This window comes from Henckelia pumila, chromosome 4 (assembly GCF_033568475.1).
Source record: "Henckelia pumila isolate YLH828 chromosome 4, ASM3356847v2, whole genome shotgun sequence".
Classification (NCBI taxonomy): Eukaryota; Viridiplantae; Streptophyta; class Magnoliopsida; order Lamiales; family Gesneriaceae; genus Henckelia; species Henckelia pumila.
Window position 1 is genome coordinate 6,851,051 of NC_133123.1, and position 135,119 is coordinate 6,986,169.

Genomic DNA, 135,119 nt, shown 5'->3' on the forward strand with positions numbered 1-135,119 from the left:
ACACACACACACAAAATAATGAATTAAAATTTAATAAATATATGATAAAAGTGAAAAATAATATATACTAGCATATTTGCACACATGATGTGTGTGATGAAAGTTTTTTTTATATTTAATTTCAATAAAAAAAATTTAATAAATTTCTAGCAATAAAAATTTTTTTTGTTAAGAATGATCACCCTAAGTAGTTAAAACACCATTTTTTCTATTAGGTATTTCCTATTTCATTAGTTTTTTTTCAAATAATTTGGAATTTGAAAATAGATAAATATAATGATTGTATTATATATAAAATATAAATAATTAAATAAAAAATAGAAGAAAAGAAAAGAAATGAAGATAGTGGGGAGAAGCATTTTTAGTATGTGTATGTTTTTTTAAAATATATTTTAATATTTTGGCATACCAAAAGACTAACTAAGAGTATCTTGCATAATAATAGTAATATATATATATATATATAAGTAATTGGATGCTTATTATTTAGCCTTAAAATATTATTCGGCGGTGTAGACACATGCATGTTGGCGTGGAAAAAATTTAGAAAACGACCAGAGATATTGGTGCGAAACACCAATGTTCGGAGGCCGCGGTTTCGGTACGATTAAGGATGGCAATGGGCTGGGTTTAAACCCGACCCCGTGCTAAACCCGCTCCGAATGGGGCGGGTTCAAACTCGGTCAAACGGATTTCGGGGCGGGCGGGTCCAGTCAACGGGTCCAGATACGGGTTCGGGATGGATCTCGGGTTTTGGTGGACCCGCTCCGGACCCGCCCCGTATATATATATATATTTATATAAAATATATTATACATATTTAATATATATAATATAATAATAATATACTATATAAAATAATAATATACTGTAAATATATATATATAATAATAATATACTATATAATTATATATATACAATATGTAGTACGTCAATTTTGCTATTCTGCCCACTCACCGTGCCCATCTAATGTGTCCACCATGAGGTGGCACTCAACTATTGGATCTGATGAATTGTGCGTCCAATAGTTGAGTGACACCTCATGATTGACACATTATATGGGCACGGTAGATGAGTAGGATAGCAAAACTCTGTAGTACGTAGTATATATATATATATATATATTTAAAATATATATAAGGTAATAGATTATATATATACATTTCATATAAAATAAATAAAAATATATAAATGCATGTAAATATATTTTATATTATAAATAATAATTTATTTAAGTTTTTTTAAAAAAATATAATATTAACGGGTTCGGATCCAAACCCGGGTTGGACCCGCCGAGTTTTGAGGCGGGGCGGGGCGGGTCCAAAAAAGAGGCGGGTTCGGGTTCGGGTCCTATTTTTCTTGACGGGGCGGGTCTTGGGTTCGGCAAAACCCGCCCCGTTGCCATCTCTAGGTACGATTTTGCTAATCAATGAATTAATATTTTGAGTTGAATGATAACATAATCAAAATAAAAAAAAAGTTATAATATTTAGAACTGAAAATATAATTTTTAAGGAGATAGGTGGTGTATATTCTTCTTCTTTTTTAAAATAAAAAAAAATAACCGAGACTTGCAATCCATTTAACAAAAGATAGTCAATAGATAACACGAACATGAAATTATAAGTTACAAGTTAGGTTTAGCCCTTCTTCCCCTTTCCTTTTTTTTTTTTTAAAAAAAACTTTTTGTAAGCCTATATTTGTTGTGAATTATGGCGCTCTACATTTACTTCACCTAAAAAAAACACATAATACATATATGTCGTGCAAATTATTGAATTTTTGAATACATATGGAAAAATATGTCGTTGAATAAAATTTGTGCAAGTGTTGACGTATAGAATTATTTTGTATCAAGTAAACGAATGTGAATTCAGTTGTGGTTCTTTTTTAGTCGGGTTATATGGCCTTGCATGTAAAGGTACATTAATAAATTCCACTTACAATATATTCGTACCTAGCTATAAGGTAAATAATCAATTAAGCTTTACCATATCGTTGTTGAAATGGGTTGGCCCCGATGATGAATTATGAGTTATGACTTATGACACACCTGTCATCAAGATTTCAATATTATAATAAGATATCAAGTTCGAAATAGAATTATAATAAATCCAATGATATCTCATGAATTGGTTCATCATGTGTTTAGGCCCAATTAGAGTCATAACAAAAAAAAAAAAAACAAGGCTCGTCGGGTCCAGCTCTAAATGATAATGTTGGCCCATGAGGGTAGGTGGTGTAGTCGAGTCATGTTGAAGTTGGATTTGTGCCAGTTGTAGACAAAAAAAGTGATAAGATGTGAAGATGAGCTAAGAGACGGCTAAAGAGTTAGAGATAAGCTCGAGAGTTTGGAAGGTGATGAGATACTAAGGAGTCTAAGGACGAGTTTAGCTAGGAGTTGGGGAGCATAGGAGGTGGGATGAGCCGAGCCGTTGAGGAGTTGAGGATGATGATGAGAGTAACTAGAGTAGAGCCTCCCTAAGGTGGGCGAGCCTTTAATCTTGCCTCAAGGGTGAGGTTACACCTTGAATTGCCTTAGGAGGACGAGCGGATAATAGTGCGTGAGTTACACACACGTAATCCCCAACATTTACTCCTATAAATATCGGGTTTGCTTACTTCGTTGGTAATTCATTGCTTTTATTTCGAGAGGTGTCAAAGCTCCTCTATTTACTTATTTGTTCATGTCTCTAATTTGAGCATCAAAGGAGCTACACAAGGACATCCTCTCGGCCCTTCTAACATTCTTTTCTTGGTTTTAGATTTACTCCAAACTTGAAATTTTGGGCTCGAGTTGGATTCGGATCTCAAATACAGACCTTCAAATTTGTAGTGATCGAGTATCACTCACTCTCACGGCCTCACCCCTCACCTCGAGAAAATAAAAAGAGTAGCCTCGATGGATATCGTTTGAAAATGTTACATTAATTATGGGATATTTGAGATTTATCCAATGATTCTTATATTATTTTTTAAGTCAAAAGAATTTTGGATCGTATTGATCTGTATCACGGACAAACATATATATATATATATATATATATATATATAATTATATTTGATTAGTCTACGGTCTACCTAATGGCTAATGCTTAATTATCATCTGAAAGACGAACGAACAAACGGAGACGACTTACTGAAATTTTTCTTTATGATTTTTATTTAAGATTTTAATTTTATCAGTGGAATATGTAAAGTCGTCATTCCTATTTCCTCCAATTTATAATTGTGAACGGACAGCGTACGAAAACTAGGCTCAACTTTGACTTGGCAAGTTTCTAGAGTGATCCAATGATTCTGTTATTTTCTTAAAAATATTTGTTGCCATATTAGACTACTTAGGTACCTTGACTTAATGCGCAGATGCTGACTTTCTAAAAAACAATAAATAAATAAATAAATAAAAGTGAAGATGTATACATCACAAATCACAATATAAATAAATACAATTTATTTAAGTTAATTAAGTATCTAAATACGACAATGTCAAATGATTTTATTTGCATAAAAATATCTATTATACTATGAATAATGCATGGCTACTCTGTACTAACAAATTGGTGTCGTGTTATAATGAAAATTGTAAAACAATTCTTGTCAAAAATAAAATAAAATCGTACAACAATTTTGACATCATAAAAATACAATACAAAAATTTATTTTTCAAATTTTAGTATACATTGATACAAATTCCACGATATAATATTTATAAATATCATTGTGTTGTTAGCATTATTTTAAGTTACTACCAGCGATGGTTTCATTAGATATTATGTTTTATCATTTTAATTTCAAAAATTGATTCAATCATTTCAAAATAAATAAATAAATAAATTACAGCACACAGCGTGTGCCCACGAATTTTACACTGATGATTCTACTTCTACCTTCTACTTGCCAATTTTTATTATTTTATTTTTCGAGTTTTTTGTGCTGATTGTAAAAACAAGGTAAGTACCTTATTCATCAATATCAGTACTTGTGTGTGTATATATACACACACTTATTTGTACTCAGGGCCGTTCTTATTTGGAGGCATAAGAGTCGGCCGGGCCTATTTTTTTTTGGGGCCAATAATTTTGAAAAAAATTTATTATATTAAAGTGAATTGATCCAATATAAATTTATTATTTTTGGGCTTTTTTCATTATCACCCAGGAAATTTTTTTTTTTTTTTGCCTACGGCCTAGTATAAACTATTTTATTATTTTTGGGTCAATTGATAAATTTATTTATGAAGTTTATTATTCTTATGTCTCTTGATAATTTTTTCTCAATATAAATTATTTTTTCCATTCCCAATATAAACAAAAAACTTTTTTTATTTCCTAAATTTATTATATAGTAGTGTAACTGAACCAATATAAATACATATTTTTTGACTCATAGGGGTTGTCTGATATTAATGGAGACGATTTATTTTCGGAGTTGACATTCTTTAAGTTTCATTACCAATAGCAAAATCAGCAATTAATGTAGTAAATTACTTGAAAAAAATAGATGCATATTTCTCAAATGATCACATGACTTATACTTGTTGATTATACTTGTTAGAGTAGTAAGTGCAAAACAAATTTTCTCAAATTTAAAGTTCATCAAAACATTTTTTCAATAAATCATGTCATAAGAAAATATTGAATGAAGTGTTTATACTACTAATTGAGAAAAAAAAAATTACTGAACAATTTGATTAATGTGTTAGCTCTAAACTGTCAGACGAGTTGTTTTATAGTGATCATTTTTTTACTGTTTGATCTTATTACTCAATTAAAATAGAAATATTTTGATCATTACACATTGTTTAAATCGAATTTTTTTTTTATTAATCTAAAATAATAAGAACGCACATTATGATTTAGGGGGTCTATTTTTAACGTTGGACTCAGGCCCAAGAATTGTTAGGATCGGCCCTGTTTGTACTTACGTGTGCATCGATGACGTGACATCTTCTACAGCCAATAGGTGAACACCACATCAACTAATGCACACATAAGTATACAGGGTGATTGCGCGCTCACCATATCAAAATTATATATATATATAGAAATTTTCAGCTGTCCAACCAATGATGCTCAACTCGTCCCCGACAACTAAAACCCGGTAGTGAGTTTTAGTGATACAAATTTTTTTTTTAAAAAAAAACTACTTGGGTTTTAGTAGTCGGAAACGAGTTGGGCAGGAATGGTTGGGCAGCTGAAAATTACATATATATATATATATATATATATATATATATATATATATATATATATATATATATAAAAAGAAAAGAGTTCCGAAAACAGAAATTGTACACCTTATTCTCGTTTTAGAATATTCCTGACTATTAGTGTCAATCAACTTTTAAAATCAACTTTAAATTTCTCCAATAAATGCAAACATCATTATCCGGCTACTGTCGTTGCCCTTAATCGCACAAAAATTTGCGGTCTTATGATTCAATTTTATGAAACATATATTTTATTTGAACCATGTAAAATAATATTATTTTCTTGTAAATATGAGTAATTTAATTCACATCACAAATAAAGATTTGTGAGACTGTTATAAGAGATCATAAGGTGAAAGAGTTTTGAATAATTAAATTATTTTTGATTTATCTATTATCACAACATCTTATTTATTTTTTAAAAAAATTAAAACTGCTAAATATTATTTAATAAAAAGACATAATATTTGAGAGTTAATTATTTAACAGTAGATAAAACAACATACAAATTTAAATTTTTGAATAATTTTTCATATTAATTTTATGCCTGGTCGACTTTCATACACAATTAAAGACAACACTTTGGTAGTTGGCATTAAATCTGATTGGCAGTTGGAACAAGCAACTGACTATCTCGTTCTCTCTCTGTTTTTATATTATCACAATAAAAACTATAGTTCATGACCGACCGTATGAATTGTCAAAGTATGCGAACGTAGAACAAAAATAGTCATGTGTTCGTTATTTTTATGATCAACATTTTTTCAAATGAGTCACGAGTCTATAGCGCGCAGAGTTTTTTCAATGCGATTTATTGTTATGTTAGATGGTTTATCCAATGCGCTCTCAAATATAAATATAACATGATAATAAAACATTTCAAAAGTGGCAAGAGTCCAAGTAAACGAGGTTGGAGTCGTAGTCCAGTTCTCTGTCCCATAAAATAGAAGAAATGAAATAATAGTTATCGTTAACTTTAAATAATTTCCGTGCATGTGTTTGGACCATCCTACTTTTATCAACGATGGAATTGTCAAATCAACAACTACAACAAAATAAATAATAATAATAATAATAATATTATTATTATTGACATTCAAAAAAATATTAATGACATTTTACCTTACTTATTTTATTAATTATTACTAGAAAAAAATACCCTTGTATTTATTTTCTTTATATTATGACATTTGGATTTATACATGAAAAGATTTAATTGCAGATTTTGCGTACGTCGTTAAATAAAACTTTAATATCTTTAAAATTCATTCATGCATATATTTTTTCATATACGAAAAGAAAAGAAAAGAAAATTAAATAAATATGACTTTAGTATAAAATATTTTATCCTTAGTTTTAGCAGGAATCTACCAAAATATATATAAAAATATTGAAGTGCAAAAATTTTGAATTATAAAATTCGTATTAAATCTTGAAGTAAAATATAAAATAACATAAATATTAAAATTAAGAATATCAGTTAGTTTTTATTATATTTATACATTATATATAACATATTCAAAACATAATTTTTTTAACATAAAAGTATTATTTCAACAGCATTATCAACCAATAATATTGATAAATAATTATGATATAATATTTATTTTAAAATATAATTTTGAATAAGAGACATATTTTTATATATAATATTGTGACAATCAAAATTTTTTACATCTAGATATTTAATGTTTTTCTATAATAAAATTGACTATATTTTTATATTCCTACTAAAACTTGGGTATACTATCCAGATTAATTTAGATTTTTTTGAGTTATTTATTGGCATACAGAAATGAAGTAAGTAAGTTATTTAAGGTAAATAAATACGTTATATTATATAACAAAATAATTAAAAGTGTATTATTGTGTAGTATATAATTAAATAGATAATGTGGAGTATTATTAAATTTTTTTAGAGCGTAATTAAGTAAATAACACTCTCATGATAATAATATAATAAAAATAAATAATAAAAATGCTATAAATTGGGGGACAAAATGCCGACATAAAATAATTCAATTAGATCATTAAACTTGTTCCGGGGCTTTTGGGTTCCGAGTTTAAATTAATTATTGGGTAAAATGGTTGGGTGGCCACGGAAGTCCATTCTTTTTAAAAGGGTTGACCTCGAAGGGACCCCATTTCACATGAGTTAGAGGCCCATTGGCTCATGCGGAGGGTAAATCGATGGATGTGCACGAGTGGCAGAGACCTGAAGGAGGGAGCACATGGCCCAATCCCTAGAGCATACCCCCACAATATTTCAGCAAGAAATATGTTCCACACGAGGATCGAACCCACAACGCTGAGGAATTTTTTTCCACGTCACCTCAGGCCTTACCAACTCGCCTATGCCCTTGTGGGCCACGAAAGTCCATTCTCATTAAAGCTGATCGTGGATGTACATTAAAAATTAATTCCTTCATATTTAAATATATTTTTATATTTGACGTTGAAAATTTGTTTGTTTGTAATATATTTTTGGAACATGATTTTTTTTTTTGGACAGCAAAGTAACTATTTCCATTTCACCCCAAAAGATCACAATGTACATAATTCCATTTCACCCCCAAAAGATCACAATGTAAATAAGACATCCTTGGATTTTTTGTACATTATTATTGATTTTTACAATCAAAACGTTTTCTTTCCCCATTGGTTATATGATTATTATAAATTAATATTGTTTAAATTTTTTTGTTACATATCCAAGCTCTAAGGGTTATAAATAAAAATAATGCGCGCGTGTGAGAAGAAAATTCTTCAAGCCGTGTTTAAAGGCAATTCATGAAAAAAATTTAAAATAGTGATTAGAAAAAATTAGTTTATTGGAAACATTAAACATTTCTGGATTAGAATATGAAACCATTGAAAATTAATTTTTCGAACAAAGTAAAATTGCATTAAAAAATCTAACTTTTTTTCTGACGTAATTTTAAAAAAAAAACTTATTAAATTAAGCAATGCGTCAAATGAGATTAATATGACCCCGTTGCAGCTCCATTGATGTCTTACACAAATAAACCATAGTATTTACTATATGATACTGTTCCGTATAGCATCATTGACAAGATGAGTATGAATTGTTCAACCAACACGTTAAACACTATATAATAAGTAAATGCATATTTACACCATAGAAACTGTTTATGTCTATCAATTTTTACGATTCATATTACTCATCCATATAATATTTTTATATAAATTATTTTATCCTACGAGCCAAACAGAGTCGAATGTAAAACAAAATCTCTGATGTGAAACGGTGTGTATGTCTAAACTGATTCGCAGTTAGTGTTGGTTTTTTGGTATAACGTATCAAAAATATTGGTATGAAAAAAATTCATATCGATACTGATAAGGCTGGGATACCGAACAGAAATACCGAATTTTCGGCATACCGTACCGAAATGTTTTTGATATATAAACATTTTTTCAGTAAAATGATTTTTTTTTCGGTATCTATACGGTATCAATATGAATTTTTTGGATCTGGATCCTCTACTGTGGAGAGAGAAACAACACAGAATACTGTGCAATATATAGACTTCTGTAATTCATATCACATGATTAAATAATTAATTATTTAATTAATTACACACATGAAATATTGAAATCATGTATATTTTAATGCACGGTATCCTGTGATGTTTCTCTCTCCATAGCAAAAGATCTTTTTCCGAATTTTTTTCATACCAAAATTTCAAAATTTTGGTATCGGTACCGGTATGAATTTTTTTTATACCGATATTTTTGTTACGGTATACCGAAAACCCACCCCTAGATACCGATACTTAAATTCTAAAATTTTGGTATGGAAAAAATTCATATTGATATCGTATAGATACTGAAAAAAAATTAGGTATACTGAAAAAATTTCTGTATATCGAAAAAATTTCGATACGGTATGCCAAAAACTCGGTATTTTGATCCGGTATGACAGCCCTATTCGCAGTTATACATCAAATTAATTAAAAACATGAGTGTATACATAATGGAAGACAATAATTGATCGTGTTTGGGCCAATTGGTTAGTGGGTACGCCACAGTGTTTTTCGAGTCCAATATCTTACAAGTTCATGACATGTCTTCACCCCCTTCACAAAACATATAATGAAGATGTATTTATATATCCTCTGTTTTTAAGATTAAAAATGTATAGTAATTTAAATGTTTTTTTAGAGTTAACCAAAATTCTGGTGAGATCATCTCACAGATTAATTTTCTGAGACGAAAATCCTATATACTTAATCCGAACATGGAAAACCAATATTTTTTTATGACAAATATATTAACTTTTACTTTATATAAATCATGTTAATTCTCATGGATATATATCTATGAGACTATCTAAAAAAGCTATAGTATTATCGTACGTAGGGAAATAAGAAAGGAAAGAAGATTTAAAGAGATACCAACATTATCGATGGATGGATGGATATGTACAATTAAACAAAAAACACATAAGAGAAAATCATTCTCGACAAAAAGGCGGAAAAATATACGTCAACTCATACTTTTTCATAAATCTTTATGAAAGTTGGGCTAAAACAAAAGGAAAAAAAAAAAAAAAAAAAAAGGTAGGAAAGAAAGAAAGAAGAAAATTTAGATATCTTATGTATGTAAATATATAATTTTTTTAAAACCGTATATTAATTATCTTGATACTAATTAAACATGTACCCTTGTAGAAAGTCGAGTTCAATCACCGAGTATATATAGAGTATCACAATGATACCTCCTTTTACTTTTATTAGATTTCATAAAAAAAAAATTACCAATCAAACAGCGATTATAAAATTTTAAGTAGTATTTTATTTACTTTTTCGTATAAATTGAAATAAAGTATAAGATATTAATTAGTATATTTTGAAAATACTAAAATCAACATTAATATATTTTCCACATGATGTGCTTCATCTCAGTTAGTATTGTCCGCTAGTTTGACATATCAAAAAATTTTCAACTCGGCACACCTATATTATGTGGCAAAGCAGAAAAAAATTGACAAACAAGCCTGTTTTGACCGCTCTAATATTCTTTCGGACTTAAATTCATGAACAAAATTGGCCTTATTTAATTTCAACTCAACTAATTATAGTAATCAAACTCAATTTTTTATTTATTTATTATTATTATTTTTTTGGGTTAAATCCCATCCTCATGCGACCACATTATATATCAGAAACTATTTCAAAAAGTGCAAAGACAAAGGGAGGAAAAAAAAAAAAGAAGCAAAATATCTTGGCTACGTACGCACTATCCGTCCCAAAACATCTAGTCTAGCTATCTAAAATACATTAATATATATATAATACAATACATCAATATATATATATATATACTAGGCAATTAATTTAGCCTCATATTCTAATGTATGATACCACACATTACCCCTCTTTATATGCAGAACACTTCACCGTACCATCGATCACTCAACTTCAAACAAAGATTAATTATAGGGAAGAAACATACATAACGTAACACGCAGTATTATTACACTCAACGGATTCACTGCGGTTGTAACACATCTCTAACTTCGAATTCGTTGCGATTCTTGACAACAATATCGTACATGTGCATTGATTTGAGCTTGTTGAAGTCTTTGGGGAGCGAGATGAGGTGAATCGTGGATCTCTTATGGAACTGGAGCAACTCCGGATCCCCGAGGTAGTACCTCTCCCAACCGAGTGACAAAAGTTTCCTTTCCAAGACACCGTACGATGTAATCACCTCGTCGGAGGGGACATGAACTAGGGTTTTCCGGCAGTCGCCGATGTTTTCGACTAGCCGGACCACACCATTCTTGAAAAACCAAACACCAGACATGTATATATATATCGGATGTGTTTTTCCTTGGCTTTTTTGGAGATATATGGGATTTCAAGATATATATAGAAGGTGCATGAGTTTATATATATATATATAGTAGGAGATGCTAGCTAGCAACTTTGTCATGGTGGATGGCACCAATACCAAGTATGACAGTCAAGTAAATTTTATATACACGAGACTCAAAATCTCACTTAATTAATTCTCCAACCCCCATGTATATTTTAAAAAATTGAATGTTATTTTAAAAAAATAATAATAATAATAAATTAGAGGGCTAAAAACTAATTTTATGTTATATACATTTCTTTTGTTCTGCTCGTCTTCTACATCTATCTGGTAAATATGGAGAAACTATTTTGGCACGTAATTGTGGGCCGGGTTGAAGTTGTGGATAGATTGGGCCCACATGAAACGGGTACGGGTACGGGCGCATGGTCAAGACTCAAGATGCATCAACCCCTGGGAGAGTCCAAATATAATTCCTTTGAATCATGATTGGTCAAACTTTACCTAAGTTTTGTAAGTAGTTATAATTAAACCTTTTACTCTAAAGTAAATTTAGAGTAAAGGATTTGAAATCTATATATTTTGATTATGATTTTATTGTTTAGAATGGAACAATTGATCAAAATTTAGATATAAAAGTAGAACAAATTGTAAATGATACTATTATTAAGTGGACTGAAATTCATCCAAATTAACATAAATATTATATAAATGAGTTGGTATCTTGTGAGACGATCTCACGGATAACGAGTCAATCTTATCCATATTTACAATAAAGAGTTATACTTCTGGCATACTAAGTAAACATTATCATGATTCACAAGTGACCCAATTAGGATATTCGTCTCACAGAATTTACCAATGAGACATTATCATGTGTGACCCAATTAAGAGATTCGTCTCACAAAATTTACCATTGAGATCGTTTCACTAGAGTTTTTGCGTATATAAACATGTAAGGATTGTATTTGAAGCTTATGATATTCCTTCTCAAACAACAAAATATATTTGAAATTTATGGATTTGAAATATATCGATCTAAAATCTTATATTAATCAAATTAAGTTGTTGAACGTCTAGAATATGTGGGAAAAAAAACTGATATTAGGATCGGATTGAGAAGAATCCGACGTCGTCTTTATATATTCGATTCTTTATAAATTGAGCCCGTCCATTAGGAGGATGAAGGAATCTTTCAAAATACTTGAAAATTCTAGTCGTCTGAAATAATTTCCATTATTTAAAAAGAGAGGCTAAGAGAAAAAGACACTGTCGGCAGTGCAAGAATTTATCTGAGAATATTGGGTATCTTAAGGATTGTAACAGTTGACATTTATGATCTAAGGATTTTTCGAGAGAATTATAGATTATGGGATTTCTTTTAGCCTGAAAATTACAATAGGATATGATTGGTCATCAGCTGGAAAAATTATTAATTAAATATAAAATGTTAAAATTTTTAGAGGGTCTTAATTCATGTTGAGTATATCTATACCGAAACTCTGGTGAGGGCGAAGCAACGTGTTTATTATATTTTATTAGCATATAAATGTTGGTGTAAAACCCAAACATGATGTCGTAGCCAGATAGCTCGATTCAGACAACAGACTGATTTGGAAAATACGTACAAGTTCAAGAATTGGTCAATTGGTAGGGCCAAAGAAAAGGGATTGCCATAATTCATGGTGAATTTTGATCATTATATATGGTCGCTCTGCTCTACATGGATAGATCGATCTATTAATTTAGTATTATACACTTAAATTAATTTACGTCCAATCTATCGACTGTTACACAAGTTGATCGACGATCATGCATTGGATAATTATAACTTTTTCAATTCGATATATCAAAAAAAATTCGATGAAATTCTAATGACACTTAACGAAAATATCAAGAAACAATGGGGAGAAACACATGGGGTTGCAAGCAAGATTCTTGGCTTTTGAATTTATCCCAAAAATGTGAAGTGTGATGGCCTTATTGTAGGGTTCATTGGATGCAAATTTTCCAAATAATAGAAAATTTTTTTCTAGGGTCCTATGACCGGGCCTGACCCGACCAATGTCCAACATTGTTCTTGTCAAGACAAAGATTTTGGTTTTGGACCCACCCCATCCCCTCAAATTATCCCAATCACATAATTATAATAACAATATATTACACATAATATCTAATTGTGTTCATGTACAAATTAATTAAGTTCATGAACGTTAATTACTGTTGTACGATTTAAGATACTGAAATATCATTGTTACTGTAAATCATAGTTTTGAGTAAAACGACAAATCGTTGTAAATTCGAATTTTAATTCTATTTGGACCACCTATATATACACATAGAATAGTTACCTAATCCATTGGAATAGTTGACGTGTAAATGAAGAATACACACGCATTTGATAATGCTATGTAGCTTTGTTCGTATAGTGATAGATGCGGTCAAACGTTTGGCCTAAAAGGAATAGCTGCAGGATATCTAATTAGATTCTTTGTTGTTTATCAGACGGATGAACTCAATTTATATTTATAAAGAAAATTTAGATTTTGAAATAAAAAATAATAATTTTTATGAATCAAATCTAGTTGGAGATCTGTATCATTAAATTGATTTATGAGACGATTTCATGAAATATAGAGAAAATAAATGTACATTTCTCATTATTAAATATGCGTGAACTATATAAACATGAAAACCATTTAAACTATAAAGTGCATCATTTTATGATTTTAGGGTCTGACATGAGTGGAGGGTGGGTCTTATATATCTTCTAAATCTTGCCCATGTAAAACTTTGTGATCTAGCTAATTGAATGCGATATGTAATTGTTTTTAAAAATAATAATTAACCACGAAATATCCTTAATTCCCCATACTTAATTAAAGGCTATCTAAGTCGTACATGAGATGGAATGTGATAAGAACTCATGCGAAAATTACTCATGTAAATATAATGGTAATTATAATTGATTGAAATACATTCATGATTAATATAATTTCAAGTATTTTATTCAAATTTTTCGCTCGAAATCAAATCATTTAATCTAAATACAACTTTTTTTGGCACCGTTTGGTTTGAGTGATAGGATAAGTAATCCATAGATAAGTAATATAATGTAAATTAAAAATAAATAAGAAAAAAATAGTTAATACATTATTTGATTTGATGGATAAATTATAATTTATTTGATTTAATTGATGTAAAATTATTTATTAATAAATATATAAATAATATGATAAAAATAAGACGAAATTGATTGGGATAAGTAAGTGAATTGACATTAATAAAAGGACTCGGATTGAATGGAGGCTCAATGCTCATATATATGCTGGCTAGCTAGCTAGCTAGCTAGCTAAGACTTGTTCTCATAAAATTATTAAAACCTAATTCGGTAATCTTAAAATTATTAGATTACAAATCAAGTAGCTCATGATGCTCTCGCCGCTTTTGTTTCTTCTTCCCGACTCCCTTCTTTTGGGAGTCTAGGGATTTTCTTTTTGGATGAATAATCTTGTAATAAACGATATAACACGTCCGTTATAAATAAATTTACAGGTTTGTTAAAAAAAAATCATTAGATTACACAGGCCTCACTTATATTCATGGAGAGCTCATTTTTAATCTTAGAAACTAATGGTAGAAAGTTTACCGCATTACATGAAGATCATAGAAAAAACCATTAACGTGTGTATCACTTTTTGAAACAAAATGCACTAATGGTAGGTCTTCCAATTATAAGTTGTCATTGGATGGAAAATATCCTAAGAGTAGCGCGAAATTTCCGATCAATGTCACAAAAAATATATATAGATCGTACCAAAAATGCTGTAATATATCCAGTGGCGGACCTACATGGTCCCGAAAAGGTGCGATCGCCCCTCCCCCTAAATTTTAAAAAAATTTAATACTATATACATAATATCATTATTAAATATAAATTTAATTGTAACTGCCTCTTTGAAATTATTTTTAATAAAAACTTAGTACTATTTATGTATATATATATATATATCTAAAATATTAATATAATTTTATATTGATTAAAAAGTCTTTGATAAATAAGATAAGAATAAATTTATTTTGGGATATAATAAATTTGACATTATGTTTTTTGTTGTCCCATATTTTTTAAAGATCGAAAACGAAAAGTCTTTTTGACTTGAATGTGATAAGAGAAATTTATTTTAATTATACATCTGATTTCATCAAGTTAAAGATATTTTAGTACCAACTTGATAACTTTATTTTTTTACATTTGAAAATAACAATTAGTTCTCTGAAGTTGTTGAGATTAACAAACTTGCTAAAAGAATGGTTCAATAAAAAAATCAATTATATCATTTGGTGCACAGATTTACTTTTAAATTTAGCATTATTATTATTTTTGCAACTCTAAAGATAGTGTTATCAGCAATAAAAATCATAAAAACATCACTTCGTAATAGGTTGGAAGATGATATATTGTTAAATGATTGTTTGATATCATATATTGAGCTATGTGTGTTTGAGACAGTTGATAATATATATATATTATTCATCATTTTTTTATTGAGTATTATTCATTATTTTCATATTATAAAATCTTGGTAAGTGTTATTGTAAAAACATATGAAGTTAATTATATATGACATTTGTTATATAATTTGCGTTGTATTAAATTTTTAAATTTGTTGAGTTCGTCCTTCCTGGTTAAAAATCCTGGGTACGCCACTGAATATATCTAAAGGATAAATTTATATTCTTGAACTATTTTGACAAATAAATTCTTTTAAATAGGAACCACTGCACTCTCCATCCCATTTGTTTGCCCAATTTCCAACAAAACTCCCAAATTATCGCAAAATGCATGCATAGAACTGATATATATATATATAATAATATAATAATACAATATAAAGAATTTTAAATTAGATGGGACATATGCAATTTATATGGGTTGTATGTTGAGTTGGCGTGAGCCAAATATTTTTCTATAATGTCCCGTAGCCACCTAGGTGATTCTTGATACTCTGTATCCCACTCAGTAAACCACCAGATGCCACGTCATCCATCCAATATTAATGCATATATTCAAGCTTCCTACTTTATTTCAATTAATTTATCCAAATGGGAAAAAGAAATATATATTCTAATGGAAACCCTGCACACTTTATCCAACATGCTTCGCTGTTATGTTGAGTAAAAGTGGAAATATAAAAAGAGTTAATGAAATGACACAGCACAATATTTGTACAAGCGCATGTGAATGTGAACCCCCTTTAATTTGGAAAAGCCAAATTTTGATTCTTTGTGTGTTCAACTGTTCAAGTTGAGTTATGTAAAGCGAGAAGCACTCGATTATCAACTTTTAAGTAATAATCAGTTTGTTAGATTAAATTTTTTTTTTCCAAAACAAAACAAAACACATAAAATTTAATAGATATAAATTTATTCATTTAACTAAAGAAAGAGAGCTGTCATAAGTATACACACAAAAGCGCGCACTTTTGTGAGACAATATATATATAATAAATAAATTTTGTGAGATGGACGGATTTTTTAATTAAACCACTTATAAAAATTATTACGTTTTATGCTAAAAATATTTTTTTTTATTATAAATATAGACAAAATTGATCGTCTCACAAAAAACTAACTATTCAAATATATGTAATTAGGTGTAGTGAAAAACTTGGGAGTGTTGAACCTCTAAGATATTTTGGGACAAGATATTTTATATATGTCGAAATCAAAGTTGCAAAAGATGGCCCGCATTGCTAATTAATGCATGGTACATGCACGAAAATATACATATATTATGGGGATCGGGACTGATAATAAAGCACTGATAAATCTTGCTTTGTGAGTTTATGTCGCCTCCTGTGCAGATTGTATCCAGATACGTACAGATAATATTATGGTTAAAAAATGACAACATTGTCCGAGAAATATATATAATTAGTTGATTTGTTTTGTTTTCATGAATACACACACAAAGCCATATCTCATATGCATGTATAGAGATAATTACAATTTTGGTCCTATAATTTGTGCATTTTTTATTTTTGGTCTTGTTAAAAATACTTTTGTAATTTTAGTCCTGTAACTTGCATTCTTTTTTCATTTTAAGTCTTGTTAAATTGAATTTATAATTTTAGTCCTGTAACTTGCATTTTTTTTTTCATTTTTAGTCCTGTTTACATTGAATTTTCATTTTTTTCTTGTAACTTCTATATATTTTTTCTTAGTTATATTAACGATAAATTTATATTTAATTCCATAAATTTCATATTTTTTTTATATTTTTATTTATAATATATTATGATTTAAATATTTTAAATCTTTTAAAATTTAAATGAATTAAATAACAAAAATTCAACTAAAATTATTCAAAACAATTTTACACTAAATATCATCTTATAAAATACATAATATAAATAAAACTATCAATCTAATGTGAATCATGTTTTTTGGGTTTAGTTTTGATATATAATATGACTAAAAATAAAAATATATGGAGGTTACAATATATGTTTTGTTGATTTATTTAAATAAAAATCATGTTTTGTTAATTCATTTAAATTTTAAAAGTTTTAAAATATGTAAATCATAATATATTATGAATAAAAATATAAAAAAATATAAATTCATCAATAATATGACTACAAATTAAAATATATGGAATTAACTTACAAGATAAAAAATGAAAATTATATGTAAATTGGACTAAAAATGAAAAAAAAAATGCAAGTTACATGACTAAAATTGTAAATTCAATGTTAACAAGACTTAAAATGAAAATTCATGAAAGTTACAGGACTAAAAATGCGAATTCAAATTTAATATGATCAAAAATAAAAAAAGAATGCAAGTTACAGGACTAAAATTGCAAATTTACTTTTAACAGGGCAAAAAATAAAAAATATGCAAATTACAGGACCAAAAGTGTACTTTTCCCTGCATATATGTGTAGGTTTTATGACGAATATTATGTGGGTTGCAAATTACTACATACAGAATAAAGTTATTTAGTCAAGACTATTCTTTATCGCTTGTGGTTAAAATTGGTTCTAAAAATAATATGATGGATTTTATTAAATATGATTATCTTTATTTCATGGAAATAATTACCCAAGTTATTAAAGATTAAAATTGTAGATGATTCACAAATCTTGGCATAAAAACCACTTATCAACATAAAAACTCCCATGAGATGGTTGACATGAGATAATTTTGTAAAATAAATCTTTTATTTGAGACCAATGAAAAATTATTATTTTTTATATAAAAAGCATTACATTTTATTGTAAATATTGTCAAAATTACTCGTCCATCTGACAAGAGACTACTTGCTTATCAATCAAGCTCTGTTCACCATGTGACTGTGTGAGATTGGGATGAGTTCATGCTGCCCTTTGGGTAGCCAGATGGACGGTGGTAGATCAATTGCAGATCAATTGATTTGATCTGCAAATTGATCTACCACCATTAGGGGTAACATTGACCGAACCGAATTAACCAAATTATTTTTAAGCTATTTGAACCGAACCGAATTTATGCTTAAACTTATTTAATCGAACCGAATTAACAATCGGTTAATTCGGATACCGACCGAATTAACCGATTTTTTAAAACAAATTTATAAAATAAGAAATTTTATAAAATTAATAATTGAAATATAATAAATTTTTCATTATAAAAATATATTAAGCTTAAAAAATTAAAATAACAAAAATTAAGTAAATATTAAATATATACACATTAAAAATATATTATAAATTATATATAAATCCTAATAAAAAAATTCAAAATTTAATTATTTATAATTCGGTTAACCGAATTAACCGAATTTTCTTCTAAGAAAACCAAAAATCGAACCGAAAAAACCGATATTTAACCGAAATTTTTGAACACAAAAATCGAATTTTCGAATTAACCGAACCGAATTTCCGAATTGAGTCGGTTCGGTCAGTTAATTCGGTTTAACCGAAAGTTTGCTCACCCCTAACCGCCATTGATGTTGACAGATGGGCAGTACCCATCTACCAGCATCGACTTATCTGTGAGATTGATCAAAACAAACTTCATAAGACTCAAAAATATGTTAAATTATTACGAAAACCTAAATATAAATTATTGTTTTGAACTCATTCCGCGTCATTTTTCGAACAGCTTTATGATTGTGTGTGAGAGTGTGTCTGTGTTAAAATGCTCTGAATATCTTTAAAATTTACACACACCAAGCAAATTTAAAGGGATTTTCAGATCAAAATTGATTCAAAATGAAGTTCTCTTTCAAACTTAACCATGTCTAACGATCAAGTAGGCAGCAATGCATCACCCTACCATGCAACATACTATATACCAACGTATAACAAAATTTCACTACCTTATCCACTATATGTCGCCAAGAATTTCTCATTTCTACAAAATATATTCCTTGTACAAAAACTTTAAAAACACAAATACAAACATGATATATAGGGTCATTCATTCAGGGTCATTTTTTGTTTTATTTTGGACCTCGGGAGGCGAGGCAACAAACTGGACAATCTTTTGAACCTGTGTAACATCAACACGAAAACGTTCAGCAATCTGAGAGATATCCATCGGGCCATCATGGTCCTCAGCCTTGCCTTCATACAGCAGGATGATTTGCCGTAGCTGTGATACATTCAGGGTTCCAGGAGAAGCAGGCCTCTCCTCATATCGGACAGAATCTTGGGTGGTATTCCTTAATTTTGGCAAAGGCCTTTTGTATTTCTCCACCACAGAGGCCTGTGAAGACAAACAGGTATTTGAGTATTTGAATCAAGGGGTGTTGTAATCGGGCTTGTCCCTAATAAAATGGATTTAAAAGGCAAAAATATTAGGACAAGTGACTCCGCCTTTGAACCCTAATAAGATCCAAGTACCATGCCAGTGCTAGTGTCGGTGTTGTTTCTTGTGATATAGTCAGTTGAAACTAGAGATTATGAGGATAAGGTGATGTTCAGTGAAAACTAAAGGTTCTTCAATCGGTCACAATATACCACAAATTTGACAAATTATACTTCTTGCACTAAATATCAGACACTATAATGAATCTGTTTCATAGACCTAAACGAAGTGCGAAATCCTTGTTTCCTCTATAATCACAAAATAAAAGAAATAAAGTAAAGGCATCACTATGTCACTAACAATTAAACAGGCTAAATTATTTCTAAGGGAAATGTCCATATGCTAAATGTCTTATGCATCATCATTCTTTCTATTCTGCATAGGAGCAATCAGGGCTGACATATAGGGGTGTTCAAACTTCGGATAAAACCGAAAAAACCGGAAATCCAAACCGAAAAAACCAAACACCGAACCGAACCGAAAACCGAAATTTGAAATTCGGATATAAATGTTAAAACCGAAATTTATTTGGTTCGGTTTCGGATTATATATCTCAAAACCGAACCGACCGAAAAAACCGAAATTTTATTAAATTAATAATTTTATTTATATAATTTTTTATATTATATATTTTTTGACATGATACCTAGTGAAAAAAAAATAATTATTTTTAATAATTTTTAGTTGATTGTTGTTTATTTAAGTCATTTAAACTTTGAATTTAAATATTTTACAAAAAAATCATTTAAAAGATAACATATTATATTTTAAAATATATTTATAATATTAATTAAAATAATTATATCAAAACCGAAATAACCGACCGAAATAACCGAACCGATTTAGTAAAAAACCGAACCGAAGGAAAACGGTTCGGATATCGGATTATATATTTCTAAAATCGAAAACCGAAAAAACCGAAATAAAAAACCGAAAACCGGACCGAACCGACCGATGAACACCCCTACTGACATACCTAACCCAAAATACCAAATTTTCGGGATACCGTACCGAAATTTTTTCGATATACAGACATGTTTTCGGTATACAGAATTTTTTTTCGGTATCTATACGGTATCAATATGGATTTTTTCTATATCAAAATTTCGGAATTTCGGTATCGGTGCCGGTATGAATTTTTTTCATACTGATATTTTCTATTCGGTATACCGAAAACCCACCACTAGGAGCAATATATAAAACAATATTATGCATTAACAATTGTTCTTGGAACGGTAAAGAACAAGCCATTAGTAAAAACGACTGACATCGTATCAGCAATTGGAACTACTACTAGATAATTCCAGGGTCATTTCCACCAATTATTTACAAGATCACTATAAACAAACTTCCGCGTGTTTTCTATCCTAGCGAAGCTCTTGAGTTCTTGTCAACAAACAACATGAGATGATGATCAAGGTTTCATGATTGGTTTGTCCCTACGGAAATTTGGTTTCTTAGGAATGTTCCTCAGAAAATCCCATTTAGAATTTGATAAATGCATCAATTGTCACAGGCTGAGCTCAGGAAAAGATGCTTTGTCCATTGCATGCATCATTGGATAATATAAGTGAAACTTCTACGAAAATGAAGCTAGTGAGCTTATCTATGTACCAATCAAAATGACAGATTCTTCCTGATCACTAAATAAGTAAAAAGGCATCAAATGGTTCTAGCAATGATCTTATCACTTTGACATACATTTTTTCAAGATGATAAAGTTTCAATGAATGATTCGAAGGAACAAAGTAACTCATATGAGAAATAATGACTTTGGGATAGCAAATTTTGCATCTTTAAGAAAATCTAAAAATCTATACATCTATTGAATTGGCGATTAAACCAAGCTGACCAAGAAATTGAGCAATTAGTAGAATCAAAAGTTCTCATCCCTCGAGCACTACTAAAAGAACTATAGATGAACAGAATACAAAAAATATCAGAGTATATTTAAATGAATACAACAAATAAATCGTTGAATACTGAGTCATAGAGCCTCACCTCCCCCATCTCAAGCTTCCCTCCAGGCTTGGGTCGAATTCTTCCCACCATTTGACTAAGCATAACATCGTATTGTGGATCACGATCTTCAAGTACATTGTCGGTATTCACTCTCGATGCACCTTCTAAACGTATCCAAATTTGGAGACAACAAATTCATTAGAACAACCAAATCACTAGAAAAGCTAAACTAAACCTATTCTCCGCCCGACACGCCAATCAATGGGGACATTTTCGATTCATCAAACACCAAAAAAGCTTTTACAAATATGAATTTCAGAACATTTTCAGTAAATTAACTACTCAATTAAATTACCAGAGTCAGATTTGACGCCAGAATTTAAGGGTTCCTGGTTGATGGGAGCAGCCGGTGGCCGGATTTCAATGGGCTTGCTCAGAGATGGAGGAAACGGCGTCGTATCAACTCTGGAGCTGCCGATCCTTCCAGCTGCTCGACGGAGTGCCTGGCCCATTAATCTTCTTTCCAACTTCACCCTTCCTTTTCCCAAAATTTCCTTTCCCACCCCAACTTCATTGTTTCCCACGTATAATAAAACTGGGCCAGCTTCAAATGAGCCTAATCATTGTCCTACTAGAAAGATCAAATGTGTAAAGGCCCATGGGCTGTTGGTTTTGCAACCCAATAAATATATCGTCTTCCTGAATTTATTTTACATTAAATATTAAATAAATATGTGAGGAAAATGATACCAAAAACTGGGGAAAAATAAGAAAAATAAAAGAAAGTATAAAAGAAAAAAAAGTGGTATCTTCACGCAGGTAATCACGTTCAAATCTAAACAACTTCAGGCCATCACGATCAATCAATCTAAGTGACTTGAGATTTATTTAAAAAAAATTTACTTGATTTCAAATAATTTATTTGATTTCATCGTATCTTTATATTTTATTATTTAACTTTTAATTTGCTTGAGTTCAATTTAATTTTGAGAAAATAGATTTAGGAGAAACTGAGAACAAGAATTTTTTGACATTGGAGGTGGGAGTTTGTAGGTCTTGAACCCAAGACCTGTCCCATTTTAGGGAGTGTTGGTTCCACTTAGGCTAGAAGTCTTTGGCGACAGCAAGAATTTTTATGAAAAAGTATAATCATTAATCAAGCGATCATGAATTCGTGCTACATACACGCGATGTGCGTGCTATTGAGCCAGAACACCATCACCGCCTTCAATCACATGAGCATACTAAGGAAACAAATCACGACACATCCCTCATCCCTCAAATACCAGATCCTACGTGAATATTAAGGCATAATATCCACATCCAATCGTGTTCAAATGAGAAAGAATATTCATTCTTCTTCACTCAAGGCAACTGACCGCATAAACATAGGAAGAAATTGATTGTAATCTTATATTTCTATTTATTGGTTTCCTCTCTACTGTAAAATATAAATAACACATCTTTACACTCTCTTCTCACGTTGAAAAAGAGATTTCAAAAGAAACAAAGCATTCTTCAGTTTAAAATCTTCTTTATGGTATCAAAGCCAGTTGTGAGATAAAGAGAGTTTTATACATCTTAACCATGACACCTACAATTTCTCTTAATGTTGCCAACTTTGTCACACTCAAACTCACCCCAGAAAATTACCCCTTATGGCGTGAACAATTGCTCGCCCTTGCAGAAAGCCAAGACATGGTTGAACTGCTCACTGGTGAAAAAGAAAAACCAGCCATGTACGAAACCAATACCACAACAGATGAAGCTTCAACCACTGCAACAAAAACAATCTCAGAGGTATATCTCCGATGGCGAAAAGACGATCGTCTTCTGCGTGGGTGGATCATTGGAACACTCACCGAAGAAGCCTTGGGCCTTGTTATTGGGCTTGAGTCATCAAAATCAGTTTGGAATGCGTTACAAGAAGCTTATGCTCAAGATTCACAAGAACGTGAATTTACACTTCGACAACAACTTACATATCTCAGAAAAGATCCAAATCGGTCCATGGCGGAACATTTGAGAAAATTTAAAGGTATTTGTGATAGTCTTGCAGCCATAGGAAATCCAGTTCCTGACAAAACGAAAGTTTACTCTCTTCTTGCCAATCTTGGTCCAAAATATGAAGCATTTACAACGACTATGCTCAAACCCCCTATGCCATCTTACTCTGAAGTTGTGTCTCTTCTACAAGGATTTGAACAACGCAACACATGGGTTGAAGCATCCAATTCCCCATCATACGCCTTTTATGGACAGCGCAACCACCGTCAGCAACAAACCTACAACAACAATCGTCAAAACCATCAGTTCTCCTCGAAAGGTAGAGGTTTTCAAGCTACTAACAATACTTTTCAGCAGATCAACCAGACAAGAAGTATTTCACCACAAATACAACAAGGGAATGATCGCACTCCACGCCCACCACCTCCTGGCAAACGACGAATGACCAACTCAGAACGAGAAATGTACAAAGATGAGCAATGCCAACTCTGTGCCAGACCTGGCCATATTGCAAAAATATGTTGGAGCTTACCAAATCAACAAATAAGCAGCGACGATATTCCTCACGCCCTTGCTGCCCTCACCATGGATACATCAGTCCCCGACGTCGAATGGACGACTGACACTGGAGCCTCCAACCATATGACAGCCCACTCAGGTATGTTACAAAATCTCAAACAATATACTGGCCATGATTCGGTCTTCATTGGTGATGGCTCTCCTTTAAAGATCAATGCAGTAGGGGATATTTTGGTTTCTGATGGTAAGAATGACTTATTTCTCAATGATGTCTTACATGTACCACAATTAACTCGAAATTTGCTCTCTGTTAGTCAGCTAACATCACAATACCCTTTAAATTGTGAGTTTACTGACAAATCTCTTTGCATTAAGGACCGCACAACAGGTCGGACCTTGCTGATGGGTCAACGTAAGGGAGACCTTTATGTTTTATCAAATTCCAAGGAAGCTCACTTCTCCAATAGACAAACATCAGGAAACGCAGATTTGTGGCACCAACGTCTTGGACATCCGCAACAATCAACCGTCCAGTCATTACGCACTAATAATTTAATTCATTTTCGCTCAGAAAAAAAGGCAAACACTGTTTGTGAAAGTTGTCAATTAGGCAAACTTAGCAAACTCCCATTTAGCTTGTCTTCTTCCTCCAGTACTGCTGTTTTCGAGAAAATACATTGTGATATTTGGGGTCCAGCCCCTGTTTTATCTCTTGGACATTTTCGATACTATGCATGCTTTGTGGATGATTATTCTCATTATATATGGTTAATTCCACTTCGTCTCAAATCTGATTTTGTTGATGTTTACTTGGGCTTTGAAAGTTATGTCCACCGTCAATTCGACAAAAAAATTAAATTCTTTCACTCTGATGGTGGTGGTGAGTTTGTCAATAAGAAACTTTCTCTACACTTTCAACAACAGGGGATTGTTCACCAACTCTCTTGCCCTCATACACCTGAGCAAACGGGCATTGTCGAGCGCCGTCATCGTACTATCAGAGAACTTGGGATGACCATGATCTTTCACAGTGGAGTACCTAACTTTCTATGGGTTGAAGCTTTTACCACAGCCGCCTTTCTCATCAATCGTTTGCCTTCTTCCTCTCTTAATTTTAGCTCTCCTTATTTTTGTTTACATGGTACTCACCCCAATTATTCTATTTTACGTGTGTTTGGATCCAGATGCTATCCCTATACATGGGACACCAAGAGGCATAAGTTTGATCCCAAGTCCATCTCGTGTGTGTTTGTCGGCTACAGTGACAAACATAAAGGGTACCGGTGCTTTGATCCAAAAACTCGGCGGATGTATGTATCTCGTCATGTCACCTTTGATGAACAAATGTTTCCTTACAAAACAAACGATCCCTCTCCATCCTCCAATAGCCATATCACCGATTTCCTTGCCACACCATCTTCTCACCCAATGTCTTCCTCCCCTATCATGGATATACCATTACCAACTCATGTTCCTAGTCCAGTGCCCTGTGACACTCCTGTGGATTTATCTTTTGAACCCCCTGCCACTCATGTTGATAATCGTCATCCTTCTATTGTCAACATTGATTCCCCACCACAATCAGATGCCTTGCCTTCTACTGTTTTGAACCCAAACACCCAGCCTATACCACACCCCATGGTTACACGAGCAAAACATGGTATTCACAAACCTAATCCCCGATATGCATTACTCCTCGCTTGTACTGACATTCCCAGTGAACCACGATCTGTCAAAGCTACACTACAACATAATGACTGGAAACAAGCCATGCTTGATGAACTTGCGGCCTTACATCAGAATCATACTTGGACTTTAGTCCCACGAGCCTCAGATATGAATATCGTGGGCTCAAAATGGGTCTTCAAAGCAAAATTAAAAGCTGATGGCACTCTTGACCGGTTAAAAGCCAGGCTTGTTGCCAAGGGCTATCATCAAGTTGACGGTATAGACTACATTGAAACTTTCTCTCCTGTCATAAAACCAGGTACTATTCGTTTAGTTCTTAGCTTAGCTATGGTTAAACGCTGGGATATTCGACAGCTTGATGTTAGAAATGTTTTCCTCCATGGGTACATCCATGAAGATATTTATATGGAACAACCCCCAGGTATGCATGATTCGAACCTTCCATCTCATGTTTGTAAGCTTCATCGAGCACTTTACGGTCTGAAACAAGCACCCCGCGCCTGGTTTGATCGATTTAGTTCCTTTTTACTCAAGCATGGATTCTTTTGCAGCCTGTCTGATCCATCTCTATTCATTCTTCACTCTAAGCTTGGCACATTAGTCTTACTTCTTTATGTTGATGATATGTTGCTCACAGGGTCACACTCAAAGTTACTTGCTGATTTTATTACCATCTTGCATTCTGAATTTTCTATGAAAGATCTTGGTCCGGTACATCACTTCCTTGGCATAGAGGTTCATCGATCTAACAACACTCTTCATCTGTCTCAAACTCACTATGCTCAAACCATCCTTGACAAAGCTCAAATGCTGGACTGCAAACCCATGAATACACCTATGGAGTCAAAAACATCGGGTCTTCACGATGGAACCCCACTCTCTGATCCTACCCTTTATCGTAGCATTGTTGGTGCTTTACAATATCTCACACTCACACGACCAGATCTTTCATTTATTGTAAACTATGTTTCTCAATTTATGCAATCACCTACCATTGCTAGTATGAAAATGATTCGCCGTATTCTCCGGTATGTTAAAGGGTCCCTTTCTTTAGGTCTCCACATAACCGGAGACACTACACTTGATCTATTGGCCTTTTCTGATGCAGATTGGGCAGGTTTTCCTACTACTCGACGATCCACCATGGGGTTTTGCACATTCTTGGGTCACAACATTATCTCCTGGTGCGCGAAGAAACAACCAACTATCTCACGCTCCAGCACTGAAGCGGAATACCGAGCCATGGCTAACACAGCAGCTGAATTGACATGGCTCTCATTTCTTCTACGTGACCTTCATGTTCCTCAGCACCGCCCACCACTACTTCTTTGTGACAACTTGAGTGCTCTACACATGACCATCAATCCCGTGTTTCATGCTCGTAGCAAACACATTGAACTCGATTATCACTTTGTTCGTGAACGTGTCTCAATGGGTCTTCTTACAACTCGTCATGTACCATCTACCTCTCAGCTTGCAGACATCTTTACCAAACCTTTATGCAAGGCTACTCTCCTACACTTTCGTCGCAAACTGTGCCTTCAACCTCGGCTCATTTTGAGGGCGGGTATTGAGCCAGAACACCATCACCGCCTTCAATCACATGAGCATACTAAGGAAACAAATCACGACACATCCCTCATCCCTCAAATACCAGATCCTACGTGAATATTAAGGCATAATATCCACATCCAATCGTGTCCAAATGAGAAAGAATATTCATTCTTCTTCACTCAAGGCAACTGACCGCATAAACATAGGAAGAAATTGATTGTAATCTTATATTTCTATTTATTGGTTTTCTCTCTACTGTAAAATATAAATAACACATCTTTACACTCTCTTCTCACGTTGAAAAAGAGATTTCAAAAGAAACAAAGCATTCTTCAGTTTAAAATCTTCTTTACGTGCGCTATATGTGCGACATATATGCGATTTACGTGTGATATACGCACAAGATCACGCGAGATGTACGTGCAACAAGCGTGCAGTGCATGTACAATATACGCGCTACATATGTGCCATATTCACGCGCGACATACGTGCAATGTACGCGCAAAATATGCGCGATTTATGAGCGATATAATGTACGCGCGATATACGTGTGACATATGCGCAATGCACGTACAATATATGCGCGATATACGTGTGACCTGCGTGCTTCTTTCTGGTAAATATATCAAACAATCAATGATTTCCATAGAGAACAAAGTCGAGGCAATCAAGTAGAGTCCTTTCATTACCTTCTATCAATTAAATGCCATTGAACAGAATCGTAGGAGATGTTGTGATTAGATGGTCCTGTTTCAGTTTCTTAAACATGTGGCGCCACACGAGTATTATCGGAAGACTCGTGGAGGTGTGCCACAACCCGGGCACGCTGCGGGGGTCTAAACTCCTCGTATGAACTGACATCCTTACCTTTCCGCCTCCTATTTACAGTTAAATATCCATTTGCAATAGCTTCGAGTGCCCTGCTTGTTGGAGGTCTGTTTCTTGTGCTGCACCTACAAGGAATGGGAGTTTGGTTTTCTCGTTTTTCACATGATTCTGTAGAAGAAACATCATTTTCAAAGTCTTGGATGACTTGAGGCACGTTAAGATCAATCAGAGGCCGAGGGAATTCTACGTCATCCCTACGACTGACTTTGGACAAGACATCGAATGGTAACTTCTCCTGACACGATTCGACGCGAGAAGAAGTAGTACTCTTGGTAGATTCATGATCATCTGCACGTGAACTACATATCCCCTTTTCCAATCCAAGGCCATTAAAGGAACGGAGCACCGGTAATCTTCTGCTTTTGGCGATGGGAGCCTCAAAATCCTCATCAATGTATCCAGTAAGATATTGGGAGGCAGGCAAATTCGAAATCTCAGATGGAAGGCTACTCAGTTCTCTTACTATGCCACCACAGAGACTAGTATCCACCACTGTAAATTTCATGGCACCAGCTTTACGATTTCGAATCTGAGGTTTCAGATAGAAGTGTTGCTCCCTGGTTGGCTGATTACCCCCTTCATCTTGTGCAAGATTTCTTGCACTAGTCCTCTTGTATTCTTCCTCATTCTTCTCACTCTCACTTTCTTCGATTTCAAGCTCGATTATCCCAGGTTCTTTTGCCACTTTTCTCAAAACAGCGGCGATATAATCGAAATATTGATCCTCTTTCACCAACTTGCGTCTAGAGAATGTCTGAACACCAGGAACGAGAAATACCAAACCATGCTTGTAGCCAGCAACATACCCGTGATTTGTAGGCTGCTCCGAATGCCAACCTCTGGTAAGCAAATGAGGACATACTGCTTCCCAAAACAAATCATTTGATTGAGCTTTGCTCAGACGACAATCTCCTCTCAAGAACTAGATAATCTCTGCTGTCGTGAGAGAAGAACAAGCTTTTCCTGTTGGAATCTCGATACGCATTGGGATCGCTTTATTAGACTTGCAAGGTTCCAAGGCCATTCCTGTGAGATCTTGTTTTCCTGTACCGATGCCCAAAGCTTTCACAAGGATGTTCATCCCAACCATGGCCTTCAAAAATGAGACGTAGTCTACTAAAGACATTTTTCATCTGCAAACGACTTCGAGACCTGACAGAGAACCAAAATTGAGGCTTTAGTGCATTTTCAAAATACAAGAAACTCATAAAAACATTTCATCCCAGGAAACACAAACAAATCTTAACAATACCTCCAATAATGCATTTTGGCATTCTTCTGATACATTGAGAATCAATCGAGAAAGGAATTTTTCTTGCCTTGAGCCACTAAATATCCTGTGTCCATACACACATTTCTTGCTCTTTGTTTTTCGACATTCTGACCATCTAATGTAATCTCTGAAACCATAAAATCTTCCATAATAAAAGGACAGCACAAAGCCCATGTCTTTTGTTTCAACAAATCGTCTCACCTCGACAAAATTCTTCTTTAATATATACAGGCCTAGAAGGAAACTAGCCTTCTCATCACCACTCCAAGATTCACCATCTAGTCCAGGAACCAAATGATACCCTTCGCCTCTGCACTCGTGCATGTTCTCTTATGATTCTCCTAAAGACTTGTGCAAATCATGTGCAAACTTATCAGTAATGATAAAAATATTCTGAGTCCGATCCTCGTAACAATTCTCAGATTTGTCACCATGACTGAATTCTGAGATGTTTATTCGTCTGGTACGAGAGTCCAACTTATCTATACAGTTCCTCGAGCAAGAGATACTGTTGGTATCTTTAATTAGTGGAGAAATATCAACTTGATAAGCATCTTCGATTCTTGGATGGATGTCTGGTTCTCCAAACTCATCAGATGCAACAGAGAAATCTGCTAAAATTGGAGGCAACAATTTTGGTTCTCCAACGTTAGCATAGTCCGCACAACGCGACATCTCAAAAAACCTATTATCATTGCAATCTCCATTTTGCACTGAATGAGCAGAAACCATCTGCCAAAGAAACCAAAACTCTTCCCATTACACCAATAAAGTACCATTAGTGATACAAAGTCAAGAAAATACGTATCGTTTTCTCATTGAGACAACACAATACTGAGCACAGTTAACAAGTGATTCCAAGAATATGTAATGCCTTACATATAAATGATATTGTTCCTTACCTCTCACTTTATATCATGCAAATGCAACTGCCTTAAAAATTTACTGTCGAATAAATTCCACTGATCTTAATAAATACGAATGAACATTTAGGTGTGAGCTCGAGAATATGTAGGATCAGTGTGATGTGGCCTCTGATGACAGCAAGCAAATTTCAATTGTAAAACACAAAAAGGAAGCACTGATGTTATAAACTAGTAATTGAAAAAGTTACATTCAAGTTTCACCATGCAAGACAATCTTACATGAGCTTAAGAACAATTAATCTTTGACGCGAATTGATGAAAAGGAAAGCAAACAAGACAACCTATGTATTCCAGTTTCTACTTGAACTCTAAAACAAAACACAATGAGCGCGATTCAGAAATCCCTTAAACAGAGAAGCATGAGAATTTTTAGTTAGAAATCAAATCGCAAAAGTGAATCGTTGCAAAAAATCTGGTAAATAAGTCACAAATAATTAATTAAAAGAGATGTCAAACCCTTTTAGTGTAAAACCAAACATGTTCCACCATAAAGACTCCACCTTCATCACAATTAACACACGTCGAAAATCACCAAATGAGGCACATTCATCCCTCACATCAACCCCAATTCCATTTCAATTGAGAACCAAATAAAATCAAATAAAAAACTTCCATTTCAAAAATTTATCTTGATTAATTATGTTTCCACAATCTAAAAAAGGCAAAACAATCCACAACATAAAAAAAATCACGCAAGATAACTCCGAAAAAAGCCTCAAATTTTACTAAAAATTCCAATGTGATCCCACAGAATTAAACTCCTTCTGCACTTCAAAACTCATGTACTCCAGCTAACCATCATTTCTTGCGGCGAAAAATCAACATCACGCAAACAGAGATACACAGTTACATATATTTACATACAAAAACAAACAAATGACATATATTTTGCATGTATGTACCACCGCAAAACATGAACGGGACGTTCAAAGGGAAGCAGGGGAAATGGGGTGAGATGTGAAGCAAACAAATCGTTGAATAAATTACAAGGAATTACATAAATAAATACACACACACAATTGAATAATTTGCAGCTATGCATACAAAATTCACATGTACAAATAAAGAAGTGAAAATGGGAGAATATTACCTGGGTTTTGTTCTATGATAGCAAAGGTTTCATGGGGTGAATTGAATCAAAGACAGAGAGGAAAAATGAAACTTATTATTTTTGCTATTTGCTTTGTATTATAATGAAAAATTAATGTGTTCTAGAGAGAGAGAGAGGGAGAGAGAAGGGAAAACATGAATATTTTTAAAGAATATAATATAATATAATGAGAGGATATGACAATGAGTGTGGATTTTCACAAAAAACAAAAACAATCATGAGATACATAAAGACATTTGTTTTAGAATATTTTATATTGATTTTAAAAGTATTTCAAAACATTTAACATAAATAAAAGATTTATTGGATGAAGCTGTATTGTACACGAAATTAATAAAAATTGTTGAAATTTGGCGAAAAAATCATCTGAGATTGAAGTAATTAATACATATACACACACATATATATGAGTATAACAATCGTGTTGTGCACGTCGTCTATGCGTGTTTGTGTGCGTGCGTGTAATGCACGTGCGCGTGATATATACATACATATATATTATATAGACACGTACGCGGGTGTACGTATGCGTGTGCGGTGTACGTGCATTTATGTGTGTTTGCATGTGTATGTGTAGTGCATGTGTACGTGTAATGCATGTGTGCGTGTGTTGTTCTTACATTCAAATATACCGTTCATAATTTAAACTTTATGTATATGTACTATTAACACAATAATATTGATATTTTAATAACAAGAACACAACAATAAATAAAAGGCGTTTTTTTTAAAATTAAATATAAAAATTATTTTAAAATATATTTAAAAATTCAAAGTTATTTATAAAAAAGGGCTTGCATGTTTGCGTGCAATGTACGTGCTTCTATGCACACGTATGTGTACATACCATTTAAAATATAAAGTTATGCGCATATGTTATATTAACATAATATCATTAATATTCTATTAACAAGATCACACAACAATAAATTCAAAGTTGTTTATAAAAAGTTATATGTAAAGTACTATTCTAAGATAAATTTCAAAATATTTCTTTAACAAATTAAAAGATTTGTTGAATAAAACTCCAACATCAACTCATAAAAAAATAAAATATCATTATTTAGTGGGAATCTAATTGGAATACGCCCAATTTATGAAAATTGCTGAATTATTTATGAGAAAATTTATTAGATTTTGACAACCATTAATTTCTAGATTTTATCATAATTATTTTATCAAAAAATTTACCAACGCCAGTTGGGTTTTATTTTTATCACGAATGCATGTCCTCTAATTCTGAAATGAAAATTGCCATATTCATAATATATAAAATAAATATAATATAATATAATATAACGGTAAAGAATCGTGGGTTACAAAAAATGGTCTCAAGTCCAATAACATGCATCTCGATTCCTTTATTCATCGATGGAAAATAATTGGGCTCTATTATTGGGCTGCAGGTCCTAGGCCGGGAAACTTTAGAAGCCCGACTGGTACAGCTTCCAACGACGTCGTTTTCTACAATCGATCGTTCAAAATTACTGCGCTCTGAATTTCTGGAACAGTAGCGTCGTTTCTTCAAGTCCAAAGCTGCTATCTTTCTGTTTTTGCCCAAGTGTGAGTCGATTGTTTATGTTTGAATTTGTTCTTCGCTCGTATTCCGCATATATTTGTGTCTTTCGTATTCTAACAATTGAAATTCCTTTTGTTTCGAAGTCATTTGGTTTATGAATTTTGTTCTATCTGAGGCTGTCAATTTACATCTGTGAGTTCTGTTTATTGGAGCTTTGGGACAGCTTAAAGTTGTTAAATTTTTACCCGATGGGAATATTTTTACGTGTATCATTTTTTTTTTTTTGACATTATCGATTCGATATGGGGAGAATCTTTCTTAGTTTGTTGTCAAATTGGATTATTGGGAAATGAACTTAACTTAGATTGCTCTTGGATGGAAGGATTTGATTTGGAGAAAAAGAATTTGCCACCATGGAAAATATCTGTTCACTAAATTTAACTTCAGCTTCTTTCTATCAGTCATTCCTATCTTGCTTTTGTTTCAGGATGCTTGGATTGAGGCATTCTCTGGCATTTTTCAGTATAGGATTGGATTCTGTTCAGTTTTCGAAGAATAGCTGCAGAAATATTGTGGTAAGCTTTCCCATGAACGAGGACAAGTACTCTGCATTATTAGTTTTATTTTGTTGGAAGTCAAACATGTTTGGTTGCACTAGTCACGGAGTGTGATATGTTATTTATTTGTTTTCTGGTATTTTTTTTTCGTGTACTCATAGTCTCATATCCCATGAAATCAGTCGAAGTTCAAGAAAATTAAGTGTTCTTTAATGAAGTTTATTTGATACTCTGATTAAGTGGAAATTGCACTTGGAGTTTGTGGGATTATTAAATTCAGCATATATAAGTTGGAAAATCCTCACTAGGATGAGAATAAGACCAACCATAACTGTAACTAACAAAATAATTAACTGGACAGAGCCAAAATTCAGCGAGGCTCTGTTTGTGGCAGGGAAATGGTTTTGAGGAAATATTTGGTTTAGCTTGTTTTGAATTTGGAACTAAAAAGCATGTTTGTAGGGCATCTACTTCTAGCAAGGATCTGAAAATTCGCCGCTAAATGTTTTTCAACTTTTTCTACAAAAAAGGAATGTTGATTGAATTCCTTTAGGTCTGATATATATCCTTAAATGGGCAGTCTCTCTACAATGCAGTGTATTGACAGATGTCTGACTATACTGATAAATTTTTCAGCAATGTGGTGCTAAGGGTCCTCGACCGAGGTATCCCCGTGTCTGGAAAACCAACAAGAGAATAGGGACCATTTCGAAGTCCCTGAAGCTTGTTGAGTGTGTAAGTTTTCCTCCCTTGTAAGATAATATGCTTGGCAACAAGTATGTTTAATTTTCTCATGGCATTGTAAGTTCTCTTTTTCTTGTCAGCCAGCACTTTGAACAAAAAAATGTGATTGTTTCCTTTGGATCATTGTAGATTAAAGGATTATCAAATGTCAAAGAGGAGGTTTATGGTGCTCTTGATTCCTTCATTGCATGGGATTTAGAATTCCCCCTGATTACAGTGAAGAAAGCTTTGAAAAGCCTCGAAAATGAAAAGGAATGGAAGAGAATAATTCAGGTAAATCAATACATACTGTAGTGTAGCGTCTCTCCATTTGTTGCTTGACATCATTTGATCTTACTGCACATTGGAGCACAGGTAACAAAATGGATGTTAAGCAAAGGTCAAGGGCGAACAATGGGAAGCTATTACACTTTGCTGAATGCTCTGGCAGAGGATGGACGACTTGATGAAGCTGAAGCTCTCTGGGGGACACTATTTTCTGAAAACTTGGAAAGCATGCCCCGTATCTTCTTTCAAAGGATTATCTCAATCTATTATCAAAGAGACATGCATGATAAGATGTTTGAGGTACCTCCTATTCGGCAATTTCTAACTGACCCAAAAAATTTAAAATTTATGTATTGTTTTCTTAAAAGAATTAACTATGAACCCAACTCTCTTAAAATACATTAAGTTTCTCTCCCGATCACATATATGAGGTTGGATTTGGCTAACTTCTTCAAATGCACTGTATTTGTACAGTATTTACATTTTCATAAAGTATTGAGTTTTCAAGGAATAAGACATGTGTCTAGATTTGTTTCTCAAAAGATTCTGCTTTTCAAATATAGATATTTGCTGACATGGAAGAGCTCGGCGTCCGACCCACTACGCCAGTCGTTAACATGGTCGGGAATGTATTCAAAAAGCTTGACATGTTGGAGAAGTACCAAAAATTAAATAGAAAATATCCTCCGCCAAAATGGGAATACCGATATATTAAAGGTAAGCGTATCAAAGTAAGAGCAAAATATCTTGGTACGACAGATGATGATGGCGAGATAAGTCCTCCTGACAAAGAAGACGATAGCGATTTAACGGATCATACTGATGATTCAGAAATTAGTTCCGATGAATGCAATGAGGTAGATAATATGTATAGCAAGTTCTAGTTTTCCTTGTTCCCAGAAATTGGTTTCTGTACTTTGTAACAAGGAATGAGTATTAGATTATCATGAGTATATCCTCTTTTTCTTTTTCTTTTTTTCCCTTTTTTTTTTCCTTTTTCTTTTTCTTTTTTGAGGAGACGATCATGTGTATATTCTGATACATGGAACTTCTGTTGAATTTTTTTGTATCATAGAAGAATATGTTTCCACAGATTCTACTCTGTGTATCAAGTAATCTTATTTATGATGCATTCAAATGAATGATATCTGTTAATTGTTTTGTCTGAATCTTTTTCAAGAAGATGCGTCGGTTATTTACCAACAAAAAATTGGAGGAAAAATATTATCTTGATTAGAACAGAGTAGTCGCCTTCAGTTATATAAGAAATCTTTAAATTTTCTAGTGATCTCTCTATACTAGTACAAGATTGTAGGCGAGCATAATATGATTTCTTGGACCTTTCAAGGTTTAAGCACTCCAAGTCGTATAGTCGTTACGAATTGTTAGTTAACTACTAGTTTTTTGCCTCGTGAGATGCCTAAAAAACATGCAAAAACTTAGAAATTCCAATTCAAATCAAGAAATGACAATTTCATGCCTATATTTCAGATCCATGAACCGTAAGCCTACGCTAATTTCAAGTACAAGATATCCATGTAACCGATCAAGTTTAACATGGCACAACAAAAACCTTGCTCACACTTTTCTCACCAATAATCTCAGGCTAAATGGTATAAGAAATTGATAATTTTGCATCTTCTGCATATAAATACGTGCATAGTATCTTGCAAAGACAGCAAGATCAAAGCATTTTCACCATGGTTTCCCACGCTCTCACTTTAACATCACAAGATTTACAGAAAGAGGAACCGATTTTACTGTTCTCTCCAAGCAATCCCACCCCTGTAGAAACCATGTTTTTATCCAACATTGATCAAGCAGTAACTTTTCCGGTCGAAACAGTTTTTTTCTATGAAGTTCCTTCAAACATGACTTTATCAGATACAATTAACGTTGCAGATAAGGTGAAAAAAGCAGTGAGTGAAGTGCTTTTGAGGCCTTACTATTTCATGGCTGGAAGACTTAACTTCAATGATGAGACGAAGAGAATGGAACTTATTTGCAATAATGCTGGAGTCGTTTTTGTGAGTGCAAAATCAAGATTTTCAATTAAGGATCTGGGAAATCTTTCTTACCCGAATCCCACTTTCAGTAATCTGATTCACCGTCCCGGGCTGTATAAAAGCCTAGCAGAAACTGCTGTTTTCACTATCCAGGTAATATCACAGGACCTTCTATCACATTTTGTGTGTATATGCATGTGCACATGAGATAAAACGTGTAGGATCAAGAATTTATAGCTATATAAAGTTGTAAATAATAGCGCGATCCATGCATGATCATGTCTCTATGAGTGTCTTACATAGTAATCACACGCGAAGATTGGAGTAATTAATGAACATTTTTCTTGAAATTCCATATTCTCTGATGTTTTTTCAGGTTACAAGGTTTGAATGTGGTGGATTTTCAATAGGGTTCATGACAAACCATGCTATTCTTGACGGGAAATCAGCAAGTGAAATGTTTGATAATCTTGCTTCAGTATGCAGAGGAGAAGGCCTGAAATCTCAACTCATTAACAATGACAGAGCTTGCATCAGAGCAAGAAATCCACCCCAAATTCATTATCCACACAACGAATACGTAAAACTTGCTAAAACAGCATCCCTGGCATCATCTTTCACCTCACAGAAAAGAACATCACCATCTCCACTGATTTTCTCCGAAATGTATGCGCACAAACTCTTCTCTTTCAGTTTTGAAACACTCAAACTACTGAAACAAAAAGCCATTTTGAAGTGCTCAACCTTTGAAGCCATTGCCGCACACATTTGGAGGGCAAGAACAAAGGCAGTGTGTGATGAGAAAAACCATGATCAAGATTCAACAGTTCTCTTCGCCGTGGACATAAGGGATAAAACAACGCCACCTCTACCGGATTCTTTCGCGGGAAATGCTGTCATCACAGCATTTGCAACTGCAAAAGCTCGGGATTTGATCGAAAAACCATTATCCTTCGGGGTAGAAACCGTGAAAAAAGGGAGGGAAAGAGTGACAGATGAGTATATAAGATCAGCTATAGATTGGCTGGAAGTTAACAAAGGAATTCCAGCAACTTGTGATGGAAGTTTCTACGTGTCAGCTTGGTGGAAACTTCCACTCAAAGAGCTTGATTTTGGATTTGGAAAGCCTAGACATGGTGGTCCGATTGTGAGTGGGAATGATGAGTTTGTTCTTCTTTTATCTGATGAAAATGGGATGGGGATTAATGTGTGGATGGGGCTAGAAAAGGAGAAAATGAAGAAGTTCCAGTCTTTTGTTTTTGAGATATGATACTGTTGGATTAATGTTTTGAGAAGTTGATTTGTGTTCTGTTTTTCCTAAACATATATACATCTAATGCATGGTACTTTTATATTTGTTGTGTTGTTTAATTCAAAGAATATAGAAAAAAGAAATCGATTTCTTGGTCAGTTAACAAATCTTGAAAGTTATACTATTTTTTGACACGTAGGTCAAATACTTGATTATTCATAAATTAGTTGTTTGACGAATTTGAAGAAAAAAAATTTAATTAACTTATCAAAAACATTTCTTTAAGTCTAATCTTTGTATACGAATGCAAAACAGTTTGATTTCAAAATGATGTATTTGTGTTAAAACTCGAGAAAAAATAAATGGGGAGGTGGAAATAGCACGGAGGAGACTTTGAAACGAAAATTATATTCAAAAAAGGCGTCGGACGTTCTATTTCGAAGAAAGTCTCAAAAGTCAAACCTTCTTGATTTTTTTTCCCAAAGGGAAAATTATTTTTTTGTCTTATTTGGCATCTTTGCGATTTTTTTTATACAATCGAAATTTAATTTGATTCTATCATCTTTGTTTTATTTAACAATTTCAAAGATTTTTTTCCATTTTGCGCTAACATTGGGGAGAACCCACAATCTTCTACCGAGGCCAACTGGTCAATCAACATCTGTTAACTAGACTGAGAGATTGTTTCAAGTTGTTCGGCCAAAGAATTCTCTCCTCCCACTTGACAAATTCTCATCTCCACCATCGCCGCCCTGAAAATGGCCGACGCCGCCTTGAAAAATCGCCTGACATTTGAGGAGGCGTGGCCCTTTTTGCAGGGATGCATCGATAAGCTCATCCACAGTATTGAACATGATCAAGGACCGGGGGGCCATTCTCAGCCATTCACTTCAGAGACTTACATGCAGTTTTACACGTACGTATCCTCGTCTTAATACTTCGTTACTCTTAAGTTGTGTTACGATCGTGAAATCATTAATTCCAGACAAGATATTTATTTTTCTCTATTAATTGATTTCATCTTTATGTCTGTTTGAAACTAATGAGCCTTAGCCATTGGACCAATTGGTTTCAAGTTCGAACGCTGATTGCGAGTAGTTTTTTTGATTTATTTTAGGTAGAAGGGTCAATGCTCAATTACTGTGCGGACAGTTTTATTACATTGTTGTAATTCATTACTTGTATTTAAAAAAAAATGTTGTTTTAAACTTTGTTGAAAATCTGTGACTCCTATATGTTGCCATTTCCAGACAAGAAAATTTATCTCTGCATACCGCAATATTGTGATCTTCCTTTTAATCGTGGGTTGTAATGTTCAACCGATTCGAAACTGAATACTTGTGTACTGAACTGATTTTGATTATCCTAAGATTATTTGTGAAAACTGTGGTTGAATTTGCATAAACAGTCCTTCCTTACATGTATGAACCAGGACGGTTTACGAGGTATGTCATCCTAATCCACTTGTTCCCGATGCTCGAAAATTGTATGATCAATATGGAAAAAACGTTTGACGACTACATCTCTTCCAAGGTTAGTAGATTTCTGCTGTTGTACATGTTTATTTTGTTGCCCTCATAAACAAAAATGAAATGGACTTTTCAAATTTGATTTTGGTTTTTCTTAAAAATATAACTTTGGCCCTTTAAACAATATAATGTTTACCTTCTCCTCTGCTGAAGATCATCACGATTTCCAGGTATTGCCATCTTTAAGGGGAAAGGAGAATCAAGATTTGCTGAAAGAATTTTTGAAACAATGGACTAAATTTAGAGTTTTGACTCGATGGCTGTTGAGATTATTTTATTACCTTGAAAGATACTTTGTAAAGAAGGCGAGAGTACCATCACTTGAAGAAACCAGTCACTTGGCCTTTTACAATCTGGTCTGTGGTAATCTTCTTGATTTTGAATGCCGAATCGTTACTGATGTTTTGTTTCATTAGATTTGATAATAATTTCTCCTATATTCTGTAGATTTACGGTGAAATCAACTCGCAAGTTACGGATGCAATTCTATCAATGGTGAGTTCTCTTCCTATTTATCACTGCTGAATCCTCATTTAACTACATCCAGTTTCCTGTTTGTCCGTTCATCCAAAAGAAGCTCTGGTATTCATATACCGTATAAGAATGATTCATTTTTATTCTAAAGCACACACATATCTGTCTTGATACATGCACTGGTTTAATTTTAAGACTGAGTTCATATAGAGGTGACGTGGTGACCACGTTTTTTCAGATCGATAGGGAGCGTGAAGGTGAACAGATTGATCAAACTTTTGTCAAAGAAATTTTGGATATATATGTGGTGATAGGCGCGGATTCGTTGAAATACTATGAAAAAAACTTTGAAGAAGCAATGGTTAATGCCACAGCTGAATTCTATTCAAAGAAAGCCTTGGACTGGATTTCGAATATGTCCTATGAGGATTATATGGTTAAGGTCGGTCCCAAGTCTATACTTTTGCTATTGAAGATGTTTAAGTGCAGAGGATATACAATCAGTGTGTTGGAGAGTTTAATGTATGATATGTCGGAAGACTCGAAATATGAAAACTGTGCAATGACTTGTTGATGTCTTATTCTTGTTCGAGATATATGTGATGTAGGTTGATGAGTGCTTAAAACAAGAGGAAAGTAGGATCTCAAGCTATTTGAGGTATCGAACCAAACACAAACTGCTAGAGGTTCGTTTGCTGTTCTTTCACCTGATATTCATTATGCGTAGACGAATCAATGAAGTCCAAAGATCATTTGGTGCCTTGAGACTTGACAATTCTGAGTTTGAGTCACCTTATATGATCATTATTTTTAATACCAAGCAAAGTTTCTTGATGAAGTAAAGATGCTGACATTGCAACAGGTTGTGAAACGTGAATTGCTCACCGTACACGCGAGCGAGCTTGAAGAAAAGAAGCATTTGGATGAGGCAGCTGGTTGATCTGATAACTGATGTTTTCATCTTCAAGATCGTGTCATTGTAAGAGCATCGAACCATTTGTGTGCGTATGTATCCGTATCGTTCGGGTCGGGTCGAATGGACCATCTATGTATGTATGTGCCCGTATCGATCAGGTCGAGTGAACGAGTAAGATTCTGATGGATCGAAACGGATGTTATCTTTGTTGTACCTGTATCAGTTATGGGAGTTAATTTGAAAGTGGCAAGTTCTATTTTGTGGATAATTCAAGTCTCTGATCAGTCAATCTTCTGTGCTTGGGTTTGTTTGGGTCCATTAGATTTTATTACATAAAAAAAAACTCACAAGACAATTTCAAGGGTTAATTTAAAATATGGATATTTAACCCGATCGAATCATAAAAAAAAAAAAAAAAATTTATGTCATAAATATTATTTTTCACTGCTAATATCGACATCGACATAGTTGACTCGCCTAACCATTTCATAAAGGATTTACTCTTATTACATAACGATGGACCTAATATCCATCATCCACATTGCTTGTTAAGTGGTACCTATTCATATATGTGCACTTCTTAAATTGATAAAATTGCTACTTTAGTCACTTGTAACTTGACATGTTTTTTTATTTTAAAAAAATCGTGATTTGTAAAAGTTTGATTTTCATTAAATAATTGGGATTGTTATTATTGGTTTTGGTTTTTTTTTTTTTTTGATATTACTAAATTCAATCAATATTATTTATTTGATTCCGATGTCATCCTGCGTTAGAAGGACGATACTATAACCTGTGTTGTACATATTAAGGTCTACCTAAGCAAAGAAGGAAAAACGACAAGTTTTTCTTCTTCTCATTCTAAAATATTGGTATTATTTAGTATTGTTATGCTTGGACATATTTTAATGAGTGTAAAATGCTTTTTATTTGCGTCATATGAGAAAAAAATGAGAGAATCAGTATCAAATAAGCAAATATTAGATGAGTTTTGCGACTTAAATCAACTCACACAACAATTACAATTTCCTCCCTAAAGCATTTACTTTTACACGATCATTGTATCATCATTATTGCCGTAAACAACCAAACATGAATGCATTAGTTAAACAACTTTACTCGTGATTCTTGAATTTTAAAAAATTTGAAACGTTTGGTGCTGCATAAATGACTCGACACACACTTGTACGAATCGAAGCACACATCCCTTTAAAAAATATTTACATGGATACGTTTATGTTCCATCTGTCAAGCTCATAATTTCTTTCTATAATTAGCCGCCGACGACAACAATGAATTCTTGCCAACACATTCATCAAGGTTGCAAATTTTGGTCAAACTATGGGACAATTTAACCGCCCTCTCCCCGATCCTTCGACTCTTAACAGATACGATGACTTCCCAGTTCCCCCAAGAAATCTTGATCGAAATCCTCTCCCGACTTCCCGCAAAATCCGTAGGCAAGTGCAGGTGCGTGTCAAAACCATGGAAGGATCTGCTTTCGAGCCATGAATTCATTTCCAAAACCCACCAAGAAAATCTCATTCTAATCTCCCCTTCTCACTCCATTCACACCATATCCACAATCCAAGTGGATGGCTTTTCAAGAACCCTCGAGTTATTGCCACACACTTGGGTTACGGTGGTGGGTTCTTCTAATGGCTTGGTATTGTTAGTAAATGAAGAAGAGGAAAAGATTTTGGTGAATCCCGTGACTCTGCAGAAGGTGCAAGTACCAGATTCTCCCGTGGCTTTGTACAAGCCAGGGAGCTTTAGCATGCATGGATTTGGGTATGATAGTTCCAGTGATGATTACAAGATCGTGACACTTTCACATTTTGATACTGATAATGAATACGAGCCAGATTGTGCTGACACGTTTGTGGATGTGTATTCTGTGAGAAGGGGTGTTTGGAAAAGGCTCGATAGTTCCCCTTATGATCATGCTGTCCCTGAACTTGCCTCTGGGGCTTTTGTGAATGGGGCCATTCATTGGTTGGCTAGTAGTCGGGAACCCGGTTACCGGTCGGTAATCGCGGCTTTCGACATGGTCCGCGAGGCGTTTGATGAAATTCCTGCTCCAAGTAGCGTCGATGTGACCAGATTTGTGTTCCACAAACTTGTGGTTCTTGGAGGGTGTCTTTGTATGGTTGACAGTATAGGAGGCGATGGAACTGATGTGTGGATTATGAAAGAGTACGGTGTGGTGGATTCTTGGACCAAAATCAATATAAATGGGGATAGTGGATTGGATGTAGTTAAGCCTTTGTGCTACGTTGGGGATGGAGAGGTCGTGTTTCTAACAGAAGATGAGAGTTTAGTCGTTTACGATCCGAAATCGGGGACATTTCGGGACATGATTGTCGATGGAGTTCCGGCAAATTTTTTGGATGGAGGGATCTTTGTGGAGAGTCTCGTTTCACCAGTTTTCAAGAGGTCATGTTTGAGGGCAGCTTGAATCTTTTGGTTGAAAGTTGAATAAATGGTGTCTAATCTGATTTGTAAAATAGGTTCCAATGGGTTGTACGTTTTCTTGAGCATTTTTTTGCTGGTTATGTGAGCATTGTAAATTCCGTGTTTGAAGTACCATCGGTCTCCTATTTGTAACGCATTCAGAAATGTTTAAAAGAAAATTGATTACGAGAAAAGTTCATAATCACTTTTTTTCGTAACATTTTCAAACACTAAAAACAGTGTTAATGAGATGCTAATCGTGCACGAATAAGGGCAGAGGAGTTCTACTGCCCTGAATGAAAAAAAAAATGTCACCTTTTCGTGCATAATAATGGATTTTTGATCTTTTTTCCTATTATACTTCAGTCATGTTAAGTGTTTTGTTGTGTCTATGGAAGAAAAAACACCAAAAGACAGAAGAAGGAAGACAAAAATCCATTTTTGGACCAACTTCAAACACAATTTGAGCTAAACCAGAAGCGCTGAAAGAACCGGAGTGTTTGTCTTCGACTCTTCATCTCCAAGGAATTATCTCTATTTCGGGGGAAACTTTTACGGAAAATGTGTATTTTTATGGGTCCACATGTGCTGTTCAAGATGAAAAATTGATACATAGTTGAATATATCATATTTGTTGTGAAAAAGTAAAAATTTACGGTAAAAAGTAAAAACTCAAAAACTCAAAATTTATCAAATTCTACACTTTATAAAATTTTTCTCTCTTCACAATTGTGTTTTTCTACACAAATGGAGAGACCTATTTATAGATCTCAATTGGAGATTAGTCAAAAATTAATACATCATTAATTACATCATCACACACTAATTTTCAATATTTTACAACTCAATTTTCAACTTTCAACCTTCAACATTCAACAATAAATAATAATATATATTTATATATATTTTCAACACTCCCCCTTGTGATGATGATCATGATAGAATGACTATCTCCATTACGTGTTGTATACTGTCTCGTTAAAAACCTTACTAGGAAAAACCCATTGGGACAAAAATCATAGTAAGGAAAAAAGAGTGCAGCCACGTAAACTCCCCCTGATGTCAACATGAATGATTCTTCACATATTTCGTAGATTGCGCATCCCAATATTATAAATGTGTTTTCTGAATATCGCCGTGGGAAGTGCCTTTGTGAAGAGATCGGATGAGTTCTCACTTGATTGAATGTAACAGATATCAATATCTTTATTCTTCTCCAGCTCTTGAGTGTATGCAAAGAATTTAGGAGGAATATGTTTAGTTCTGTCACTTTTGATGTATCCTTCTTTCATTTGGGCAACACATGCGGCATTATCTTCATACAGTGTGATTGGATTCTTGTCCACTGATAATCCGCAAGAAGTTTGGATATGCCGAGTCATTGATTTAAGCCAGACACATTCACGGCTTGCTTCATGTAGTGCAATAATCTCGGCATGATTTGATGAAGTTGTAACAAGTGTTTGTTTCTGTGATCGCCAAGAGATTGCAGTGCCTCCACGAGTAAATACATATCCGGTTTGGGAACGTGCCTTATGTGGATCAGATAAGTATCCAGCATCAGCATAACCAATTATTCTCTGATTTGTATCTTTTGGATACAAAAGTCCCAAATCCGTCGTTCCTCGTAAATAACGGAATATATGTTTAATTCCGTTCCAGTGCCTCTTCGTTGGACATGAACTGAATCTTGCCAATAAATTTACTGCAAAAGATATGTCTGGTCTAGTGCAATTTGCAAGATACATAAGGGCACCAATGACACTTAGATATGGTACTTCAGGACCAAGAACAACTTCATCATCTTCACATGGACGAAATGGATCCTTTTCTATATTCAATGATCTGACAACCATTGGAGTACTTAAAGGATTTGATTGATCCATATTGAAACGTTTAAGGACCTTCTCTGTATAATTAGACTGGTGAACAAAAATTCCACATTCTTTTTGTTCAATTTGTAAACCAAGACAATACTTGGTTTTTCCAAGGTCTTTCATTTCAAATTCTTCCTTCAAGTATAACATCACTTCTTGAATTTCTTTATTCGTTCCAATGATGTTTAAATCATCAACATATACAGCAATAATCACGCATCCCGATGTTGTTTTCTTGATGAAAACACAAGGGCATATTGGATCATTTACATATCCCTTTTTCATCAAGTGTTCACTTAGCCGATTATACCACATTCGGCCGGATTGCTTTAATCCATACAATGATCTTTGTAATTTCACAGAATAAAATTCTCTGGGTTCTGAACTTTGTGCTTCTAGCATCTTAAATCCTTCAGGGATTTTCATGTATATATCACTATCAAGTGATCCGTATAAATAAGCTGTAACAACATCCATTAGACGCATGTCCAAGTTTTCAGACACTGCTAAACTGATCAAATACCGAAACGTAATTGCATCCAGAACAGGAGAATATGTTTCTTCATAATCAATTCCAGGTCTTTGAGAAAAACCTTGTGCAACAAGTCGAGCTTTATATCTCACTATTTCATTTTTCTCATTTCTCTTTCGAATAAAAATCCATTTGTACCCAACAGGTTTAACACCTTTAGGTGTAAGGACTATAGGTCCAAAAACACTACGTTTATTTAGCGAATTTAATTCAACCTGGATGGCATCTTTCCATTTTGACCAATCCTTTCGAGTTTTGCATTCACCAAAAGATTTTGGTTCATTATCTTCATTTACGATGTCACATGCCACATTGTACGAAAATATCTCATCAATATCTTGTACATTCTTTCGGTTCCATATTTTTCCAGTATTAATATAATTGATAGAGATTTCATGATTCTCGTCAGTTTGTGGTTCTGACAAAATATTTTCATCATCGTGTGTTTCTTCTGGAACACCATTTTCTATTTTCTGATCATCATTTTTCTCTATGTATTTTCTTTTCCGAGGATTTTTATCCTTTGAACCGATTGGCCTTCCACGCTTCAGGCGTTTTATGACATCATGAATGTCTTCATTTTGTTTCTTTGGAATTTCAACTCGAGCAGGGGCATTTACAGCAGGTATATATGATTTTGTTACCCCTTTTGTGTCTGCAAATGCATCTGGCATTTGATTTGCTATTCTTTGCAAATGCACAATTTGCTGTACATCTTTATCACATTGTTTAGTTCTAGGATCCAAATGTAATAATGATGGTACATACCATGTGATTTTTTTTTCGATGTGTTTCTTTTCTCCCCCTAACATTGGGAAGTTATTTTCATCAAAATGACAATCAGCAAACCGTGCTGTAAACACATCGCCTGTCTGAGCCTCAAGATATCTAATGATTGATGGACTATCATAGCCGATATAAATACCATTCTTTCTTTGAGGTCCCATTTTTGTTCTTTGAGGTGGTGCAATAGGCACATACACCATACATCCAAAAATTCTCAAATGAGAAATATCTGGTTCTTTGCCAAATACAAGCTGCAATGGGGAGTGTTTATGATATGCACTTGGCCTGATGCGAATCAATGCAGCAGCATGTAAAATTGCATGTCCCCATATAGAAATAGGGAGTTTCGTTCTCATAATCATTGGTCTAGCAATCAACTGCAGACGTTTAATCAATGATTCAGCTAATCCATTTTGTGTATGAACATGAGCTACAAGATGTTCAACAGTAATTCCCATCGACATACAATAGTCGTTAAAAGTCTGGGAAGTAAATTCTCCAGCATTATCAAGTCTTATTTTCTTGATCGTATATTCGGGAAATTGATTCCGCAATTTTATTATTTGAGCCATCAATTTTGCAAATGCCACATTCCGAGTGGACAATAAACATACATGTGACCATCTGCTAGAGGCATCGATTAATACCATAAAGTATCGAAATGGTCCACATGGTGGATGAATTGGCCCACAAATATCACCTTGAATACGTTCAAGAAATATGGGTGATTCCTTTTGGATTTTAGCTGGTGATGGTCTTATAATAAGTTTTCCCAGAGAACATGCTTTACACTGAAACTTATTATTCTGAAAGATCTTCTGGTCTTTCAGTGGATGACCACTTGTATTTTCTATAATCCTTCGCATCATTATTGAACCAGGATGTCCCAATCGATCATGCCAATTTGTTAGTATTGAAGAATTTCCAATAACCATATTTAATTCGATTGGACTTATATGTGTATAATGCAATCCAGTAGGGAGCATTGATAATTTCTCAACTACATATTTCTTTCCTGATTTATATGTAGTAAGACACATATATTTCTCATTTCCTTCGGTTATTGTTTCCGTATCATAACCATGAGAATATATATCATTAAAACTCAACAAATTTCTTTGTGATCGTGGTGAATATAAAGCACTATTTATGAAAAATTTTGTACCATTAGGTAACAAAAATTGTGCTTTGCCACATCCTTCAATCAAGTCTACAGGACCTGATATTGTATTCACCATTGTTTTTGTTGGCTTTAATTCCAAGAAATATTTTTCATTTCTGAGGATAGTGTGCGTTGTACCACTATCTGGTATGCAAACTTCCAGTGCATTATTTCCATATTTGATCATAGCATTTTCCATAATGATCTTCAAAAACAATATGCAATAAAATGAATTAAGAAAGATACATGCAAATTATAATATGTTACAATTTAATTGCAGAATAAAACAATACATGCAAAATATAATATGTTTTACAATATAAAAATTACATTGTTACATTCTTTTCCCACCAGTACATTTAATCAATATCTTCGAAATCATTCAAAAAGTAGGCATCATCTAAATTCATTGAACCACTTGCATGGTCAATGTTTTCAGTAAAATTGGTCTCTTTTTCTTTTCCCTTTATTGAATCTTTATAGAGCTTACACAGATGCTCAGGGGCTCGACAAGTTCTTGACCAATGTCCTGGAGTGCCACATCTATAACAAACACTCTCAGTTCTTTTTGGATGATTTTCATTTTCACCCATATTATCATGCTGCCTCTTTTGTGGGTGGTTCGTGACGTTCCTTTGAGATGAGTTATTGAAATAACTATCTCTTTTATTTTCAAATCCACGGCCTCGACCACGACCGCGATCATTTCTACGCCCACGTCCACGCCCACGTCCTCGTCCACGACCTCGACCAAAATCTTGTCTATATCTTTGATTTTGGTTTTCATTTTTACTTACGACATTTGCTTCAGGAAATGCCGTTGAACCAGTAGGTCTGGACTGATGATTTCTCATGAGCAATTCATTATTCTTTTCCGCCACGAGTAAACATGCGATGAGTTCTGAGTATCTTGAAAATCCACGCACTCTATATTGCTGTTGTAGAGTTATATTTGATGCGTGGAATGTGGAAAATGTCTTTTCAAGCATTTCCATCTCAGTAATATTATGCCCACAAAATTTCAGCTGTGAGACAATTCGATACATCGCAGAATTATAATCACTCACCTTTTTAAAATCTTGGAATCTTAAAGTATTCCATTCATCTCGTGCGGTCGGAAGTATAACTTTCCGTATATGCTCAAAACGTTCTTTTAACCCTTTCCACAAAATCATTGGGTCTTTTTCGGTCAAATATTCACATTTCAACCCCTCATCAAGATGTCTGCGTAAAAATATCATCGCTTTTGCTTTATCTTGTGAGGATGATATGTTATTTTCTTTGATAGTTTCGTTAAGACCCAATGACTCGAGATGCATTTCTACATCGAGGGTCCATGGCATATAATTCTTTCCGGTTATATCAAGTGCAATGAATTCGAGTTTCGCCAAGTTCGACATGGTGGTACTAGAAAATAACAATGCATTTTATTAGTTAATTTCCATAAATATGACAATACAAAATAATGAAAGAACGTAAATTACAAGTGCGTATACAAATAGAGAAAAAATATGTGTTGGAAAATCGCTGGTGAGTAAAAGACTCGTGAGCATGATGATCATAGTCGTTATGAAAAATATCCTTATAAATGTCATCATCTCCATCTTCGAAAAAACCGAGGATAAAATATTTTGAGAGAAAGAATGAATTTGGTGTGATTGAAAATGAGTTTGAGTGAACATATTTATAGGGCAAAAACTAGCCGTTTTGTTACCGTTTGTGACCGTTGGGGGTAAAGAAAAAATTGAGTATGTGTTGAATAAAAATTCGTGATAATCATGTAATGCATATAATGATAATCATAATTAAATAATTATGTATATCATATCACATTATTATAAGGTCAGTGTCGTAGACAGCTTTTTATATAATGTTGTGAAATTATACCAATATAGTTATTATAAAGTCAGGTATAGTATATCATATCACATTATTATAAGATCGGTGTCGTAGACAACCTTTTATATAATAACATGAGATTATACAAATATGGTTAGTATATAAATACACAATAATATATATCATATCACGTTATTATAAGGTCAGTGTCATAGACAACCTTTTATATAATAACATGAAATTATATATTAATATAGTTAATATATATACATAATAAATATATATCACGTTATTGTTTAAAAACCTTAGAGGCTTTTATACTTGTCGTATCCCTTACCGGGAGTGTGGGATGTCGTCTTAACATCCTCCCAGGATTTATAACAAGTTTTGAAAAAAACTTATTTTTTCATAACATGATATTATATATTAATATATACACAATAAAAATATATAAACAGTAAAATAAAAATTCTTACTTGTTGAATATTTTTGACTTCTTCTTGTATTTTGGAGCGTCGGAAAATATAGAGAACCTTCGAGCGATCGCGCTGATAACGTGTTGTGAAAAAGTAAAAATTTACGGTAAAAAGTAAAAACTCAAAAACTCAAAATTTATCAAATTCTACACTTTATAAAATTTTTCTCTCTTCACAATTGTGTTTTTCTACACAAATGGAGAGACCTATTTATAGATCTCAATTGGAGATTAGTCAAAAATTAATACATCATTAATTACATCATCACACACTAATTTTCAATATTTTACAACTCAATTTTCAACTTTCAACCTTCAACATTCAACAATAAATAATAATATATATTTATATATATTTTCAACAATATTTTTATTTTAATACATTAGTATCAACTATTTTAGATTTACGTGTAAAAACATGTGTGGTGTATAAAAATCTGACGTATATGTGTTTTACATTTTATCTTTTTAAAAACTAAAATAATAATCATGATTTTTTTTTATTATAATTGAGTCAATTGATACTATATATGTTTAATTTAATTTTTTTGTATATAAAATTTCTTTCATTAGTGCACCAAAATTACTAATTGTCTTGTACCCGTTTTAGTAAGTGTTTAACTTGGTATTAATAAAGTTGTTTTAATTTTATACTTAAAATTTTATTTTTTTAACCAAATTCGAAACAATTAGTACTCAAGTTTACTAATACTCGGTTTTTAATGGTTTGAACCATTATCATCCATAAAAAATGTGGGCTTAGAGAACACATAATTTTTTTTTCCGTGGATCAAAGAATGCACGAACATTTTTCGGCTGAACTCAACCCCAAATTTGAGTTTGGAGATCCTCATTTTGGTTCACATCTTATTTTAAGTTGATTTTTTGAATAAAGTGTTTTCACCCTATTTTTAATTTTTTATATTGTTTTGTTCCTTTGTTAGTTTAATTTAAAAAGAATGGATCCATGTGAGACAGTCTCACGTATCTGTATTTATGAGACCGATCGATTTAACTAATATTTAGTATTTACGATGAAAAATATTTGGCATAAAAAATGATGTTTATAAGTCGACCGTCGAGTCGAATATGTTATCTTTTTAGTAAATTGATCTATGAGACCGTCTCATTAGAATTTTTTAAAAATAAACTCTTTTTCAAACTAAAAAAAAAATATTTTAGCTTATTTTATGACTTTAAGATTTTTCACGGAAAAGATTAATGCAATTAGCCCATCACACAATGGGTCACACAATGGGTTTAAATGAACATCAGTTATCGTTTAGGGGTCAGATTGTAAAACCAGAACGCTCCAGTCTGCGTTGCAGACTTTTGGGGAAATATAATACGACGGGAGAAAATATATATAGACGGAGACGAGAGAGATTCACTCGCCTCTCGCTCGGATTTTCTCGTAACAGGTATTCTCTATCAGCGTATAGATTAACTTTGTGTGTGTTGTGCGTTTTTCTATTGTGCGCTGGTACTGGTCGGGTGTTCGTATGTTTTTCTGGCGATTCGTTTGATCGTCTTGTGTTTCTGGTATCACTATGATTCTTGATCGTGTTTGGCTGCCATTCGACTTCTTGTTAGGGTTTTATTTTTCGAAGTGTCGATGTATGATTATGGGCGGGGAGGGTTATGTTGTATCTTTGATATTGTTTCATTATCTGCTGTGATTTTATTTTTAGTTTCATGTTGTCTTGGTGATGATTCTTAACCACGGTATATATTCAGTTCTCCTGTAATTGATAATTGATAGCAATAAATGTCATTCCTCACCTTACAATCGATTTTTAAAGAAAACCGATTTTGTTTTTTTAATAAAAACACTTTAAAAAGCTGGACGTATTTATGTGTTTTTTAAGCTATAGCTTATGTATCCGAACTCACCTCTATTTTGATAGGGAGTTTTGACTGCAGGAAAGACTCATAAAAAAAATTGTGGGAAACATTTGAGCATACGGTGCCTTACTTTTAGTGGTGAAATCCAATCGTCTTCTTTTATTTGTTTCGTGCTTTTCTTGTAGTGAGTTTCTTTTTTGCTGATTATAAGATTGTTTAGCATTGTAACATTTTGTGATTGCAACTAGTGTAGATTTCCGAGTGGTGAGGTTTTGTAGTTGTCTGTTTGCTGTGGCATTTTATTCATGATTCTTTGTAATTTTACGTTGATTTACCTATTTCATTTGTCTGCTTTGGTACTACCTAAGAGTAATATATTCAGCTGGCTGTTTTTTTATTCTCAGTGATAGTATGTCTAGGGGACTTTGTATAGTTTATATTACTGAGGCTACCAAGAACTTCTCTATAAAGATGAAGATATTTGCAAATGCTATTGAATTGTCTAAAAAATTTGAGTTGACGTGGTAGTTTTTTTTGTTTTAGATTTATCTGTTTTACTGTTTAAATGTTGTCAGGTTTGGATTCAGAATTAAGCTGTTGATCTCGGCCAGATATAGAAGATGTCGATGAACCAGCGGAACATCATTGATTTAGAACAGGGATGGGATATTATGCAAGAGGGGATTACAAAACTAAAAAAAATTCTGGAAGGATTACCAGAGCCACAATTCAGCTCAGAAGACTACATGACACTCTACACGTATCAATTAGTTCTTTGTATTATTCTCTTGATTTCATAGGCCATAATTAACATACTTAATGCATCTCCTAATTCCAATTTACAGAACAATTTATAACATGTGCACTCAGAAGCCCCCGCATGATTATTCTCAACCATTGTATGAAAAGTACAAGGAGGCTTTCGAAGTGTACATTACATCGACGGTAAGGTTTAATTCAGATGTATAATTTTGAAGATCTGTATACTTGCATTCCCACAGATTTGCTATGTTTTGGGGACGGTTTCTTTACATTATGTAAAATAAGCAACTTTCCAAAATAGAATCTCCTTCATTGCAAGTACCTCCTTAGACGGTCTTATAATCTTAAATGCGATCAGTCTTTTCATGATATAAACTTTGTTGACCTTGCTTTAGATGCCCAACTTTATTCACACTATTGCCTTTTTTCATTTGATTTCATACAAATATATGCAAATGACATGTGGAGTTACTCCATCTCGTGTCTATTGTTTGCTGATCCTACTTGTCTTTATGAGTTGACAAATTCATACGTGTTATTTGAACCCTTCAGAAACATTAGCGATTAAGATATCTGTTGAATCACTAGGCACATTAAGTCTCAAAGAACTATGGAGAACCTTTACTTTTCTGACGAGGCTTTCGTACCTATGGATTGGAAGATGATTATTGAGTGGGTTTGAAGTTGCCAGATGGCAGAAGACTGCAGAGAAACCTTAGTTATGTCAGTGCCAAGGCATGTAACTCATCCTGATGGATAACACTGTGGGGTTGATTGTTGAAAATAATCTGCCTTAGGAAATAAAACAATACATCGCCTCTCACTGGCCTACATTCTTACCACACAGAGGTTTGATCAATCACAAACAGGGTGCAAAGTCTGCTTAAATATTGAGAGGGGAAAAAACAGTACAATTTGTGGAAGGAATTGAGACATTGAGTTGGTTGATGATCTATAGGCATCTTTTGTTGACGATATAAGCAGACGGCTTAAAAGAAACAATTCATGATCTTCTTTCCTTTTGATTTTTTTTTCATAATAGAAGCACTATTTTGTTTGGATTTGATCATGAAAAAGGTTTTTTTAACTTTTTGAATGAGAAGCTGAAGTAGAAGGCTTAAAAACCACATTTTACTATTTTTTGCTTCCTCTTTTTTAAGCATCTAATTATGTTTAAAGAAAAGACCAACCAAATGTCACTCTTTTGACAAAAGAACATTTTTTGTATAAAAAAATTTAAACATTTTCTTGTAAAAGTTACGGCGCCATTAGGCTGAATCAAATTAAAAATTTGAAACATTTTCTTGTAAAAGTTTCCACGCCATGAGGCTGAATCAAACTACGTGAAGAATATTAGACAATTTAATATCAACTATGCCACTAAGTGGTCTAGAGCTTTTTAAAAATTACACCCTGACGTATAAAGTTGTTCGTCCCTATTCTAAACTAAACATTTGTTGGATAAATTGAATGCTTCATTTTAAACTTAAGTTACGGCTTGTTTATCTGCTAAAGTTTTTTTAATTTTTTTTGTGGTACCATCATTCCAACAAGTTGGCATTTCTGATTTTCATACAGGTATTACCGTCATTGAGAGAGAAGCATGATGAGTTTATGTTGAGGGAACTCGTAAACCGGTGGTTGAATCATAAAATCATGGTTCGATGGCTGTCAAGATTCTTTTACTATCTTGATCGATACTTCATAGCTAGGAGATCACTCCCACCACTTAAAGAAGTCGGTCTGACATGCTTTCGAGACATGGTAAGTTCTTTTTAATTGTATGACTCCTTGATAACTTGTTCTATTATTCTCATTTACGTGTAAATTTGTCATGTAGTTTCGAAAGAGGAAACAAATTCTGATTTTTCTCCATTTGTTTCTTATACATATTCCCCTGCCCTGTTTTATCTTTTCTTCCTACTTTTTCCTGTTTGGTTTTTAAGCCTGGTATTGGAATTGTTATCCCAGGTGTACTTAGAGGTAAATGGGAAAGTAAGAGATGCAGTTATATCCCTGGTATGTTTTTCATATTATTCTTCTTTGGTGCATTTCTATCTCCGTTTGCTTTTGGACCCTGTATATGATTCTTTCTGACAGATCGATCAAGAGCGCGAAGGAGAGCAAATTGACCGAGCTTTGTTGAAGAATGTATTAGATATTTTTGTTGAGATCGGAATGGGCCAGATGAATGAGTATGAGAATGATTTCGAAGCAGCAATGCTGAATGACTCTGCAGCTTATTATTCTCGGAAGGCTTCCACTTGGATCGTAGATGATTCATGCCCAGACTATATGTTGAAAGTAAAGTTTCCCTTTGACTCAGAATTCTCCATCCTCCTTGAAGTTGAAGGAGAAAAACAGATGCATAACATGCATTGACATTATTGGAAATATGGGAACGAAGGTTCCCAAGCTCTACCACTTTTGCACTTCGTCGCTAAATTTTTGGTTTGGAAAATGCAGGCGGAGGAGTGTTTAAAAAGAGAAAAAGACAGAGTTTCGCATTATCTTCATTCGAGTAGCGAGACAAAGTTGCTTGAGGTTCGTTCTTGCACTAGGATATTGAGTCCTGGAAGTGGGTGGTGTGTAGCATTCTGAGTGTTGTGACGAGATTGTATGGTCAATTGTTCATGTTAACAAGATCTTATGATTCAATCGAATATTCATGATTTTTTTTAATTGTAGAAAGTACAAAACGAGCTGTTGTCTGTGTATGCCACTCAACTGCTTGAGAAGGAGCACTCAGGTTGTCATGCATTACTTAGGGATGACAAGGTACGTAACATGTGAAGTCTTTGTTTCCATGTTTGGATGTTTTATTTGTCATGGTGCTGGATATGGCAAGTCATAGCCTTTTTAACTATTAGGTTGAGGATCTGTCAAGGATGTATAGACTCTTCTCCAAAGTACCTCGGGGCTTAGAACCTGTTGCGAGTATATTTAAGCAGGTGCATAAATTTTCTTTTTTAAATTATGGAATGTGCATCTGTTCATTCATTCTACCTATACCTTTTCAAAATCATTGAAGTTTAATGTGTCATGTTTCCATGGCAGCATGTTACTGCTGAGGGCACAGCTCTGGTTAAACAAGCAGAAGATGCAGCAAGTAACAAAAAGGTATCTTTTTTGTTCTTTAATGTGTTAATGCAATTTTTAGATTGATTTGATTAATAGATTGTATGTTTTACATCAGTGAAAATAGTTGTGAGTATTGATTTGTGGACCTTACAATTTCCTATCTTCGTTTTAGTTGCAGACTGGTATTTTTAAGGGCGTTAAAAAAATTACTACGTCAGGGAAAAAATGGAAATATTATGGCAGTAACACTATTTAATAAAGCAATCACAAGCTCAGGCCTGAAACTCGCCGTGGTGCCTGCCTCTCTTGCATGGGTACTCCATGCATACGATGTTAGAATTTTCTAATCATCACTCGAATTTCTCTATGAGATTAATGATTGTTGTGAGGTTGCTGATTTAATTCAACAAACTGAGAGAGAACTCAGCATGTACCCTTTAGTAGCAAGGAAGAAAAGAAGATGAATAAATACTTCCCAAAGGGCGTAGTTGTGCTCATGAATTAAAAACTAGAATCATCTCTTGCTAGATTGTACGAGTGATTTCCTGTAAAGTATTCCATCTCAATAGAAAATTTAATTTAAATTGGCGCAGTTGCTAATGGAAAGTCTGCATTCCCTCAATTCAGCATACATCAACTACTACACTAAATGTACCGCTCGCAGTTCATACAAAACTTCATCATGGAAAACTAAATCTTTTCTGTTTTGAGTTCAATTCGATTCATTTTTTCTGAAAAACAGTGTTCTAAAAGTCGGCGTAGGCGGCCGCCTAGGCGCCGGCTGACCGCACTGAAAAAGTGCTAGGTGTCCTTGGCGCCTAGGCACTGACTAATTGGTCTAGGCGGCCCTAGGCACCCAGGAAGGCTTTTAGTTTGGGTTTTTAATTTAAAAGCTCAATTAAAAAGAAACTCAAAAGGTAATTTTTTTTTTTTAGTTTTAAACCTAAATTTTTTTGTGTTGGGCTTTAAACAACACCCATTTTTATAAATTAAGTCCAACAAGAAAACCTATTTGTTGGCTTGCTGTAACACCAAACTTTATCTTCATCTTTCAATTTTCAATTTGCTGTTGCCCTAACTTTCAAACCAAGGGGGAGAAATCGATATGTATGAACATATGAGGTGTGTATGTGTTTTAACTGTGCAATAAAATTGACAATGTCATATTTCTGCTTAAATTTCTGTTTAGTTCGTGGAATCGGCCTAGAGGCGACTAGTCCCCGCATAGGCGGCCTAGGCACTAGGCGCTGGTTTGCCGCCCAACTAGCGCCTAGATTTAGAACCGTGCTGAAAATCTTAGAAGACAATGGAACCTGTGAACAGTGAACAAGTGGTTTGAAAGATTTTTGTACTTTATAAGAAAATCCATAAAAACGTTTCACATACATTTTCAGTGGTTTCTCATAATTATAACCAAAACATTGGCTCCTGTTAAACCTTTCATATTTGTCTTACACAAGTGGTATTGACATGAACTTGATAGACAAAATAATTACTAAAATATCAGAATGGCATTATTCTCTTTTTTGGGCTTCCAAATAATATCTGCTGGACTTTAGAACACTAAGTATCATATTATTCCAGTTTCTGGTGACAACATTTTTCGGAGGAGGTCTTCTGGAAACTCTCTTATATTTTCCATGTGATGATTATGCAAAAGCTTTTATGTAATAGTTTAATATTTGTCAACTTATCTGACTAAAAGAAGTGTCTTTTACAGGCAGAAAAGAAAGATGTTGTTGGATTGCAAGAACAGGTAAGCTCTCGTAGTTTTTATTTTTCAATATGTTTTCAGATGTTAACATTAACCAGTGTATGGAAATCAGATTTTTGTCAGAAGAGTAATAGAGCTCCACGACAAATTCATGGCATATGTAAATGACTGTTTCTTAAACCACACACTTTTCCATAAGGTTGGGATTATGAAACTAATTCGTGATTTTTTTTCATATACCTTTTAAGATGAGGCTGTTGGTATTATACAACCTTCCCATTTTTGTCTATTCCCTCTAGGCTCTTAAAGAGGCCTTTGAAGTCTTTTGCAACAAAGGTGTTGCTGGAAGTTCCAGTGCGGAACTTCTGGCCACATTCTGTGATAACATTCTCAAAAAGGGTGGGAGTGAAAAATTGAGCGATGAAGCTATTGAAGAAACACTGGAGAAGGTGCGTGTTATGTATATTACACACTCACTTTTAACATTTGTGTGGCTATGATTGACGCGCTAATCTTCCTGCAGGTTGTGAAACTGCTTGCTTATATCAGCGATAAGGATTTATTTGCTGAATTCTATAGGTGAGTTTTGTAACTAACTGGTTTGTTGGTGTTTGGTCATTCATGATGTGATATACTTCATTCTTTTAATGGCTTCTGTCAATAGGAAAAAGCTTGCTCGGCGATTACTATTTGATAAAAGTGCTAATGATGAGCATGAGAGAAGTATACTGACAAAGTTAAAACAACAATGTGGTGGTCAATTTACATCAAAAATGGAGGGGATGGTGAGCTTGTTTGTTGCTGATGTTTTGCCTATTGTGAATCAACTTCGGGCATGATTATATTTCCTTCCATTGCATCCATACCAGGTCACTGATTTGACACTAGCAAGGGAAAATCAAACCAGCTTTGAGGAATATCTCAGCAATAATTTAAATGTTAATCCAGGGATTGACTTAACAGTGACTGTACTCACTACTGGTTTCTGGCCAAGTTACAAGTCCTTTGATCTTAACCTTCCAGCTGAGATGGTACATTGCATTAGGCTATATCTTATTTGTCTTCAAAGTTATCATACCACTTTCTTTTTATTATTGCTTTGTAAAATTTGTGTTAGGTGAAGTGTGTGGAAGTATTTAGAGAGTTCTACCAGACAAAAACGAAGCATCGAAAACTTACGTGGATATATTCTCTGGGTACTTGTAACATCAATGGAAAATTTGAACCAAAGACAATAGAGCTGATCGTGACAACCTATCAGGTTTTGTCCCAGCACCAAGATCATATCACATTTATTCATGATTTCTATATCGGATAGTATACGTTAGTGATTAGAAACTGTGGTTCCTTTTTCTAGGCTGCCGCCTTGCTTCTGTTCAATGCCTCAGATAGATTGAGTTACCAGGAAATCATGACTCAGTTGAACCTGTCGGATGATGATGTTGTTAGGCTGCTTCATTCGCTTTCATGTGCCAAATATAAAATTCTGAACAAGGAGCCAAACACCAAAACTATTTCTCAAACTGATGTTTTTGAGTTTAATTCAAAGTTCACTGACAAAATGAGAAGGATTAAGGTAATTTTCTCACGCATTATCCCTATTCTAGGAGTAGAAATCGTAGAAGATGAGAAGAAAACCGGAGAAAATTTTTAGCAGTATTTATTTATACCTGATTCTCTCACTGCTTTCATTTGAATGCAGATCCCTCTCCCTCCAGTTGACGAGAAGAAGAAGGTCATTGAGGATGTTGACAAGGACAGACGATATGCCATTGATGCCTCAATTGTGCGTATCATGAAGAGTAGGAAAATTTTGGGATATCAGCAGTTGGTTATGGAGTGTGTTGAGCAATTGGGTCGTATGTTTAAGGTACCCTGTGCCCTTCAAGTGTACCTTAATTTTCTGTTATACATTATTTTTCTTACTTAGATGCTGACGTTGCTGAAATGTAACTTCACAGCCTGATGTAAAAGCAATCAAGAAGAGGATTGAAGATTTGATCACTCGCGATTATCTGGAAAGAGACAAGGAAAACCCCAACTTGTTCAAGTACTTGGCATGATTCAAGCCAGCTAGTGATCGAATTTGTAACTCTATTGCTGCTGCAGAACAGTTCAAAAGAATGGGGAGACCTTTCGAGCTAAGACTGCAAAACATGCCTGATGTTTTTTGTGACTTTGTGATGATTTGTTAGACTCGGAGGCATGAGAAATCTTGAACAATGTGCCCTAAATCAGGCACGAGCCATCACGGCACATGGTCTTGGATTGAGAAGGTGCTATTGACTGTTCTAAGCAGTGAGACAAATCCGAGCCTTGCGTTTTCTTCGTGCTTGGTCCTCCATATATGTATGTTGTCCATCTCAATACTTTCCCCGATGATACATTAGCTTTCTTCATCAAATTTAGCGACTTAGTAAAATCTGTCTCCACCTCTTTTACCTTCCTCTCACCTTTATTTCTGTCACTACGTCAGTTGATGTTTTGTGTTGTATTATATATATGATTCAATGATATCTGTTTTCGAATGCTTAATCTCTCGGCTTTCAGCTTTTGGTCTAATGTAACATAAAATTGGATCCACGTTTTCAGATACCTATCGGTTGCATGATTCTCCACTTTTTCTTTTCTGAACATGAAATGAGCTCAATAAGTTGAGACACAAAATTATTTCCGAAATAAGAGAAGGCGAAGGAGCGATGTTGTCATCCAAACCAAACATAGAGTTAAAACATGAGTAGCTTGATTCACATATCTCTTAACACAAAGCAAACAAATCTCTTAACAAAAGCAAACAACAAAAAGCCACTTATTCCCTAGAGAAATTGTCCATTCACCAGCCACTGGAGACATTCTTTCTTCAGTTTTAGCTACTCTCTTTTTGTACGAGCTGCTTTTTGTCTAATTCTATACAATTTTATTTTGTTTTCTTTTATTTATTTATTTTTAACTTTTGGATGGGTTCTAGTCTTTGAAAATTCTTATAATCATGAAAGTTTTAATAGGTTTGCAAGTCCTTATTGGGTCCCTCCTTAGTCCTTCCTACCCAGGAATTCGTAATATCGATTAGATGCTCACAAGGTATTTTATGATGTAACCCCCCAAAAAAAGTAGAAATTAATCCTAAAAGTCGTCGTTTTTTTAGCGAATTTCCCACCTTGAGTTGACTACTGGTAATGGAAAACGGGAAAAGACATTTGCCTTCAATTATATGTTGAGCACGCTTGTCTTTTGTTTTCCTCCTCAAAAAAGGATTTTTTTTAAATAAAATAAAATAAAACATCTTCAAAATGGTTCCAACCAAGGAATTGGGGCTATCTCTTTTAGTTCGTTGAGATAGAAAAGTTGGAGTTTTTAATTTTTTTTAATAAAAAAGTGGGTTATATATATATATATATATATAGTAATGATCACTGCATCCTAGGGTGCAGAGTTTTTCGTGTGCGACCACGGATTTTAGTGTAAAAAAAACACTAAAACCCGGTACCGGGTTTTAGTAGTCGCACATGAAAAACTCTGCACCCTAGGATGCAGATGATCAAAATTATATATATATATTATATATATATATTATATATATATATATATATATATATATATATATATACATCAGCGTCTCGAAGCACGCCTTGCATGTTCGTATAATCATGATTTTGTTTTCAATTAATTTTTGTTTCCTAAATATTTGTAACTAAATTATAAAATAAAGAAAATTTGTAAAAAAAGAAAAAAGTAAATCAAAGTTTGGAAGAAAAAAATTAATTAAGAGCATTATTGACATATTAAAAAAAATCTCGCCAAATCCCAAGATATGAGAGAAAATAGAGTTTTTTTTATTGTTTTTGTAAAAAAAAAAATAAAAAAATTCCCATTTGCGAAATAAATCGATCATGTTTAACCATCAAATTGCGTAGTGTTTCCTAAAGTTTAGGGATAATAAGTTTTGGCTAAACAATTTTTTTTTTTAGTAATATCCTTATCATATCATATAAATTACATCTGAATGGAATAATTTCGTTTAAAGAAATGAACTTGAATGGAAAATTGATTTTAAAATAGATATCAAATGACGTTAGCGTTATATATGATTGAAATCCTTTATGAATTATGATCGCTATTAAATTGAAAGGTCGCGAATTTGAAACCACCTTAATTAAGCCAAACAAATGTATTTGAAATCACACTCTAAGAAGAACTTTTGTTTTGTGACTTGTCCCTTTTGCAACATACTTCAAAAGCAGCAATAAAAGTTTGCAAGTTGGGGAAAAGAGCAAAGAGGAGAAAGATGGGAAATTCAGTTAAAATTGCATTTATATTATTGACTCACAAAAAGCATAAAAAATAGCGACTTTGATGGCTTGCTTGGCCCACTCTATTCCAACTTAGGATCATCAATTCAGGGGCAAGTTGCTTATACACCAATTATACCAGCAACTTGATGCACTTTTTCTCCATTTTCATTCTCCTAGACAAAATATGTTCTTTCTATAACTGGAATCTTGTAGTGCAAACGGAGATCAACACAAAAATTCTAGTGAAATCGTTTAACAGATCAATTTTGTTAGATAAATATTCATCTGACTTATAAAAAGTATTAATTTTCATATACAAAATATTACTTTCCACAATAAAAGTATATGTTTGTGTTAGTTATGTTATGAAGAAAACTTCGTATAATATATAATGATTCGATAGAAAAGTATTTACTTTTTGTGCCAAAAATATACGGCGTAATATACGCTGATTTAAAAAAAAAAACATTTCATTTTAGGTGGAAAGTACTATCATTACAGGACTAGCACTTGGTTATGGTATTGAGGTACTCAAATTTAGTCGGGGAGTAGTTTATGTGTTTTAAAAATGTTGAATATTATCTTGTTTAAAATTTTCATTTATCAAAAGACCTACTCGAAACTCAAACTCGAAAAATTTCGGGGGAGTATCGCCACAGGAATCCTCCCTCTAGTTCAAGCGAATCAAGGAAGTTCAAAAACTTGAGGAGCATTTTTTGAAAGCCGGCTTGAAGTGGTATTATGTTTTAAAAGATTCATGCAGATATTATATTAATTGAAGAAAATATTATTAGTAACTTATTTATAGTCTCAACAAGCTCTTGCATTTCACAGCACACTATATTCACCTAAGAATGCCACATTACTAATGAAATATGCAACATCATTTAAACCAAAGTTGACAGAAAGTATTTACATAAACATGTCCTATTTCATTATAGTTTAGTTTGATGTTTAGACATAACTGAGTTTAGCAAATTCCAGTGTTTTCTTGCCCTGAAGCTTGTTTGTGACATAATGTTTGCTGTAGTCTCCATGGTTGTATCTTCTGTACTTGCAAGGATTTTTGTCATCTACGAGTTCTTGAAGTGGCCCAACCTCTGCTTCATAACTAGGAGCGTAGAACGTGACAATCGAGAGCCTGTCTTTTTCTTTATGCGTCACTGCTCTGTGTTCCACACTCTTGTATCTCCCATTCGTTAGAACCTGGTTTAATCGACGAAGAATGTAAATCAGGGGCATACTTTGTGTAACTTTGATGATGGGGTGGCCATACATTTAAGTTTTAGGTGGTCACTTTTATGCCTATTGTGCATTGGATCAAAATAATTTAGCAACTCAACAATTGCTTCCATAGCAACTGATTGATTGCATAGCTATCGCCATCAGATGAGCTCCGTTCAGTCATTCCTACTCACAATTCAACACCACCACTAGTACAATTATTGGCTTTGCCACAACACCTGGCAGAGGAATGGCATCCAACGATTGACTCGAATATGATTGTGTCACATCCAACCGGTTAGAAGCTCACATACAAGATTCTATGCATCTTTGTGCACTGATTATTAATATATATAAGTTTCTGGAAAGTGAAGTATACTCTTGTATCTATCAATCATGTCAAATCCCACAAACTGATGGCGAATTCTGCACGTACTTGTTCTTGCCATGCCTCAAAATTTTGGAAAAGAAAGGGTAGGAAACAGCCAACAAGAAAGTGTAAAAAGTTTGATGCCATACCTCAATGGTATCACCAATATTGATGACCAGAGCATTTGGAATAGGTTGAACCGGTATCCATGCGTTGTTTCTTAGTATTTGAAGGCCAACTGAGTCACCCTTTCCTTGCTGTAAAACCGTCAGTGCACTTCCATCAGAATGTGGGCTTAGACCTAAAACAAGGTCTGGTCTGGGGCATGCTGGATAATAATTCATCCTTATTGCTTGAACAGCCACACCAAACATCTCTTCGAAAACGTCGTTCTTGCAGCATAGACTAATAGCTATGTATTTGAGCAAATTCTTGCACAGTTTCCTTATTTCTCTGGAGTATATCTCCACAGTTTCACTGTAAAATTCTAGAGGCGTTGGTTTTGAACAATAACAAGTAGACTCATGTTACATGCAAGCACACAGACAAGATCTTTTTTACCTGAAATTTGATGGCTTTTCCGGCCATAATTTCGGGTTTCTTAGGTAACAAGGCTCCAATCCAAGAGCAAACATGTTGCACCAGTCTAGTTTCTGGTTTTCTGAGAAGACAAAAGCCTGGCCATAACCCTGAACAGTCCCTGGAATCATTGGATACTTCTGTTTCTCCTCTAATGGCATCAAGAAGAATTCCATTGCCACTTTTTCCATTTTTTCCAGCAAATCTAAATTAATTTCATGGTTTATCACCTGCAAGAAAAGTAGGGGGAAAAAAAATTATGGTAGAATATTATATGATATTCCATGCACCAAACCAGAGACATAAATACTAAACCAGTCTGTATTTGTGTTCTTTTATAGGAGTTAGATTCAAGTATTTGAGGCAAATACCTGGAAGAACCCCCACTCCTCACAAGAAACTTTGATCTTCAAAATCTCACAGCAAAATTCATCTACATTTCCTTTGCTAAGTTTTGATAAATCGACAACAGGAATGTTAACATTTGTACAGTGAATGGCCTCGTCTAAATTCGGCCTTTCGGTCAAATCCTGAATGAATCTTTCAGGAATTTGTGAAATTTTGGTTTTTCTCAGCTCTTGAACATCATCAATATGGCCAACTTTGATATCAGGAACTGGCATTGGACCCATTGATTGTGCAATGATTTTGAGTTGTATGAAGTTAGGTGATCAAATGTTGTCTAGATTGGGTTTTTGTTTCAGTTTGGACAGTGTCTATTTATAAAAGAAATGGAGGGTCCAAATTATTGCACTTTCTGAGTTTTAGTGATACATGTTATTTGTCAGAGACTAGTCAATAATTCGTATGATCAAATCTTGGCATTTGTTAAGGTTAGGAAAGTTATTTCTTACCATAATTATTAACAACAAAATGACTGAATTTCTTTTAACCGAAGCAGTGAGATTTCTTGGTGGATTCATGAGTTGTACATCAAGATTCATTTTTGGTAACTTATGTTTTAGAAGAGATTGTGATTTGATAATGGAAAATGCTACATAGACATAGACATATTGGGTTACAACATTAGGTTACATGTTCGCTTTGAAATTATAAATTTATCCTTGCACTTTATTTGTAAAAAATGTTTCATAAGTGTATTTATATAAGATAGATTGGTAATTTTAAGTGCAATGTGTAATCCAATGTTACATATATCATAATCCTTTGATAATTAAGTGACACATACGAGACTTCAACACAGTAAGCCGTGATCTAAGGAAATCGGTATTAAGAAGAAATAAATGTAATTTTGGAATAACCTCTCAACAGAGAAATATGATTCTGTCAACTTACATTTTGAAATGGTTGGTCCATTAGCACCAAGAAGAATATTTAGGCTGATTGTGAAAAGGGAATCCATGTATAGGAGACGAAATCTATTCAAGAAATGAAATATTCTACAAGTAAATATAGTTGTGACATGTGATTTGAGAGCAAGTAGTACTTGGTAGGGGCCAATTCCTCCATTTGCAAGTACGTCTGTCTCCATGTCAACAGACCACATTTGTCTACTTAGGAGAAATATCATTTGGAGAATCTTGAACCCATTCCATGTCTCTCTACGGGTTAATGAGATCGTACAATAAGAGTTTTGTACTCACGATAAATCTAATGATTATCATATATAGGTCCAAACACGTGGGATTCATGTTTGACCCCACATTAAATATTATTGTGATCCAATAATGGTAATAGGATTTACCAGGAGTATATATGATACGGATACCATCTGGATATGTTGAAATAAACTCTTTTTGTTTGTTAAGTGAGAATTGTGGAAACCATATATATATTAAGCTTTTGTGACTGTCATTGTAATTTGTTGTTAATCTCCCTCTATCAAAGTCGTCATATGAGATAATACAAATTAATTGATCCAAACCCACTTAAAAAAAATTAAGACGAGGGTAGGCCATTTGTGTGCCTTTTTCCTAAGGCAATTTGGAACTCCCACATTAGAAATATACCGCATGTCATCTTCCCCGAATTCTGTTCCTCCTATGGCTCGAATTGCCTCCAAATCGGCTCCAATAATGATCAAATTTTTGTATGCCGCAGCTAGAGTATTTCTAAATTCAGAGTTTAATTACTAGGACCATAATCTTGCTTTAGAGTACTTAAGTTACTTTATTCATTCTACATCTCTGTGCCATATCACTAGCTAGCCATATTCAAAACCAGATAAGTGCAAATGAACATAATTATTGGCATGGCTGCAAATCACTGCAACATGATTGACAGCATGTACGCGGAGGATCACTAATGAACGTTAAATTTATCGGGGTCGGATGTCGAACATGAAGGGGATTGATTCACCTGATGAACTCATAAGATCAACATATCTTCCAATATTGGACATTATAATTACGTCGGTCTAAAAATCAAATTATTAAATAATATTGTTTTTCAGATAACATAATTCATTTTGCGAATATAGAGACAGATCTACGGCAAAAGGAATGAATTAATATGATCAAGGGGTGTTTTCAAGTGAGTTCTTATAATGATCAAATCCAAATGACAAAATTAAAAAAGAAGTAAATGCATGCATGACGATTTCTCAAAGTTGTTCCAATGTATCTACCGACGAAACACTAGGCACATGCAAGTACGTAGGATGAGTGGATGAAATTAGTCCCCCAAAATATATATAGAAACTTTCAGTGGTCCGACTTTATGATACGAATTTTAATTAACTTAAAAACATAACATTTTCTAATTTAATAAAATTGTCATAAAATCCAATATTATTAAATATATAACTTATTTACTTACCTTATCTTATCTGCTTAAAAGAATATTTTTAATATAAATTAAAAAAAATTGTGGCATATATAGTTACATATATTTATCTTATTGTTGAGCATTTAGGCATTATCCTAACAATAGTACTTACAAATTAATTATAACAAATTAAATAATCACAAGTACTATATATTTCCAGTATAATTATTTGTAGGTTTATATTAAAATTAACTGAACTCCGAAAAATAATTATATATAAAAAAAACAATTCTACAAACATGCAACACAAAATGAAATTGTTGGTTTTATATCAAATCATATCCGGAAATAGAAAGAAATATGTCTACTCTCTCGCAAATTTCTCAATATTTTCTTAGGTTGTTTTTAGATGGAAGTATTTGAGTGAATTTGATTCCAAATCCATTGTATTCATTTAGTTCAAAAATAGAATGAAGGGTTTGAACTTTGAATGTTAATTAGCTAATTAAGTACGTTTTTTTGCTTCAATTTCAAATTCACTCCTCAAGTTATTCATTTCAAATCTATGGATTTATCTCATAAATCTATATTCATCGATTCAAACGTAACTTTAATTAATTGTTTATACATTTGGCATTTACAAGTGGGAACAAATAAGAATTCATTATGATAAAAGGGTAAAAGAAGAATTAACGGTAATATAAGGGGAAAAATAAGAATTGACGGTAGTACAGGGGGATGAATGAGAAATCATGATAACATAAGGGGCGAAACGTGAATAATATGAAGGAAGAGAATGCTGACTTGGCAACACATCGGGGAATCTTATACTTGATGTGGTGAGGGACCCATATCATAATTTTTACACAAAAATTTCCTAAAAATAATCGGGAATTTTAGGGTTAGGGCTAAAATTGATTCTCTGCCAAAAAAAAAAATTCCCACTGGTTCATCTTCTAAATAATGATTATCGAATGCTTCTCGATTTATTTATAAAGTTCTCATTTTAATTCTTCGTCCTTGCATTTCATAGCTGTTTCATCCTCTAGTGTTCTTTGCTTTATCGTTCTTGATTTCGTTTTGAGGCCTATGTTCGTACAGTCGGGGCTTTGTAGATTAAAAACAGTGGTGCTTTGCATCATTTTGTGGTTCTGAAGGTGAAATTGGGCATTGTCGTTAGATTTTGAGGGATTTGGGTGCTCTTGGAATTTGCAATCAATTCGTGAAATCATTGACGCTGTTGAAATTCCGATGCTGTTTTTTGGGGAAATTCTACGAGTAATTAGGAGTTAATGTATCCTATTAATATGGATTTTGCGCCTGAAAGTGGAATGGTGTTGATACCCACGCGTTTCGTGTGGCCTTATGGCGGGAGAATTGTGTATATCAGCGGCTCGTTTACTGGGTGAGATTTGATGAGTATTTAAAATCTTCGAATGCTTGTTATTTAATTTTATTCTCATCATTTGTGGTTTTCTGGGCTTAGTTATTTTCTGTAATTTATGGTAATCTTTGCAAAAGGTGGACGCAATGGCCTATGACCCCAGTAGAAGGTTGCCCAACCGTGTTTCAGACAATATGTAGCTTACCACCCGGTTATCACCAGGTTGGTGCTAATATATGTAATTGCTTGTGAATTATTTTCAGTGGGTAAGCCAAGAAAAGACGTGTACTTCTTTGAGGAATTTATTTAGCTAGTCGTTGCCTTGAATTTGGGACTGCATCTCTTGCTTTTTAATTATTTGCAATTTTCATTGGATCCCATATTTGTTTGTTTGTGCATTAAATTAAATACTGTTACTTATTTCCAGTACAAATTCGTGGTTGATGGGGAATGGAGACATGATGAGCAACGGCCTTTTGTCAGTAGTAACATTGGAACCGTGAATACAGTCCTCTTAGCTAGGGAATCTGATTACCTTCCTGCAGTGCTAAGCCCGCAAATACCTCCCTCTGGTCCCAGTTCCAGTATGGATGTAGATAATGAGACCTTTCATCGTGTGGTATGCAGTTATTGCTCACATCTGTCCTTTTCATCCATGCTTGTTTCCAGATACTGTTTTTTTCAGCTATAGTTTTGTGATATTTTCTTGATATCTTGGACCAAGAAATTTATCCATACCCATCTTCATTTGAAAAAGAGCGTACATTCCTGATTTTTCTATTATTCTTACTTTTTTACGGTTTTCTATGCTGCACATGCATGGAAAAAATCTCGAGAATAACGGTTTCATTTATTAGTCTCCATATTTCAAGCTGGGATATATTTTGATCGTCATTACTGCAGGTTTTACAAAGTGGTTTTGGTGAATCAAAAATGTTTGAACACTCCCTATTTTACGGTAGAATTCAACCGACCTTAAGGATTTTACCCTAACCATAAATCCAATGTCCCATGATTTGCCACATAAACAATATCCCATTAATTATGCTCATGTGTAGAGATATTGACCATCGGATACATGATTTGGGTAATACCCATAGTGTAGGATCTCATTAACCCTATTTTACATATGACAGTGTGGCATCTTAGTGAAATCGGCCACACCCGTCTCCAATATTATAGCGTAGCATCAAAGTCACCCTCCTCCAAATATGTAGTACAGTTTGCATCGTGGCTCATGATCAATTCACACTGAAAGTTACAGGAGTTGCCTCATCATAATTAATGTTTATCAACAGGTTCGACTGTCAGATGGTACTTCACCTGAACCCTTTCAAAGCATATCAGATGCAGATTTAGAGATTTCTCGGCATCGTATAGCTGTGTTCATGTCGACACACCTGGCTTATGAGTTACTTCCTGAATCTGGAAAGGTCTGGATGACCCTTGTCTGTCCTCGTGCTATTATTTTACATTTATCTCCTTTTCCATTAAATTGCTATATTGATTTATTTCATTAAGTTTGTAGGTTATTGCATTGGATGTTGAACTGCCTGTAAAGCAAGCCTTTCATATTCTGCACGAGCAGGTACTTTTGACAATAATAAGTGCTAGGTTGAAGTTGTAACAAAGTGTGTTTTAGCTGCGAAGTAATTTGGTCACCACTACCTAGCTGCAGTAGTTTTTTTGCCATCAATTTTTTAAGAACATAAGACAGTGTGATGTTGTAGCGAATGAAATGAGGATATCTGTTTTTAATTTGTTCAAGTTACAGAAGCATTCAACTTGAAATATGACGAAGATTGGGGACGTTAGTGTTTTCTTATTAGGGTTCTGCTGAAAGTAAATTGCGCCACATATGCATTTCTTTACACTTATAGAGTCAAGAGTACTTCATTTAATTTTCCATGTGATACTTGTATTTGATTATTTATTATGCTTTTTTTATTACTTCAAATCGTGGTGCGAACACAAATCTTTTGAACAACTGATTCTTCCCAGGGAATCTCCATGGCGCCCTTATGGGACTTCTCAAAGGGAAAATTTGTTGGAGTTCTCAGTGCCTTGGATTTTATTCTCATTATGAGAGAGGTATAAGCTTTGCCTTCTGTACGTTCTTGTAAGGAATATAAATTATCACTCACCTCCGTGTTCTCTACTTTTCCTGATTCTACTCCCTACCCCAGTCCTTTTGCATTTCAATGAGGTCGACTATCTTATTTCATGCACAAATCTTTACATAATTTGCATTTAAAGACGTGAGATGTTAATTTGTTCCATTGAAAAGCTTTTGTGGACCTCTTAAGGTGCAGTAGAACAACTCCATGTGTGCTACACTTGTCTTGTTTTCTAAGTTGCTTGCAGCGTAAAGAGACTCGTTTTCAGTTGGCTTTATTAAATTTCTTTATTGGTAGGCTCACATGAATAATATATGCTGATATGTGCTCCAAATCCTTGACATGTGCTGCTTTGATGTGTTCATTGTGATTGGCAGCTTGGTAGCCACGGTTCCAATCTGACTGAAGAAGAGCTCGAGACACACACTATTTCCGCTTGGAAAGATGCAAAGTCATATCTGAATGGTCAAATTAATGGGCAAGGGGGTCCAGTTTCACGACGACTCATACAAGTAAGTCTGGATAGCTGTGTTGTATTCAAAAAGTAGATTGTGCTATTGGACATGTCATTGTCATATTTTAGAGCAAATATATGGATTTTTATGATACCTGCGATAAAGGTAAATAATATGCTAGTTTTACCCTTTTCATCCCTGTAGTTGTTGATCTGTTCCTCGTTACAGCATGTCTGGGCATTCTGCCTGTGGTCATTCTGATATTGCCAATCTGATCGTGTAAATTGTTCAACCGGCATTGGCATTCCATTCATTTGTGACTTACTTTGTCCTGTAATTAGCATGTAGTCTCTCCATTTTTTCATGTTAATTTGATGGGGGTTTTCAGGCAGGACCAGATGACAGTTTGAAGGAAGTTGCTTTGAAGATTTTGCAGAATGGTGTTGCAACAATTCCCATTGTTCATTCTCCTTTGGAGAATGCATCACACCCACAACTTTTACATCTTGCTTCTCTTTCTGGAATACTAAAATGTGAGGATATTGAATCAGGCCTTCGAACATTCGTCTATATTTGAATATTACTGTTCAGGGAATGATGGCATTCCTGTCATAACCAACATGGGATGTTTTACAGGTATTTGTCGTTTTTTTAAACATTCCCCTAGTTCATTACCAGTTCTCCAAATGCCAATTAGTGCCATCCCTGTGGGCACCTGGGTTCCCAAGATTGGAGAGCCAAATGGCCGGCCATTGGCTATCTTGAGACCAAGTGCTTCACTCAGTGCGGCACTGAATTTATTGATTCAAGGTAACTATCTGGCTTTTTTCTAAAACATTTCATCTTCTTATCACATATGAAATAGTTTTAAACAAATATGTTCTGTATCGTGCTTTATTTTTAAAATCTAAAGAATAATATATAATAAGGATTACATTTTACTATCATGTGCCTCTTCTGATAATGGTTAGTGTCCTTTAACCTTTATGTTTAACGGTATGATAAATATCTAGCCATGTACAATGTGTTCCTTTCACAACCCTAGTGGAAATTTTTTTATTATGTTCTTGTGGCAGAATACTTAGCCTTGAAAATTAAGTCGAAATTTATGATGAAATTTGATAACAGCGAGCGTTACTTTGGATGCTCCAAACTGGGGTTGAGAAGATTAATTTAATTTTATAACTCTAAACATTAGATCTCTTGGCTATGGAGGGTTCTGTCGCCGAATATGTGGGTTCTCCTTAAAGCTTTTCCTGAGAAAAGTTATAACTTCTTCAGAGTTCTTTAATGTATGTATGTGATTTCGTGAAGCACTGTGTATGCCAAAACTATCCCTTGCAATCTATTATTAAGTTATATTCAAGTAGAAGATTCCAGTTGTTATATCTCTGTGACTCCACCCTGTCCCTGTCTTGTGCAGCCCAAGTTAGTTCGATACCAATTGTGGATGATAATGACTCGTTACTGGATGTATATTCTAGAAGGTTAGTGACACAAACTGTTAGCCATGCTTATTGTTTTCTTAAAGACATTTGGGAATTGTCTATCCATTTATTTCTTGTTTTCCTCCAGTGATATAACTACCTTGGCGAAGGACAAAATTTACACGCATATTAATCTTGAAGAAACAACTATTCATCAGGTGTGCATATATATATATATCTATTAAGTTTGCGGCTTTTCTGCTTTCACCAAGACATGCTATAAGCCTCGCATTCAACTACTATTATGGACTTGAAATAGATCATTAAAAGAAGTAACTGACAACAGAATTTAACATTTTTGCCTTGTTAGGGTGATAATCATATATGCTTACATTAAATTAGTTGCATAAGAGGATTCTTTTTTTAAAAAAATAATGCACTGAGTGGTTTTTTATGCATCCAAATTCCCTTTGTCGAACTTATCTCACGCATATTTAGCAAGCTGCCATGAGTTACTTTATCAATATGTTGCTAGCTTTGCTTCTGGATGCACTGCAATTCGTAAAATTGCTTGTTTGCAGATAATGCCAAAGACCTGAAGCCTTGCATTTCTTTCACATAATCACATGAATTGTCTTTTAGATCTGGATAGTATTGAATGAGTTTTTTTAGTTTGAAATTCGACAAATAAGGCTTATCACCACCCTATATTTTACGAGCATAAATTCAGGTGATCTTTGGTAATATTATCACCTTCCGGCTCTCGAATTATAGGCATTGCAGTACAGAGATGATCCATTTTCAACGTACGGGTACACCAGTCAAAGGTGTCACATGTGTTTGCGGTCTGATCCACTCCACAAGGTGATGGAGAGATTATCCATGCCAGGTTGTTTGTTGTCTCCTAAAGATTTTCATGAAACATTCCTTTAATTTGTTGGGCATTTATAAATTACCCCAAGCACTTAGCTTCTTGTTTTACTGTTTATTCTTCGTGTTCAGGCGTTAGACGTCTTGTTATTGTGGAAGCTGGAAGTAAACGTGTAGAAGGTATCATTTCCCTTGGTGATATTTTTCGGTTTCTTGTGGGTGGCAGTTGAACAAAGTCAGCAACAACAATTTCATTGATGGCATTGTTCGTATATATACAATTGGATGCCTCGTCTTTCCTTGCCTGGTTCCAAGTTAAATCAGCTGAAAAACGAGTCATGTCATTCGAAACTGGGGTTTTCTTTGATCTTAGTGGTCTGTTTTACATTATCAGCGGCACAAAATTTAGTGAAAAAGGGAAAAAAAATAAGGAAAAAGAGGGATGATTGAATGATTCGAATCTTTCTTTAATGTTTTTATTTCTGGTATTATTGCTTTGTTCTACGATGTTCTTGTAGTCATACTTTTTAGGTATAACTTGATTGACATGTAAAAAGTGCAGTTATGGAAGAGTCGACATCTATTACCTTTAACTATTTGATGCTTGATATAATGCACTTTGCCTAGTTATGGTACGAGTCGTGGGTTAAGGCGGATGCCCCTCTTCTGGAATAAAGGACCACTAGAGAAAATCTGGGAAAGCAAATATTTTTATACAAATAATACGAGAGAAAATTATCATTTTGAACCAATAGTCAATGTAATACTGTTAAATTTTATTAGAGGCATGGTTGATGTTTTCTCATGTTTTCTAGGCCTGGATATGGTATTTGAAATTCGGAATAAATTATATACGAAATATGAATGTGGGGGAAGCTTACAAGAGAATCATCGAAAAGATGTGCTTGTTGGCGTCTGAAAATGAGTTACTTTTTGAATGAATATTGGTAAGAACAACGAACAATTCGTGAATCTGAACAATTTGAAGGCAATTAGTTCTCGATCAGTGATGCTGTAAAGCCAAAACTCGCAACACTGTTTTTATAACATCTCTAAAATTTATTATCTCGAAACTTATGATAAAGTTACACCCATAAATTACTTTGCTTTAGAGTGAAGGAAAATCTACACAAGGACGACCAACTTAATTACTTGTGACGATTCAAGAATCAACAAAAGTCCAATTTAACTAATGGCGGACACTTTAGGTATTAGTGCCATTATTTGGTTCCTGATAATACCCATGCACCTCTGTATTTCAGTAAAAATAGGAAGGTTATGTGAACTGCGGGGGCGTAAGCTCATGATAGCAGAATCTAGTATCTCTGCAATGTCTGATGGAGGGACACGCCGTTCTGTGCAATTCTGCAGTTATATGTTGGTGCTCAGTATTTTATTCGACCATATAAACCTCACAGGGGAAAAAAATGGCACTTCGTGGGGTGGGGGATATTGGTGGTTTCATCCAATAGTTCACCTGAATCATAAGCAAAGCTGCTACACATTTGGTGATTAGTTCTGAAGGAATCTGTGCCTGGATGATGGATGCATTAGCCAACTCAGAATTAGGCTGTTGGAAAAATTTTGAATAAAAATTTCAAAGGATCCTGAAAAGAGGAGATGAGGTGTAAGATCCTACCACTGGTATACGGGAGTCGATCTGGTGGGATGTGGTGGTTTGCATAACCTAGAGCGTTCTCGATTTTCTTGACATTGTCATCTGTATTTTTGAGTGATGATATTTCCTAAAGATGAGAAAATGAATCAGGTCACAAAGAAGCACTGTTGTCAACCTCGTGTTTTGCTGATGCAACTCATGTAAGTCAATACCAGACCAAAGCATGCCTATGCGAGAAACTATTACTCGTGTCTTGCTTCTGTTAGACGGAAAAAAAAACAAGAAAACCAACAAAAAAAAAAAAAAAACCCAGATGCATGCTTTCTAGGAAATAGTGTTTTGACTGGAATGCATTCACATACCTGCATAACAGCATCTACAATCGTTTGGGCTTTTGTTCTCGAGCCATCTATGATTTGAGCCACGTGTTCCTGATTCTTCATCTTGAATTGCAGTCCCCCTAGGCGAATTCAATGCATTAGAAACTGGTATTTGAAATATAAATTGACTGTTTCCTCGATAAGTATTCTAATGTCCCAAGCCAAATAAAGCTGAAGAAACCTGACAAATGAAATTTAATTCCAACAACTGTAATTGAAACGCAATCAGAATTCATCTATTAAGGGAAACAGGTTTCAGTTCTCCTCTATGGAGACTTGTACCTCTTCGTTGGCTTCACTAAGCTGTGTAAGTGCTGTGGCATGTTTCTTTTGAAATAGTTCTGAGTCGTTTAATGAGATGTCACAATCCTTTTGATTTTCCACCACACCATCATTCATGTGCCTCAATTCAAGAACAAAAGCTTCCTACATGTTTAGATACAAACGATGAGCAAATCCACGTTCTGAGATAATTCTTGGGCGCAGTTAAAAATGCTAATGGCATATCCATTTAACACTGACATGAATGCACCACATCATGTCTGTTCATAAAATAAGTGAATGTTGATTGCTTACCATCTCCATTTTCTGTTGGCATCATCGAGGACAAATTAGCCAAAGTTTGCAGTGCATCAGAGGGACCATCACCTACTAGAATCAAATATATCTCAATCTTGAACATAATAAAACAAACAGGGTATTCTGAGAAAATAGCTCCCTTAAGACCAGATAAACTTTCACAAGGAAAAGGACCATCTGCGCAACAATGTATCAAGTTTCTTGAGTGCCTAGGTCTCATTTAACAAGTTGTTTTCTCCGAATTATTGATTAAATTGTGCAGGAAAACACCTCATTTGATATTCAGCTAGACTTAGGCAATGCAATGAATGCAAAAGATTTCGAATTCATCTACATTCATTGACTAGTATCAGTATGCTATTGCTAGCAAAGATTTCTACTTTTGTGAATCTTCTCAGTATGTTATGTAGTATTGAGAAGAGGCTCCTCCTTGAGAAAGTACCCCAAGGGAATTGTTGATAATGAAGAATGCGAAACAAGGATTTGAGAAAGGAAAAAAAAAAAAAAAACTAAAAAAGACGCATACCTCTTCTCTGACTCTGCACAGAGGACAAACAAATCTTGACACCATTGACCTGTGTGGCAAGCTTGCTTCTGATTGCACCAAACAAATGACTTTCCTTGTTTCCACTGAGTTCTTTCCTAATTCCATCAAAATTTTCCTCATTATAGTCATTACCTCGTTGCTTTTTCATGGCAAGTTTTATCCCCTTTTTTTCTATCTGTACCACAACTTATTGGTTCCAACATGTAACGCTTATGCCTATACCTCTCGCCAATGACAGCTTTTGTTTGTCTCTCTAAATCTTCCCCATCCATGCTAATGGCAGAAAGCTTCAAATCGTTCATTTCTGCTTTTGGCTCCTGCAACTAACAGCTGGTCTATGAGTTGGATGATATAAATATTGTTTCCATAAAACAGGTCAAACGATCACCTTTGGTTGATCAGGCTCTTTTGGAGACATAACATCCTCGGCTCTTTCATTTGGCATACGAGAAACCAGGGGAGAACAATCTTTCTGCATTTCTGCTAAAATTATAGCTAATTTCATGCACTACCTCATCATCAGCGTCAGCATTTATTTTCAGGCCTGGTCTTGACGGAGAAATAATGTTTGTCCTGCTGATATTTACATGCGTATATGAAATTGGGAATCTCGGTGTCCTTTTTCCAACAGCACGAGGTTGCGTTCCTGAAGAAAACTCAATCATATATTTCCAAAATTGCATCTCATGTTGCCATAGTTATCATAGCAGGATAAAGGAAAGCTTATGAACTTCACTTCAGTTTGAAAAGATACCACTCGTAGTGAGGGCAAAGCAACTAAAATTTTCATTAGGCAACAAAGGATATTTGTGTAGAGATACATAATCCGATGTTATTGAAGAATATGCACCCTTAAGCTTTTACAAGTAGCTGCTCTCATAGATGAAGTTAAATATATGTGATTAAGAAACTACGCCGCCAAGAAATGTGAAGCTAAACAAAGGTTATGAGAAATTTTTGCATAACAAGAAGCCCACCAATCCTTGATTTAACTTGTTTGGCATACCTCCGGAGCACTTCTGCCTTAGCAGTGATAGGCAATCGTAGCCTGACGCAACAGTTTGAGAATGCAAAACAAATTGCTCCTCGGATGGTATAAAGGTAATATTAGGCTGGAGCTTTCCAACAGCACGCTCCTTGGTTTTTTTAGATGATCTAACTCCATTGCTGGTTTCTTGGTCCCCATCCTGTCCAATCAATATTCCATCACAAGAAGTTAGTAACAGAGTTCAAACATTTATATGACCATTGATGGTTACCATATGAGGAGCCCTGACATGGTTAAGGTTTTCCAACGCTCAATTAAAAATTATGAGTTCTATTTCTACTCATTTGTCATAGTTTGGGTATAACACATCAACGATGAGCTATATTTTTGGACGAAATTGGAACTCCATGTTATTGGAAATTTTATATGGCTTTGAAATTGAAACATGAATGCAGAAATACCATGGTATAAGGATTGATTTTCTGGGTTTTGATCCATGGTTTACCACATATCCCAGCTCTTGTAAACTCTTCTGAAAGTAAAAGTCTAATGTTTCACAACTGTGATAATGGCACAGATTAACTAATTTTCCATTGATTTCACTGTTTCACATACTGTTATAGTTCAAACTGCATATTAAAATGCGATGGTCAGGCTGTTACCGAGAGGTCCTCACAATCTTAAAGTTCATCAAGGCTGCTAGTTAGATTTTGTGCCAAGGAATTTTTGAAAGTAAATCAGTTCACAATCTGATCAATAATCAACAGACATGCACCCAAGCTTCATAGGCCTATATTAAAGAGCAATCCTCGATGAATCCATAGCAAGATTACTCGAAGCTCAACTTGGTCATAAATTTATGAAAATATTAACAATATCAGTCCCAAATACTTAAAAAAGATAATGTCGATTCTCATAGAAGGTACAAATTTTTGCTACTCTTGCAGGCAAGTTTTAACAAATCAACCTATTATATATTTTGACACATTAGTACATTACACACCTTTCTCCAATCTTCAACGCATTTCCAATCAGAATCATTAAAATGAGATGGCTCTTCCATGGTCCATCGATGCCCAAGCATGTCAGATGACTTCCTTTTCTGAAGAGGAAAAAACAAGGAGACAAAGTTTGCAATAAAGTTGCACAAACTTCATCTTTGTGCATCTTAAAAGTCAACAAGTAACCTAAGAAACAAATCAACCATACGACAAGGAAAATTTATTCAGAGACCATGCTGGATCAGCTTCTCAGAAATTAAAAAGTTTCCAATAGGCTGAAGATACAATAACTTTTGAAATTCAACAGAAATTCAACTCACCAGCAATTGAAACAGATACCCATTCGATTAATCGGATTGAAAAGCTCGTGAAATCGCAGGGTATAAAACTTCAGAGAGAGAGTGGAAGAAGGATGGAAAATATTCGGCGGTTTATACCGCGAAATTCTTCTCCTTTATTTTGTATTTATATTTATATTATATATTTTTTAGAGTATATATTATTATTATTATATTTGATTTCAATCAGGTGTTCCATATTTTGTTAATTAATTATAAAATAGTCCCTAGTTTTGAACGCTTTTCATCTTTTGGTCCCTAAGATTTTTCTTTTTCTATCCTTCCAAATAGGAAAATGATAAGATATATTTTTTTTTTTTTGAAAAGAGGAAATTGATAATATTAATTAATATTAAATATGACTATATAAATACAACCATCCTCTATTATATAAATAATCCCCTGGGCACGAATTGCGGTATTTGAATCGATTTTTTTTATAAGTATTCTTATTAAAAGAAATTTCAATTTAAATTATTTTGATTTTTTATTGATTTTTTACACTTTTTTTTTTTACATAAATTGAGTCCTCACGTACGGGAAAAAAACATGAGCTAAAAATATAAAAGTATTTTGAGGATTCTAAAAATTATACCAAGTTTTCTCTTTTTTAACTTCAAAAAAAAAACAAACAAAAAAAATTATACCGAGACACTATTATTATTATTATTATTATTATTATTATTATTATTATTATTATTATTAAGATAATATTTTTATAAGTTTTTTTAAGAACAACTAATTGTACGTACTAACTAATACAAAGTAATAGACATTTGTTATTGTGAAAACGATATTTTTGATCTTGTAATTTGTATATTGTTCATTTTGGATTTTGTTATCGGTTAATTTTCATTTTTATATTTTTAGTCCACTAACAATTGTTTTTAATTTTGGTCATATTAAATCGGAACGCTAATATAACATTAAACATGTCACAATTTCTCGATGTCACGTCATCATTTTTTATTATCAAATCGTCATTTTCGATGTGAAGTTAGTCTTCTGACAAAAAATGGGTGGAAAAAAGATTGCGATTTGTTGGACTAAAACTAAGAATTGAGCCATTATATCATAAAAATGATAAATATGTAATTCAATGGACAAACAATGTTGTTATCCATTTATTATTATTAAAGGCAGATCTCATTGGGCCAGCGCTTATTCCTACATTATTTCATTATTTCATATCAGTGTGGCTTGTGGGCTGGATTAAAGGCCCCATCATTAATTAACTAATTGATAAACCTTCAAAACTCATCTGTTCTGGTTCAAATACTTTAATCTCTTGCAATTTAAGAATTAAGAGTAGCTCCAATCGTAGGGGAAAAAATAAATAATAGTAAAAAAGTCTTTCCGATGACAAATAAATATGAGTAGTTTGTTCATATCAATATATTTTTAGATGTCACATCACTATATATATATATATATATATATAGTCATACACAATATTTTATGGAGTGATTGAACTGATATTATATGTGTGTGTGTCTAAGTGTGTCTCGATCTTTGAATATAGAATATTAAAAATAAAAAAAATGAGTTAAAGATTAAATTGGTATGTTATTAAAAATAAAAAAAATGAGTTAAAGATTAAATTGGTATGTTTTTACATGTTAATGTAGATTAATTAGTAGAGTTCTTGAATGTTGGGGACAATATTTGTAGAATGTTGTGTGTCTTTTCTCCTATTTATTGAATGAGGTATTTAATTTATGTAATGAGAACAACAAAATTCAATAACTCAGTAACCTACTCACTCGATCACACACTTGTTTATCACTTAATCTTTCGAGCACTTCAAGATAAGAACGGAGACTATAGATAATAATTCATATGATACAACACAAGAATGGAAATTAATGTAAGCAGCGAATCAATCAACGAATACACTAAAATTACGTGGTTCGGCCAATCTTTTCAGGCTTACATCCACAGATGAACAACACAACTTTTTATTGATTAACCAAATGATGTGCACCAATCCAATACAATGAAGAATTCCATAATGTATAGCCAAGAACCTTACAATCGAGCTTTCTTTCTCCTCAGTGTATTTTTCTTGCTTCCAATTCTCTTCTGCTTATTATCTCTCGTGTATTGTATTGTTTTTTTCTTATTGATCTCAGTGTTTGGATCTCTCACACCTTCCCTCTTTATATCCAGCTCCAATCTATCTTCTAGAAACCGGTAGCATATGCATAAATTTGAATCCCATGCACCTGTTAATCTAGTCACCAAGCCATCCAACTCCCAACTAATTTAACAGCAATCAGAAGCTGTTGGATAAGGCCCAAAAAACATAGAAGGACCTAGTTGGTGACTTCACAAGTGAGTAGGACTTGATCCAAATCCAGGAAAATTTCAACCTACCCCATGGGTATTACCCCCATGGGACAGGTGTATGTATTTTATTTGTTTAAATCATGTGAGCCCCATAAAATTCAGTGGGACTCACATGATTTGAACCAACCAATGATTGCCACCTATCCCATGGATAGGATCTAACCTACCCCAAATCCATGCATACAAGGGACCCAATAGATATTGAGACACACTAAGTCCAACAATCTTCACCTTATAGTCTCATCTCTGATAGGGATGGCAATGGGTCGGGTCTAAATCCGGTCCCGCATTGAACCCAGCCCAACGGGGCGGGTCTAGACCCGGCCAAGCGGGTTTACATGCGGGTCCAGGGCCGATCAAGGGTTTGGCCAGACACGCCTCGCCAAAAATATATATATTAATATATAAATATAAAATATATATGTATATACATTAATAATATATAATTATATTTTTATATTAAATAATTAATACTTTATTCATAATTTGAGTTTATAATATTTTTGGATTGAAATGATTTTAATATATTATGATATTTTTAATATGAAAATATATTATTATAATTTTTATTTTGTTATTAATTATTAATTAAATAAAAAATGATACATTTTAACTTGTGAGAATATTTTTTGTCCTAAATATTGTTAATATAAATTTAAAAAATAAATTTAATGATGTTTTGTTAATTTTTTAACTTATTTAAATTTTTTATTTAATAAAATTTAAATTATATGAAATTTGGCGGGTCTAACGAGTCTAACCCGGATTGGACCCATCGGATTCACGGGACGGGGCGGGGCGGGTCCAAGGAGAGGCGGGGCAGGTCCCGGGTTTGCCCAAACCTACTTCGAACCCGTCCTGTTGTCATTCCTAATCTTTGGTTGGTTGTTCACCACCTAGCCTTGAGTGACTAGTTTTCTTTCATTGTCTTTACCAAGTTCAAGAAGTATTGGAACTTGGCAATAGGCCCCGCTTTGTTAGAGCATCTGCTGGATTGTGCTCTGTGGATATCTTCTCTAGTACCACTTCACCTTTAGATAGTATATCTCTTATGAAGTGCATCTTCACATTAATGTGTTTTGTCTTTTCGTGGTATACAAGATGCTTAGATAGGTGGATAACGCTTTGATTATCACAGTAGACAGTCACTTTGTCTTGTTTGATACCAAGCTCAGTCACCAATATTTTTAACCATAAAGCTTCTTTAATGACCTCTGTGGCAGCAATATATTAGGCTTCAGTGGTTGAAAGTGCTAGTACAGATTTTAGGCTAGATTTCCGTGTAATGGCTATCCCATATAATGTGAATATGTATCCAGTCAAGGATTTGAGTGTGTCTAACTTTCCAGAATAGTCAGAATCTACAAAACCAACCACTGGATCTTCTTCATTATGTTCTTGCTCAAACAACAGTCCATTCCAGTGGTGTTTGACAGGTATCTCAAAATCCACTTTAAAGATTTCCAATGATAGATGTCCGGGTTTGACTTGAACCTTGATATTACACTAATAACATATGCCAAATCTGGTCTACTTCAAATCATCTCATACATTAGGCTTCCTACTCGACTAGCATAAGGGGTGTTTTCTATTCTTCTCTTATCTGCATCGTTACCGGGCACTGACTCACTGAGAGTTTTAGATGTTGTCCTAGAGAAGTAGTCACTGATTTTGCTTTGTTCATGTTGTACTTGAGTACCACCTTCTTTAGATAAGTTTCTTGAGTTAGGAATATAGATGAATTCTTTTTGTTTCTCCTGATATCCATCTCAAGTATCTTTCTGGCCTCTCCCAGCTCTTTCATTTCAAATTATAATTTTAGTTGGTCTTTTAGCATCTGAATCTATTCTTTACTCCTGCTTGCAATAAGGATATCATCCACATAGATTAATGGGTACACAATGACTTGTTCTTTGTTCCTCTTGAAGTAAATGCAGCTATCATATTTACTTCTTTCAAATCCTGTACTTAAAATAAAGTCATCAAACCTCTTATTCCAATGTCTTGGAATTTGCTTTAGTCCATATAGTGATCTCTTGAGTAGGAAAAATTTATCTTTGCTTTCTGGTCTTATAAACCCTTGTGGCTGATCATGTAGATTGTTTCATCTAGATCACCATGTAAGAAGGCAGTTTTCACATCAAGTTGCTCAAGTTCTAACTCATACTGTGTCACTATTGCAAGCATCAGTCTTATGGAACAGTGTCTCACAACATGGGAGTAGATTTCATTGAAGCCTATTTCTTCAAATTGTGCAAAACCTTTTGCCACTAGCCTGGCTTTATACTTTAAGCCTCTATTTCTAGGTATAGTCTCTTTCAGTTTATATATCCATTTACATAATAGAGTTCTCTGTCACTCTGGTTTGTTCACCAGTTCCCAGGTGTTGTTCTTGATCAGGGAGTTCATTTCTTCTTCCATGTCTTTACTCCACCTGTTTCTATGTTTACTTGTCATAGCCTCATCATTGGAGCTTGGCTCAGATCTTTACAATTCCTCAGCTACTGCTCGAGCATACCATGCAAGGTTTGCATCACCATATTTCTTAGAAGCTCTGATTTCCCTCTTACTTATGTCCCTATCAAGATTATAAGAGCTTAAATCCTCCTTTTTTTATCACCTTGAGTTGATTCCTCTCCTGATTCATGCTCTGAGAGAACATCTTCACTTTGAAACTCCACCTCAATAGGAGATTTCATTGATCTCATCTGTTCTTGTGCTTTATCAGATTTCTTCCATGTGTATCTTGTTCTAGATTCATCAAATGTTATGTCTCTAGATATAAAACACTTTGGTCCTTTTGTTTCCAAGTTCCATACCTTGTATCTCTTTACTTCTTTAGGGTAGCCTATGAAGATAGGCCTTACTGCCCTTTCATTCAACTTATCTTGTTTTAAGTGAGCATGTGCAAGGCAACCAAATAACCTTAGTGTTGAGTAATCTGTCGGTGTTCTATGCCGCAAATCCATGGGAGTCTTGAAGTTTAAAGCACTTGAGGGGCACCTGTTAAACAAGTATGTGGCTGTAGAGAGTGCATCTCCCCAAAATGACTTAGGTAGAGATGTATTTAGCAGCATGAATCTCACTCTTTCCAAAAGTGTTCTATTCATTCTTTCTGCTAAGCCGTTTTGTTGTGGAGTTCCAGGTACTGTCATGTGACTTGTGATCCCTTTAGCTCTACACATCTGGTTAAACTTTTCAGAAATATATTCTAATCCATTATCTGTCCTCAAGTGCTTCACCATCCAATCTGTTTTGTTTTCACTAATTGCAATCAGTCTTTAAATTTATCATAGGCTTCATCCTTTGCCTTTAGAACAAATGTCCATACTTTCCTGGAGTAGTCATCAATTATTGTCATGAAGTATCTTCCACCTCCATGAGTTCTGTCCTTGATGGTCCCCATAGATCAAAATGTAAGTATGCTAGAGGATGTTTTGTAGTGTGTTTTCCTTTGCTGAAGGATACCTTTTTAGCCTTTCCTAAAATACAGCTCTCACACAACTACAGTGTCTGTATTTTATCTCCTCCTAAGAGGCCTTGTTTGGCTTGTTTTGAAAACCTCTCTCACTCACATGTCTCGGTCTTAAGTGCCAAAGTCTTGTCTTATCTTCTATTTGAAGGCTTGCAGTTCCACCAACGATGATATCATCCTTCAAGATGTAAAGAGCATTTTCCTTAATTGTTCTCATTATTACCAGAGATCCCCTTGACACCTTCAACTGTCCATTCTATGATTTAAAGAAGTAACCTTCTGTATCAAGAGTACCTAGTGATATGAGGTTCCTTTTAAGTTCAGGTACAAATCTTACCTTTGTCAATAGCCTATCCACACCATCAATCATCCTAATCCTCACTGATCCAATTCCCTTTACTTTGCAAGCTTTGTTTTTGCCTAATAGTGTAAGAGTGGGTGCCCAGTGAGCCAACTGTGTGGCTATGGGCTTTGTTGACTCTTTGTATAAACAATCTTTTGTTTAATATTATTTACACTTTTATGGCAATGACTTTATATTACTTCATATTGTTATATTGTGATATACTATTGTTGTTTTGATAAAGACCTTGAATATACTATAGTGTATGTAAGATGTGGTAGAACATGGAGATGTCTATCATGAAATACATCTTATAGTCACTGTATATTCTAAAACCGTTCCTAGTCGATTGAGCCGTCCGATAATAAGGATAAGGATCGCTCGAGTTTGAGACTAGCATTTGCGATGCGGAGTACCACGTTTCATTGGTAGGGAACATGGAGATGTTCGAAGCATGCAAATGGATATTCATAGGATGAATAGTCGAACTACCCTATCTGGACTTTCCAAGTGGTTATCACTTATCGAGTGGATAAAGTCCGCGGTTTTGGTTGTACACCATTAGTCCTTACGACTTGAAACATCATGGAGACTCTATATGCTAGTACTGTGCTTTGACTCGTTTACCGACTCTGAGGGGGTCATCAGGTGTCGAGATTGGGTACAGTTACGACACATATAGGAGTCAATGCATTGTTGTCAAGGATTCACCACATACTTGCGAGTGTGGATATCCTATGCGATCTGAGGAGATATTAGTGTGACAAATCTCTGGCCAGAGTACTTGATGTGATTTAAGAAATGGTTTCTTAGTAGCACATGCGATGTCACTAATTTGATCTTCAAGATGCATTGCATAGTTATCGAATCTTGAGCGACTCTCGATATACCAATGGTTGTTGATTCGATCGGGATATATGGATGAAGGGACCGTACTGTACGCTAACCAAAATCTACTGGTTCTTGTAGGCACTATCAGTGATACCTAGGGAATCATGGGGCGATGTTGCTAGGCGCTTTACCATGATTCGTTGGGCAAGTCGGAAAGTGTTGTTCCGAGTCACAAGGAGTTGTGAGCCCACGGCTAGCTGTATCCCTGAACCATTGAGGGTCACACAGTGTAATGGAGTTTTAATCCCCGTTGAGATAGTTAAATTTAAAGAGTTAAATTTAATGAACTAAGGAGTTGGACTTCTTAAATAAGAGTAAGGGAGTAGGATTTCCTAAAATGACATAGGGATGGACATTTTTGGAAACCACTGAATTCGGATTCAGGAAAATTTATTTTGACTTTAAAACGTGCAGAAATGGTTTCTGTGCACATTGGTGAAATCGTTTCATCAATCGGAGTCACGATGAATTTTATATTAATTTCTGAACGAGCGGGCTTTGCTTGTCGGGCCCCAGCTTATGACTAATGGGCCCTAAGGTGTTAGTGGCCTGCATTATAAATAAGTTATTTCAGTACAGAAATTACACACAACAGGTCATTATTTTGAGAGCAATTTTCGAAAACCCTAGCCTCTCAAAACGTTTTTGGCCGCGCCCCTCCCTACTCTGCCAGAGAAAATTCCGGTCTGTGATTTTGAATCGCAGTAAGGAATAACGAATCAAATTCGTGTATTCTCTTCGCAGAAAACTTCTGATAGATTTTCTAGTGCAATCTATCAGAGGGATTAAACCTCTGTTCGTGGACCTGATTGAAGGCGTTCATCGGTTCCAGGGAGAGACAACAAGAGCAGAATTGTTCTGTTGGTGTCCATTAATCTCGTTGCGAGATTTGAGGTAAAATTTATTTAATTGTTATTTAAATTTTACACACACATAATTCAATCGATGAACGGTTGATACCCATACCATGGAAACGTTCCATGAAAAATTTTTAAACTTCCGCTGCACCGGGTATCAATCGTAATTGGTCTGGGAACTCGCCAGTTTTCCAACAGTGGTATCAGAGCCAGGTTGCTCAGATCAATCGATTGAATAATCAATTGTACAAAATTTTTGAGTCTCGGTTTATGAAACAAAATAAATATTTTTAATAAAAAAAAATTTTTCGGGGCAAAACCCGGGCAGCGATTGGATCGCTGCCCGGAGGGGCAGCAATTGTTGCTGCCCCGGGCGGCGCACGGCGTCGCCCAAAGGGGGCGCACAGCGCCGCCCAAGGCGGCGACCGTCGCCGCCCAGGGCGGCGCACGGCGCCGCCCAGGGCAGCGCTGTGCGCTGCCCAGCGCAGCGCTGGGCGCTGCGCAGGGCAGCGCTCGGCGCTGCCCAGGGGCGGCGCTCGGCGCTGCCCAGCGCAGCGCTGGGCGCTGCGCAGGGCGGCGCTCGGCGCCGCCCAGGGCAGCGCCAGGCGCTGCCCTAAGGGGGCAGCCGGGCTGCCCCCGGCCCGCGCCCCGGGTGCGGGCCGACCCGGGAGTGTCCCGGGTGGCCCGCGGGAAAAATTAATTTTTAATTTTTTATTAATTTTAATATTTAAAATTTTATTTTTGGTCCGGTCAAAAATTGTTTTTGATTGGTTCACGAGATTTCGGATCGAATTGTTCGAGTCCGTAAATTTTAAAATTGATTTTGGATAAATTTGAATTTTTGGAAAATTTTAATATTTTATCCGTAAATTGAATTTTGAAATCAATTATTTTGGTACAATTGATGATAAGATATGATCTTATGATATATTAGATAAAATATGATTTTATTTGTAAAATTGGATTTTATAGATAAAATATGATTTTATTTGATATGGAGATAAAATATGATTTTATATGTGAAATGTGATTTTATATATAAAATATGATTTTATCTTGTTTAAATTTGAATTGCCACAGCATGTTATCCAATAAATTAATTTTGAATTAAATGTTATTGGATAAGGATGATCGATTGCCATGACCAATTTTGTAGGTGTATGTTAGGAATTTACATTTTGTCTTTATTGTTGTTGGTTTTATTAATGGGCCTGGTTTATGGCCCGATATGAATGTCATATGTAATAAAAGTGGGCTTGGTTTATAGCCCGTTCCCACCCCCTAAAAAATGTATCCCCTACTTGTCATTGTTATTTAATTGTAAATACATTAGATTTAGTGGGAGATCAAGATTTGAAGATGGTGGGTCCAGCAGACAATGAAGACTGAAGAAATGTAAATTGGAAGCATATGTAATAGGATTGCATTTGCATACTGCATATTACCTAGGATTGGACTAAGACCCGTGATTGGCAACCACGGGTCAATTAGAAATGGAATCGATCATCCTATATAATATGTGATATTATGATTGTATGCATGTTTAGACATAAATTGCGTGAATCCGGCAATGCATGCAATAAATTAAATATGATGAGACAAATATTTTTATAAATAAAATCCCTCATTTTAAATATGATTTAAAATTTATATCAAGATAAATAAAGGAAATTTAAATATTGTTTAAATGTTCCTACCTTCCATCAACGGTCAATGTATGTGATGCTACCCGCGGATACGGTCCGGCTCATATTATTGGGGGGGCCCGTCCGTCGGAAAGCTGTACATTGGATCGACAAATGTTGTAAGTTGGGTGGAACTCCCATGGGATCGGCTCATATTATTGGGGGATCCACATGGCGACCGTCCATCACAACTTAATATTGATGGGTCATCTTGACATGTCACTTTAAACGGCGTCATATTATTGGGCCCTTATTGGACATGAGGTAAATACATGGGGGTTGCTTTGGAAGCAATTGGGCTCTACCTTTTGAGAATTATGGTTGGCTGATATTATTCGGGACCATAAGTTTGTCAATTGGACTCCATGTTCTCACTAAGGAAAAAGTTTCCCGTTTTCACTAGAGGGTGGTGAAATCGTTAAAATAGTGGGAGTGAGATTCATAAAATTAAATTCGCCTATTTTATGTCTTAGTAAATTGTTAAACAATCATTGATATATGTCTGTTTTCCTTTTCAGTATTTCATACAATGAATTCGCGAAATCCTTTATTCTCGATCCTCGAACAAAACAAGCTGACTGGCGCCAACTATACGGAATGGTTCCGGAAGTTGAAGATTGTCTTAACTTCGGAGAAAATGCTCTACGTGTTAGAGAAAGCACCTCCGAAGGAAGCACCAGCTGACATAAGTCCGGAGGAATTGGCCAAACTTGATGCATGGTGTGACCATGACATCAAGACCAAATGCTATATGCAAGCCTCGATGTCTGATGAACTCCAGAGGCGATTTGAGGACACGGTGAATGCTGCTGACATTCACACGCAACTCAAGGAACTTTTTGGGGCTCAGTCGAGGGCTGAAAGGTTCTCTACTGTTAAGGAGTTGATGACGTGCCGCATGCGTGAAGGGACTTCGGTCCGTGATCATGGGGTACGAGTGATTTGGCTCATACAGAAGTTAGCGACCCTTGATTTGGTGTTGGAGCATGAACTCAATGTGGACTTGCTGCTTCTATCTCTTCCTTCTTCATTTGATGGATTCGTGATAAATTTTAATATGAACAAGATAGAGGCCACCCTTGAAGAGATGGTCAATATGCTCGTTACATATGAATCCACACTTAAGAAGGATAAGCCAGCTTTCTTGGTGGGCTCCTCATCTTCTGCTAAGAAGGGGCCAAGTATGAAGGGCAAGAAACGTTCTGCCCCACCCAAGAAAGTGGAACCCGAGAAGAAGCAAAAGACAAAGGCTTCAAATGATGGAAAATCCAAGGATGTTTGCCATTACTGCAAGAAGCCGGGTCATTGGAAGCGCAACTGCAAGGAGTATCTTGAGCAGTTGGGAACTGCAAAGGGTATGTTCTATATCGAAATAAACATGTCACTTAATACAACTTCTTGGGTATTGGATACCGGATGTGGTTCTCACATTTGCAATGATTTGCAGGTGATGACAAGAAGTCGCAGGCTTAGAATGGGTGAGACCCAGCTGAGGCTCGGGAATGGTTCCAGAGTTGAAGCTACGGCCATTGGAGATGTTTGTTTGATTTTGCAGAATGGTTTTAAATTATTGTTGAGAGATGTTTTATTTGTGCCAGATTTAATTAAAAACATTATTTCTATTTCTATGCTTGATAGAGATGGTTATTCTTGAAATTTTGTGAATGGGATTTGCAGTATTTACAAGAATGAATGTTTAATTGGAAATGGACAACTTGAAAACGATCTATACAATTTAAAACTAAAAGACGTTCCAGTGAATTGTATTGACAAACCGGCAACAACAAACAAAAGGAAAATCGATAGTCAAAACCCGGCAAACCTTTGGCACGCTAGACTAGGTCATATTTCCTCAAGGAGGATGAACAAGCTAGTGGGAGAAGGCATGTTTGATATGTCTGATATTAACTCTCTACCTACTTGTGAATCCTGCCTAAAAGGGAAAATGACTAAATCTCCTTTTAAGGGGAAGCCTGAACGTAGTCAGAATCTGTTGGATTTGATCCATACAGATGTTTGTGGTCCATTTAGAGTAGGGACTCAACATGGCCACACCTACTTCATTACCTTTACTGATGATTATTCAAGGTATGGGTATTTATATTTAATGAAATATAAGTCTGAAGCATTTGAAAAGTTCAAAGAATTCAGGGCTGAAGTAGAAAACAAGCTAGGTAAAAGTATTAAAGCACTTCGATCGGATCGAGGTGGAGAATACTTGAGTACCGAGTTTTTGGACTATCTAAAAGAGAATGGGATTCTCTCTCAGTGGACTCCTCCTATGACACCACAGCTTAATGGTGTATCGGAGCGCCGTAATCGAACTTTGTTGGACATGGTTCGATCCATGATGAGCTTCACTGAGCTTCCACCTTCGTTTTGGGGCTATGCGCTTGAAACGGCGGTATTGTTGTTGAATAACGTCCACACTAAAGCAGTGGACAAAACACCATACGAGTTATGGAATGGCAAAGCTCCTAAGTATTCATACTTGAGGATTTGGGGATGTCCTGCTTACGTGAAGCGGACAGTGGGAGATAAGTTGGATAGTCGATCCAGCCTGTGTTATTTTGTGGGGTATCCGAAGAATTCAATCGGATATTATTTCTATTATCCTGCTGAAACAAAGGTGTTTGTTTCGCGGAATGCCACCTTCTTGGAGAAGGAGTTCTTATTGGATAAGAAAGGCGAGATGATGGAACTCGAAGAAGTTCGAGAAGAACCCGAAATACAAAATAACGATCCCACACCTCAGGAACCATTGCTGGACACGCCTGCACCTAGAAGATCCGAGAGGACTTCTAGACCTCCAGTTCGATATGGTCTTCTTCTTGAAGAGGGTCAAGATGAACCCGACATTGGATGTGATCCAAGAAGCTTCAAGGAAGCAATTTCTGATGCGGATTCGAATTTATGGCTTGAAGCTATGCAATCAGAATTGGATTCGATGCATACTAACCAAGTCTGGACTTTAGTGGATCCTCCCGATGGAATTGTTCCAATAGGGTGTAAATGGATCTACAAAAGAAAGCTTGGGCCTGATGGTAAGGTATTGACCTACAAGGCGCGATTGGTGGCGAAAGGTTATACTCAAAGGCAAGGAGTTGACTATGATGAAACCTTTTCACCAGTCGCAATGTTCAAGTCCATAAGAATCCTAATTGCCATAGCTGCATGGTATGACTATGAGATATGGCAAATGGATGTGAAGACTGCTTTTCTTAATGGAGACATTAAGGAAGAAATCTATATGAAGCAGCCTGAGGGGTACACATCCATGGGAAGCGAGCATAAGGTATGCAAGCTTCAGAGATCAATTTATGGTCTAAAACAAGCATCAAGAAGTTGGAACCAGAAATTTGATGAAACAATTAAAGACTTTGGTTTCATCAAGAACCCGGAGGAACCTTGCGTGTACAAGAAAGTAGTTAAGGATGCGGTGACATTCTTAGTACTTTATGTTGATGACATCCTACTCATTGGGAATGATGTAGGGATGTTGCAGTCAACAAAGATATGGTTATCAGGTAGATTTTCGATGAAGGATTTGGGTGAGGCATCCTACATTCTTGGGATACAGATCTATAGGGATAGATCTAAGAGAATGATAGGACTCACTCAATCAACCTACATCGATACCATATTGAAACGGTTTTCAATGGATGGGTCCAAGAGAGGACATCTACCCATGTGTCATGGAGTTTCTCTATCCAAGTCTATGTGTCCCAAGACTGATGCAGAGATAGAGAATATGACACATGTACCATATGCGTCAGCTATAGGTAGTATCATGTATGGGATGATATCTACCAGACCGGATGTAGCATTTGCTCTGAGTGTCACGAGCAGATATCAGTCTAATCCTGGTCAGATGCATTGGAAAGCCGTGAAGGACATTCTTAAGTACTTGCGAAGGACTAAGAATATGTTCATGGTTTATGGAGGACGAGAACTCAAACTGGAAGGCTATACCGACTCTAGCTTCCAAAGTGATGTGGATGACTCGAAGTCAACCTCTGGATTTGTGTTCATGCTCAATGGCGGTGCTGTCTCTTGGAAGAGTTCCAAGCAGGACACCACAGCGGATTCCACCACTGAGGCTGAATACATTGCAGCATCAGCTGCTAAAGAGGCCGTTTGGATGAGGAATTTCGTCCAAGAGTTGGGCGTCATTCCTGAATTTGTTGGTCCAGTCCCGGTGTACTGCGACAACACGGGTGCCGTTGCTCAAGCAAAGGAACCAAGGTCTCATCAAAGATCCAAACACGTACTGAGGAAATACCACATAATCCGGGAGATTGTGGAAAGAGGAGACATCAGTGTCGAACGAGTGGCCTCTGCAGACAATATCGCTGATCCACTTACTAAGCCTTTGCCAGGACCATTGTTTGACAAACATCGCGAAGCAATGGGTCTACGTAGTATGACTAGTTGGCTATAGGGCAAGTGGGAGATTGTAAGAGTGGGTGCCCAGTGAGCCAACTGTGTGGCTATGGGCTTTGTTGACTCTTTGTATAAACAATCTTTTGTTTAATATTATTTACACTTTTATGGCAATGACTTTATATTACTTCATATTGTTATATTGTGATATACTATTGTTGTTTTGATAAAGACCTTGAATATACTATAGTGTATGTAAGATGTGGTAGAACATGGAGATGTCTATCATGAAATACATCTTATAGTCACTGTATATTCTAAAACCGTTCCTAGTCGATTGAGCCGTCCGATAATAAGGATAAGGATCGCTCGAGTTTGAGACTAGCATTTGCGATGCGGAGTACCACGTTTCATTGGTAGGGAACATGGAGATGTTCGAAGCATGCAAATGGATATTCATAGGATGAATAGTCGAACTACCCTATCTGGACTTTCCAAGTGGTTATCACTTATCGAGTGGATAAAGTCCGCGGTTTTGGTTGTACACCATTAGTCCTTACGACTTGAAACATCATGGAGACTCTATATGCTAGTACTGTGCTTTGACTCGTTTACCGACTCTGAGGGGGTCATCAGGTGTCGAGATTGGGTACAGTTACGACACATATAGGAGTCAATGCATTGTTGTCAAGGATTCACCACATACTTGCGAGTGTGGATATCCTATGCGATCTGAGGAGATATTAGTGTGACAAATCTCTGGCCAGAGTACTTGATGTGATTTAAGAAATGGTTTCTTAGTAGCACATGCGATGTCACTAATTTGATCTTCAAGATGCATTGCATAGTTATCGAATCTTGAGCGACTCTCGATATACCAATGGTTGTTGATTCGATCGGGATATATGGATGAAGGGACCGTACTGTACGCTAACCAAAATCTACTGGTTCTTGTAGGCACTATCAGTGATACCTAGGGAATCATGGGGCGATGTTGCTAGGCGCTTTACCATGATTCGTTGGGCAAGTCGGAAAGTGTTGTTCCGAGTCACAAGGAGTTGTGAGCCCACGGCTAGCTGTATCCCTGAACCATTGAGGGTCACACAGTGTAATGGAGTTTTAATCCCCGTTGAGATAGTTAAATTTAAAGAGTTAAATTTAATGAACTAAGGAGTTGGACTTCTTAAATAAGAGTAAGGGAGTAGGATTTCCTAAAATGACATAGGGATGGACATTTTTGGAAACCACTGAATTCGGATTCAGGAAAATTTATTTTGACTTTAAAACGTGCAGAAATGGTTTCTGTGCACATTGGTGAAATCGTTTCATCAATCGGAGTCACGATGAATTTTATATTAATTTCTGAACGAGCGGGCTTTGCTTGTCGGGCCCCAGCTTATGACTAATGGGCCCTAAGGTGTTAGTGGCCTGCATTATAAATAAGTTATTTCAGTACAGAAATTACACACAACAGGTCATTATTTTGAGAGCAATTTTCGAAAACCCTAGCCTCTCAAAACGTTTTTGGCCGCGCCCCTCCCTACTCTGCCAGAGAAAATTCCGGTCTGTGATTTTGAATCGCAGTAAGGAATAACGAATCAAATTCGTGTATTCTCTTCGCAGAAAACTTCTGATAGATTTTCTAGTGCAATCTATCAGAGGGATTAAACCTCTGTTCGTGGACCTGATTGAAGGCGTTCATCGGTTCCAGGGAGAGACAACAAGAGCAGAATTGTTCTGTTGGTGTCCATTAATCTCGTTGCGAGATTTGAGGTAAAATTTATTTAATTGTTATTTAAATTTTACACACACATAATTCAATCGATGAACGGTTGATACCCATACCATGGAAACGTTCCATGAAAAATTTTTAAACTTCCGCTGCACCGGGTATCAATCGTAATTGGTCTGGGAACTCGCCAGTTTTCCAACAAATAGCACCTCCTAGATCAGACTTTTCTAACTCCTCAAACCATGACTTTATTGGACACATATGAAATGAACAACCAGAATCTAATATCCACTGATTAGTAGTAGTGTCATGATTTGAGATTAACAAGACCTCTGTCGATTCATAACCATCCAAGGCAATAACTGCTGAACCATCTTCCTTGGGTGTATCATTTTGTGTACCCTTTCTTTCAAGGCAATTCCTCTTGAAATGGTCCTCCTTATGACATATGAAGCACCTCAAATTTTCAGTGTTCCTTTTCTGAAATTTTCCTTGACTTCTTGATCGAGACCTATTTTTTCTTCCAGTGAAGTTTGTTTTCTCATTTCCGCCTCTGATCATAAGGCTTTATCCTTGGGAGTCAGTACTTGAATTTGTCTTCCTCTGAAGTTCTTTAGATTGTATGACAGACATCGCATCTTCTAATGACTAATGTTATAGTTTTCTCTCTCCCATACAACAATGTATCCCTAAAATTCTCATACTTCTTTGGTAATGCATTCAGCAATATCAAGGTCTTGTCCTTATATTCGAGTTTTATCTCTATTTTTTCAATATCGTCTAAGATCTTGGTGTACTCATCTATCTGGTCTTCCAGATTCTTGTCATCTTTGATAACAAATGAATACAACCTCTGATTCATATACAACCGGTTTGCTAATGACTTTGTCATGTAAAAACTCTCAAGCTTAGCCCACACAAAACCAACATATGTCTCTCGAGCCACTTTCCAAAGTGTTTTATCACCTAAACATAGGATTATAGCATTGTGTGCCTTTTCTTGTAATTCATTCTTGTCCTTAGATACAATACTAGACGTTCTTTCACTTTTCTTGAGTGCTTCCAACCATCCCTGTTGAATCAATCGCATCTTCATTCTCCAAAGTGAGAAATCATTCTTGCCGGTGAATTTCTCTATGAATTTCTCTATATCGAATTTCATATATAGTTCCCATTCTCATACACTTTCCACAGATGGTGTCAGTTGTAACGAGAACAACAAAATCCAATAACTCAATAACCTACTCACTCGATCACACACTTGTTTATCACTTAATATTTCGAGCACTTCAAGATAAGAACCGAGATTACATATAACAATTCATATAATACAACACAAGAATGGCAATTAATGTAAGCAACGAATCAATCAACAAGAACATCAAGATTACGTGGTTCGGCCAATCTTTTCAGGCCTACATCCACGGATTAACAACACAACTTTTTATTGATTAACCAAATGGTGTACACCAACCCAATACAATGAAGAATTCCAGAATGTATAGAAAAAAAAAACCAATTAGAACTTACAATCGAGCTTTCCTTACCCTCATTTTATTTTTCTTGCTTTCAATTCTCTTCTGCTTATTCTCTCTCGTGTATTGTATTGTTTCTTCTTATTGATCTCAGTTTTTTGATCTATCACGTCTTCCCTCTTTATATCCAGCTCCCATCTATCTTCTAGAAACTGGTAGCCTATGCATAAATTTGAATCTCATGCACTTGTTAATCCAGTCATCAAGTACTTATCCAACTCCCAACTAATTTAACAACAATCAGAAGTTGTTGGATAGGGCCCAAAAAACATAGAAGGACCCGGTTGGTGACTTCACAAATGGGTAGGGCCTGATCTAAATCCATGCATACAAGGGGTCCAACATATATATATTGAGACACACTAAGTCCAACAATTTAGTATTACTAAAAACATCATATCATATCATATCAATAGAGAAATCGTTGGGTCGGTGATACCACTTTAAGAATCATACTTGGGTTGTTCGATGATATATGCGATATCTAAAATATAATTAGAATGAAATATTTTTACGAATTAATTAAAATTATAATAATCATGTTACACGAATTGGAAATTTGCAATTTTTATATAGTATATGTTTATTACTTTGTAATTTTAATTCAGTTTTTTATAAAATTAAAAAAAATCAAAATTACAAAAATATCATATATTCGCGATTTTTTAAACTGATGAGAAGAAGAAACAAGGTCATATTTTTAGAAAATGGTATGAGATAATTAACGCGTGATGCATGTATTTACGTTTATGTGTGTCTTGGATTGGAATATTTGTAGTGACCCTTACCCGGATCACCTACTAAACAGAACTTAGGCATGCAATTAACTTAATAAAACAGATATCAGAATAAAACTGCGGAAACCAATAACATTATACAATCCCAAGTAAAGGAATCTGTAATTATCCAATAATATACAACCAAATCGAATAGCTGTATAAACCCAAACAACAGTAATAAAACCTAAGCGAAGCTCCAGCCGGCCAACCACTGACTAGCCTCTCCTGGATCCACCCTCCTCGTCCAATCGCAAACCTGCCCCATGGAATAGGGTGTCCAGAAAATACAGAGTACGAGACGTGAGCATAAAAACGCTCAGTGCGAGAGTATGAGTATACATGCATGCAAAGTGAACTCCCTATAGACTCGAGGTCAAGGATCAGATAACAGAGACAGACCGGGCCCTGGTATGTAGCACGTTGTGCCGTCGCTTCAGGAGGTGGCTCCCATACCGAGATAACTGTGGATACGCCGGACCCAAATCGATGGAAGTCCATCCACTAACAGGATAGGGTACAACCCTACTAACAGACATCTCGAAAGAGATACAGCAAGATGCAAATGAATGCAGCATAATATCATGGCATATAAATCATGCAGTCATATAATACATGCATACTCAGTCAGGATATCTCGAACAGTACTTTCGTACCTCAATACAGTGCAAGCTCTACCAACTCTAGGTCCACGCCTATAGTCTGCTCTACACTGCCAAATGATACTACTATCATTAAAGTGCTCTAAAAGCCTTAACTAAGCTATTGCATACTCCTAAATATTTATAGGAAGCAAAAACTATACCTTCGTCCGTCGTTAGCCCTTTGATGTCGATGCCTCCAGAACTTGGGCACAACTCCGCTACGACTACCGAACGCCTCTCCGACCTCCGGACCAAGCCTAAGAAGACTAGAACAGCTCCAAAAGAACTAGAAAGGAAAGGAGGACTCGGAATTGGCAAAGAGAAATGAAGTCTCGGCCTTCTATTTATAGACAACGATCGGAGCTTCCGATCCCTGATCGGAACGTCCGAACCTCGATCGAAACGTCCGATCCTGCCATCGGAGCTTCCGAAGATCCTGATCTGCCACGTGTCAAAATATCACTTGATGACTCCGGATAGGGGTGATCGGAACGTCCGATCCTGATCGGAGCTTCCGATCCAGCCACACGTCATGGATGACGTAATATCATCGGTGCCTCCGATCCTCATCGGAGCTTCCGATCCCGATCGGAGCTTCCGATCGTCCCTTCGGAGCTTCCGATCCGTCCAATACCCAATTCAATTAATTAGCATTAATCCTTTAATTACTCAATTAGGGCACGGGCTACTACATTCTCCCCCACTTAAGATATTTCGTCCTCGAAATCAGATCTTAAGTACCGAATGCAAATACAGAAATCAGAAACATTCTTTATTCAAATCAAACGTTTACAGAGTTTGCAACTGAATACAACTTAAAGAATGAAATCAAAACAACTCAGGATGGTCTTTACGCATCCTGTCCTCAAGCTCCCAAGTAGCTTCCACAGTGCCTCGGCGCTGCCACTGAACTAAAACCAAAGGAATGACTTTGTTCCGTAAAACCTTATCCTTATAATCAAGGATGCGAAGAGGTTTCTCAACATAAGTCAAATCCTTGTCTACCTGAACCTCAGATCGCTGCAGAATATGAGATTCATCTGCCACATACCGTCGCAACAGAGATACGTGGAACACGTCGTGAATGCTGGATAGATGCGGTGGCAATGCTAGTCGATAAGCCAAATCGCCAATACTCTCCAAGATCTCAAACGGACCGATAAATCTGGGAGACAACTTGCCCTTAAGGCCAAATCTGAGAATCTTGCGGAAAGGTGACACTCTCAGAAACACTTTCTCCCCGACCTCGAACTGCAAAGGCCTACTCTTGATATTAGCATAGCTGGCCTGACGATCCTGTGCAGTCTTAATCTGTTTCTTGATTTGATCAACAATGTCTATCGCCTGCTGGATAAACTCCGGTCCCTCAGCCTGTCTCTCCCCCACTTCTTCCCAGAAGAGTGGAGTACGACAACGTCGCCCATACAACGCTTCAAAAGGTGCCATCCCAATACTAGTGTGATAGTTGTTGTTGTAAGCGAACTCGATCAACGGCAAATGATCCTGCCAGGCTGAACCAAAATCCATGACGCACGCTCTAAGCATATCTTCTAACGTACGGATAGTGCGCTCTGACTGACCATCAGTCTCCGGATGATAGGCTGTACTCAAACTGAGAGTAGTACCCATCGCACGCTGAACACTCCCCCAGAACCTAGAAGTAAACCTGGGGTCCCGATCGCTGACAATGCTCTCAGGCACTCCATGAAGTCGGACGATCTCCTGAATGTACATCCGTGCCATGCGATCCACAGAGTACTCTCGGCTATAGGCAATGAAATGCGCTGACTTGGTGAGTCGTTCCACCACAACCCAGATAGCATCACAGTTCCTCGGGGATACCGGCAAATGGGTCACAAAGTCCATAGTGATAAACTCCCATTTCCATTCAGGAATAGGCAGACTGTGAAGCAATCCTCCAGGTCGTCGGTGCTCTGCCTTGACCTGTTGACACACCAAACATCTCGAAACAAACTGATAAACACTGCGTTTCATTCCCTTCCACCAGAAACGAGTACGTAGATCCTTGTACATCTTGTTGCTCCCAGGATGAATACTCAACTTAGTGCGATGTGCCTGAGATAAAATCTCCTCTCGCAACTCTTCATCCTGTGGAATCACAAGCCTACCAGACAAACACAGAAAGCCATCTGACTGATAATGAAATCCAGACGAGCTACCCTCGTTAGCTAGACGAGCTAAACGCTGGGTCTTTGAATCAGACATCTGAGCATCTCGGATCCGCGAATACAAGGCTGGCTCAGATAATATCGCAAACATCTGGATACTCTGCATACCTTTCTTATGCTTGAAGGTAAAACCTGAAGTACAACAGTCACTGATCGCACTAGACATCGAACAAGTCTGAAGTGCGGATAGTCGCACCTTGCGACTCAAAGCATCAGCGGTGAGATTAGCAGCTCCCGGATGGTACTTAATCTTGCAATCATAGTCCTTAAGAAAATCCATCCAACGTCTCTGTAGTAGCCCGAACCCTAATTGAGTAATTAAAGGATTAATGCTAATTAATTCAATTAGGCATCGGACGGATCGGAAGCTCCGAAGGGACGATCGGAAGCTCCGATCGGGATCGGAAGCTCCGATGAGGATCGGAGGCACCGATGATATTACGTCATCCATGACGTGTGGCTGGATCGGAAGCTCCGATCAGGACCGGAGGCTCCGATCACCCCTATCCGAAGTCAACAAATGATATTTTGACACGTGGCAGATCAGGATCTTCGGAAGCTCCGATGGCAGGATCGGACGTTCCGATCGAGGTTCGGACGTTCCGATCAGGGATCGAAAGTTCCGATCGTTGTCTATAAATAGAAGGCCGAGACTTCATTTTTCCTTGCCAATTCCGGATTTCCTCTCTATTTCTAGTTCTTTTGGAGCTGTTCTAGTCTTCTTTGGCTTGGTCCGGAGGTCGGAGAGGCGTTCGATAGTCGTAGCGGAGTTGTGCCCAAGTTCTGGAGGTATCGACATCAAAGGGCTAAGACGGACGAAGGTATAGCTTTTGCTTCCTATAAATATTTAGGAGTATGCAATAGCTTAGTTAAGGATTTTAGAGCACTTTAATGATAGTGGTATCATTTGACAATGTAGAGCAGACTATAGGCGTGGACCTAGAGTTGGTAGAGCTTTCACTGTTTTGAGGTACGAAAGTACTTTTCGAGATATCCTGACTGAGTATGCATGTATTATGTGACTGCATGATTTATATGCCATGATATTATGCTGCATTCATTTGCATCTTGCTGTATCTCCTTCGAGATGTCTGTTAGTAGGGTTGTACCCTATCCTGTTAGTGGATTGGACTTCCATCGATTTGGGTCCGGCGTATCCACGGTTATCTCGGTATGGGAGCCACCTCCTGAAGCGACGGCACAGCGTGCTACATACCAGGGCACGGTCTGTCTCTGTTATCTGATCCTTGACCTCGAGTCTATAGGGAGTTCACTTTGCATGCATGTATACTCATACTCTCGTGTTGAGCGTTTTATGCTCACGTCTCGTACTCTGTATTTTCTGGACACCCTATTCCATGGGGCAGGTTTGCGATTGGACGAGGAGGGTGGATCCAGGAGAGGCTAGTCAGTGGTTGGCCGGCTGGAGCTTCGCTTAGGTTTTATTACTGTTGTTTGGGTTTATACAGCTATTCGATTTGGTTGTATATTATTGGATAATTACAGATTCCTTTACTTGGGATTGTATAATGTTATTGGTTTCCGCAGTTTTATTCTGATATTTGTTTTATTAAGTTAATTGCATGCATAAGTTCTGTTTAGTAGGTGATCCGGGTAAGGGTCACTACAGTCTCTGCCTCATGTTCAATTCTGCCTGAGTGAACAAATACTTGAGACTCTTATGGTCAGTGAAGATCTCAAATTTCTCGCCATAAAGATAATGACGCCAGATCTTCAAAGCGAACACAATGGCTGCCAATTCCAAATCATGGACTGGGTAGTTGTCCTCGTGAAACTTCAGCTGTCTAGAAGCGTATGCGATCACATGCCCATTCTGAGTCAGGACACAGCCTAACCCCTGAAGAGAAGCATCCGTGTAAACTACATACCCTCCAGATCCTGACGGTAAAGCCAACACCGGCGCAGAAGTCAACCGCCGTCGAAGCTCACGGAAATTCTCCTCACACTCGGAGGACCACTCAAAATCCACACCCTTACGGGTAAGCTGCGTCAACGGTCGAGCTAACTGAGAGAAGTTCAGAATGAAGCGACGATAATACCCTGCTAGACCCAGAAAACTACGGATCTCAGCAACTGTCGTCGGACGCGACCAATTAAGTACCGCTTCAATCTTGCTTGGATCAACAGAAATTCCCTCCCTGGATATGATATGGCCAAGAAAAACCACTCTATCCATCCAGAACTCACACTTGCTCAGCTTGGCGTACAATTGCTCATCTCGAAGAGTCTGCAGTACCAACCGCAAGTGAGAAACATGTTCTTCCGTATTACGCGAATAAACCAGGATGTCGTCAATGAAGACCACGACAAACTTGTCCAAATACTCCCTGAAGACACGGTTCATCAGATCCATGAATATAGCCGGCGCATTAGTCAAACCAAATGGCATCACTAGGAACTCGTAATGCCCATAGCGAGTACGAAATGCAGTCTTGGCTACGTCCTGATCACGGACTCTCAACTGATGATACCCAGATCTCAAGTCAATCTTGGAGTAAATTGATGTGCCCTGCAGCTGGTCAAACAAGTCATCAACACGAGGCAACGGATACTTGTTCTTTACAGTGACTCGATTCAGCTGCCGATAGTCAATGCACAGCCGCATCGACCCATCCTTCTTCTTCACGAAGAGAACAGGAGCTCCCCAAGGAGATACACTAGGACGAATGTACCCCTTGTCCAAAAGATCCTGTAGCTGATTCTTTAACTCACGCATCTCTGACGGAGCCAGACGATACGGTGCTCTAGAAATAGGCGAAGTACCCGGCATCAACTCTATGCCAAACTCGACTTCCCTAGCAGGAGGAAAACCCGGAATCTCATCAGGAAACACATCTGGAAATTCATCCACAACAGGAATGCTCTCTATCCCAATACTCTCAGCGGACAAATCAACTGCATAGATAAGGTAGCCTTCCCTGCCAGACTCTAGAGCTCGACAGGCTCTCAAAGCTGATACCAAAGGCATCGGGGGTCGCGCTCCCTCACCATAGAAAAACCAACTCTCACTCCCTTCCGGATGAAAGCGTACTAATCTCTGATAGCAGTCCACTGAAGCTCGATAGGTAGTCAGCATATCTATTCCCAGAATGCAATCAAAGTCGTCCATCGCCAGGATCATGAGATTCGCCAACAGAACGTTCCCTTCGAACTCTAAAGGGCAACCCATCACTAGACGCTTAGCCAAAGCAGATTGGCCCGTCGAAGTAGAAACAGACATCACTACGTCTAGTGCAATGCATGGTAACTTATGCCTCTTAACAAAACGTGCAGAAATGAAGGAATGAGATGCACCAGTGTCAATAAGTACAAGAGCAGGTATACCATAAAGCATAAATGTACATGCGATGACTTTCTCATTCTCCTCCACAGCCTGATCATGTCTCAGGGCAAACACCTGGCCAGAAGCTCGTGGCCTCAAATGAGAACTTCCAGCAGACTGTCCCTGCGACCTCTGCTGTACGGTAGCCTGAGAACCCGATCCTGAACCAGAACCAGAACCGCCTCCCCCAGACTGTGGACAATCCCTCCGGATATGACCAGTCTCTCCACAACGGAAACAAGCTCCAGAAGCCCTGCGGCACTTGTCGGATGGATGGTTCTTCCCACAGTGATCACACTTGTCCTTCTTACCAAAACGGACAATACCTCCAGAACCAGAGGAAGAAGAAGATCCAGACTTCTTGAAAGTTTGGGCACGGGGACCCAAAGAACTAGCAGGCCTCGACTGAGGGAAAGACCTGTTCCGCCGAATGCTGTCCTCTGCCTGATGACAACGGCTCACCAAACCCTCGTAGGACATGTCGTCGCCAACCGCCACACGGTCATGGATCTCAGGGTTAAGGCCCTGAAGAAACAGATTATACTTCATCTCTGAGCTATCAGCAATCTCGGGGCAATAGGATAGCAGATCAAAGAACCTCTGCTGATACTCATCGATAGACATGGTTCCCTGTCGCAGACTCAATAGCTCGCCCGCCTTCGACTGTCGGAGTGCAGGAGGAAAATACCGCTTTTGGAAAGCTGTGCGGAACTCGGCCCAGGTGGCCACTCCTCTCGCCGCAACAAAAGGTGCAGAAGTAAACCTCCACCACCTGCGCGCACGCCCATCCAGAAGATAGCCAAGGGTCTCCACCTTCTGCTCATCGGTGCATTGGAAAGTCTGAAAAGTCGTCTCCATGCGGTCTAACCAGTTCTCCGCATCCTCCGGAGACTCACCTCCAACTAAGGGCTTAGGACCCATAGCTAAGAATCGACGCACAGTGAAACGCTCGTCGTCATGATGACGATGACGCCGTTCTCGACGAGGCTCCCGGTCGGCATCACCCCAACGCCCACCAACACTGCCATGAGAACTCTGGTCGTCACGATTTGACATCTACAAAAATACCTCAAGATGAGACTAAATCCCAAGAAATCTTTTGCATGCTCTGATACCATAAATGTAGTGACCCTTACCCGGATCACCTACTAAACAGAACTTAGGCATGCAATTAACTTAATAAAATAGATATCAGAATAAAACTGCGGAAACCAATAACATTATACAATCCCAAGTAAAGAAATCTGTAATTATCCAATAATATACAACCAAATCGAATAGCTGTATAAACCCAAACAACAGTAATAAAACCTAAGCGAAGCTCCAGCCGGCCAACCACTGACTAGCCTCTCCTGGATCCACCCTCCTCGTCCAATCGCAAACATGCCCCATGGAATAGGGTGTCCAAAAAATACAGAGTACGAGACGTGAGCATAAAAACGCTCAGTGCGAGAGTATGAGTATACATGCATGCAAAGTGAACTCCCTATAGACTCGAGGTCAAGGATCAGATAACAGAGACAGACCGGGCCCTGGTATGTAGCACGCTGTGCCGTCGCTTCAGGAGGTGGCTCCCATACCGAGATAACTGTGGATACGCCGGACCCAAATCGATGGAAGTCCATCCACTAACAGGATAGGGTACAACCCTACTAACAGACATCTCGAAAGAGATACAGCAAGATGCAAATGAATGCAGCATAATATCATGGCATATAAATCATGCAGTCATATAATACATGCATACTCAGTCAGGATATCTCGAACAGTACTTTCGTACCTCAATACAGTGCAAGCTCTACCAACTCTAGGTCCACGCCTATAGTCTGCTCTACACTGCCAAATGATACTACTATCATTAAAGTGCTCTAAAAGCCTTAACTAAGCTATTGCATACTCCTAAATATTTATAGGAAGCAAAAGCTATACCTTCGTCCGTCGTTAGCCCTTTGATGTCGATGCCTCCAGAACTTGGGCACAACTCCGCTACGACTACCGAACGCCTCTCCGACCTCCGGACCAAGCCTAAGAAGACTAGAACAGCTCCAAAAGAACTAGAAAGGAAAGGAGGACTCGGAATTGGCAAAGAGAAATGAAGTCTCGGCCTTCTATTTATAGACAACGATCGGAGCTTCCGATCCCTGATCGGAACGTCCGAACCTCGATCGGAACGTCCGATCCTGCCATCGGAGCTTCCGAAGATCCTGATCTGCCACGTGTCAAAATATCACTTGATGACTCCGGATAGGGGTGATCGGAACGTCCGATCCTGATCGGAGCTTCCGATCCAGCCACACGTCATGGATGACGTAATATCATCGGTGCCTCCGATCCTTATCGGAGCTTCCGATCCCGATCGGAGCTTCCGATCGTCCCTTCGGAGCTTCCGATCCGTCCAATACCCAATTCAATTAATTAGCATTAATCCTTTAATTACTCAATTAGGGCACGGGCTACTACAATATTAATGAAAATATTTTCAAAAGTCTTAAATTTTAATAAATTTTAGAAGCATAATATTAAATGCGTTTGCAAAAATTCTACTCAGCCCACCAGCACAAGAAAAAGTCAAAGCAGCGCCGACGAGCTAGCTAAACTGGAGTAGAAGAATGAGAGATGTTGCCACTTTTGCTTCACTAAAAAACGTGAAATATTTGTAATTTATTAGATATCAAAGTTTTAAGTTTGGGATGAGGGTTCGAATTCAATCTCCAATTATTACGATCCTATTTCTCAACTGCGTAAAACCGAAAAAAAAAAAGGTCTTGAAACATCGATGATGATCGTTGGAATATTTAATTAATACTCAGAATGTCTTTTATTTGAATTATATTGAATTTAATTGGCAAAAATATTCAAGAACCAGAGTTAGAGCACACATGTTCCATTAGGTATTAAGGAGAAAATGAATAGGGCTTTAATTCTTCGACTAGTATATGCACCAATTTTGTTTAATTATTTCAACCAAACGCGCAACAAGATCCCTAAAAACTAGTTCATTAACACGCGCCGCCAGGTATGTGTGTGTCGTCGTAATATATACATACATACGTGTAGTGTTTTATGTTATTAATTCGATACCTCATAAAATAATCTTCATGTCATTATATTGTGCTACATAACCTTCGATTAAAAACAATGGGTATTATATATATATATATATATATATATATATATATATATATTGTCAATCTTGTTGGAAATATATTTAAATAAAATTTTTGAATGAAAATAATGAATCATGAATGTGAGAGTGTCTTTTAGCTCTCCACATTCTTGAATTAATTTGAAGCTTTTGGCTCTCCACATTCTTGAGTTAAATGAAAGATTAATTGAGTTAATTAATCTTATGACTCTTGGTGTGCTTTTTGAAGCCTATAAATAGTGTGTTCATTTCCTCAATCTAGACACACATTATTCAAGATCTCACTCAAGAATTCTTTTGCATTTCATATTGTTAGCTCTTCTTTTGGCCTCCGTTAAATTTTGGTGATAAAGTGAAGGTACGATTCAAGTTCGTCGGAGTAGTGAATTTGTGTTTAGTTTACTATTGGTTTTTCCGTTGTATCCTGGAAAATAGACGTCTGTACGTGTTGATCCTCAAGCATCTAGTGGAGTGGACGAATCTGTTTTAAGGAAACTGTACTAGTTACAGGCCACGGTTTGCTTGACTATTTCCTTACTTGTTTGCTTTATACTTTTCAGTATTTGTGTATTTGTTATACTATTGAATTGTTATACGATCATTTTTTCTTCTTGTAATATTATTTCTGTAATATTCACGTTTTGAGTTTGCATATTTTGGATAACAAACTTAAAACATATGTTAGTACTCATTACGTTATTTGTTTCATAAATGGCTTCTGCTTCAAGTGAGACTACTCCAGTTGCCCCTATTGTCACGGTTCAAAATCGTGTCGTTCCTCCTGTTGCCCCACGTGGTGATGCTGTTCCTGTTCCTAACAGTCACGGAGAAAAGCCAGAGAAGTTCACTGGTGCGGACTTCAAGAGGTGGCAGCAGAAAATGCTCTTCTACTTGACAACGCTGAACCTCGCCAGATTCCTATCGGAGGATGCTCCTAAGCTCAAGGAGGGTGAGGGAGATGTTGAATCCGTCAGTGCTTTGGAGGCATGGAATCATTCTGATTTCCTATACCGAAATTACGTATTGAATGGATTGACAGATTCGCTCTACAATGTGTATTGAGAAAAGAAAACGGCCAAAGAGCTGTAGGAATCCCTTGACAGAAAGTACAAAACCGAGGATGCGGGGGCCAAGAAGTTTCTTGTAGGCCGCTTTCTGGATTTTAAGATGGTGGATTACAAGCCGGTTATCAGCCAAGTTCAAGAGATCCAATTGATTCTTCACGAGATTCACTCTGAGGGGATGACGTTGAGCGAATCCTTCCAAGTGGCGGCCATTGTTGAGAAGCTACCACCGGCCTGGAAGGATTTCAAGAACTACTTGAAACACAAGTGAAAGGAGATGAATGTTGAAGTACTAATTGTTCGAATTCGTATCGAGGAAGACAACAAGAGCTCTGAAAGACGACTGTTTTCTCCAGTTGCTGTTAAAGCAAATGTTGTCGAGCATGGCCAAAGCTCGAAAAAGAAACACTTCAATCCTTCGAACAAAATGATGAAAATTAGACCAAAATGAGGCATTACGAAGAAGAAGTTCTTCGGGAAATGCTTCAACTATGATGGTACTGGTCACAAGGCCTCTGAGTGCAAGAAGCAAAAGAAAAACCGAGAGGTGAATATGGTGGAGAACATATACCCAGGAGGTTTCAAACATGAACCTCTGTGCTGTCATTTCTGAAGTGAATCTGGTTGATTCAAACCCAAGGGAGTGGTGGATTGACACTGGTGCCACTCGCCATGTTTGCTCTGACAAAGAGATGTTTGCAAATCTTGAGGAATCCGTGAACGGGAAAATGTTGTTCATGGGGAATTCTGCAACTTCTGAAATCAAGGGACAAGGAAAAGTGGTTTTGAAGATGACCTCTGAAAAAGAGCTGACTTTAAACAATGTGTTGTATGTGCCAGACATCCGTAAGAACTTGGTGTCTGGGTCGCTGCTTAACAAGCATGGTTTTCACATTGTGTTTGAGTCAGATAAAGTTGTTTTGTCTAAGAGTGGAATGTTTGTAGGAAAAGGCTATGTAAGCAATGGTTTGTTCAAACTCAATGTAATGGCTATTAAGCCCGTGATCAATAAGATGAAATCTTCTGTTTACTTGCTTGAGTCTTCCAATTTGTGGCATGGAGACTAGGACATGCTAATTATGATACGATTCGTAGATTAATTAACTTGAAAAACATTCCTACATTCAAAATTGATACACAACACAAATGCGAAACTTGTGTTGAGGCAAAACTAACAAGATCATCTTTTCAAAAAGTTGAAAGGAAAAGTGAACCCCTTGATTTAATACACTCTGATCTATGTGATTTAAAAGGAGTACAAACACGTGGTGGAAACAAATACTTCATTACTTTTATTGACGATAACACAAAATATTGTTTTGTGTATCTTCTTAAAAGTAAAGATGGAGCTATTGAAAAGTTTGTGTGCTAAGAAGTGATCGTGGAGGAGAGTATGAATCACCATTTGCTGAGTTTTGTGCTCAACACGGTATCAGACACGAAAGAACTGCACCTTACTCTCCTCAGCAAAATGGTGTCGCGGAGCAAAAGAATCGCACTTTGAAAGAAATGATGAATGCACTGTTATTGAGTTCTGGTTTATCACAAAACATGTGGGGGGAAGCTGTTCTGACAGCTAATTACCTTTTAAATAAGATATCTTGAAAGAAGCAAGATAAAACTCCATATGAATTATGGAAAGAAAGAATACCTTTTTACCAATATTTGCGAGTGTGGGGGTGTCTTGCCAAGGTAGCCGTACCTACTCCGAAAAAGGTAAAAATTGGACCAAAAACTGTTGATTGCATTTTCATAGGATATGCACACAACAGTAGCGCTTATCGATTCCTTGTGTATGAATCTCAAATTCCTGACATTCATAAGAATACGATAATGGAATCAATAAATGCTTCGTTCTTTGAACATGTGTTCCCTTGAAAATCTAAGGAAGAACCAAGTTCATCCAAAAGATTACATGAGACAATGGAAACAGAACAAGAGGTTAACTACGAGGTTGAACCTAGACGTAGCAAAAGAGTTAGGACAGAGAAATCATTTGGTCCGGATTTCATCACTTTCATGATGGAAAGTGAAACTCAAACCTTCAAGAAAGCTATAAATTCATCTGAAGGACCTCAATGGAAAGAGTCTATAAATTCTGAAATAGAATCCATTTTGCAAAATCATACGTGGAAAATATTGGATCTTCCTCCGAGAAGCAAACCACTAGGTTATAAATGGATTTTTAAACGGAAAATGAAATCAGATGGAACAGTATAAAGCCAGATTGGTAATCAAGGGTTACCGTCAACTTGAAGGACTTGATTACTTTGACACTTATTCTCCAGTAACGAGAATAACTTCAATTCGAGTGATACTTGCAATTGATGCCTTGCGAAATCTTGAAGTACACCAAATGGATGTAAAGACTGCTTTTATAAATAGAGATTTAGAAGAAGAAATTTACATGGAACAACCTGAGGGATTTTCTGCACCTGGGCAAGAAAATAAGGTTTGTAAATTGGTGAAGTCTTTGTGTGGCTTAAAGCAAGTACCAAAACAATGGCACGAAAAATTTGATAAAGCCATGCTAGAAAGTGGATTTAAAGTCAATGAGTGTGACAAATGTGTATACGTAAAGAACACTGAAAGTGGTTACGTCATTTTGTGTCTTTACGTAGATGACATGCTTATCATCGGAAGCAATGATAAGATGATCAAATCCACTAAGAAACTGCTGAACTCAAAATTCGACATGAAGGATTTGATGTCATCCTTGGAATTAAAATCCATAGAACATCAGAAGCGATGGTTCTAATTCAATCACATTATGTGGAAAAAATACTTGAGAAATTCAATAAGAATGACTCTGCATTGGCAAGAACCCCGATAGATACGAGTCAACATCTATCAAAGAATTGGGGTGAGAGTATCTCCCAACTAGAATACTCTCGAGTAATTGGTAGTCTGATGTACTTAATGAGTTGTACACGATCAGACATAGCCTATGCAGTAAGCAAATTGAGCAGATTCACGAGTAATCCAGGAGCTGAACACTGGAAAGCAATTATAAGATTGCTAAGGTATTTAAGATACACTCGTGACCATGGACTGCACTATACTAGATATCATGTTGTTATTGAAGGATACAGTGATGCAAACTGGATATCTGATATGAAAGACTCAAAATCTACAAGTGGATTTGTATTCACTTTAGGAGGTGCATCAATTGCTTGGAAATCTTCTAAACAAACTGTAATAGCTAGATCTACGGCGGATTCTAAGTTTATAGCACTTGATAAGTGTGCTGAAGAAGTTGAATGGTTGCGTTTATTTTTAGAAGATGTTCCAGGATGGGTGAAACCTGTACCGGCTATTTGCATTCATTATGATAGCCAATTTGCGATCGAAAGGGCACAAAGCAAGATATATAATGGAAAGTCTAGACATATACGTCGTAGACACAACACCATTAGACAACTACTCTCAACTGGAGTTATCTCTATTGACTATGTAAAGTCAAAGGATAATATAGCGGATCCGTTAACCAAAGGGTTAAACAGAGAGTTAGTTGAAAAATCTTCAAAAAGAATGGGACTGAAGCCTATGGAATAAATTGGTGCGAAGGAAAACTCAACCTATGCTGACTGGAGATCCCAAGAACTAGGTTCAATGGGACAACCTAATCGCACTGGTTTGGTAGATCACTGTGGGGGTTATCCCTAGTCTATTCTTATTGCAAACAGTGAATGTTGAGGATAAACACATGGCTTTTAATGATTCTGATGGAATTCAACATAGAATCACCTATGTGAGAGAGAAGTGGGGCCGCTTCGAAGGAATTGCAAGGCTCAATTCTAGACCCTCTTACAGAACCAGGCGTGTGTTCATGGCCAAAACGAACACAATCATGAGAACTAAATAGTATCAGGGAGAGTCCTGTGTGAAGTGTATCTTAATTTACACAAATGACAGAACAGTTCAAGGACATCATGTCTACTGGTCAGCTAGTAAAGCAAATATATTTCACAAGGGAAAGTTCAAAGGATAACATCTACATATCCTATTCAGGATTCAACTGTAGAGCTTTATTACTAAAATTCGTATCAATTTTCATTCATGTGGGGGATTGTTGGAAATATATTTAAATAAAATTTTTGAATGAAAATAATGGATCATGAATGTGAGAGTGTCTTTTGGCTCTCCACATTCTTGAATTAATTTGAGGCTTTTGGCTCTCCACATTCTTGAGTTAAATGAAAGATTAATTGAGTTAATTAATCTTATGACTCTTGGTGTGTTTTTTGAAGCCTATAAATAGTGTGCTCATTTTCTCAATCTAGACACACACATTATTCAAGATCTCACTCAAGAATTCTCTTGCATTTCATATTGTTAGCTCTTCTTTTGGCCTCCGTTAAATTTTGGTGATAAAGTGAAGGTACGATTCAAGTTCGTCGGAGTAGTGAATTTGTGCTTAGTTTGCTACTGGTTTTTCCGTTGTATCCTAGGAAACAGACGTCTGTATGTGTTGATCCTCAAGCATCTAGTAGAGTGGACGAATCTGTTTTAAGAAAACTGTACTAGTTACAGGCCTCGGTTTGCTTGACTATTTCCTTACTTGTTTGCTTTATACTTTTCAGTATTTGTGTATTTGTTATACTATTGAATTGTTATACTTGTTTTGTAATATTATTTTTGTAATATTCACATTTTGAGTTTGCATATTTTGGATAACAAATCTAACAATCAACTTTTCTTTTCAGGCATAAAAAATACTACTAAAAAATTATTTTCAAAATTTCTAAGGACTTTATGGGAAATGCAATTAATCATTACCCTCCAACCCCAAGGTTGATGCTTGATATGGTGGTTTAAAATTTTTCAAATACGAGAGATATACATATTTAACATTCGAACTTCAAATGATATCGTTCCATATTCACTGGGTAACGTCGAATTATCCGAGTTTTAAACATGTTTATGGGTATTATCATCATTTTTTTCTTGGACTCGCTCAATTATATATGGTTTATTTATTTATCGTAAAGTAAATTCAAATTTGATGTAGACGCTCTATGACATGTATGTATGTATGTATATATACATACAAAAAAGAATTGCAATATATGTGGTAATTTAATTTAATAACAAAGAATGAATATTGGAGGTAGGACCCGAAGATATCGTACCAATAATGACAGAACATACAAGGCGCCGACGCATGCATGGTTTTGGGGAGAGAGAATGTATTCCAGTTCTATGTGCCGGTGAACAAATCACATATTCGCATTCAATGCGGGCCTAATCGAATTATATATCGGTTAATTATAATTCAGTCCCCAAATTTAAACAAAAATTAGTGATCAGTCCCTATCAGAAAATTTTTTTGTTTAAACTCCCTGACCCACATGTTTTGTTTCGAATAAAATTCGGTACAAAACATGAAAAACATGGTACAAATACATGATATTTGAGTATCGACTGTTTCAAATCTAGTACGAATATATGATTTTCGAGTACTAAAAAAATAGTGATATTAATAAAATATTTATCTTATTTGGATGGAAATCGGTACAAAATATTAAAAATATGGTACACATATATGATATTTGAGTACCTAATATGTTAGATCTGGTACAAATATATGATTTTTGAGTACTCAAACATATGTTTTAAGTTTACATTAATAAAGATGTTTAGATTTTATATTCAAAATCTTATTTTTTGTACTCGATCTTGAACAATTAGTGCTCAAATATCATATAATTGTATCATATTTTCAATGTTTTGTACTCAATTTTATCCGAGAAAAATAATGTGGGCCCAGGGAGTGCAAACAACTTTTTTTCGACAAGAGACTGATTTTTAATTTGATTTTTGGTTTAGGGACTGAACACTAATTCACCCTATATATATGCTTCATTTATTTTTATTTTTTTATTATTATTAGATAAATTTATATTTTTTATATCGTGATTTACACTTTTTCCGATCTGGGTAAATTTCCAGTCCAACCTGCATTTTTCCCCCTAATTTCGATGTTTTTTTTGGTTTAGTACATGTCGCCCGCAGGGTACTACCCTGCGGGTGATGTGTAACTCTATGATTGGTCAAAATTAGTGGGTTTTACGTGGGACTACTGATTTTAACCAATCATGAGTCGTCACGTCACCAGCAGGGCACTACCCTGCGGGTAGCATCTACTCAACCGTTTTTTCTGCTCGAAGTTGAAATTGACCACGAAAAAAAATTAAAAAATGAAGAAGAAGTTTAAGCTCACACCCAAAAACCAAAATTGTTAAATTTATTTTTGCAACTCAGCATACCGATCGCCAGCTAGGCGATTTTCCGATTGCCAATTTCAATTTTGGCTAAAAATAAATAAATAAATAAATTATAGCTACTGCACTGAAATTGTAAATTAATTTAATTATAACATGAATAATATTGAAAAAAGTGCAAATTCCGAACTAATACTGCTATGATAAGAATCAAGTGATAAAATATGTTTTATTTTATCATCTTGTCACGTAATGTATTAGGAGTGGTCGAAGCATTAAGACTGTATGTGAAAAACATAAATATAAATTTAATATATGAGGATTCGAGGTGGTGGGGTGAGACTATGCTGCATCTGGAGTTCTTCTCCAAATTTATATAGGCCGTATTGATCCAACGGCGCTAAGCTCCACCAGGTGTAGCATAGTTTCACCCGAGGTGGTGATTATTTTTATTTAGGTGGGAAGAAAAAGTTGGTATAGTTTAATTTGCTACACAAAAATATATATGATCGTATTTGATGGATAAATTTTGTGAGATGCATTTTCGATCGTAGGTATGAGAAAAAAAAATTATTCAAAAATATTAGTTTTTCACAGCAAATCTACATGGCTCCCTGATTAAAATAATTTTATGAGATTTCCCCACTCTATTTTCAGGCGTCTCGCCACATTCCCATACATAAATCAATTGACACAAATCCTAATCTCTGTTTAAAATATATTTTTTTTCTAAAAAAAAAAAAAAAAACACCAACAACAACAACTCCATGAGTTGAGAAGGACCATCCATAATTCATTCATAGTGACTGACAATATTTTCTACATTTGTTAGGTCGTATTCGGATGAAAATAGAAATCGCATCCACCTCAAATATGTTTAGATCTCAACGATTTCTTATGAATAGGAGATAAATTTAGGTTGTGTGTAGATTAAATGATTTGAAATTTAATATATTTTTTATTATAGTTTTATAAAAAATAAGTGATATTATCAATTATGCTCCACCAAATGTGTTACACATGACGAAGACGTGGAGCTGAGCCTTGTGATCATTGGAGGCATGGACGGACCCAATATTGGTCCAAGGGGGGCCTGAAATTTTGAATATAAGTATTTATTATAATACTTTTAATATTTATTTAATGAAATAAAAAATCGTAGAAATTAATTGTAAGTCACATTTTTTATATATATTAAAAAATATATACTCAACAATTTATCAAATGATTGTATGATGAATTATTATGAATTTATGTAATGTTTTAATTTTTTTACTCGTATTTTCGTTGATATAAATTATATTTTTTGTGATTTTATATGAATTGTGCTCAATGACGGAACCATGTTTTTATTTATACCCGAATTATAATTTTTTAAGCCGTTTATTTTTTATAGGTTGAGCTTGTATCTTCTCATTTTTAAAATTGGGTCACCGGGCTATTAAAAATTTGGACTAAATTGAATGTATAAAAAATAAGAAAATAATTGGGTCACCCTAGCTACCGTCCGGGCGGAGCAACACATGACTCTGCCCTTGATTTTGCACCCCCCCTAAAAAAATTTTTGGGTCCGCCCCTGATTGGAGGACCCACATGAAATATGTGGGGCCCATATGTTTGTATGTGTGTCTCCCTAATCCAAGAGCTATGTGTGCAACGATTGTGTCGATGCTACCTCATTGTGGTAGTGCCCAATGGGGTATACAGAACATCTCGCTTGCATAAAAAAAACTGGGTCGTTGGATCTGGCATGTCATGTGCAACATAGTCTCACCTTGAAACAATATATCAAATCTTAATTAATACATATCTTATTTGTTATGACGTTGGAATCCACAATTGTTACATTTTGGTGCGTACTGAGTAAACTTACGTATTAACGCAATAACCTGCAAACTACGCTAGTGAGGTAAACTACACTAGACAAACTTTGTGACTAAGGTTAGTCTAAAAAAATTGTTGGTATAGGGAGAATCAAACATATGACCACTAAATGTTAGGGGTGAAAAAAAATACCGAATTTTCGGTATATCGACGTTATCGTACCGAAAAAATATCGAATTTACCGAATTTTCGGTATACCGAAGATTTCGGTACGGTATGGTAAAGATACCGAATTTTTTGGTACGGTAACGATATGAAGTTTAAAATTTTCGGTATATCGGTGTATACCTATATACCGAAATATTATATAAAAATTTAAAAATATATAATATTCCTAAGCAATTAATTTATAAATTTTAAAAAATATAAGGGTTTTTTTTGGTATAAACGGTGTATACCGATACCGTACCGAAATCCCGATATACCGTAAAATTTCGATAAAATATGTATGATAGGTATAGATACCAAAATTTTCGATATATCGAAAATTGTTATACCGAAATTTTTGGTACGGTATCAGTATAAAATTTTCTTATATCGTGATTTTCGATACGATATACGGTATGCATTTTTCGATATGGTACGATATGTCACCCCTACTAAATGCATGCCTTCCTTATTTATACAAAATACAATATTTTGTATGAAGTATAATAAATTTCAAATGACATTATTATTGGATGAATTTGAAATTCATCATAATTAACATGCTTGAAATACTATATAAATATGAAATGTGTGGATTTGATATCATTCCATCCAACGCAAATTTAAAATTCATGTAAATTAAATTAAATTAAATTTATCAAAGAAGCGAATAAATTTGTAATGAAATTTCCGGATCCAAATATATAATTACGAAATTTCAATTTTGTTATGCATGAGATCTCACAAGTTCAAGTTTGGATCATTCATAATTAACAAAAATCTTGGAAGGGAACACGTAAAATAGTTTTTAAAAAGGTGCGTAATTGAAATTTAATTCATATGTTATTTATTTATTTATTATTATTATTATTATTATTATTATTATTATGGTTAATATGTCGATGCACGCGTGAATAGTGGTTTGTGGTCTTTGTCCAAGTGATAAATATTAAATGCTAGTCTTGGATTGATACGTGGCATTTTTTTATTTGATTATTACATGACTTTAAAATCTCTTGCGTCACGTCTGCTTTCGTTGTCTTTACTTTAAAATCAGTCAGTAAAATATAGAAATTTTTTTACATAATAATATAATATAATATAATATAATATATCATATTATATTTATTTATTTATTGTGGAAGCGCGTGTTTTCATTGTCCTGGTGCCTATTTTTCGGCAACCTACGAGTAACACAAGAATGAGTTAAATTTTTTCGCGATGTTCACAGTAACATTTCGTCGTGTCTATGAAATGATCGTAATAGTTGTAAATATATATGTTCCAATAAATAGGAATGGTTTGGCACGATATATCAAAAATTTTTATAATAATATACATCGTATCGATATTTTGATATTGAAAAAATAATATCGATTTCGTACCGAAGTTTCAGTATAATGAATTTTTGGTATATCGAAATTTTGGTTTTGTATAAGTAGCATATCAATTATATTGAAAGATTTACGTACGGTATAACGAAATGTCGATACGGTAATATGAGGAAAAAAAAACTTACTTTATAAAATGAAAATTAGGGATATAATTGTGGTTTTGATTTTTTAGAATATGATTAGTTTGGGGTAAAAAAAATAGTATGATTAGTTTAAAACCCCGGTCATTTTGAGTTTTGACATTGGTTTTCTTATTTTATTTTATTTGTAATTGTAATTATAATTTTATTACTAAAAATTAACAAAACAATATTTTCGATATCATTATCTTATCGTATCGAATTTAAACATGATAACTTTCCACCCTTACAAATAATTTGGTATCACCTCGACGATGTTCACATAATATCTATCGTGAATGTGCATCATATCAAAATGTTATATATTCAGATGTTTTTTGGTTATTTAATAGTAGTTAATGTGCATCATATCAAAATGTTATATATTCGGATGTTTTTTTGTTTATTTAATAGTAGTTTCATATACTACTTTTACGGTACTTAATAATAGTTTCATTATACTATAATAAAACTATTATTGTTTTTAAAATATTTTAATTTTTAACAAATATAATTTTGAGCTTTTATATTATCTAAACCGGGTTTTGTCATGTATTGTTTTATATTTTTTATAGTCTTAATCATTTTTCACCCAGAAATTGATGTTAATATGATACTATGTGCGAGTGTCTTGTTGTCATTCGGATTAACTTCATGTAAGAGACACATCAGCGTCATGTAGGAAGAATGCAGCGCCATGAGATTGAGAAAACAAAATAAAGATATATGAAATTCCACAATACACCATACCAAAATTACAAGAAGAGAAATATACATGATCAAGTTAAATTTGTATTTTTTTCATTTTATAATTTATAATTTATAATTTCAAAAGCGTTACGTTCTAGAAAGTAAAGATAAAATAAGAACATAAATTTGAATTTTAAGTATTTTTTTACTTTTAAAAAAATAAAATAATTTAATTATTTATCATACCACAAAGATGACTTTTATTTTTTCAAAAAAAGAACAAATTACTTCAAGAAAATATTTTTATACAAACTAAATATTTAATCATCGAAACATTTTTTTTAATACGAGAATTATTATATATTAACATTAAAAGATTCGATACAGATCATGAAACAATATATGCATACATGGAATCGACTATCGAGGCTTTTATCTTATCGGGGCCACACACAAGAATATGGTGTACTGATTGAATCTTCTAAATTTCGAATGGAATGTAAAAATCTTTTTTTTGCATGTCCTCCGCCAATAAAGTAAACACGAGAGTGATATACCTTGTTCGAAAGCAAATGATAATTTACAAGATATATCAACCATGAAAGCATATGATTCAGTGTAGATATAATTTCGACGCTTTATATCAAAGATTCCTCCAAAATTATATATATATATTGACTTGAACCCCACCCCTTTTCATCATCACAACACACTTCATGATCAATTTCACGAGACTAGAATTATCAGATATTGACTCAAATCCAATGTCTCCGTAGCTAGTTACGTACCCAAATTATTCGAAGCATGGACGTCAAATTAAGCTCGAATCCAAGCCAAACTCGAACTTATGTATCCTGTATTTAAATACAAAAATTCAATAATTTTTATTTTGGTATTTATTGTACATTTTTAACTGTTTGAAAAAAATTAAGGTTGTGATTCTATTAGTTTAATAGACATATGTACAAACTCAATATATATATATATATATATATATATATATATATATATATATATATATATATGATCTCCTGAACAATTATCGTGACAATTTATATGAGCAATGACTGATGTGAAATTCACTTATTGGAGCCAATTTGGATACAAAAAGCTAAAATCTAACAAAAATGCTTAAATAAGTTCAACCTTTTAAAGTAATTTTATTTAAACAAGCAGAAGCGATTTTGACATTTGGATAAATGTTGAAAAAATGATTTTATTTAAAATTTTAAATATGAAGCTAAACCCCAAAAAAATTAGAAATTATAGCTTTTAAAAAAAACACTTTTTAAAGTTATTTGTACGATGAATTTTAACCCAAGACAACAATTTTAAGAAAAGTTTATTTAAAAATGTTTTTATCACCTTCTCAAACCAAATGAGCTCTAAAAACCATTGAAGAATATACAAAAAATTAACTAATTAAGCATTCACTGATAAAGGAAAAAATCTGATTTAATTATAAATGTTTGTCAAGTAAACTTCCAATAGGGTTACACAAAGTGCATGTCGTGTGAATTAATTTTCGTCACTAAAATTTTATGAAAGCATAATTAGGAAGTGTTTGCAATCATTAAAAAAAGTAATTTTTAGATTTTAGATTTAAAAAATTATTTTTGTGTGTTTTTTAAACCTAAATTATGTGTTAGCTTATATTTAACTTAATTGAAATCCAAAAGTTAGTCATATATAGTGATTATCATTCTCCAAAAGTGATTCTAATTAAAAAAATCAATTTTAAAACTTAAAATCACTCTAATAACTTATTTATCAAATACGACCCAACTTTGATTTTTAGATTTTCACATTTGTTTTCAAACACTAGCTACCAACTTTTGATTTTTCTTAAATTTTGTTATAATTTATAAATTTAATCACTTATACAAAAGTATAATATTTTACAAACACTCTCTTAATCTCGTGTGAATTAATTTTCATCACTAAAATTTTATGAAAACATAATTAGTCCTTGTTGAAACTCGACATACTACAACTTCAAGTTTTAAAAACCCTATATATATATGACTAAAAAAACTTAATTTATACACACATTTCTATCTTGCTAAATTTTATCTATATATCGGACAAAAAAACATCAATATTCAGTACTCATTAAATTTTATTGAAAAAATGAAAACCACGTGTTAATAAAAAGCAAACATAAAAATAAAAATCCTTATAAATGTGGTAATATGCTTGGATTTGTTTATAACACATGAGTTACATATAGGGGTGGTTTTTTGGTATACCTTACTACAAATATTAGTATGAAAAAAATTCATACCGATACCGATAGTAAAATTCCGAAACTTTGGCACGAAAAAAATGCATATTGATATCGTATAAATACCGAAAAAAAATTCGATACCGAAAAAATGTATATATATCAAAAAAATTTCGATAAAATATGCCAAAATTTTGGTATTTCGGTGCGATATGCCAATCCTAGTTGCATATGCTTTATTTTTTAAAGAAACGAAAGAATGTATTAACATATGATTTTGTCATTGAGGGGCATGATGTAATAAAACCTTGAGTACACGGGCAGGTTGTGTGAAGGACAAAACAGTCTTTTCGCACCGTTCATTAAGTACCACCCATCATGCGTGAGATTACTGTTAGGTACACATATTTGGCGCGTCATAAAACTGACCAAACAAACAAATGAAAATAAAAATATTAAAAAAAAGGAAAATAAAAACGGAAAATATTTTATTAATTTATTAAAAAAGGGACACACAAAAAGTGCACAAAAATCACACCCACACACACGCAGTGTGTGTGAAATATATAAAAGGCAAGCGAGTTCCCAAAAAATCACTCGAAAACCCCTTCTCTCTCTAAAACTTCCGAATTCCCATTCGATCAAACCGCTTCTCTCTCACACAATCACACGCACTTCTGTGTGATTTGTATCTATACACTCGTGTATATATCCCAGTTCTTGCATTATCTCGCTGAATTCCTTCCTTTTCTGACGAGATATAATCGTGTTGTACTTGTGTGTTTATACTTTTTTTTTTGTATATTTTAGAGAGAGAGTGGTGTGTGTGTGTGTGTGTGTGTGTATGGAGAGGTACAGTGGAATCCAGGGAGTGGAAGGGGTACCAGGGGAGTCGGTGGGGGAATGGGTGGCGCCGGGAGGAGAAACCGGGCTTGAAGGTGGTTTACATTTGCATTTCATTTGAATTTCACCTGAATTTGAGGCCGATTTTACTAAATTGAGCATTTTTTTGGTGGAAATGTTGACGATTTGTGGTTGATATTTGAATGCAGAACCTATGTGGCATGGTGGTGGGCCCGAATCGTACCCGGAGAGGCCCGATGATCCCGACTGTATTTATTATTTGAGGACTGGATTCTGTGGATACGGCAATAGGTGTCGGTTCAATCATCCCCGTGATCGTGGCATGGTAAAGTCCCCAGTTCTTTGAGCTGTAGGATTAGTTTTGACTTTTTAATGCATGATTTGTGTGATCATTGTGCTAAGATTGGAAATTGTCGATTTGATGATTATTTGGGTGAAAATTTTGTGCTTTGAGTATAGTTGTAGTCATGAAATAGATTGGAAAAATATCTCCTTTTGCAATGATAAAATTGATTCAATCATGTTTTGAGTTTAATGGATGACATCCTATGAAATATTAATGAAAATTAATGTACACAACCGGCCATTCTTGTTTTAGAGGTGTTTATATTGTTTTGATGAAACAGAAGTAGATAAGATAGAGAAAAATATTTGAATCATAGTGATCACAGTAATCTGGTGCGCATTCATTGAGTAGGATAGTGGAAACTTGATGTAACTTTCGGTAATTTTGGTAAAGGTGTGGTCTTTCTTGTTTGAGTGAGGTTGTGATGGTTTTAACTTATTATAAGATTCGATTGAGGAAATGAATTGATAAAATGTTGGTGTTTTTTTTACTAACTATATAGGCAATGGGAACTATGAGGGCTGGCGGAAGTGAACATCCGGAACGCCTTGGGCAACCTGTCTGTCAGGTCTAGATTGTTTCCCTTTGGTTTTCAGCTTTGAAAATAACCATGCTTATGCAACTAAGCTGAAATATATTCGGATATATACTCTTAAATTCGGTGCAGTATGTCAACTGCTGAATGATATAAGAGCATAAATCTAAGTCCTCTGTGTTACATCTTGTACTTGATGTTTTTAATGGTTGCTTGATGTTTTGGGGATTTCAGTTTCTTTGATTGCGCTGCCTAACTATAAATTTGTCTTCTTGTTGGTTCTGCAGAGGTAAGTTTCTACTGGTTGGTTGTGCATTCGTCTTTTTCTGGTTAGATGGTATTATGGTATATCAAATTAGTAACCACATGGTTGTATCGATTGTGTCAACTTCTTTTATATTTATTATATCCTCAGCCCACAGGATTAATGTTGGTTGAATTTTCTTGAGACTCAAATAGTTGTATATCTTCTAAATAATATTATTTAGCTTTTTTTTGTCTTGTTGCTGTCTATACTATGGATGATGGACATTGGCATAGCGTCGTATTTTTGATGTTGGAAACATGTCAGTTGCTTAGATCATTCTCACGTGTCAGTTCTTTGTTGACCCTTTTCCTTTATTGTTCTGTGGTGCTTCGTCCAATCGTCTTCTAGCTATTCATTATCGTCTTCTTGTTTCATTTGATCCTATTTGTAAATCCATAAGTTACTCTTGCTCTTTACTTATTTTTAATTTAATTTAAAAGTTGAACTTTTCCGTCCTGATTGATTTTGCTGTTGTAATGTATGCCAGAATAAACAACAAATACCCGCTACTTTTTCTCTCATGCTTAATCAGTTTGTTATCGGCATACATTCATTATGACCTTACCATGCTGGATGAAACTTGTTGTGACTAAGATAATCGAATGTCTTTTCATGTCTTATTTGGTGTGGCAATCGGCAATTGTTAGTCTATTGAAAAAGAGGTCGGCCCTTTTTTTATTGACTATGACTATCATGAGGATTTTCTTTTTATTGTTTAATGCCCTGTATTACTTGCCATACTCCTTTTGTTATTTATTTCAAATTCTCAATGTAATTATTTACAGTTACATTGGAAAAGTTTCCATCATTTTTATATTTTAGTTTTTTTTTTAGTTGTTAAAACAAATACAAAATGTTGATCTGTCTCCTTGGGAATTTTATTCTAATTATTCTACTCATACTGAATTTTATACCTACACTATTTGCACCAAATTTGTAGTACTACATGCGGACGGGAACGTGCAAATTTGGTGCGTCCTGCAAGTATCACCATCCAAAGCATGGAGTTGGTTCTTCAGGTCCAGTGACACTGAATTTTTACGGATATCCCTTGCGACCGGTTGGGAACCTTGAAAATATATATGTATCTTTTTCATATTTTTGTTCCATCGTTTATGATTTCATTTTAGATAATGCTTCACTAACTATTCAGGTGTATCGTTGAAATTTTGCTGCAGGGAGAAAAGGAATGTTCGTATTATGTTAAAACAGGGCATTGCAAGTTTGGTGTTACCTGTAAATTTCATCATCCTCAACCAGTTGGTATCCAAGTGCCAGAGCAAACCCCTGGTCCAGGGGCTGGGCCCACACCTACAGTTTATCCAACTTTACAGCCTCCTGTTCAAACTTCTCAACAATATGGGGTAATTTCCGGAAACTGGCCCGTAGCCAGGCCACCCATACTTCCAGGTTCTTATGTTCCTGGAAGTTATGGTCCCTTGCTCCTTCCTCCAGGAGTTGTTCCTGTCCCTGGTTGGACACCATACCCAGTAAGTATAGATGAAGCATTTTGCCTCTTCTTTTTTCTTTCTTGAACCACTATCTTCACAACCGTTTCAAATGCTTTAATTCCATGCTAATTATGACCGTTTTAACTTTTAAATACTTTTGTTTCATGCTAATTAGTAGCAGCGCATTGTACAGGCGTCGATTAGCCCTGCGGGCTTCCCCAGTAACCAACCCTCTGGCGGTACAGGCACAGTGTATGGGATAACACAGTTATCTCCTCAGGCAACCTCATACACCGGACCATACTTTCCCGTTACTTCGCCTGCCGGTCCCTCAAGTAGCAGTCAAAAGGAACATGCATTTCCAGAAAGACCTGGTCAACCAGAATGCCAGTACTATTTGAGAACAGGGGATTGTAAATTTGGATCTACTTGTAAATATCATCACCCACCTGAGTGGAGTGGACAAAAAACAAGTCTTATGCTAAGTCCAATCGGTCTACCACTACGCCCGGTAAGCATGTAGCCCTATTTTGAATCTGTAATTGTCAATCTAATTTGCCAATAGTTATATATAGAAGGTGTTCATAATTTTCTGTTGCATAATGTCAGCATACAGCCTTAAATGTGCATCTTCCTTTTGACCTAGTGCCTGCTCTAAATGAAGTATAACATGCTATGATTGCATTGATCGGTTCTAAATTGGCGAATAAATTTATAATCATCTTGATTCTTTATGCTTTTTTGGATGATTGAATTTTGCCTTTCCCAGTGAAACATTACCATTAAACAATGGTTTGGATCTTTATTCAAATTCCATCAATTCCTTAGAACTTGACAGATCAGTAAGTATCTTGATATGGAACCGAAGCTTTAGGGAATGAAACACTTCTTCCTTTTCTTTGGTTATTCTATTGGTTATGCTGCTAATAATAACAAGCTTGCATCTGTTAATTATGACCTCTACTGGCTCTCTGGAATGCATTATTGCTTGATTGGAAGTTCTTGGCTTACACAACTGTAACTGTTACTTGTGGGGAGAAAATTGAGTGTCATTGAATTGCAGCGATGACAACTGTCATTGTGAAAATATTTTTACTGCTATTAACTGTCAGCCCAACAAGTAATTGGGTGAGTGAAATTTGTGAGGGACAGTTTGATTCGCTGATGTATGAGTTTATGCCAGTAGTTAGAGGGTTTCGGATTTACTAGATATTGTTCTATCAAACATCAGAGTTTGAGTGTTCATATTCTCATATTTTCATAGCTTGGAGTTATAGGGTACCTCTGTCCATCGATTTTCTTTAACTTCTCCAAAAACCGGTGGTGTGCTTCCATAAACATCAGTAATTTCACAGTAGATGGAGCTAGGTCTGTGTAGATAACATGTCCGTACTTCTTGGAAAACTAACAATATTCTTTGAGGACTTCATGTGCCTCTCAGTTTTACAGAATTCCTGCAGATTTGCATTCATCTTTTTTTTTTTTTGCATTAGCATTTCACTCCCTCCCCCGATCTGTATATAAACGTTCAAACTTCTTAATTTTCCTCTTTTTGGCCCAATTTCATGATAAGTTGTCATTTGGTGATGGTGTTGGATTCATAACTGAGACTTACACCTTATCTTTCCAACACTCTCATCGTTTTCAGGGAGCACCACCATGTCTACATTACACACAAAATGGAGTTTGCAAATTCGGTCCCTCGTGCAAATTTGATCACTCAATGAGAACGTTGAGTTACAGTCCATCTGCTTCCTCTCTAACTGATATGCCTGTTGCTCCTTACCCTGTGGGATCAACAAATGCTACTCTGGCTCCATCATCCTCGTCATCAGACCTGAGGCCCGAATTACTTTCTGGTTTCAGTAAAGATGCCTTCTCAGCACAGATGTCATCTATGAACAGTTCAAGTGCCTCAGTCGGTTCAATGTTCTCAAAAAGCGAGCATGTTCCTCAACCAAGTGTTCGTCAATCTGGAACAAGTTCCATCTCTTCAAGTGGTAGCACAAGTCAGGGAGGTGAGATTCGCACATCAAGATAAACAAAAGGGTCGACTCATCAGATCCTCTCTGTCACCAAGCAAATGTGGGTTATTGGTGCAAATCCGCTTCAACATCCATCCGTGTTCATAATATGATCACCAAACTACCATTTCCATTACAAAAAATAAAGTCACAACACCTCCCAAAAGATCTTGCAAAACCTTGTTTATCCTTCTCACCCAGTCTCTTCAATAACAAATAAAACAAACATCCTTTTAGGCATTTGCGGCTCTGCTCGATTTTTTAAATCTTCTTGTGTCTATTTATGTTATCTTTTTCAGAGCGAAAAGGATACATTCCTCATCACTTCCACTTTGATTTAACCATCTCCACGACTTTCTCGTCCATTGATCTATTGTTAAAAGATCATCCCAAATTGTCTGGGGCTTTGTAGTGGAAACGAAGCGATAAACTTGAAGAATGACAAGAGGCAAGTTTATAATGCCTGTTTATGTAAGATATGTAGTTATGTTGTCTGAATTGCTTGAATACTTCTGACTATAAATTTATGACCAATACATGAAACTGTACAGAAAATCTTGAATTTGTCAACTACTGTCCATTGATTTCTTTAGTTGACATCGGGATTTATGTTAATGATACAATTAGTACTTATTACAGTGCAATAAAAAAGCCTCGTCCAATATTATATTTGTCTATATAAATGTACGTTGATACTATCAAGCTCCACATTCCATGGTTATTTAATCAACATTAAAAAAATAAAAGTTCCTCCATTTAAATTTTTTTTATGTGGAGTATATATCACTTGTAAATGTAATGATCATGATCTTAATGCGCTACATATTATAAGATCATGTGTCACACAAGATAATATTGTAGCACGCTTGATTGATAAAACCCTACTTAATATATTATATATATATAGATACATGCAATATAGTACTGATTAATAAATCTAACGGTAACAACATGAGAAATTAACTATTTCAACTTCAAGAACTTGTTTGTGTAAAATCTCGTTCATTAATTAATTAACCCTCGAGTGACAGCTTCAAATCATCACGTAGCTAGCTCAAAAGAGTGGGTAACCTAAATTCACAAAAGAAGGAAACAAAGTTGAGCAATTGCTTGGCGTGGAATCAGTCCCAGTTGTGGTACTAATACTGCTGGTTGGAATGTTCATCATCTGAAAATTTGGAATATTGTGCACTTCACAATGATCAGTAGTAACTGGGAAAATATTCATGTGATCGTCAGCTCCCATACTTGACAATGGGTTATTTATCATGGCCGAAAGCTCACAGTTGGAACCCATTAACCCCTCCCATGGCTGTGTTCGATCACTTTCCAAGAATCCATAGCCCACCATGTGATTAATATCATTATCAGAGTTTGAAAATTTTTCAGGGTTTTCAAGATTCCAATATCCCATTGTTTCAATATCTGAAAGAAGCGGATTGCTGTAGCTTTCATCACACGGGTGATTGACGCTGGACTTGTCGGATGAGAGACCCGAGTTCGGGGTGATCGATATTTTCTGTCGGTCGACGGAGGAGCCGGAAGGATTCAAGTACTTGTTGGGAACAATGCAATCTAGATATCCAGAGTTTGAGTCCGTTGTTGTGGAGAGGTTAAAGACGGTGGTGTGATTATCAACATCATTACATGATGAAGAAGATTCACGGGAATAACATGTGTCAGCTTCTGATTGGGTAGCATGAGTACTGATCATCATCATGCTGACACCTGCAGGCTGAGTATTACAGGAGGAGGGATGGTTTGCAGCATTGGCTTCAGATCGTTTGTTCTGCGGTGATGATTGGTGAAAGAAGTTCTGAAAGTTATGATCAAAAGGGCTCATGTTTAGTGAGTGGAAATGGTTTGTTTGATCGGAGTATATGAAATTTGTTCTTGCTTGAGTGCCTTTCATGGAAAGGGCTGCCCTGTCATAAGCCAATGCTGCTTCTTGTGCGGTGTCGAAGGTCCCTAACCAGTGTCTTTCCTTGGTGGTGGGGTCCCTTATCTCCGCCGCGAATCGGCCCCAGGGACGCCTCCGGACGCCGAGGTACCTCCCCGGTTCCGCGGGCTTCTTCCGGCCGCGACGCTCGCTCGGCTGAGACACCGCGGCTGTGTTGCGTTGGAGCAATGTGAAGCCTGTGTTGGTGAGAATGGGTTCGAAGAGAGGGAAGGGTATGGTTTCTTGGGAGGGTTTAGGGTTTGACATGATTGTGATTCTTGCAAGAAATGAAATCAGACTTGACTCTACGTTTTTCTTTCTTTCTTTCTTTCTTTCTTCTGTGCAGAATGTTGTTTTTAGAGAAAAGTTTTCAAGTGTTTTGAGGATTGTGAAAAAGGGATGATTCTTTTAAGTTGGATTGGTGAAAGAGCGTGTGCATGGAGGGGGGCCTTTTAAAGGCAGTAATCAGCAGTGTTTGTTTGATGGAAAGAGGGGAAAAGGGACACTGCAAAATGTCATTCTTTGAAAGCTAGTCTTCTTGAAATTATATCTTACATGTATCTCGGGTTTAGTACTTTTTTTATCAAGAAAGAGACATATGAAAGAGATTATTGGATTAGGGATTTTCAATTTTCTTATTAAATATAAAATGTTTTTGAGAATTGTGCTTATTTAAAATTTAAAGTGCTTTTTCCTCTCTCAATGGTCCAAAATTACGTCATTCGCACATGGATCATATATTTTGAGCAAAATGATCAATGGACAATAGGGGGAAATTTTGAATAATGAGAATGTGATGTAGAGCTAGAAAAAATGTTTTCATTAAAACACAAATTTAAAGTCGAGGAGAGAAGGAGGGGCCATGCGACTCATGCCCCCTAGCTCCGCCACTAACTTTGATATATTTTGGTGAATGAGCCCTTTTTTTTATTTTATTTGAAAAGATTGCTGATAAAAGTTTTTAGAAATTTGAACTTTTAATTAATTAATGATTAATGACGTTGGCGCTTAATTGCACCCTTGTCCATGGCGCATGGGGATCATGCACCCACAAACATCTTGCTCATATCAAGCTCAAGTTAATGGAGTAATTGCTATCATTTTGTTTGTGAAATAAGTATTGATGATATTGATCATCATGTTAATGTCGCTTCCAATCCTCGTAAACCATAGTATGTATATATAACCATAGTATGTATATATCACACTAACATTTTAAAAGGTAAAAATAATTTTTTGATCCATATACTTGTCTCATTTTGAGTTTTGATCCATTAAATATTCAAAATTTGGATTAAATGCAATAACTTTAATTTTTTTGGTTTTAGTCTTATTTCGTCATATTGCTGATATGATACCGAAAAATACTGATATGACGTTGGAAAATATTGACATAATATCAAAAATCAAAAATTGATGAAGTTGGTGTGAGAAAGATTGACTTGTCTGACATCATATCAACAGTTGGACCAAAATAATAGAAATTAAAAGTTAGTATAGTTGACCAAAGTTTGATTAGTTGATAAAATTAAACTCTAAATAAAAGACACTCAAGTTAGCAGGGGAAAAAGAGTTGTTTTTCATTTTGAAAAATTAAAAACAATTTAGACTTTCGCAAAATTCTATGCATAAAACATTTCTTAAAAACCTACTACTCCATTATTTATTTATTTATCCAAAGATACTTACGTCACTGGCAAGCTTTTACTAGTATCCCTATATATCTATAATTAATCGCATATCTTGAGAGACTCGAGCCTTTGAAATCTTCCATCATGGATTGCATGGTATGCACGTGTTTAATCCGGATTTAATGCAAATTTAATCAAATAAAGTCTTCCTATTGCTCATAATTAATTTTCAAAGGGAGCAGTTAGGGAAATGTCGTAAATTTGATTTTGAAATATTAAGATTGTCTAAATGATACGGTTTTATGGATTTATATATGATCTTTGAGATAGATCGATTCGATTCATATTTATAATAAAACGAAATATTTTTACATAAAAAATAAAATTTTTTCAAGAATCAAATCGAAAATGTATTTTAAACAATTGATTTGTGAAACGATCTCATTATCATTTTTTAAATATTAATTGTCTTAAAATTAATACAAGTCAATTATTATTACTAATAAAATAGCTAGCTAGCTCTTCTGACGGTCAGAATAAGATATGGTACTCGAGTACAAAGCCTTCAGGTCAAATATAGTATGTCACTTATATAAAAGCTCCCATGTTATATATGCAATAATAAATATAGTTCCATCTAATTGTTGATTTTTTAAAATATCATAAAGGGATTAGTTGAATATTCTTAATTAATTGTCACCCTTCTTAGAATTTGAATTTTTATACAAGGCAGTATGTTTTTTAAAAAAAAACATTTAATAAAGGCATGGCATTATTACATATATATATCAATTTTCTATCATTCATCTATCTAGGCTCTAGCTATATATATTCATAGTTTTTTTTATGAGAAAAAACCAAGTAGTTAAATAAATCGATAATTAACTTAAATATATACTAACATTTTTCACGAAACCTTGGCAACCAAGTATTGAAAAGAAAAGTATTAAGCCACGTCTAGTCAAAAGGCATATCAAAAGCTTAAAAAAACACATGCAAAGCATAATCCAATTAAAATCGTAATTTATATATGTTGATGCATTAAGGCAATGATTTCTATACTGAATCATAAAACATAAGAGTATTTAAATAATTAATTTCGGTATCTTTGGTGTAACATATTTTATCCGTTTTCTAAAATATTTTAAATTTACAAAATTATTTTTTCATTTTTATCCATGATGTATATGATCATTAAATTTTTAGATATCATTCATAAATATATATATATATATATATATACATATACGTGTGAAAAAAAAAATCAATGATGATTATTTTAACTATGTAATGTCGCATATACAATACAAGTGTACTAGTTTCAATAGTTATACAACGAGGCCAAAATTTAAAATCACATATAGTTAAAAAAAAAAAAAAAAAAAAACCAATAGATAAAAATTATGAATCTGTCTTTAATTTTCAAATGAAAAATTCAAAAAACATTTTTTTCCCTATCTATATAATTATAAAATCAAGTTAATAATCATGACTTCTAAATATGGAGCTTTTAACGTTATACCATTTTCTGATTACGCTTTTCACGTGCCTAATGGCATTGGGAACAACGTAAGATCATATATTAACAATTAAATTTACCTCACATTAATGATTTGGAACTGTTTAATTATATATAATGATAATGATTTGCTATATATGCTTTTAGTGTGACATGTATACAAGATCTAGGACCCTTGACTCTTCCACTAAACATTTCCTACAATTTATTTAATTGATTAAATACATTTGTGACTTCGTCTTCTAATTAAAATAATCTGGGAAAAAGGGGAAAATAAAAAACTATTTAAAGATAACTTTGTGTGTGTAGAATTTTGAATGAAATTTTGGAATCTGACAAGAAAACTGGTTTTGGTCAGATTGGAATTTTTGCACAATCTCCAAAAAATGAAATCTTTTTTTCCCTTGTAAAAATATATATTTAAGGCTATCCTTAATTCAGGGAAAAAAGATCATGAGGAAATGAGGGCGAGGACCAAAAGACCTGGACTTTGACTTCATGTCTTTGACCCATTTTTGAATTGACACAAAAAGATTTGAAATGTAAATAAATAAATAAATGTGCAAATATATATCAAAACAAATGTAAAAGCTTGGAAGATTTCAAATCTCAAACACAAATGCAACCAAATTGTAATATAACAATTCAGTAATTTTAAGTAAAAAAAAAATGCAAACTAACGTCTTGTGAAGAATTTAGTCTTGATAATTATTTGATTTAGCCATTAAGGGTCCGTTTGATGTGGCATATTAGTAATCTAGGTATAAATTATCTTATATAGTCTCACGTTTTTTGTCATATTATTTATCCATATTTTAATTATTTATCGCACATCAATCAAATCATTAATTATTTATCTTACATCAATCAAATCATTTAATTTAAATTACTATATTATCCTTTATAAATAATATTATTCATATTTTATTAATTATTAAAAGGATAAAATAGTAATTTACTATATTTATATAAAATATAATCAATCAAATCAAATAAACTATAATCTATGAATCAAATCAAATCTTATATTAACTATCATTTCTTATTTATTTTTTATTACAATATATTATTTATCTCTATATTCTTTATCTTATCATTCACTTCAAACGGACCCTAAATGTATCATACCTAGGAGTGTTATCGAGCCGAGCCAAGCTCGAATAACACACTACTCAAGCTCGATCTCGAGCACATATTTTACTACTCGAGCTCGATCGAGTAGTAAAATATGTGCTCGAGCTCGAGCTCGTTTGTAGTTCGAGTACTCGAGCTCGAGCTTGAATTAAAAATATATATTTAAATTAAAATTTATGAATAAATAAATAAATATAATATTATATATATTATATAAATAAATAAAATATATATTTATTTTTATTATATTTTTTTATATATGTGTCTTATCGAGTAGCTCGCGAGCTATTCGAGCACATAAATTTAAAGCTCGACTCGAGCTCGATTATATGCTCGAGCTACTCGAGATCGAGCTCGATCAAATCGAGCTTGAGTCGAGCTTTGACCGAGCTACTCACGAGCTGCTCGGTTCGTTTACATCCCTAATCATATCTATATTTTTCTATTCAAAAGTTATTTAATTTAATTGAACCCATTTATATATATATCGCTTTATTTATTTATTTTTTAAATAAAAAGTCCATAAATCTAATGTGACTGATAAATTTTTTTTAAAAAAAATCATTTCACGCAAAAGCGAAAAAATAGCTCTCCAGATCGATTCCGGTCGGACTGCCACGTCATCTGAGAATTGTGACATGTGTAACTGTTCCAACGCAACGAAGTGGGCCCCATAGGATGACGTGTCGACCTGGGAATATCACTTTGGCCGTCACGTAAGCAAGGGTGTAACTGTGTGCACTGAGAGTTGTACGTACTGGGTGATGGTTGCATTTGGCCCAGTGAACAGTAAACACGTGAACCGCGGAGCAGAGAATAATATGATTAATACGAGGATTAATATTTTGTTTTGATTATATCGAAGAGAGAGAGAGAGATATGGAATACGGTGTCAGTAAAAATATCAGAATAAGGAACAGTAAAAGTGAATCCCTGGGAGTGGGGTCAAAGATTACGGGGACGAGGATATTATTATATTTTATATATTTATTTATTTACATACAAATATAAAAATACTTCAACTTCGTACCTTGTTTTAAGTTTTATTGTACAATAATATATGTACCGACCGGTAAACACACAAACCAACAAACGCAAGTGTGTCTGAGGAAAAGACGACTGTAAATAGTGTTTGAGAAAGCTTTTAAAAAGAATTTTTTTATTTTTTTAACAAAAAAACTCTCTCAAACACTATTCTAGTTTAGATAGATTGTGATCCACTTCAATTTATTTTTAAAGATCTGTGTAAGTTTTTTATGTAATCTACTAAAACTCGGGCAAATTCTCGGTTCAGTCCTAAATGTTTGGACACATTTTCGGTTCAGTTCTAAATGTTTGGATGTTATCGGTTTGGTCCTAAATCTTTCCCAAAAGTTCCCGGTTCAGTCCTAAATGTTTATACGTTTCCGGTTTGGTCCTAAATGTTTTCCAAAATTTTTCGGTTCAGTCCTAAATATTTTTACATTGTCGATTTCGTGCCAAATATTTCTCAAAAGTTTCCGGTTTGATCCTTCCATCTACTCGTGTGTTAAAACTAACATCGCGTAGTGTTATATCATTTATAATTGAGTTTTATATTATTTATTATATATTTAACATTAAACAAGTTGTAAATAAAACACAAATTTATTAGAGTTTTTATCCAAATTTAAATCAATTTTACACAATGTTCAAAATAAAAATATTAAATTCATGATGCTACAAAATAAAAACTTAAATAAAATAAACGGAACTTGAGGAATTAAAATTTAATGATGTTATTTCACATTTCTATTAATTTTGTTATATTCTCATTCATTATGCTTGCACATTTAAGAAAAAATTTGAAAGTTAAAAAACGATATATATATTTTTTTAAAACTCTTTTTATAATTTTAAAAAAATACTATTTGAAAATTTTTTATTATTAAATAAAACTTAATTTCATATCACTACTTCAACGGTGGTCAAATACTTTATTATATTTTTTCAATTGTTAACCATAAGTATTCTTCTCTTGAAAAATTTGATGAAAATTTCAAATATTTTGTGAAATAAGTAATACTAGTTATTTGCTAAAACATTTGTTTTTTGTTTGTGATTGATAATGTTTTTAATTATAAGATTGCACGGTTCAATTATTTTTTATTCTATAATTTTATTTTGCATAATTTATATTATATTCTCATTTGAAAGAAATTATTGTTTATTTATTATTATTATTATTAGCTTTTATTTTATTTAACTTTGTCTTTTGTTTGTAAGTTTTTTTAATCACACTTTGTTTGTAGATGGAAGTACCAAATCGAGATTTTTTGAAAAATATTTAGGACGAAATCTGGAAAGTAAAACATTTAGGACTGAATCGTCAACTTTTTAAAACATTTGGGACCAAACCGAGAATATAAAAATATTTAGAACTGAATCGAGAATTTTTGAAAAACATTTCGGACTAAACCGGGAACATTCAAACATTTAGGACTGAATCGGAAATATGTCCAAACATTTAGGACTGAACCGAGATTTTCACACTAACTCACTTTTTTCACATTCGAAGCCCGCTCATCTCTTTAATTCTAACACACAACTTCATTTTTTCTGGAAAAAACTGCATTTCTTGATCTTGTACTAACATTTTGCGACTTTGATCATTTATGTTATCAAATTTCAGTTTTACTCCTCTAATTTTTTATTTTGTCATTTTAGTCCTTTTTATGGAAAGTGATGGTGTAACATTATACACATCAGCATTGTATTGTTTCTATGTTAACGCAAAAATGAAAAATACTAAAATTGTAAAAAATATATAATAAAAAAAACAAAAACAAAAAACAAAGCTGACGGACTAAAATTGACAACATAAAAGACCAAATTCTCAAGAGTCAAACACTATTTATTACATTTAGTGTGATAATATATAATTTGTATTACATTAAATTCAAGTCTAACCCCGCTTTAATTCCTAAATCCGACCCCGGTGGTCATGTACTTCATCTAACATCAAATTTTAAATTTAAAATAAAATTTCGGTTCAAGATCTAATTGTAATCATATCTTCATTCCACGCCATTTGATTCATATTAAAATATTGATCAAATAATGATAATCATAAAATTGACCAATTTTGGACATTGTTGGCTATAGCATTCATGAGACTAATCCTCGGTCTAGTAATTAACACCAGTAAGTTATGGCCTTCAGGCCCTTCACGTATATTTTTTAAACATAATAATAATTTTTAAATATATCTAAGCTATTATTTTTTTAAAAAATTATTTCGTTATTAATTATGATTAACAAATCATTTACCTATTTTTAGAATTTAGTAAAATAGTTACATAAAATAATCTGTATTGGATTAAAAGAAGGGGGAGTGTTGTCTTTCTATTAAAATAGTTAAGATAGCAACTCTTTCAGATTGTTGCATTAAGGTGGTTATTCTAAGGATTGTTGCATTATTATATAGTGTATAATATAAATTATGTATAGATATGTAAATGATGTCCATATATTTAACAAATATATATTATCTTTCAAAAAAAAAAACAAATATATATTATATATTTGTATAAAAATATTGACCGTTGATTTTAATACATGAAGCATGACGTTCTTATATATATTACCAAAGATAACCACTAATGCTCGATATTTTTATATCCATGGACTGAAATAACTTTTTCAAAAATCAAAATGATCCTACCAAATAGAAGGAAATGAAAGTATGAAACATCTCATCCAATGATCATAAATTCGATTCTTTTAA

At 35.0% G+C, this 135,119-nt stretch overlaps 12 protein-coding genes across 29 annotated transcripts; 7 read left to right on the plus strand and 5 right to left on the minus strand.

Moving 5' to 3' along the window:
• Positions 1-10,474: 10,474 nt before the first annotated feature.
• LOC140866850 (flowering-promoting factor 1-like protein 3) lies at positions 10,475-11,044 on the minus strand. Its single transcript, XM_073271907.1, has one exon. It carries the CDS (start codon positions 11,042-11,044, stop codon positions 10,727-10,729), a length of 318 nt encoding a protein of 105 aa, XP_073128008.1. The 3' UTR covers positions 10,475-10,726.
• An 8,393-nt stretch (positions 11,045-19,437) lies between these two features.
• Positions 19,438-22,433, minus strand: LOC140867355 (uncharacterized). The gene is made up of 3 exons (XM_073272425.1): positions 22,233-22,433; positions 21,917-22,041; positions 19,438-19,813 (listed from the first exon to the last, which is right to left on the minus strand). The coding sequence occupies exons 1-3, from the start codon at positions 22,387-22,389 to the stop codon at positions 19,526-19,528; spliced, it is 570 nt and encodes a 189-aa protein (XP_073128526.1). The 5' UTR covers positions 22,390-22,433; the 3' UTR covers positions 19,438-19,525.
• A 10,882-nt stretch (positions 22,434-33,315) lies between these two features.
• On the plus strand, positions 33,316-36,012 carry LOC140866733 (pentatricopeptide repeat-containing protein At4g21190). 2 transcript variants are annotated; one of them, XM_073271771.1, is made up of 6 exons: positions 33,316-33,407; positions 33,851-33,938; positions 34,557-34,655; positions 34,794-34,937; positions 35,019-35,231; positions 35,495-36,011. In XM_073271771.1, exons 2-6 carry the CDS (start codon positions 33,852-33,854, stop codon positions 35,813-35,815), a joined length of 864 nt encoding a protein of 287 aa, XP_073127872.1. In that variant the 5' UTR covers positions 33,316-33,407; position 33,851; the 3' UTR covers positions 35,816-36,011. The 2 variants fall into 2 exon arrangements, with proteins under 2 accessions (XP_073127872.1, XP_073127871.1); XM_073271770.1 differs by lacking the exon at positions 33,316-33,407 and adding an exon at positions 33,428-33,555 and having other exon boundaries at positions 35,495-36,012.
• A 619-nt stretch (positions 36,013-36,631) lies between these two features.
• On the plus strand, positions 36,632-38,207 carry LOC140867722 (acyltransferase GLAUCE-like). The gene is made up of 2 exons (XM_073272770.1): positions 36,632-37,090; positions 37,314-38,207. Exons 1-2 carry the CDS (start codon positions 36,632-36,634, stop codon positions 38,205-38,207), a joined length of 1,353 nt encoding a protein of 450 aa, XP_073128871.1.
• A 540-nt stretch (positions 38,208-38,747) lies between these two features.
• Positions 38,748-41,387, plus strand: LOC140865748 (cullin-1-like). The gene is made up of 7 exons (XM_073270492.1): positions 38,748-39,105; positions 39,622-39,722; positions 39,889-40,074; positions 40,166-40,213; positions 40,431-40,634; positions 40,801-40,878; positions 41,055-41,387. Exons 1-7 carry the CDS (start codon positions 39,042-39,044, stop codon positions 41,130-41,132), a joined length of 759 nt encoding a protein of 252 aa, XP_073126593.1. The 5' UTR covers positions 38,748-39,041; the 3' UTR covers positions 41,133-41,387.
• A 1,018-nt stretch (positions 41,388-42,405) lies between these two features.
• On the plus strand, positions 42,406-43,877 carry LOC140866490 (F-box/kelch-repeat protein At3g06240-like). Its single transcript, XM_073271489.1, has one exon. It carries the CDS (start codon positions 42,502-42,504, stop codon positions 43,564-43,566), a length of 1,065 nt encoding a protein of 354 aa, XP_073127590.1. The 5' UTR covers positions 42,406-42,501; the 3' UTR covers positions 43,567-43,877.
• A 7,639-nt stretch (positions 43,878-51,516) lies between these two features.
• Positions 51,517-60,170, plus strand: LOC140894534 (cullin-1-like). Its single transcript, XM_073303060.1, has 20 exons — positions 51,517-51,654; positions 52,654-52,838; positions 52,924-53,023; positions 54,419-54,604; positions 54,812-54,859; positions 54,941-55,144; positions 55,307-55,384; positions 55,529-55,618; positions 55,711-55,791; positions 55,898-55,960; positions 57,642-57,677; positions 57,748-57,834; positions 57,935-58,084; positions 58,159-58,214; positions 58,300-58,420; positions 58,505-58,666; positions 58,753-58,896; positions 58,993-59,211; positions 59,338-59,505; positions 59,597-60,170. The coding sequence occupies exons 2-20, from the start codon at positions 52,699-52,701 to the stop codon at positions 59,696-59,698; spliced, it is 2,235 nt and encodes a 744-aa protein (XP_073159161.1). The 5' UTR covers positions 51,517-51,654; positions 52,654-52,698; the 3' UTR covers positions 59,699-60,170.
• A 2,711-nt stretch (positions 60,171-62,881) lies between these two features.
• On the minus strand, positions 62,882-64,732 carry LOC140860423 (protein LATERAL BRANCHING OXIDOREDUCTASE 1-like). Its single transcript, XM_073263439.1, has 4 exons — positions 64,472-64,732; positions 64,083-64,330; positions 63,671-63,998; positions 62,882-63,133 (listed from the first exon to the last, which is right to left on the minus strand). Exons 1-4 carry the CDS (start codon positions 64,730-64,732, stop codon positions 62,882-62,884), a joined length of 1,089 nt encoding a protein of 362 aa, XP_073119540.1.
• Positions 64,733-67,711: 2,979 nt separating this feature from the next.
• LOC140859856 (sucrose nonfermenting 4-like protein) lies at positions 67,712-73,650 on the plus strand. Of its 2 annotated transcripts, none has more exons than XM_073262453.1 (13): positions 67,712-68,232; positions 68,349-68,433; positions 68,639-68,830; positions 69,510-69,644; positions 69,740-69,799; positions 70,213-70,302; positions 70,706-70,840; positions 71,172-71,316; positions 71,420-71,593; positions 72,207-72,270; positions 72,359-72,428; positions 72,941-73,099; positions 73,213-73,650. In XM_073262453.1, exons 1-12 carry the CDS (start codon positions 68,120-68,122, stop codon positions 73,076-73,078), a joined length of 1,401 nt encoding a protein of 466 aa, XP_073118554.1. In that variant the 5' UTR covers positions 67,712-68,119; the 3' UTR covers positions 73,079-73,099; positions 73,213-73,650. The 2 variants fall into 2 exon arrangements, with proteins under 2 accessions (XP_073118554.1, XP_073118553.1); XM_073262452.1 differs by having other exon boundaries at positions 72,985-73,099.
• Positions 73,651-74,112: 462 nt separating this feature from the next.
• Positions 74,113-78,626, minus strand: LOC140866528 (protein ALWAYS EARLY 3-like). 13 transcript variants are annotated; one of them, XM_073271532.1, is made up of 12 exons: positions 78,514-78,626; positions 78,196-78,294; positions 77,211-77,391; positions 76,593-76,850; positions 76,427-76,521; positions 76,184-76,299; positions 75,655-75,726; positions 75,361-75,504; positions 75,061-75,158; positions 74,720-74,825; positions 74,558-74,614; positions 74,113-74,445 (listed from the first exon to the last, which is right to left on the minus strand). In XM_073271532.1, the coding sequence occupies exons 2-4, from the start codon at positions 78,274-78,276 to the stop codon at positions 76,639-76,641; spliced, it is 474 nt and encodes a 157-aa protein (XP_073127633.1). In that variant the 5' UTR covers positions 78,277-78,294; positions 78,514-78,626; the 3' UTR covers positions 74,113-74,445; positions 74,558-74,614; positions 74,720-74,825; positions 75,061-75,158; positions 75,361-75,504; positions 75,655-75,726; positions 76,184-76,299; positions 76,427-76,521; positions 76,593-76,638. The 13 variants fall into 11 exon arrangements, with proteins under 13 accessions (XP_073127633.1, XP_073127642.1, XP_073127641.1 ...); XM_073271541.1 differs by having other exon boundaries at positions 75,655-75,729; XM_073271540.1 differs by having other exon boundaries at positions 76,427-76,527.
• Positions 78,627-120,210: 41,584 nt separating this feature from the next.
• On the plus strand, positions 120,211-125,818 carry LOC140894515 (zinc finger CCCH domain-containing protein 32-like). Of its 4 annotated transcripts, none has more exons than XM_073303033.1 (7): positions 120,211-120,562; positions 120,677-120,813; positions 121,337-121,402; positions 122,617-122,760; positions 122,855-123,166; positions 123,309-123,638; positions 124,776-125,818. In XM_073303033.1, exons 1-7 carry the CDS (start codon positions 120,469-120,471, stop codon positions 125,166-125,168), a joined length of 1,476 nt encoding a protein of 491 aa, XP_073159134.1. In that variant the 5' UTR covers positions 120,211-120,468; the 3' UTR covers positions 125,169-125,818. The 4 variants fall into 4 exon arrangements, with proteins under 4 accessions (XP_073159134.1, XP_073159136.1, XP_073159135.1 ...); XM_073303035.1 differs by having other exon boundaries at positions 122,617-122,736; XM_073303034.1 differs by having other exon boundaries at positions 120,212-120,562; positions 123,321-123,638.
• A 387-nt stretch (positions 125,819-126,205) lies between these two features.
• Positions 126,206-127,357, minus strand: LOC140860424 (uncharacterized). The gene has a single exon (XM_073263440.1). It carries the CDS (start codon positions 127,355-127,357, stop codon positions 126,206-126,208), a length of 1,152 nt encoding a protein of 383 aa, XP_073119541.1.
• Positions 127,358-135,119: the final 7,762 nt, after the last annotated feature.

Coding starts and splice junctions, on each gene's coding strand:
- LOC140866850 (XM_073271907.1), bottom strand. CDS start 11,044: ATGTCTGGTGTTTGGTTTTTCAAGAATGGTGTGGTCCGGCTAGTCGAA.
- LOC140867355 (XM_073272425.1), bottom strand. CDS start 22,389: ATGGGCCAGGCACTCCGTCGAGCAGCTGGAAGGATCGGCAGCTCCAGA. Junction 22,042..22,232: donor TGGCGTCAAATCTGACTCTG/GTAATTTAATTG, acceptor GGATACGTTTAG/AAGGTGCATCGAGAGTGAAT. Junction 19,814..21,916: donor GGAAGCTTGAGATGGGGGAG/GTGAGGCTCTAT, acceptor TTGTCTTCACAG/GCCTCTGTGGTGGAGAAATA.
- LOC140866733 (XM_073271770.1), top strand. CDS start 33,518: ATGAATTTTGTTCTATCTGAGGCTGTCAATTTACATCT. Junction 33,556..33,850: donor GAGGCTGTCAATTTACATCT/GTGAGTTCTGTT, acceptor CTTTTGTTTCAG/GATGCTTGGATTGAGGCATT. Junction 34,656..34,793: donor CCCTGAAGCTTGTTGAGTGT/GTAAGTTTTCCT, acceptor GGATCATTGTAG/ATTAAAGGATTATCAAATGT.
- LOC140867722 (XM_073272770.1), top strand. CDS start 36,632: ATGGTTTCCCACGCTCTCACTTTAACATCACAAGATTTACAGAAAGAG. Junction 37,091..37,313: donor CTGCTGTTTTCACTATCCAG/GTAATATCACAG, acceptor ATGTTTTTTCAG/GTTACAAGGTTTGAATGTGG.
- LOC140865748 (XM_073270492.1), top strand. CDS start 39,042: ATGATCAAGGACCGGGGGGCCATTCTCAGCCATTCACTTCAGAGACTT. Junction 40,214..40,430: donor CGGATGCAATTCTATCAATG/GTGAGTTCTCTT, acceptor ACGTTTTTTCAG/ATCGATAGGGAGCGTGAAGG. Junction 40,879..41,054: donor CCAAACACAAACTGCTAGAG/GTTCGTTTGCTG, acceptor ACATTGCAACAG/GTTGTGAAACGTGAATTGCT.
- LOC140866490 (XM_073271489.1), top strand. CDS start 42,502: ATGACTTCCCAGTTCCCCCAAGAAATCTTGATCGAAATCCTCTCCCGA.
- LOC140894534 (XM_073303060.1), top strand. CDS start 52,699: ATGTCGATGAACCAGCGGAACATCATTGATTTAGAACAGGGATGGGAT. Junction 58,085..58,158: donor TTGAAGAAACACTGGAGAAG/GTGCGTGTTATG, acceptor ATCTTCCTGCAG/GTTGTGAAACTGCTTGCTTA. Junction 59,506..59,596: donor AATTGGGTCGTATGTTTAAG/GTACCCTGTGCC, acceptor GTAACTTCACAG/CCTGATGTAAAAGCAATCAA.
- LOC140860423 (XM_073263439.1), bottom strand. CDS start 64,732: ATGGGTCCAATGCCAGTTCCTGATATCAAAGTTGGCCATATTGATGAT. Junction 64,331..64,471: donor AGGAGTGGGGGTTCTTCCAG/GTATTTGCCTCA, acceptor CTTTTCTTGCAG/GTGATAAACCATGAAATTAA. Junction 63,134..63,670: donor ATATTGGTGATACCATTGAG/GTATGGCATCAA, acceptor CGATTAAACCAG/GTTCTAACGAATGGGAGATA.
- LOC140859856 (XM_073262452.1), top strand. CDS start 68,120: ATGTATCCTATTAATATGGATTTTGCGCCTGAAAGTGGAATGGTGTTG. Junction 71,594..72,206: donor ACTGAATTTATTGATTCAAG/GTAACTATCTGG, acceptor TGTCTTGTGCAG/CCCAAGTTAGTTCGATACCA. Junction 73,100..73,212: donor GGAGAGATTATCCATGCCAG/GTTGTTTGTTGT, acceptor CTTCGTGTTCAG/GCGTTAGACGTCTTGTTATT.
- LOC140866528 (XM_073271532.1), bottom strand. CDS start 78,276: ATGCTTGGGCATCGATGGACCATGGAAGAGCCATCTCATTTTAATGAT. Junction 77,392..78,195: donor GCGTTGAAGATTGGAGAAAG/GTGTGTAATGTA, acceptor TTGATTGGACAG/GATGGGGACCAAGAAACCAG. Junction 76,851..77,210: donor AAGGCAGAAGTGCTCCGGAG/GTATGCCAAACA, acceptor AGTTTTCTTCAG/GAACGCAACCTCGTGCTGTT.
- LOC140894515 (XM_073303033.1), top strand. CDS start 120,469: ATGGAGAGGTACAGTGGAATCCAGGGAGTGGAAGGGGTACCAGGGGAG. Junction 120,563..120,676: donor AGGAGAAACCGGGCTTGAAG/GTGGTTTACATT, acceptor ATTTGAATGCAG/AACCTATGTGGCATGGTGGT. Junction 123,639..124,775: donor TCGGTCTACCACTACGCCCG/GTAAGCATGTAG, acceptor CATCGTTTTCAG/GGAGCACCACCATGTCTACA.
- LOC140860424 (XM_073263440.1), bottom strand. CDS start 127,357: ATGTCAAACCCTAAACCCTCCCAAGAAACCATACCCTTCCCTCTCTTC.